The sequence below is a fragment of the Mus musculus genome, chromosome 12, assembly GCF_000001635.26.
Source record: "Mus musculus strain C57BL/6J chromosome 12, GRCm38.p6 C57BL/6J".
Classification (NCBI taxonomy): Eukaryota; Metazoa; Chordata; class Mammalia; order Rodentia; family Muridae; genus Mus; species Mus musculus.
The window spans coordinates 19789014-19933192 of record NC_000078.6 but is presented as its reverse complement, the minus strand read 5'-3'; the positions used below and the strand labels follow the sequence as shown (position 1 = coordinate 19933192).

The 144179-nt window shown below is 45.2% G+C and overlaps 1 protein-coding gene across 1 annotated transcript; it reads left to right on the top strand.

Annotated features, from left to right (window-relative positions):
* The first annotated feature begins 50719 nt into the window (after positions 1 to 50719).
* Positions 50720 to 109064, top strand: Gm38702 (predicted gene, 38702). The gene is made up of 6 exons (XM_011243934.2): positions 50720 to 50999; positions 63925 to 64051; positions 64249 to 64309; positions 102798 to 103665; positions 104601 to 104706; positions 108204 to 109064. The coding sequence occupies exons 1-4, from the start codon at positions 50874 to 50876 to the stop codon at positions 102949 to 102951; spliced, it is 468 nt and encodes a 155-aa protein (XP_011242236.1). The 5' UTR covers positions 50720 to 50873; the 3' UTR covers positions 102952 to 103665; positions 104601 to 104706; positions 108204 to 109064.
* The last annotated feature ends 35115 nt before the right edge of the window (positions 109065 to 144179 follow it).

Here is a 144179-nt window from a genome sequence, read left to right as displayed (position 1 = left end):
ATCATGGAATTCACTGGTCTTACCACATTCCCCACCATCCTGAAGCAGCTGGTCTGATAGAAAGATGGAATGGCCTTTTGAAGACGCAGTTACAGCGCCAATTAGGTGGTAACAGCTTGGAAGGCTGGGGCAGAGTTCTTCAGAAGGCAGTATATGCTTTGAATCAGCGCTCGATATATGGTACAGTTTCACCCATAGCCAGGATTCATGGGTCCAGGAATCAAGGGGTGGAAAAAGGAATAGTTCCACTTACTATCACTCCTTGTGACCCTCTAGGAAAATTTTTGCTTCCTGTCCCCATAACTCTAGGTTCTGCTGGCCTAGAAGTTTTGGCTCCAGAGAGGGGAGTGCTCCTACCAGGAGCTACAACAAACATTCCACTGAACTGGAAGCTCAGACTTCCCCCTGGTCATTTTGGGCTTCTAATGCCCTTAAACCAACAGGCTAAAAAAGGAATAACAGTGTTAGGAGGGGTGATAGATCCAGATTACCATGGGGAAATTGGATTATCTCTTCACAATGGTGGTAAGCAAGATTATGTCTGGAGTGTAGGAGATCCCTTAGGGCGTCTCTTAGTACTACCATGTCCTGTGATTAAAGTCAATGGGAAACTACAACAGCCTAATCCAAGCAGGATGACAAAGGACGCAGACCCATCAGGAATGAAGGTATGGGTCAATCCTCCAGGAAAAGAGCCAAGACCTGCTGAGGTGCTGGCTGAAGGAGAAGGAAATACAGAATGGGTAGTAGAGGAAGGTAGTTATAAATACCAATTAAGGCCACGTAACCAGTTGCAGAAACGAGGATTATAAAGTAATATGAATGCCCATTGTAAATTTACAAATGCGTTTGCGAGTGTACGAGGGATAGTTATATCATGTTAGGCATATTCACAACCTTGTTATTGTTTCATGTGAACATGAGATATTATTTGTGTCAAGTTGACAAGGGGTGGATTGTAGTGGCTATTCCTGGTTGTCAACTTGACTATATTTGGAATGAACTACAATCCGGAATTGGAAGGCTCACCAGTGACCCTTATCTGGAGGCTTGGAGATCCTTATCTGGATCTTGGTTTGAAGATCTTGAGCCATAGTGGCTATGGATTCCAGAAGATTGAATCTCCGAGTTTAAGGAACACACCTTTAATCTGGGCTACGCCTTTCATCTGGGATTAAAGGTGTGGTGGAACACACCTTTAATCTGGGCTCCACCTTCTGCTGGAGACAATATAAGGACATTGGAAGAAGGGAGTCTAGCTCTTGCTCTTGCTCTTGCTCCTTCGTCTGCTTGCTGCGTGAGACTGAGTAACTGCTAGATCCTTGGACTTCCATTCACAGCTGCGACTGAACAATTGTTGGGAATTGAGCTGCCGACTGTAAGTCATCAATAAATTCCTTTATTATCTAGAGACTATCCATACGTTTGTTCTGTGACTCTAGAGAACCCTGACTAATACACCACCTCAAAAAAATTCTCCAGTGGTTCCAGCCTTCCCATTGCCTTTTAATAATCATATACCTTTCTCTCTCTCTCTCTCTCTCTCTCTCTTTCTCTCTCTCTCTCTCTCTCTCTTTCTCCCTCTCTTCCTTTTTGGGATATTTTTTCACTCCATATAATTCCCTAGAGACTCTTTATGGCTAAGCTGCATTCCACAGCACCAGTGCATGGCAGCTGAATTACCAAGTCACTATTGAAGGACATCTGAACAGCACTTATGGCCATTACACACAATCATCGTGAACACTTACAAAAAGTTGTATCTGTGAACATGAGTTTCCATATCTCTGGGATAACTTCCTGGGAGCACGATGGTTGGACCTCACAGCAATTGTATGCTCAGCTCAATTGTTTGTTTTAAAATTTTATTCATTTACTTCTTTCATATGTGGAGTGTATGAATGTGGAGGTCAGAAGACAAATTGAAGGAGTCAGTTTTGCTACATTGATCCTGGGTTTTAGCCTCGGGTTATCAAGCACCATTACCCACTTAGCCATCTTACCAGCCTGTGTGCTGTTGGACATTGGGCTATACACAGACAGTCTGGTCTCCAGTCAAGCTGAGGTGTAACCCCGGGACCCAGTGGTGATAATTCACCTACATGGAACGGAAGTTCTCTCATGTCTCCTGGAACTCTGGCTCCTGTCAAAGTTACCACCCCCACAGCCCCCACAAGAGAAGCATGGCTTTAGTCACATAGGTATTGCCCCAAGCTTCTGATCTTCAAGTTAAACTCCTCCCCAGTTACCTAGCAACAGTAAAGATAATAGCATACCATAAGAGGGGCTGTTTGGCCTCTCCTCATTCTCTTGCTCTCTTGCTCTTACTCCCCTTACACTTACTCTCCCCTCTCCTCTCTCTCTCTCTCTCTCTCTCTCACCTCTTACTCACTCCTTTTCTTCTCTCTTTTTTTCCCCATTCTCTCCTCTTGGCCATGGCTGGTCTCTCTCTCTCTTCTACTTTTTCTCATTCTCCCTGCCTTTCGATAATAAAGTTCTAAAACCATAGACTGTCTCTGTTCATCTTGGCCTGCTGTGCTTACTCTTGCCTGCGTGGGAACCTCTCTCCCTCAGCCCTTACTCCCATAACCCCAGTGCTACAGGGTGTTGTCCTGTGGCCACAGGTCAGGGGCTTTCCCTTTTCCACCACCACCACCACCACCACCACTACCACCCCTTCGAGTGGGGCCAGTGGCTTAGATGCCCACCCGGTTCCGAGTGGAATGCATCTGGCAGCCCTCCTGAGTCTGCCTGCCCAGAGCATAGGAGGAACTCTGGACAGACGTGGGTTATCCTCCCTTCCCCCTCCTTCCCTTGCCCCCCTTTAGTACCCACAGTGTGCTATGTTTTGTTTCTTAGAAAACAGCTGAACTGTTTTCTAGGAAGGTGAATTAGGAGACCTGAACAGATAGCAAACCTATACAGAGACATAAAAGGGGGATTTATTAGAGTGTCTTCCAGGCTGTGGTCTAGTTAGTCCAACAATGGCTGTCTACAAGTCCAGGAATCTAGTAGTTTTTCAGTTCATGATGATGGGCATCTCGGCTGGTCTTCAGTAGACACTGGAATCCCGAAGACAGAGAAAGCCAGTGTAGGACTGAGCTTGCCAGTGAGAGCAAGGGCAAGCAGGCAAAGAGCAAAAGCTTCCCTTTTCCGTGTTCTTTCTATAGGCTGCCACGGGAAAGTGTAGCCAGATTAAAGGTGGACCTTCCCACCTCAGAGGATCTAGAGTATGGGTTGGTCTTCCCAACTCGGAAAACCTGGATTAAAAGTGGGACTTCCCACTTCAAAAGAAAAAAGTTCTCACAGGTGTTCCCAACAGCTTGGGTTTTACTTCATTCCAGATCAAGTCAAGTTGACAACCAAAAGTTACCAGTACAGGTGGCTGGGACATTTTACATCCCCACTCAAAATTTATGCGAAATTCAGTAACTGTGAACCTTTGCCAGTGTTTGGTGTGTCACTGTTTTTATTTTAACCATTTTGACAGATAAGTAATGATAATTCACTATGGGGTTTATTTGATTTAAAACAAAGAGAAGAGGCTAGAGAGATGGCTCAGTGGTTAACAGCATTTGATGCTCTTCCAGAGGATGGGAGCTAAGTTCCCAACACCCCCATCAGACAGCTCCCAACCAAGTGTAAGGCCAGCTCCAGGAAACCAACTGCCTCTTTACCTTCCATGGGCACTGCACTCAATTGAGTACATCTACACACACACACACACACACAAACACACACAAACACAAATCTCTACATAATTAAATATCAAAGAAAATTTAAATAAAACATTCACTGATGTCAAATGTCCAGGGAAACAGTTTTTATGCATTCATGCTAGAGGTGTACAGTGCATGTGTGTCTGCTGCCTGTGGAGGCCAAAAGAGAGCATAAACCCCACCCCCCTCATCTGGAACTGGAGTTACCATGGTTGTGAGCAGGTGCTGGGAATCAAACCTGGGTCCTCTGCAAGAAAAACAAGGACTTTCATTGATCCATCTCTCTTCTCCTGGAGAACTTGTTGGTTTTTGTATGTTTGTCTGGATTTTTGTTGTAGTTTTTGTGTTTGTTTTTTGGTTGTGTGTTTTGTTAGTTGGTTGGATTTTAATTTTTCAGGACAGGGTTTTTCTGTGTAGCCCTGGCTGTCTTGAAACTCGATCTGTAGAACAGACTGGACATGAACTCAGAGATCTGTCTGCCTCTTCCCCACACTCCAAGTACTGGGAATAAAGGTGAGAGGGCAGCCACCACCATCACCACAGCCTGGCTGAAAAAGCTTGTCTTTTATCTGCATGCTCAGGTGCTTTCTTTAGTTTTCTTAGTGTATTTAGTTTTCTTTAGGTTCTTTGGTTTTCAGGTTAGACTTAACTTTCTGTCTTTAGGGTCCAGTCCCCTGAGGTGCCGGGAGTAAAGCCCTGCCAATGCAAGACATTTTTCAGTTGATTAATGATAAAACTAAACCATCTCTGTTCATCTGCTCCCCATCTTCTCAGAGTTATTGCTGATCTCCCTGACACCCACACAGTCATGTGTGGATCCACAGAGGATAACCTCCCTCCAGTATTAACTGAACACAGCTTTTCATGGTCCCCAAATGCCAATAAAAGCAACATCTAACTCACTGAACTACTTTGCTTCCTATTGCTGCGTTAAACGCTATGATCAGAAGCAACTTGGGGAGGAATGATTTCATTTCATTTGGCAGCTCACAGTCCATTATGAAGGAAAAGAAGGGAGAAACTCAATCAGGGCAGGGACCAAGAGGCAGGAACTGAAGCAGAGACCATGGAGGAGGGCTGCTTATGGTCTTGTTCCTCACAATGTGCTCATCTTGCTTTTTTTTTGAGACTTATTTATTTTTAGCGCATATATGTATTTATTTATTTACTTATTGCTTTTCTGCATAAGATGTACATGCTATGTTCAAAGCGGCCGCCAGAGGGTGACAGATCCCCTGAAACTGGAACAACAAATGGTCGTGAGCCACCTTGGGGATTCTGGAAGTTGAAACCAGGTCCTCTAGAAGAGAAGCCAGTGTTAACCACTGAGCCATCTCTCCATCTCCTCAGATAGCATTTTTTATACACACCAGTCCCACTAATCACAATGGCTTGGCCTTCCCACACATCAATCATTAATCAATACAATGTCTCATAGACTTGCCTACAGGACATTTGATAGAGGCATTTTCTCAATTCAAGTTCTCTATTCTTAGATGACTATAACTCATGTTAAGCTGACAAAATCACTAACCAGCACACCCCCTATCAAAGAGCTAAGAGAATCCATCTTGTTTTACAGGTGAGCATGCTGGAACCCCTACAGGGTGTTGCAACTTACCCAGCAACTCACCACAGACTAAATATTGATGGATGTCAGAATCCCAGAATGTGTGTCTGTGGTGCAGCTGACATATTCTATCTGTCCAGGTGTCTATCCAGTCTATCTGGACACCCTTTCTAAGGTCCAAATCACAAGTTTCTTCCAGGCTACAAGCACTCTCTCTGATCACTGATTTGAGTATCCAGACTGAATCTGTCTCTGTCAAACAAGGAAAAGCCTTTGACTGTTCCCTGTGCCTGAGGATGTAATAAACTCTGTAAGCTGAGTCAGATCCACCTAGTGGGAAACTAAATAGCTCTCCCTGGCTCCTGTTTGGACCTGGGGCTCAGGCACAGGAATGCAAAGACAGGCCAACCCCAATGCCCCTTCTCAGGTGCCCTACCTGGCTGTTTCCTTCCCTCTAAATCAGGAGCACTACTCTCCACTCCCTTACTTCTCTAATCCTCCTTCCCGAGTGAACACAGTCAACATAGATTTTCACAATAAGACACATGACTCCCAGCCCTGATGCAAGCTAAGATCAGTTGAGTAGAAAGTTGAAGAATATTCATGAGGCCTGGCAAGATGGCTTTAGTGGGCAAAGGAGTTTATTAACAAGATTAATTGATCCTGTGGAAAAATGTGGTGGAAGGAGAGAACGGATTCTAGCAAGTTGTCCTCTGACCATGCACACCACCCATGTATACAAATACAGAAACAAAATATTAAAAAAAAAAGACAACTGTGGGCAGGTTCCAGGTCCCAAGGTTCTGGTCTGTCAGGCACATGAGTGCTGCTATCTAACTTCCACTCATCCCTGGGTGGGCATCTAAGCCTCTGACCCACTCTTTGGGAGGTGGCAAGGGGCAGCTCGACCTGGGAGTCCTGGAGCTACTTTGCTAAAGCCACTGGGTTTATGGGAGAGGGATGAGGGAAGAGGTTCCCAACACTGACGAGAGTGAATGCAGCCTTGATGAGCAGAGACTGTCTATGGTTTTAGAGCTTTATTATAGAAAGGCAGGGGGAAAGAGAGAAGGGAGAGAGAGAGAGAGAGAGAGAGAGAGAGAGAGAGAGAGAGAGAGAGAGAGAGAGAGAGAGAGAGAGAGAGAATCACTGACCAAGAGAGGTGGCCAGGGCCAAGAGAACAGCATAACCCAAATGATTGAGATATACAGCTTGGGGAAGGGAATCTAAAGTCTAGCTCCCAGGAAAGAGAAGTTTAGGGTAGAGGATGAGGTGAGAAGTGCAAGGAAGAGCCATAGGTACTGAGGGATGCTGGGAGAGCTGGAAGGAGCCATAGGTACAGAGGGATGCTGGTAGAGCTGGGAGGAGCCATAGGTACAGAGGGATGCTGGTAGAGCTGGGAGGAGCCATAGTACTGAGGGATGCTGGAAGATCTGGGAGGAGCCACAGGCACTGAACAACACTCCTCCCTGGTTTCCTAGAGACTCTAGGTCTGTTCTTGGATGGTGTCCTCATATCTTCCCCCTGAGCATGGGGGCCTGGACTCTGGAAGGTAAATTCTGCTGTCAAGGGAGGCATCAGGGCTAGTGACAAGCTTTCTACTGCCCTATAAAGCAGAAGTTTCTGTACCTGTATCTGTCTGTCACAGACTCTTCCTTTAAGCAAAAACCCTTCTGGTTTTAGAAACTGAAATCCCAGAACTACGGTCCCAGCCACCTTGTATAGTGCCTAGGTCCTGGCCCTGGTCCTGAACTGGGATTTTATCGTGAAAAGGAAGCAAGAATCCTCCCTGGGGTGGCAGACATCAGCAGAAAGATCTAACTACCCCCCTCTACCATCAGAGAATGTTCAGAAGCCACAGCTGGGCAGCAGGGTCCTGAGAGGACAAACACCACTGTACACAGTTGACACGTGGTTCTGGCTGTGTATGCCTGACCTAGTCTGGGCCCCTCTGGAGATCTGGGCGTCACCCAGATCTCACAAATAAACTCCCTTACTACTTCCATTAGCCAAATTAGGTTGCTGCTTCCTTGGAACAAAGAGCCCATTGGCTGTGAAGTCAGTGGAAGGAGCAAAAACAAAAAACGAAACAAAACAAAGCAAAACAAAAAAACAAAGCAAAACAAAACACTTGTCCTTCATGGGACCAGCCAGTCTGAAGAGCATGCTCAGATCTAGGGAGGGTTCTGGGTGTTCTTCAAGCCATCTCCTGGCCTGTAGGCTTGTCAGTCTTCAGTAGCCAGAGAGGCAGCAATGTGCCTGAGGTTGGGTCTCCTGGAATGCAGCTCCTTGTGCCTGGCTCCAGGCCAGAGCATCACAGTATTGGAGTGTGGCACCTTGATTCCTATACCTCTCCTAAGGCAATTCCTTTGGGAGCTGAAGCTTGAGAGCCTTAGTCTTAGCCTTCAATGCAAGCCTGGAGCAGCCCTTGAGAAGGCAGGGCTCTCCTAATGGAAAAAGACTGAAGTCTACCAACATAAAAATCTTCATTTTTCAATGAGAAAACTGAAGCTGGATAGCCAAGTGGTTTATTCAAGAGCCATTGATTTGTGAGGATGGGAGTGTAGACCATAGGATACTAGAAGACAAGAGCATTGTTCTGAGAAGAGGGAGCCCACAGCAATCACTCTAGATTGCACCCCACTAGAAAAGCACAGAGTTCATTGTGTAGATAGGGCAGGTTGGAGATGCAAACTCTGTTGGAGTTATCAGATTGGAAAGCAGGAAGAAATTGTGACTGTCCTGGCAAGACCAAGGTTGTTCTAAAGACACGCTTGTGCCCTCCCTTCAGCTTTCTGAGGACTGTGATAATGGACCCAAAGGAACTGGAATTTTCACCAGGAATTTCAAGCTGACATAGGGAAAGTGCTGGGACCCTGACACTAGCTAGAAAAGGACTCTGTCTCTACTGCTGACAGCCTGCAGGACAGATATGGGGAAGGGTTGTGTGCTGAGAAGAGACAAAGATGGGTCGACCACGGGCTGAATCCTGACCACAATTGCCAAACCTAAACACATCTTTACTCAGGAGCAGAGAGAGATGAATCCTGGTGCTCAGTTGCTTTCTCCATTTTATTCAACCCAGAATCCCAACCTACAGAAGGGTGCTACCAACACTTAGGGTGAGTCTTTCCTTTTATATGGTGCTACCTAGAAATTCCCCTGCAGATGTGTCCACAGGTTGATCGTCTAGGTAATTCTAGATTCCATCAAGTTCACAATCATTATCCACCATCTCAGAGCCATCAGTGAGTAGGTGGTGACCCTCGATAGTGGAAACACTGGATGTGGAGCCAAGGGACCTTGTTCTTGCAATGGCCTTGCTGATAGTCACACTTGTGGGAAACAGCCAGACTCTGCTGTCCTTCTTGCTTAGCCCTGGGTTCCAGCACCATATAAAATGGGTTTGGAGGTACATGCCTGTGATGCTATCACTTGAAAGCAGTTTGTTATTGTTTGTTTTTCGAGACAAGATTTCTCTGTGTAGCACTGGCTGTCCTGGAACTCACTCTGTAGACCAGGCTGGCCTCCAAATCAGAGATTCAGCTGACTCTGCCTCCTGAGTGTTGGGATTAAAGTCCTGCACCATCACTGCCCAGCTCAAGAATATCTTTATATCAGGCCAGCCTGGGATGCATAAGACTCTGTATCAAAAGACAACAATCAAACACAAAAGCCCCAACGTCTCCCATAACAGTAGTTAGTTTAAGTTGACTGTACCATTCATCAGTGTCTTCTTCACTTCCTGGGGCTATTGTTAAAAAAAAAAAGTTAACAGTTAGGGTGACTCACATGGTAATGTATCATCTTAGCATTCTAGACGCTAAGGGCTGAGATCAATGTGCTGAAGGGGTTGATTCATGTGAGGCCATGTACTGGCTGGTTTTGTGTTGTCAGCTTGGCTAGGGTTATCACAGAGAAAGGAGCTTCAGTTGGGAAAGTGCCTCCATGAATTCTGCTGTGGGGCATTTTCTCAGTTGGTGATCAGTGGGGAGGGCCTATTGTAGGTGGTGCCATCCCTGGTCTGGTGTTCTTGGGTTCTATAAGAAAGGAAGCTGAGCAAGCCATGGAAGCAAGCCAGTAAGTGCCACCCCTCCATGGCCTCTGCATCAGCTCCTGCTTCCTGACCTGCTTGAGTTCCAGTCCTGACTTCCTTGGTGATGAACAGCAATGTGGAAGTGTAAGCTGAATAAACCCTTTCCTCCCCAGCTTTCTTCTTGGTCATGATGTTTTGTGCAGGAATAGAAACCCTAAGACAAGCCTGGAGGCCAAATTTTGCCCACGCCTCTCTTTGACTTGTGTTTAGCCATCTTCCTGTGTCTTCCTTCTTCTATCCGTATTTGCTTCTGGGTCCAAATTGCCTTTCCTACGAAACAAATGGAGCAAAAGTCCTTGTAGGCTGAAGTGATGACAAGGTGTACAGAGTGCTTGCTGTGTGAGCTTGAGGTCTGGGATCCTTTTCCCAGGACCAGCATAAGAAGCCAGGAGTGGCCCTGTAAGCCCTGCACTGTGGTGGGTGGAGACAGGAGGATCACCAGGAGCACTGGCCACCTGCCTAGCACGAACTTCAGTGAGATAACCCCTGCCTCATACATTAAAAAAGTAATTTTTAGAAGTCCTTGATTGTAATTGCTTTTAAACCAAACTGAAAATGAAAAAGAAGAAAGGCAAATTTTTCTTCTCAGAAAGACACGGATGCTATTAGGACACACACACACTGTGCTCAATTCAGCCAAGATCTTATTTCTAAATAAGGCCACACACTGAGGCACTGGGGCCAACTTCTTCATAGCTCTTCTCTGGGGAATACAGGATGTTAAATGATTTCCGGGTGTAAGCACAGAGTGCATGCAGGGAGCCCAGGATTACAGTGACAAGCCTAGATTCTGTTACAGCTCTGTACTGTGTGAACAAGCTGCTGACAAGGGGAATCAGGACCTGCACTCACTGGTTGTTGGTCACTGTCTTCTGAGTTGAAGGTTTCCTAGAGTTTGGGCAGGAGACGCAGGTGGCAGGCATAAGATGGCAAGGGTTTGCCATCCCTGATTTGTGTGATTTCTCTTCACTGGGCCACGGGTGTATAAGAAGTACTTGGTAACTTTCTTTCTCTCTCTCTCTCTCTCTCTCTCTCTCTCTCTCTCTCTCTCTCTCTTTCTTTCTTCCTTCCTTTCTCTCTTTCTGACTGTTCATCTATCTATGTATCTATCTATGTATCTATGTATCTATGTATCTATCTATCTATCTATCTATGTCTGTCTATCTATCCAACGATCTGTCTATCTATCTATCTATCTATCTATCTATCTATCTATCTATCTATCCATTGCGAGACAGGGTCTATGTAACCCGCTCTGGCCACTATGCCCTGTAGATGCAGTGCTGAGGGTAGAGGTCAGGGCCTCAGGTATGCTTAGCATTCACTCCATTGAGCTACATCCCGACTCTTTCAATAATTGATTTTATTTCTTTCTGAGACAGGTTCTCTCTATATAACCTTGACTAGCCTGGAACTCATTATGTAGGCCAGGCTGGCCTGAAACTCACAGAGATCTGCCTGTCTCTGCTTCTCAAGTGCTGGGATTAAAAACATGTGCCACGATACATGGCCCAAGAATTGAATTTAAAACATGTGAATGTTTATATTATTATCAAATGAGCCGGGCACTGGTGGCACATGCCTTTAATAACAGCTCTTGGGAGGCAGAGGCAGATAGATTTGTGAGTTTGAAGCCAGTCTGGACTTCACAGTGAGCTCCAGGACAGCTAGGGCTAAACAGAGAAGCCTGTCTTGGAAAGAGAAACCTGTCTTGGAAAGAGAAACCTGTCTCATAAAAAAAAATATATCAAATGAGCATCCTTTCCCTACTACTGAGTTTTCAAGGCCATTTAAAAATTTGTTTTATTACTATTTGTGTGTTTGTTTGTTTTCTTTGTGCATGCATGTGCACATGTGTGTATACATGTACTACGGTACATTGAAGTAAGAGGTCAACTTTCAGGAGTAGGTTCCCTCCTTCTACCATGTGAGTCCTGAGATGGAACTCAGGGTGTCAGGTCTGTGCAGCAAGTATCTTTATCTCTGGGCATTCTCACAGGCTCTACAGGGCCATTTATTTCCTAAGGCAAAACATAGAAACATTAAGCAGGGAGAGGAGACCCAGCCTCAGAGTTCTGGTGTGACAGCCATGAGAAGCAGCAATACATGTTATCCAAGCTCAATCAGTGAATGGTCCCAGCTCAGGACCATTCTCTACCTCACATAACAGGTCCCACATAACAGCGCAGTTAGCCCCATTACATACCCAGTAGCTTTTCTATCCCAGTGTTTCAAACTCCTTCCACAATCCTTCCCAAAACACGGGACCAGCTCTTAACAATTCCCTACTTCTGGTGCCAATTTTAGTATCTACCTTAGTTACTTTTCTGTTAGTGTGATAAAATACTGGAAAAAAAACAAAACAAAACAATGTGAGGACAGAGTGTTTATTTCAGCTTAGAGTCTATGGGCCATCTGGAAGGGAAGTCAGGCCACCAACCCAAGGTAGGAACCTGGGAGTTTGTGGACTGCTTCCTGGCTTGCTCCCCCTGGGTTGCTCAGTTTGCTTTTTTATATCCCCCAGCATCACATCAATTGAAATCAAGAATATGCTGGAGAGTCTTGCTTATAGGCAGTCTGATAGAGGCATTATTTCAGCTGAAGTTCCCTCTTCTCAAGATGGCTCTAGCTTGTGTCAAGTAGACAAAAATCAAACACAGCAGACAGGGATTCTGTCACACATCTTGCAATAATAATAAATGTATAAAATGTATTTTTATAGAGCCATTGAGTAGTAGGGACTTAGTGAACTGTCCTGTGGGAGCTTGGAAGGGAATATTGAGAGCAATGCAGACAATGGAGGCCTGGCTTGTAGGGTTTCAGAGGGATATTTGAGAATCCCTTGAAGATTCTATCAGGGCAGTGTGTATGGTATATTTGAATTATGAATCTGTGGGTCTTGTCAATTTGAGTTGAAAAATCTGGTGTGATTAATAAGAAACCAGTACCATTAAACTGAAAGCTTTACTTTACTGGGAAAATAGAGAACTGATCAAAAGTAGCTGGAACTGAGAAATTAGTGGTGATTAAGAAGAGACCATCATCATTGAGGTGAGGTTTGGGAGTGTTTCCATAGAGTAAGCACACTAAAGCTGTTGTTCAGAGGGAGCCAAGCCCATAAGCCATGCTGGTAGCCAAACTCAGTAATGTGTCAGAGTCTCTCACATCTAACTGGTTTTGAAGATACAGTGGGATCATGGAGAACAGCTGAAGCGTGGCACTCTGAGAGGCCAGCAGAGGTCATCAGTGAAAGTGCAGCCTCAGCTGTGGTGGGAACCCAAAGACTGAAGGAGCCATAGAGGGAGTCTGAGGCTTGGCACCATATGTCAGTGTCAGGGTCTCTGAAGAGAGACCAGGAGGTTATGTGAAGGTGCAGCTTTTGGAGCCCCCAGCAGATGCAGATGTCAGGATGGTGAGGCTACTGCCCATGAGAGCAGAGGGTGTAGAGTGGAGCTGGCCTGAGCCTATGAGTTGAGTTGAACTGTGTGTGTTAGAAATGTCAGAACTCAAGAAGTGGAGTTGCATAGAATCTCTGGAGCCCAGAAGTTCATGAGTGCCAGGCACTGGGGACTGAGTTATTTGCATGGTTGGAGTTTAGCTTTGTTTTGTTCAGACTGTGGCTACACCCTGGGTCTTCCCTCATGAAATGAGAAAATATTATTATTTTTTTATTTCACAGGAGTCCACAGTTTAAAGACATTGAACTTTTAAAAATTCTGTATTTTTAAAAAGACTTTGGACTTAAAGTCTCTTAAAATGTAAAGATGGTTGGACTTTTAAAGTTATTCATGCTGTAATATTGACATTAATATATGAAATATTGAGGATAAACAAAGAAGGAAGAGTTCTGGCTTAATAGTAGTGTTGGTGTAACAAGTTGACAGGGGCCAAATGTTCTAATTGACATAAGCTAGAGTTATCTGGGAAGCAGCACCTCAGTTGAGATGATGCCCCCATTAGATTAACTGTGGCAAGTCTGTGGGGCATTTTCTTGATTGGTGATTGATTGGAAGGTCCCACAGTCCCATCCCTAGACAGATGGTCCTGAGGTGTATAAGAAGGCAAAATACCACCAAAGGGAGAATGCCAGTAAGCAGCATTCCTCCATGGTCTCCACTTCAGTTCTTCCCCCAAGTTCCTGCCTTGAGTTCTTACCTTGACTGCCCTTCAAGATGGAGAATAAACTGTAGACTGAATGAACCCTTTCCTCCCTAAGATGTTTTTGTTCCATGTTTTATCACAGCAATGGAAATGTAACTAAGACATTGTCTTCTTAGGTCATGACACCTTTCTGTCATTTGACACTCCAGTTGAAGATCACTTCCTTTTCCTCCCCACAAAGGACTCTCCTATGCTGACAACATCCAGAACCGTCTTCACAGAAACTTTCCTTTGACAAGTCTTCCTTTTAGAAAGGAAGTGTTCTGAAGATTCATGTCACAATAATGACACAAGCTGCTATGACAAAACCTGCCTTGGATAAATTGAAACTATATCCATCTTGGAGCTCTTAATTCAGCATTGGGGAAGATGGGTTTCAAAGCTGCAGCCATGCAGATGCCCCAAGAGACATAGACTCATCAGTAGCCAAGTGCATCCACTGCATTAGGCCAGCCATGACAGCTAGTTAGCATCTAGTTAGCATCTGGATACTGGTGGAGCCACGCTTTGTTCCCTAGTCTGTTTCCTCATTGGAAGACAGAGACAAAAATATGAGACTGAAGCTGCTAATTTTCTTTTCTTCTCTCTCTCTCTTTTAAAGAAAAAAAATCCTTTATGTGTCTGTGTGCTTTGCCTGCATGTTCATATGTGCACCGTGTGTGTGCTTGGTGCCTGTAGAGGCCAGAAGAGCACATCTGCTCATCGAAGCTGGAATGGCAAACAGTTGTGAGCTGCTATATGGATGTGGGAACTGAACCTGGTTCCTCTACAAGAGCAAAAAAAAAATGTTTCCTCACTGCTAAGCCATAGCTCCAGTCCTCTCTACCTGTTCTTCAACATTATCTTTCACTTCAAAAGTACTCTCATCTGAGTCATCTGAATGTTGTCAGCATAGGAGAATTTCTTGCAGGGACAAAAAGGAAGTGTTCCTCGCTGTGAGCACTCTGGAGTGTCAAATGGGGAACCAGGGCCATGACCGCTTGTGGAAAGAAGACAAGGCATAGTTACTTTGCTATTGCCATGATAATACACTGACCAGATAAGTAAATGTACATTTAGAGTTAAAATAAATGCCTAAGAATAGGCGGAGATGGCTGAAGAGATGAATGGAGAGATGATTGGAGAGATGAATAAAGAGATGAATGGAGAGATGGATGGAGAGATGAATGGAGAGGTGGCTTGGATGATCAGTGCTCAAAGACAGCTTTCAACATTCTTTCATCTAAGGTGGTGGTTCTCAAACTGTGGGTCATGTCCCCCAATCAGATATCCTGCATATCAGATACTTGCATCAAGATTCATAACATAAGGCAGGCATTGTGGTGCATGCCTTTAATCCCAGCACTCAGCAGGCAGAGGCAGGCAGATTTCTTCAAGGCCACCCTGGTCTACAAAGTTAGTTCCAGGACAGCCAGAGCTATACAAAGAAACCCTGTCTCCAAAAACCAAAAAAAAAGGATTCATAACATAGCAAAATCATAGTTAAGAAGCAGCAACAAAGTAATTTGATTGTGGGCGGGAGGTCACCACAATGTGAGGAGCTGCATCAAAGGGTCGCAGCATTGAGAACCACAGCTCTAAGATGAAGTTGCTGCTTCTGTATAACTCTATTTACACCACAGGTTTACTGCCTGCAGAAGCATAATAAAATCGTGGACTTAGAGTCACAAGCATGAGGATGTAAAGAGGCTCAGAGTAAGCCGAGGCCCTTGGTGAACACCATGCTCGGCTCTCAAGAGCTGAGTGACAGTAGCCTGGGGAACAGGCCATTTGCTAGAGGAATGAGGCCCTGTCTGCCACAGCAGCCCAGGGGAACAGCAAGCTGTTGTCATTACATGCACTTTGCATGGATGTTTTCTCTTACTTCACAGGTCTCTCAATCCATGCTACAGAAAAGGAAATTGAAATCCAAGCACTTTTTGTCTTTTTGTGGTATCAGGAAATGAAAGCATGGCCTCATGTGCACTATGCAAGTACACTACCACTGAGCTATACCCTCGTGCTCATTTTTATATATCTTGAGACAAATAAGACAAATAAGGCTCACTATGTTGCCTAGACAGGCCTTGAACTTGGAATCCTCCTCCATCAGCATCCCGTGTAGTTGGCATAACAAGCATACCATAGACTGGAGAAATGCCAGAATGTGAAGTGTTTTGTTCCAGAGCACAGGGATATGTGGTGGGAAGGGATTCCTAGGATCTTTGGTTAATTTTAGATTTTATCCTTTCCCTGGGCTCTCCTACTCTGCAGAGATGAAAGCAGACAGGCCCCAGAATTTGTGCAGTGTCTCATCAATACCAATAGATTCTCCAAGCTTCATCTTTTTCTTTTTGCTTGAGACAGTCACACTCTGCAGCCAGGCTAGGCTGGTGTGGACTTCCTCATGTAGCCTAGGCTGGCCTTGAACTCGTGACAATGTTTCTGCTTCAGGTTCCCAAGTGTTGAGTCTGCAGGTGCAAGTCACTGGGCCTGGCAGCCATGTCACTGCTGGCTGTTAGAGGGCCTTAGTTACCTTTCTATTACTGTGCTAAATACCATTGCCAAGACAATTTATAGAGGGTTGGAAGCTATGCTGGTAGAGCGAAGGGATGGCAAAAGGACAATGAGCAGCTGCTGGAAGATCACATCTTGATTTTGCAAGTAAGAGGCAAAGAAGAAACACTGGGAATGCCAGGAGATTTCTGAAGCCTAAAGCCCACCCCCATAACACACCTCCTAATCCTTCCCAAGCAGTTCCATCAACTGGAGCCCCAGTATTTAAATATATGAGACTATAGGTGCCACTCTCATTCAATCCACCATACTAGGATGGACTGCAGATATATCTTCAAATAGAGGTGATTCCAGGAGTCCCTTTCTCATCAGGACTTGTTCATTGAGATATTTGTGCCTAGGCTTCCTGGCTACTGAATAGTTTGAAAATGACACTGGTTTGCCTAACAACAAATCCCCAACAAACTGCATTTCTCAAGAGGGATCCAGGGACATTAACACAAACTGAGTCCAAGGCTGGATTGTATGCTCTTTAAGATTAGATTTAGCCAGAACAAACTGGGTAACCTGCAGTGAATAATCTTGTTACCCCCAGACCACTTAGCCATTGGGCCAGTAGTTCCTGAGAACAGAACTCTCCTTACAATGGCTGTATAGCTCCCAGGGTCCAGATACCAGTGAAACAGTCCCTTCCCCCAGGGATTTCAGTCTGGTGGAGACAGACAAGGGACCAAGGAAACATAAGGAAGCATGCAATGAAAGATTCTATGCTAGGCTGGGTGAGCTTCAGAGTTCATGGACCATGGTGCGGATGAGGGGGCAAAGGCCAGGGAGGCTGGAAGAGCCAGCAAGATTCAATAGGGAAGATGCTTGTGCCAAATAGAGAGCACAGATTATAGTTCTTTAGTCCTTGGATGAGATATGGAAGACTGAGGGAGTCAATGGGCATCCCCAGAACTTCAGGGCACTCTCTAGGAGATTCCTGGGATCCTGGCTCAGCCTCCATCCAAGTCAGTTTTGCTGGTTACTGCCCTGCTCCCTCCATCTTCCATCCTACTGATAACAGTTTGTCCTTTAGAATGTGTCACCTCAGCTCTAAGAGGCAGAGATTGGGACATTCCATAGCTCTGTTGCCTTGGATGAACACAGTGTCTGGAAGGCAATGGCCTCACCGTGCTCTGCAGTGTTGTGAACAAATGTGTAAGTAAGTGAAAGAATGAGCAAGTGGGTCAGAGAATGGAAGGTGCAGTAAGCCATGCACAGAAGCTTGTGTTATTGTCCTGATGGTTTTAGGGAGATGAGATCACACATTGTCCTGGTTAGGACACCATGACTAAAAGCAACTTGGGGAGGAAAGGGTTTGTTTGGCTTACACTTGCACATGTAGTTCATCATCAGAGGAAGTCAGGACAGGAACTCAAACCGAGCTGGACCTTGGAGGCAGAGCCTGATGCAGAGGCCATGAAAGAATGCTGCTTTCTTGCTTGCTTCCCATGGATTGCTCAGCCTGCTTTCTTATAGATCCCAAGACCACCAGCTCCAGGAAAGTTACCACTCACAATGGGCTGGACCCTTCTCTATCAATCATTAATTAAGAAACTGCCTTACAGATGGAGGCATTTTCTCAATGGAGGTATTACCCCATGCCCGAGATGACTCTACCTTGTGTCAAGTTGACATAAGGTAACCAGCATACACATGACCTTAGGGAGCAGAGAATGAGTTCCAATTGCTGAGAACAGAGGAAGAAATTGGGTGTTGTTGGTGGTGTTAGTGGTGTTGGCGGTGGTGTTGTTGTTGGTGGTGGTGGTAGAGGCAGTCAGGACAACATGCTCTTGAGAACAGCATGTAACCTCTGTTCTGGGCTTCTTCTGTATCAGATAAGGGACCGTGCTTTCCATGAAACCCTGAAACAGGGTCTGATCACAAGGTCAGTGAGGAAAGCCGGCATGACCTCTGGGCTCTCCCAGCCAATACATGATCGAGTGGAGTATGGAACGGGTGTCCAGGGAACTCTCAACTGGAAGCCTGCTTGAGATACATAGGGTGAAGGTATCAGAGGCCCAGGGAACAGTCTGGATTTTATTCTATCTCCTCTCATTCCATCTGCCTTAAGTGTCTTTATTAATCCTGGGGACTGAGTGGAGAGTTGTCCCCCAAAAGAGTGGAGACCATCCTGAGAGCATGATGCTCCAACAGTGAGCTAGCCTGGGGAAACACACTGTGTCTTTGTTTTGTTTTGTTTTGTTTTTGTTTGTTTTTTTGTTTGTTTGGAGACAGGGTTTCTCTGTATAGCCCTGGCTGTCCTGGAACTCACTTTGTAGACCAGGCTGGCCTCAAACTCAGAAATCAACCTACCTCTGCCTCTGCCTCCCAAGTGCTGGGATTAAAGGCATGTGCCATCACTGCCTGGCTTAACACATTGTGTCTTACCCAGCGAGCTAGCCTGGGGAAACACATTGTGTCTCTCTTTCTTCCCTGACAGAACAAGCAGGCTGCCTATGACTGCTTCCCTGCCAGATGACATCTGTGAGTAAAGGATGCTGAGAATTCTGATGTCACCTGTGTAATGCTCTGTCAGAACAGCCCCTGCTTTCAGGTGCCTGTGGGAATCTCTGGGGCATGTTTTCAGATCTAAAAGATTCTATGCACACACACACTGTTGAAGCTGAATCGTCTGGGAAATCACAGACTGAGACGTCTTTGTTCCTGCTAAGTGACTCATGGGTGCCCTTTAAAAGAGAACGAAACAGACATGTTCTGATGGGAAAACACATGAAGAATGCAGCTGCTTTTTCCCAAACAGCCATCAGCCCATCTACTTTAGGCAAATAAGGGGAAACGCATCCAAAGCTCCCAGTTGACCTTCCCCATGAGGATCTTGTGTCTTGGTCCTGGGCCCAGAGTTGGGGTGAGGGGTAAAGAGCCTGGACCTGGTGGCAAAGGGAAACAGCTTTCCCAGGGCTGTTTAGAAAAGATGCTGTGTCTACAGTCTGCTGTGCTTGTAGGTGAATCACTTTCTGTAGCAGGATAATAGATAATCCTGAGTCCCCTTATGGAACATTTACTATATGTACAACACAGTTCTTTGCGTTGTACAACCAAGTTTCCTAGCCTCCCAAAGGAAGAACCAGGGCTCAGAAAGAGTTAGAGACTTGCCAGGGTCACACAGAGGATGTCTCTGTGGGGACAACCAGGCAGGAAGATGCAGTGTCTTCACTCAGGCTTCGAGCCCTCTGTGTGCAGTGGTTGGGTAGAGAAGCAGAGGAAGCAGCCAAGGTTTCTATGGGCCTACAGCACATCCTGATCCGTTGTTATGAGAACTGCCTGAATGTATAGTGATGGTAAATGTGTCACTCCTATACACACAGCCAATAGGAACACATCAGCTGTGAACCACAGTACTCCATGCCAAGCACAGACTAATGCCGGCAGTGGTTCCTGTGGCTGTCAACCTTGGTTTCATCAACTTGTCCTGGGTTTCCAGGGGGGTTTCCAGGAAATGAGGCTGGTTTGTATCAACCTCTTTGAATGGGGGAAATCCCATGTTGACAAAGAGGAAGCCACAACAAATCACAGTGAAGGAGCAGGAAGCAGCTCTCTGATATCTGGCCCCAAGTGTAAGTTATCCAGGGCAGCCCTGGTCCTGAAGCTCTCTCCTTGATTCCTTAACAGGAAGGAAATGATATCCACATGGAGGAGGGGTTTCTTGTAAATGACTTGCTCTGGGTGGGCATTCTTGACCACTTTACCTCCTCTCCTTGTTGGGAGTGTTTCCCTCTCTCCTTACCCTAACTATGGAAGTCCTATAGAAAGTCCTTAACACCCACTGGGGGGCCACCCAAGAGACAGCAGTAGGCTGCCCTGCATGCCCATGTGTGGTGATGGCATCAAAGCCAGAATTCAGAACAATCAGTGCCACACTTCCTATTATTCTGCCTCTTCATTCCCCCATGACTGTGTGCAACTCCTAGGTCTTGCCTCAGGAAGCCAGGCATGTGGTACCCTCTCAGTGACTCCCCTGTCAGCACTACTTAGTGGGCAGGTAGGCATGAAAGCCAATCAACATATGTTTCTGTAATTAAGTCCCTTAGAATAGGACTTTGGTCTCTCAGAACAGAAAGAGCCCTGATTAATACAGAGGGATTTTAGACAGTATGTGGAATGCTGAGAAGTGTGAACTGGTAGGAAGAGGAGACCCCTGGGAGGTGTTGGAGCCTAAAGGGACATCCTCATATGTATTTTGTCACCCAGAGCATCTCCTAGGTGCTCCTATGAGTGTGTTCCTGTGTTGTGTCCCTGTTCCAAGTGTGGTCCTTTCTAGGAACACCCTCGAATCCTCAGTTGTTAACTGCTGATTATGTATAAGACACTGTGTGAAGTCCTTATCTAAATAAGGTGCTTACAGCAACACAGAGGCAAAACATCTATTGTTAGAAAAATCAGACTGGTTGAACCAGCTTCAGGAGTTCCAGAAGTCTGAACAGAGATATATATGTCCCTTTGGGTGACTCTGAGAGCCCAGCTGTGAGGCTGGAAGTTGACAGAAAGGACAGGCAGGGTGGTCGGGTGCCTAACCAAGCTCGGGAATAGACAGGAGAGACCCACTAAGGAAGACAGATGTTTTTTGTGTGTCTGCTTGGGGACAACTTGATTGGTGACTCTGTGAGTAGCAGTGTCATTACAGGAGAGGCTCATGACAAACATTGAGGATAATGGGCAGGTAGCTTTTTCACATGACCCTTGAGCATCAGGTATGGAGGCATTTCTTACCTTGGGCTAAATTGGGGTACAGTGTCTAGGCAGAGCTTGAGAACTGAAGGATGAGGTCAAGCCCAGCTTTGCTCTGTGACAATGAGTGTGACACTTTGCCTTTCTGAACTTCAGAGGGCATATTAGTGCCTGCCCCCATTTTGTCTACCTACTGGTAAACCAGATAAAATCTTGTCACTCCTTGCATACCATTTGCATATCGGTTACTAAAGTAGCAATAAAAAGGTACAAAATGTGTAAGCACATTTTTACAAAAACCTGAAAATATAAGTAATAGCAATTTGTGGACTGGAATGTGGGGACCATTCCGTTTTCTGGGATGACTACAAGGACAGATGGAGTTTGGGGTCTAAGTGATGGAAATAACCTTGCAGGTCTAAGTTAGGCCCCGGCCTGAGGATAGGGTGAGAGTTTGGACATGCTTTCCCTCCTGCATGCAGCTGCTGTCCCAAGGCAAAGCTGTCACTCAGGAAGCCTGGCATGTAAAACTTCATCTGTTCCATGAAAAGTCAATTATCTCTTCCCAGACATTGCCTTCCCTGGGTGATAGATGGGAGCTATTAGCGTGCCCTTGGCAAAGACCTTGCCATGTTTTAATTCTGTCTTTCTGGCTGGACTGTCCCTGGCCCAGAGCCCTCTTGGGACCCAAGTCTGGGATCTGCCAACTCTGTGGAAACTTCCCAAATTCACTTAGACCCCCCAAGTCTCTCCTGTGGGCTGTGGAGGGACCTCAGTGCCCTTGGCTCTTGTTACTCTCCTATGTGGCTTTTGTTAAGTCGTCTGTGATCAGAGCAGTTTATCCAAAAACTTTAACAGCAGGAGATGAAACAAATACCTCCCTGATGTGGGCAGAGCCCTGTCTTGGTTCCTTTTTTGCAGAGCAACCTTGGACATCTTCACCTTGTGTCCGTGATAATGGAGCAAGCTGGTTGCTGAGACCTATTTGAGATCACATTCTATTTGAGTCAGCTCAGGCAGGCAGCTGTGAATAGTCTCAGTGGGACTGACTGACCATCCAGCTTCCACAGAGAAACCTTTAATGCTCAAGCTAGGAAGAGGGGGGGCTGGTGGGGGTGGCCAGGCTGCAAGGCCAGGCCTACTACTGGCTTTTTCTCTGGGAAAAGTAACATTTTGGTATCACTATCCTTCTTCTTGGTAAGTTATCAAGATGGTAAGGAGGACTCTGAAGTGCTATCTCCAAGAGCTGGTAGGCTTCTGGCATGTTCCTCCCATGGACAAACCAAATACGGCTGTCTCTTCTCCCATCTGATTTAGGCAGCTTGTTTTTATTCCCTTGCCAAGGAAGGTGCACTGTGCACTGTGCAGCCAGCTTAGTTTGAAACCTAAAAAGACATATTCCTTTAGCTTTTGTTATACCACCTCCATATGGACCCTGATCCTTAGAGTCTGGCTTATATAGAATATTCACAGAAGGACAACCAGACAGCAGGGAAGCTCCTGTGCTTACAGATGGGCAAGCACCACTTTGAAGTGATGTTAGCTCAGAAAGCCAGCTGAGTCTTGTTTGTAAGGTGTGTATGGAGAGCCTATTTCTCAGATAGTTAAAATGGTGAAGTATGACAGAACACAGGCCACACCTCCTTTCTGTAGTGGTTTGAAATAGAAATATCCCCTAGAGCAGCAGTGCTTCTCAACCATCCTGATACTGTGACCCTTTAATACAGTTCCTCATGCTGTGTGGACCCCCAACCATAAAAGTATTTCACTGCTAATTCATAACTGTAATTTTGCTACTGTGGTGAATCATAATGTAAATATATGTGATCAGTATGAAATGGTCATGTGACTCCCCACCAGGGGTTGCCACCCACAGGTTGAGAACCACTGCCCTAAAGGCTCAGGGATTTAAACAGCAAATCACCAGTTGGTGGTGCTGTCAGAGGAAGTTCAGGAGGTATAGCTTTGCTGGAGCAAGCATAGCATAGGGGTGGGCTTTCAGACTTTGTAAATGCTCCCCACTTCCACTTTTGCTCTTCTCCTATTTCTGAATGGAGTTGAAGATGTGATCTTTCAACCTCCTCTTCCTCCGTCTGTGCCTGTCACTTCCTGCTGTGCCTTCCTGTGATGAGAGACTCGTATCCCACTGTAGCTATGAGCTAAAACAAACCCTGTCTTCCATGAGTTGTTTTTGGTGAGGGGTTTTGTTATAGCAACAGAAAAGCAATGAACCCACTTTCCCTTTCTATCATTCCATGGGATCTGCTTTCTAAGGAATTGATGGGGAAAAACACAGAACATAGATTTTTGCTTCTATGAGGCTTAGTGTGCCAGCTTAGTCTTATTATCTTGGAAATTCCTCCTTCTTACTCTATGGCTAGATATTCAATGATAGGCCTTGGTTTCTCTCTGGAGAAACATAAGCAGCATCTACTCCCTCCTCCTAAGGCCCCAATGACAAACCAACATATGTTTCTACTGAGGATCATCCAGCAGAACCAATGAGTTTATTGAGGTTACGTCCTGGTTAGTTTTTTCTCAACTTGACACAAGCTGGAGTCAAACAGAAAGAACCACAATTGAGAAAATGCCTCCATCAGATTTACTATATGCAAATCTGCAGGGTTTTCTTGACTGATAATTGAGAGAGGATGACCCAGCCCACCAGGGATGGTGTTCCCCTAAGCACATGCTCTTGAACAGCATAAGAAAAGAGGTTGAGCAATCCATGGGAGCAAGCCAGTGAGCAGCATACTTCCATGGCTTCTTTTTCAGTTCCTGCTTCCAGGTCCCTGCTTTTAGCTCAGCCCCGACCTCCTGTCATGATTGACTACAAGCTGTAAGATGAAATAAACCCTTTCCACCCCAAGTCACTTCTGTTAACGGCAGTGTATCCTACCAATCGAAAACAAACTAAGGAAACTATTTCCTTACAATGTGGGGGTGAAGAGTTACAAGCAGGTCCATGGGTGACCCCTAAGAAGGCACACTGGAAACTCTTCACACAGCACATCTGATACATCCCATCTAACTACATCCCCTCCACAGCCATTGTGCTTTAGTAATCCCTAAGCCCCAGACTAAGTACAATTAGGGCAGAATTGAAAATGCCTGCAATTAGAAGCTGGAATCTCACCTAAGGATCCAGGGACTCCTTTTCTGAGGGAAGGTCAGCATTCCACAGGTTGCTTCTGATGGTCTCTTGAGAGAATGCATGGTTGATGAGGGAGAATGGATGATAAAGATGATGTCCCTTTTGTTCAGAGGGCTGTGTTCAACAACAATGTTCACCTGCTAAAGGCCCTCTGGCCAGCATTCCAAACCCATGATTCCTGCTATTCAGCTTAGTCCTTGGGATCCAGCCCTCTGGGTTAGGGTCAGAGATCAGCACCATTCCCAGTAGCAGCAACAGGTGTGGGACTGAATGACCCAGGTCTATCTTCTGAAGGCTCCTTTCTACTTCTCATGCCAACTGTTCTTCATCTTTGAGTCCAGCACTTTGGGAAGCCTGAAGACAGAGGTTTGAACACCAGTGTTTTTGCACGAAAAAATTTTGTCAACCAGTAATCCCGTCTTTTTCTTTTCTTTCTGAGAACTTGAGTTCCAGACATGGAAAACTTAGCATTACTCTATAGAAGAACTGATCCTTGTAAGCAGATGTTTATCATGAAGGAATAATGATCAGACTGCATAGTATAGTTATTTTATATATGCTAAACTCTATTCAAAAGATAGCTATGAAATTATAAGATTGAAAGCAATCCCATCTACCAAGTACTTTTGAAAGCATAATAAATTTGAATGGTAGCAAACCCCTTAGACATGAACACCATAGACCACACAAAAGCATCCATAACAGTAGAAAGCCTAGGGTAACAGGTTTCATGTAAAATAGATCCCTAATGACTAGGGAGTGTTTCCCAGGGGAGTCCAGGTATGTAATGTAGATACAAACTGTATTCTATATTTGTTTGTTTACAATAATAGGATATCAACATAACTATGGCTGACCTCCAACTTGCTGCAAGGAGGGAAATGGCCTTGAACTTTGACCTTGCCTCCACCCTCCAAGGGCTGGCATGACAGGCCTGTACCATCCCCACATCCACATTATGCAGTGCTGGGACTTGAAGAGGACTGAGTGAGCACTCTACCAACTGAGCCCTAACCCCAGTCACTCAGACATGCATTTGTTCACTGAACAGATCTTGAAAGAGTTAAGAGCCTGGATACCAAGTGCTCCCTCCACCATGAGCTTTACTGTTCTGACCACACTTCCTTTTACATCCACAGCCTGCTCCAGCTCCAGAGACACAGGCTCTGTGGTAAGCAGAGCTATAATAACTGACATGCTATAAAACTCCAAAGAATTAGGAAAAGCCCACAGTCTGCCTTTCTCCTCGCTGCCAAAGAATGTGCTTCATACTTTATTGCCTAGGAAGATAAAATCGAACACTGAGTCTGATCTGGAGGTTGTTCTGCTAATTTGAAACCCTCCTACCTTATGTGTGCTTGGATGGCATAGGGCCCCTTCTTAGCCTCTTAAATTTTAGATCACTGGAGCAGAGGCTATGAATTTTCAAAGGTTAGTGCCGGGGGGGGGGGGGCTTGCATAACTCAGTCCTTCCACCCTTCTGTTTTCAACACCTCCTGATGTTTGCATCCTTCCAGGATGATAGAGCTTGAGAACCAGAGCTGCATGCAATCACTTGCTCTGTGATCTCATCCTCTTTTGTGCATCTCCAAATTCTGTCAGTGCCAAGAAGCTGCCTCACATGTTGCCAGTCTAGAAGGTTCTTCCTGGAGCCAGGGAGATAAATCAATGATCAATGAGAGATGACTCAGCAATTAAGATCTACTGCCCCTTCAGAACATTTGGGTTCAGTTCCCAGCATTTCCAACTGGGGATCGCAACCAGGGGATCACACTCTGGCTTCTGGCTTCTATGGGAAAACACACTCATGAACGTACCTGCAGGCGAGCCCACACACACACATAGACACACGGACACACACACGCACACACATAATCAAAATATTTTTTAAAAATCAAAGTGCATAGTGGCATAAAATTTAATTCCAGCACTTTGGGAGGCAGAAGGAGGCAGAGTTCTGTGAGTTCGAGGCCAGCCTAGTCTATATAGTGAGTTCCAGGATAGGACCTTCTATTGCAGGTCATTGATATTTCCTAGCATGCTTCAGTTCTTAAAGGGAGAGGACCGACACTGAAACCCTATATTATGTCCTAAACTAAGCACACTTATTTAGCTTTGTAAGTAGCACAGTGGTGATTATAATAGATACACTAAAAGGCTTTGTGAGAGTAAACTGTGCAGAGTCATTGCAGGCACAAAAGTGATGCTTGGACCAGTAACATGGCTCAGTAGGTAACAGTGCCCGCAGGCAAGTCTGACATCTTGAGTTCAGGAGAAAACTTACTCTTGAAAATGGTCCTCAGATGGGACTGGAGAGATGGCTCAGTCATTAAGAGCAGAGACTACTCTTCCAGAGGTCCTGAGATCACTTCCTAGCAACCACATGGTGGCCCACAAACCATCTGTAATTGGATCTGATACACCCTTCTGGTGTGTCTGAAGACAGCAACAGTGTACACATAAATAATAAATAGATAAAACTTTAAAAATAAAAAAAATTTTGAAAAAAGAAAAGAAAATGGTCCCCTGACTTTTGCATGCATACTGTGGTATGTGTGTGATACAAACAGATTAATAATGATAAAAGTGATAAAATAATAATTTTTAAAGTGTTAAATGAAATAAAAATATTAGAAAAGCGGTCCTTCATGAACATGTTGAGTGGATGAATGGAGAAATGAATGAAAGAATGAGTGAATCTAAGTTTTCAAGGATTCATATATAGAAATGAGCTTACCATTTCAGCAAAGATGTTACGTGCATTCCGAGTTCGAGTCCCAACCTGCTTCTTCCTAAACTGATTAATCTCAACTAAAGACTCACAGGATTTAATCACAAATTCAGTCAAGCTTCTCACCGAAACACCCCTTCTGGTTTTCAAACCTCACAAGCTTTACTATGTCTGGTCAGTGGGGAGCTGTTTTCATCATGGGGAAGTTACCTGTTTCTCTTATTTCCAATGTCACCCATAGGCCATGGAGCCCAGGAAATCTGCAGGTCGAGCTTGCCAACTGTGAAGGACAAGGAAACCCTTCCTCCCCATAGTTCCATGACACAGAGTCTGCATGGCCTTCTGCCCTGCTTCACTAAAGCCTACTGTGAGTTTACAATTCCCATGTAGATCTATGTTCAAGAGACTTCTAGTCCAAATCATGCAATGTTGGGAGAATGCTCAAAACCCCCCTCCTTGGGCTAAGGAACAGCTCAATGGCAGAGTGCTTGTCTGGCAAGCTTAAGACCCTGGGTTTGACTCCCCAGGACAACAACAGCAACAGCCAAACCTAACCAAATCATTAAAAATAAGCCCTCTTTCCCGTTCCTCTAGAAGCCTGTTTGTGGAATATTGAGCAACACACATGGTCCACCTATCCCTTACAAGATTTTTTTGGGTCTTAGATGGACAGGGTCCTCCAGTAGTGAAAGATAGTGAATAAAGGCATTTTCTATGATTCAAAGGAGGACCTTTCTGTACTCTCACCACACACACACACACACACAAACACCAGTATAAATGTATCCACTCAAAGGATACAATTAAATCAAGTGCTGGGTTTTAGGGACATAAAGCTGAAAGGATTATATACCTGATCTGCTGCAAACTCATCTAGTGACAAAAACATACCTGTGAGTGGAGAGTGCTGTGTGTCACTCACTTTTACATCACTGTGACAAAATGAAAGAATCAATTTAGGAGGAAAGAGTTAGTTTTTGGCTCATGGTTTCAGTCCATGGTTGCTTGGCCCTGTAGCTTTGGGCATCTAGCAACTTCATGGTAGCAGCTTGTAGCAGGTTTACCATGGCAGAGAAGCAGGGAGGGGAAGGGGAGCAAGGTCCCAACAGTGCCTCAAAGGCATGCTCCCAATGGTCTAACTTTCTTCCTCAGGCCACAACTAGAGGAGCAATTCTTCAAAACTTGGGTCTTCGGCAGACATTTCACATCTAAACTACCACATGCTATAGCAGAACAAGGTAACATGGGAAATGTTGAAGATATGCTCAACATGGCAAGGGAAGAAGGGAAGGAGTGCTCTTGAATTTTAAAGCTTGCAAGCTGAGTTTTGAACTGTGGGAATGAATTCATCAGGTAGACTGAAGTGGAAGTCAGCCCTAGTGGATAAAAGGTTGGTTGGTTTCTGTTAAGCACAGAAGACCATGTGGTAATCTGGGTTCAAGGCATTCGTTTTGGATTTTGTTTTCTCGAGATAGAGTCTCACTATGTAGCCCTGGCTGACCTGGAACTCTCTATGGAGATCAGGCTGGCCTCAAACTCACAGAGATCTACCTGCCTCTGCCTCTCATGTGCTGGGATTCAAGACATGTACCAATATGCCTGGATTTCAAAATGTTCTTTCATTCCCAATCAGGGAGATACTTTGAAAATGCAAACCTTCTTAAAGTGGTTTGGTGACTTTCCATGAGCAGACAACAGGAGTTTGATCCTGTGACTAAATCATGGGAAGATAGAGCAATCAATTCCTGCAAGTTGCCCTCTGACCTCATGTTAGGGCAAATGCACACTCCCTTATATGTATGCTCCATCCCCCACTTCCAAACACTAATTGTGTAATGATAAATAAAGCAGGAACTGGGGATGGTTGGCTCAGTTGTTAAAAGCAATGACTGCTCTTCCAGGGGTCCTGAGTTCAATTTCCTGCAACCACATGGTGGCTTGCAACCATCTGTAATGAGGTCTGATGCTCTCTTCTAGTGTGTCTGAAGACAGCTACAGTGTACTCATATGCATACAATAGACACACCTTTAAAAAGAAAATAAAGCAGGAACTTAATGAGGAAATGCCTGAGTCAATAGACTATGGTTCAATCTCTGGGTACAAGCAAGGTTGGAGGAGAAGTGAGGCAGCACAGTCAGGCATTCTGGGCCATGAAGGATCTCTTAGAGCATATTGAAGAATTTAGGGTTTATTCGTAGACTGTAGGGAGACCCTGGAAGATACTGAGCCACTTAAAACTACATTTGCTTTTTAGAAGGATCACTATGGGAAAGAGTCTGGCACCCAGTAAACAGGGTGATTGGAAAGTTCATTAACCCAGAGATGGGAAGATTTATTATAAAATAACACTTGCAGATGAGGAGAGACCTAAATGGATAAGGGCACAGTGGGAAATGAGGGCTCAGGACCACAGTGCCCGCGGATAATAAACTGAAATATCCAATCCAATGACACGTGGATTCGTTGCCACCTGATTGTCAATAGTTGAAGAGGAAGAGCCTGGAAAGTGGTGCTGAAGCTTCTGCTTAGATAACTAGAGGGAGAAGAACAAAGACAGTGAACAGTGGGCAAGAGAAGAGTCCACTCCCTGTGAGTTGGCAGCCACTGGGACCTCCGTGAAAGTGAACATGTTTTACTGCCCCAAGTAGTTAATCTGAAAAGGGACCTGTTGAAGTCAGGGGTACCATTACTGTGCTGAAACAGCATGACCAAAGCATCTTCGGGGAGAAAAGGGCTTATTTGGCTTAGGCTTCCACCTCACAGTTCATCATCAAAGGAAGACAGAACAGGAACTTGAGCAGGGCAGAAACCTGGAGTGAGGAACTGATGCAGAGGTCATGAAGGAGTGAGTGCTAGTTATTGGTTTGCTCCTCCTGGCTTGCTCAGCCTGCTTTCTTATAGAACCCAGGACCACCAGCCAGAGATGACAGCACCCTCAATTGGCTGGGCCCTCCCACATCTAATTATGAAATTGCCTTAATTTCTTCATTAAGAAAATGCCTTACAGCTGGATCTTATGGAAGCATTTTTCTAAATCTAGATTTCTCCTCTCAGATGACTCTACCTTGTGTTAAGTTGACATAAAACTAGCCAGGACAGGATCTGTAGGATCAGACTTCAGACAAGGGAGAAGCCTGCTTATATGGGCTATGAGTCCCCTGAGACATGAAGGATGGAGGTTACTCCTGGCTTGCCATCAGTGCTCTTCCTGCTTCACAGTAGTGAGCAGCATCTTCCAGGGATGTTGCTTATTCCTAAAAGCTTCAGGCTGGATCACTGTGTCATCTTTTTTGGAACAAGGGACAAGGACCACATTGATCAGCTGGCAACCCTGCTGTCAAATCCCTTGGTCTTGGCCTTGCTGGGCTCCCATCTCCAGCTAATTACTCAGAAGGACCCAGAGAGCCTGCCTAACCAGACATTTCTACAGGTCTGGCCCATGTAGTGACCTTCTTTGCCACACTCAGGGGTTCTACCTAGGGGAGGGTTCAGGCCCTGGGGAGGCTGGGAGCCCCTAGGAAACTTTGATCAGGACAGGAGCTAGCTGCTTTTGCGTTTATTTCTTGGTTTAGTAAGTGGGACTCACCAAAATGCAATGCAGAGTCAGCCAGTGAGATCAGCATTGGCTGTGAAGCCCAAGCTGAGTGGGAGAGGTCAGGAGAGAGAGGAGAGGAGTACTGGAACAAACAGAACCAGAATGTAACCCTGTTTTTTAAGCACTAACAGAAAAGGGAAAGTTTGGGGGCAAAGTGCCTGGCTCCCGACTGCTGTCTGGGGGATTATGCCCAACCCTCAGGCTGCTAGAGTTAGTTTTCCAAGCAAATCAAAAGGACTCAGAAAAACAATCTATAAGCTTTTTGCAAAGAAAGCCCCCCACAGGGCATCAGACACTATGAATTCCACTGCACTGAGAAAACAGTCTGTAGGGACTAGGTCCCCTCTGTGATTTGGGCATTGCTTCCACTTACAGGTAGCTCAGAATCCTACAAGCAAATCCCTCTGCCTCAAACACATACCAGGAGAGCAAAGGAGCGATCCAAGCATGGATATTAGACACTTTCAGCTCCACTGGGAACGCTTTTGTTCTTAAAAGTATTTCTCATTATATTTGTGTGAGCATGCACTAATGTGGAAATCAGAGGGCACTCTGCAGGACTTGGTTCTCTCTTCTACCATGTTGGTTCTGAGAACTGAACTTAGGTCACCAGGCTTTGTGGCAAGTGTTTTCCCCTACTTTTTGGCCATGTTTATTCTCCAGTCATTATTTTGTAGACGGATCCTCAGAGGTTTGCTGGATTGTGGGCTCTGGAATGGGCTCACTGCTCACTTACCTCCAAGAATGACCCCATGCCTGCTTACACTCATAAAGAAATTCCCAACACTCTGGCTTTGAGCTTCTCCACCTAACTGCCACATAAAGCTTCCGAATTTTGTTTGATGGAAAATCCTATTAAGCATACAAGCTACCTGAGCTCCTCTCCTGAAGACTAATTTTAAAGGTCTAAATAAGGCCTCCCAGAATCTAGATTTGGAAAATGAGGTCAGGGCAAGTGTACTTATTGGGCAAGCATGACTTGAGTTCAAAGCCTAGCACCCATGTGGAGAGGAATTTTAATTCAGCAGCATGGCAGCTCTGGCATGGGATCACATCCAAAGACATGATCATGGCTTGGACCATGGTCATTGCAACCATAGCCCCAGTAGGTGAGAAAAGATGCTGAGGACTGTACCTATGGCAACCCAGGAGTGGAGAGACCTAGGCTGGCCATGAGAAAAGACACAGTATTCTGAACAGGTGAAGATGGGAGGTTTTGCTGGACTATTCTGTGTGTTGGAGTTTATAGCCCATCCTTGGATAATACTTCTGAAATAACGTGAGGCTGCTGTTGATGGAATGAATCCCGAGGTGAGCACCCACATGGCAGTTCACAACTGATTGTAACTCTAGATCGAGGAGACCAGACAGCCTAACACAGACATTCATGCAGGTGAAATACCATTGCAATAGAATGAAAACGAATATTTTCTTTTAAAAAAAGAAAACTATTGTGGAAAAATGAAGAAAAAGGATAGACATGAGCTTTCAACTCCTGGTTGTGGGTGGGGGGGCTTGGCAACAGGAAGTGACTAATATGACTGCTGTCCTTATGAAAGGAGAACTGTGGAATGCTTGCCCAGTTCCAACTAGGCTGTCCTCTCATTCTGTGGTCTAACAATTCCCATGCTCCCTTACCAGACCTTCCCTTATATTTGTTCTATCTTCATCTACTTATCCATCTAATCTTATCTTCTAGTATCTGTCTCTATTAACTACAGATCTCCTGTATGACAATCAATCTCTGTGATATCTTCTTCTATGATTGTATTAGTCAGGGTTCTCTAGAGTCACAGAACTTATGGACAGTCTCTAGATAGTAAAGGAATTTATTGATGACTTACAGTCGGCAGCCCAATTCCCAACAATTGTTCAGTCGCAGCTGTGAATGGAAGTCCAAGGATCTAGCAGTTACTCAGTCTCACGCAGCAAGCAGACGAAGGAGCAAGAGCAAGAGCTAGACTCCCTTCTTCCAATGTCCTTATATTGTCTCCAGCAGAAGGTGGAGCCCAGATTAAAGGTGTGTTCCACCACACCTTTAATCCCAGATGAAAGGCGTAGCCCAGATTAAAGGTGTGTTCCTTAAACTCGGAGATTCAATCTTCTGGAATCCATAGCCACTATGGCTCAAGATCTTCAAACCAAGATCCAGATAAGGATCTCCAAGCCTCCAGATAAGGGTCACTGGTGAGCCTTCCAATTCCGGATTGTAGTTCATTCCAAATATAGTCAAGTTGACAACCAGGAATAGCCACTACAATCCACCCCTTGTCAACTTGACACAAATAATATCTCATGTTCACATGAAACAATAACAAGGTTGTGAATACGCCTAACATGATATAACTATCCCTCGTACAATCGCAAACGCATTAGTAAATTTACAATGGGCATTCATATTACTTTATAATCCTCGTTTCTGCAACTGGTTACGTGGCCTTAATTGGTATTTATAACTACCTTCCTCTACTACCCATTCTGTATTTCCTTCTCCTTCAGCCAGCACCTCAGCAGGTCTTGGCTCTTTTCCTGGAGGATTGACCCATACCTTCATTCCTGATGGGTCTTCGTCCTTTGTCATCCTGCTTGGATTAGGCTGTTGTAGTTTCCCATTGACTTTAATCACAGGACATGGTAGTACTAAGAGACGCCCTAAGGGATCTCCTACACTCCAGACATAATCTTGCTTACCACCATTGTGAAGAGGTAATCCAATTTCCCCATGGTAATCTGGATCTATCACCCCTCCTAACACTGTTATTCCTTTTTTAGCCTGTTGGTTTAAGGGCATAAGAAGCCCAAAATGACCAGGGGGAAGTCTGAGCTTCCAGTTCAATGGAATGTTTGTTGTAGCTCCTGGTAGGAGCACTCCCCTCTCTGGAGCCAAAACTTCTAAACCAGCAGAACCTAGAGTTATGGGGACAGGAAGCAAAAATTTTCCTAGAGGGTCACTAGGAGTGATAGTAAGTGGAACTATTCCATTTTCCACCCCTTGATTCCTGGACCCATGAATCCTGGCTATGGGTGAAACTGTACCATATATCGAGCGCTGATTCAAAGCATATACTGCCTTCTGAAGAACTCTGCCCCAGCCTTCCAAGCTGTTACCACCTAATTGGCGCTGTAACTGCGTCTTCAAAAGGCCATTCCATCTTTCTATCAGACCAGCTGCTTCAGGATGATGGGGAATGTGGTAAGACCAGTGAATTCCATGATCGTGGGCCCACTTTCGTACTTCTCTGGCTGTGAAATGAGTTCCTTGGTCAGAAGCAATACTGTGTGGAATACCATGACGATAGATGAGGCATTCTGTCAATCCATGAATGGTGGTTTTAGCAGAGGCATTACGTGCAGGAAAGGCAAATCCATAACCAGAATACGTATCTACTCCAGTAAGAACAAAACGCTGTCCTTTCCACGAAGGAAGTGGTCCAATGTAGTCAACCTGCCACCAGGTTGCTGGTTGGTCACCTCGAGGAATGGTGCCATATCTGGGACTTAGTGTTGGTTTCTGCTGTTGGCAGATCTGGCAATCAGCAGCAGCTGTAGCCAGGTCAGCTTTGGTGAGTGGAAGCCCGTGTTGCTGAGCCCAAGCATAACCTCCATCTCGACCACCATGGCCACTTTGTTCATGTGCCCATTGAGCAATGACAGGGATGGCTGGGGAGAGAGGCTGACTGTCCACAGAACGGGTCATCTTATCCACTTGATTATTGAACTCCTCCTCGGCTGAAGTCACCTTTTGGTGAGCATTTACATGGGACACAAATATCTTCACATCCTTTGCCCATTTGGAGAGATCTATCCACATACTTCTTCCCCAGATGTCTTTCTCACCAATTTTCCAATTGTGATCTTTCCAAGTCCCTGACCATCCAGCCAATCCATTGGCTACAGCCCATGAGTCAGTGAATAATCGTACATCTGGCAATTTCTTCTTGCAAACAAACTGTAATACCATGTGTACTGCCCGAAGTTCTGCCCACTGTGAAGATTTCCCTTCACCTGTGTCTTTCAAGGTTGTCCCAGAAAAGGGTTGTAATGCTGCAGCTGTCCACTTCTGGGTGGTGCCTGCATAACGTGCAGAGCCATCAGTAAACCAGGCTCTAGTCTTCTCCTCTTCGGTCAGTTGATCATAGGGAACACCCCATGAGGCTATAGGTGCATGCTTGGCAGCAGATGGCATTGTAACAGGAGTAGAAACCATAGGCATTTGAGCAACTTCTTCATGTAACTTACTTGTGCCTTCAGGACCTGCTCTGGCCCGATCACGTATATACCACTTCCATTTGATAATAGACTGCTGCTGTGCGCGTCCCACTTTATGACTTGCAGGGTCTGATAGTACCCAGCTCATGATGGGTAGTTCAGGTCGCATAGTAACTTGGTGTCCTATTGTCAAACGTTCAGTTTCCACTAAGGCCCAATAGCAGGCCAAGAGCTGTTTTTCAAAGGGAGAATAGTTGTCTGCAGATGATGGTAGAGCTTTGCTCCAAAATCCCAAAGGTCTTTTCTGTGATTCACCTACAGGGGCCTGCCAGAGGCTCCAAACAGCATCTCTATCAGCCACAGACACCTCAAGTACCATCGGGTCTGCTGGGTCATATGGTCCAAGTGGTAGAGCAGCCTGCACAGCAGCCTGGACCTGTTGAAGGGCCTTCTCCTGTTCCAGGCCCCACACAAAGCTAGCAGCTTTCCGAGTCACTTGGTAAATAGGCCTAAGTAACACACCCAAGTGAGGGATGTGTTGTCTCCAGAATCCAAATAGGCCCACTAAACGTTGTGCTTCTTTCTTGGTTGTAGGAGGGGCCAGGTGCAATAACTTATCTTTCACCTTAGAAGGAATATCTCTGCATGCCCCACACCACTGGACTCCTAAGAATTTCACTGAGGTAGATGGTCCTTGAATTTTGGTTGGATTTATTTCCCATCCTCTGATACGCATATGTGTTACCAATGAGTCCAAAGTGGTTGCTACTTCCTGCTCACTTGGTCCAATCAGCATAATGTCATCAATATAGTGCACCAATGTGATATTTTGTGGAAGATCCAAACGATCAAGATCCCTTCTAACTAAATTATGACACAGGGCAGGAGAGTTAATATATCCTTGAGGCAAAACTGTGAAGGTATACTGTTGGCCTTGCCAACTGAAAGCAAATTGCTTCTGGTGGTCCTTATGGACAGGTACTGAGAAGAAGGCATTTGCCAGATCAATAGCCGCATACCAGGTGCCAGGAGATGTGTTAATTTGCTCAAGTAACGAAACTACATCTGGTACAGCAGCTGCAATTGGAGTTACCACCTGATTTAGTTTTCGATAATCAACTGTCATTCTCCATGATCCATCTGTTTTCTGCACTGGCCAGATAGGAGAGTTAAACGGAGATGTGGTGGGAACCACCACCCCTGCATCTTTCAAGTCCTTGATAGTGGCAGTAATTTCTGCAATGCCTCCAGGAATACGATACTGTTTTTGATTCACTATTTTTTTTGGCAGAGGCAACTCTAAAGGCTTCCATTTGGCCTTTCCAACCATAATAGCCCTCACTCTACAGTTCAGGGAACCAATATGAGAATTCTGCCAATTTCTGAGTATATCTATCCCAATTATACATTCTGGAACTGGGGAAATCACCACAGGATGTGTCCGGGGACCTACTGGACCTACTGTGAGTCGGACATCAGTCAAAACTCCATTAATCACCTGCCCTCCATAAGCCCCTACTTTAACTGGAGGGCCACAATGTTTCTTGGGATCCCCTGGAATCAGTGTCAACTCAGAACCAGTATCTAGCAGACCCCGAAAAGTCTGATTATTTCCTTTTCCCCAGTGTACAGTTACCCTTGTAAAAGGCCGTAGGTCCCTCTGGGGAAGAACTGGAGAAAGGGTAACAGCAAAACCTTTGAGTGTCTTATCAAGATCCTTCCTCAGCGGAACCTGGCCACCCCTTCATTCAAGGGGTTCTGGATCTGCAAACTGTCTCAAGTTTGGAAATTGATTCACTGGCCGAGATTGCTGTTTACCACGATCTAATGTAGCCTTTCTTTCATTTGTTTGAGAATTTTTCTGCTTATACAGATCAAACAAATATGCAGTAGGCTTCCTATGTATTTCATTCCTGGAAACACCATGATTGATTAGCCAGTACCAAAGGTCCAACCGAGTCATGCCATTATAAATTTCACCTCCCCTGTGCTGACCATTACTGGGTATGTTATTATAAACATTCTTTTGTCTACGCTGTCCATTATAATAACTAGAATCACCTTGTCTCCGGCGATTCAATGCTGCCACCTGGCCCTTGTTACCTCGGAATCCAACTAAACCCAGTGAATTTAATTCATCTAATTGAGCAGAAGCATCTCCAATGCTAAGATCTGGCACAAGGAAAAGGGAAAGAACAAAACCCTTCAAATGTGCTGGTGCCCCTCTCACCAATTTGCGTCTTATAGAGCTGGTGAAAGGCATATCTTCTGGACCTTCCCATTGTGGACAATTATGCTTTACACAATATATCCACTCTAGCATTGCAATTTCCCTAAGTCTTAAAATCCCTTCATCAACACTAAGCCACGGAATATCAGGCATCTCCAAGTCATTTCCAGTAGGCCATCTTTTGATAAACACCTCAGCCAACCATTCAAACAAACTTTTGACACCTTTTTTAACTATGCGAGCTTCCGTATTAAACCTAGAATCTCTACTCAGAGGACCCATGTCAATAAACTCAGCCTGCTCTAGTCTTATGTTCCTTCCACCCTTATCCCACACCCTTAAAATCCATTCCCACACATATTCACCAGGTTTCTGCTTGAATGAATTAGCAAATTCATTAAGCTCCTTAGTAGTGTAGCGAATTTCCTCATGGACTACACTTTCTACCTCCCCTTTAGGAGCCTGTTTTGCTTTGAGTCTGGTTACAGGTCTAGAAGAAACTATTGGTGGGCCTTGAGAAACATCAGTAGTGAAAGTCATTGCTGGTTTATCAGACTCTGCAAAATTAATTTCCTCATGTGGCGAAGGCATTATTTCAAGGGGTGGGGCTGAGGGTACTACTTCCTCAGGTGGGGCAAACCCTTGAGAATCTGAAGATTCAAAATTCTCAACTTCAACATGGTCTTCCCACACATCCCCATCCCATGTCATAGGATCCCATTCTTTGCCAATTAGAGCCCTTACTTTAACTGTCGACACACTCTGAGGCTGAGACTTGAATTTTCGCTGTAGTTCAGCCAACCTTACAATGAGAGTTTCTGTTTGATTTTCTGCAACTTGAGCTCTATTGCTACAAGAGAGAAGATTCTCCTCAAGGACACACTTAGCAACTTTTAGATCATTTACTTGTGTCTGGAGCCTTTCGATTTTATCACACAACTCCTTCCTTTCATTCATCATTTTTTCCACAGATACTAAGAGCAGCCAGCCAGTAAAATCATTTTCCGATTTTTTCCCCATCTTGTAGAAAGCTTTGTGCACTGAATCACCTAATTCATTAAGAAAATCAAGGGCATTAGCTTCTTTAAGTTCGGAATATAGTTTCAACCATGGGTCTTCAAAATTCTCTGAGCTCCCAGGAGGGAGAGAATCTGGAGAGGTTTCAATAGTTGAAAGTGCTGGTGGATCAACAAGCCAATTCCAGTATTTTAAAAGATTCATCCTTGTACTTCTGTTACTCTAGAACCACTCCTGGTACCAACTTCTGTATTAGTCAGGGTTCTCTAGAGTCACAGAACTTATGGACAGTCTCTAGATAGTAAAGGAATTTATTGATGACTTACAGTCGGCAGCCCAATTCCCAACAATTGTTCAGTCGCAGCTGTGAATGGAAGTCCAAGGATCTAGCAGTTACTCAGTCTCACGCAGCAAGCAGACGAAGGAGCAAGAGCAAGAGCTAGACTCCCTTCTTCCAATGTCCTTATATTGTCTCCAGCAGAAGGTGGAGCCCAGATTAAAGGTGTGTTCCACCACACCTTTAATCCCAGATGAAAGGCGTAGCCCAGATTAAAGGTGTGTTCCTTAAACTCGGAGATTCAATCTTCTGGAATCCATAGCCACTATGGCTCAAGATCTTCAAACCAAGATCCAGATAAGGATCTCCAAGCCTCCAGATAAGGGTCACTGGTGAGCCTTCCAATTCCGGATTGTAGTTCATTCCAAATATAGTCAAGTTGACAACCAGGAATAGCCACTACAATGATCTAGACCTGTCATCTATTTCATCTGCATTTTGGTTTTGTTTTAGTTTTAGTTTTTCAAGACAAGCTTTCTCTGAATAGCCCTACCTATCCTAGCACTAAGTATTTAGATCAGGCTGGCTTTGAACTCACAAACATCCTATTGACTCTGGCCCCTGAGTACTGTGGTTAAAGAATCAGGCTATCATGCTCGGCTACTTTATTTATCTATTGTCTTTGTTATCTACCTAGCTCTGTCTTCTCTTTTCTTACCTCTTCATCTGCCGGTCATGTACCTTATTATTCCCTATCATCTATAGATAGTATCGTATCTGTCATCCATCTCTTTTCTATTATCTTTTAATTATCACCTGAATCATTATTTTCTATCATCTTCTCTATCTATCTATCTATCTATCTATCTATCTATCTATCTATCTATAATTTATCAATCTATCTATCTGGTAAACTGTCTTCTATTATTCACCACTATCATCTATAATCTATATTTGTCAACCATTATCTACTTTCCTATTTTGGGGTATTGGGGATGAAACCAGGGTTTCCTGGGTAAATGTATTTATTTATTCATCTACCCCTTTTCATATATGAACTTGACGCAAGCTGGAAGAGTGAACCAAAATTTTTAAGAAATGCCTCCACAAAACTGACCTGTAGCCAAGTTTGTAGGGCATTTTCTTAATTAGTGACTATTAGGGTGAGGCCCTACCCATTTGGGCACCTCTGGGCAGGTGGTCCTGGAATGTATAAGCAGGCCGAGCAACTCATGAGGAACAAGTCAGTAAGTAGCCCTTCTCACTGGACTCTGCTTCAGTACCTGCCCTGAGTTCCCGCCCCTACTTCCTTTAATAAGGAACAGTGATGTGGAAGCAAAAGATGAAATTAACCCTTTCCTTTCCTTCCCAATTTGCTTTTGTTCTTTGGTTTTTTCCGGGTTGTTTTGTTTGTTTTTGGAGAGAGAGACCAGTTTCTCCATGTAGGCCCAGCAGGCCCAGACTCCCTCTGTAAACAAAGCTGACCTCAAACTCAGAAATCTGCCTGCCTCTGCCTCCCATGTGCTGGATGAAAGGTGTGTACCATCACCGGCTTTTGTCATGATGTTTTGTCTCAGCAACAGGAACCATAACTAAGACACAGGGTTTGTTGCATGCTAAATAGCCTACTGTTTCCACTGTGCTTTAATTTGAATTTTCAGTCATTCCTAAATTTTTTTAGGCTATACCCCAACCCATTTGATTTACGATTTTGATTGCGATAATATTTGTAGATGGATATACACACATATTCATATCTGTGTATATGTATATCTCCAGATTTGTATTCTCTAGCTATCCAAATCATATATTTTATATAACCTGTAGGCAAGTTTGTAGGGCATTTTCTTAATTAGTGAGTAATTAATTAGTGATTAATTAATTAGTCAGTGATTAACATGCAGTTGACTGTGCCAGCTAATTTTCAGCAAAGCTTTTAGGAAGTCCCAGATTGGTCTTGGAGGAAACACGTGATGAGAATTAAGAATCCAATGAAAAGTTAGTGCTTGGTCAGGAGGGACTCTTCCAGAGCTCTGATAGGCTCTTAAAACCCAGCATTCAACAAAAGCGTCTAATTCTTGCATTCTGCGGCCTGTAGCTCATCACAATACCACCTCCATCACTTGCTTGCTTAGCAGCAGGCAGCAGGACCAGCACTGCCTGGAGCCCCCTTTATCTGGAGCCCACTGTGGCTCCTACCTTTACTTCCTTGATGTGTGCTGCCAAAGAACACCCATGTATAATTTGATAATGAACCCTGTCATTTTCTACAAATAACATAAGGTAATTAATTTAACAGGTGGATGTAATCTGACTTTCTATCACTAATAAGTGCTTTACCATCTGTTTTGGCTCCACACTTAACCCATGAAATCATTTCTCTACAAGCAGCCAAAGGAATATTAGTGTGTGTATGTGTGTGTGTGTGTGTGTGTGTGTGTGTGAGAGAGAGAGAGAGAGAGAGAGAGAGAGAGAGAGAGAGAGAGAGAGAGAGTGAAGTGTGTTGTGTATGCACGTGTGTGAGTTTCTGGAGTACTGTTAACATTGGATTGTTGGATATCCCCTTTCATTGCTCCCCTGCCCTCTTGTCTTGTTAAGCTTAGACAGGGTCTCTTGCTCAACCTGACGCTCACCAATTGGCTACAGTGCTGAGCAGTGTGTCCCTGAGATTCTCCTGCCTCTGTCTATCAACAACGGGATGAAAAGCTGCCACACTCAGTTTGTACCTGAGTGTTAGGGGTCCCCATGCTGGAGCAGTGACCACTTTACCTGCTGAGCCATCTTCCCAGAGTCACGTCTTCTTTGTTTTTAAAGTGAAAAAACAGTTATGTTAGTTGCAGACATGAAAAACCACACTCTAGAAGGTTCTAGGTCCCTGTGCAGTCAGTGCCTGCCAATGTCTGCAGCACTGGCTTTTGTCAGATACCATCCCTTGAGAAAGCAAGTCCTTCACAATCTCCCTAGGTGAAATGGCCTTTGCTAGGAGCTGGTTATCACCCCCTCCTCCCTATTCCGTTCCTGGCACTTGAGGCTGTAAAGCTGAATTATAGTCCCCTCTTCCCTATCTCTTCCTGAACTCCCATGCCATCAAAGGACAGGAGTTACGCCTGAGCCCAGCCTGACACCCAAGGCTGTCAAGGAGGATCTATGATGCAGAGTGCCCGCTGCCTGGTGCCTGCCTTTGCCCCCCATGTCAGCAGATGCCCACTTCTTTGTTCTTTGTAAAATTCCCCCTCGACCCCTCCCCTACTCCCTGAGATGTATGCTTTAAAAAGAAGGCACCTCAGCATAATAAATGAGACCTGGACAAATTTGCTTGGTCTCCTGCTTTCTTTCCCTTCCTCTAATCCCCTTCCAGGTTTGTGGTCCCCCTCGCACCCACAAATAACTGAATCCCGTGGGACGGGATAGGCTTTCTTTTCCTTTGTGGGCAGGACTCTAACCCATGTAAGGCATTCTTTCTCACAGCTAACAAGTTCCCACCTCAGGGCCTTGGCTCTCTACATTCCTTTGGAGGACTCTCCCCAGTCCCTTAGGCTCAGCTGTTTCTTCTCTTCATCTCAGATTTAGCTAGAAAGTTGCTTCCTCTAGGAAGCCTTTTCTGACTGCCACTGTTGATGTCCTGCCCCTGCCCCAGTTATTATTACGTCACCTCATTTTGTTTCTCTCAAAAGGACTCACAGGAGGACTGTAGATGTAGCTCAGTGATAGGGTCCTTCTCCAGCATGCACAAAACTCTGAGTTGTAACTCCACCCGCCCCCGCCCCCGTCCTGACCCCAGAACAAAATAAACTGTGCATAGAGTGTATTCCCACATATGAGAGGTAGAGGCAGGAGGCTCAGGAGTTCAAGGTTATCCTTAGCTATGTATCAATTTAGAGGAAAACCTGGGAGACACATGAGGCTAAACACACACATACACACAACTTCAAAATGACACATTCATATGATAGAGACCCAAACCTCTGATTTTTCTTAGATTAAATCCCAATAGTACAATAGAGTTCGCATGCTTTGAAATTGTACCCTTCTGACAAAATGAGAAAACAAAGTACTTGTTTTGGTGTATCCCTGTGTAAGCTAGAAAAACATCTCTCAAAAGTTAAGTGCAAACGAGTTACTCGAGGTCTCCCTAAGTCTTGGTAGGAGTGAGTTCTGCATTTCTATCAGGCTCCCAGGCCGCTGCTGCTCTCCAGACCACAGTTGGCACACCACAGTTTGAGGCAGGAGTTCCATTATTCATATGGAACTGTGTTCATGGCTGTCATCTTGAGCCTTAGGCTTCCAACATGGAGGAGGAGGAAGCTTGAAAGTTACTGTGTCTGATTGGGGGCAGTGTGGGGAAGTGCAAGGTGGTCCAATCACCACCCTCCCAACCAGCATGTTCATTCCTCTGTAAATAAGTTTCCCAGACTACTTGAGCAGCTTGCCTAACCTATATTGGGTGAAGACCCCATTCTGTCTTGGCAGATGGCAGACCAATGGCTTTCTCAGTAAGGATTTCATGTCGCCTCTCATTCTGCCTTCCAAAAGCTAAGTGGTGCCATGCAATTAGTTTTCTAGTAATGGTTAGGGACTCCATAGAAAGACCCAGTCTCAAAAAGACGAATGAAATTTATGGAGGTCCTACTCTGTGTCTGCCCCATTTTAGAGCTTCCCAGAAGCTGAGTGCAAGAGGTGAGCATCAAGCAGCAGATTCTGGAGCTGGTGAGCTAGTCAGTGGTTAAGAGTGCCGACTGCTCTTCCAAAGGTCCTGAGTTCAAATCCCAGCAACCACATGGTGGCTCACAACCATTGGTAAAAAAATCTGATGCTCTCTTCTGGAGTGTCTGAAGACAACTACAGTGTACTTACATATAATAAATAATTAAATAAATAAATATTAAGAAGCAGATGCTTTAGTGATAAGTGCAAATTGTTCTATAATGGAAGCTTCTAGAACAGATTAGGGTTGAGATGTATTGTAAGTTCAGTGATGTGAGTGCTCTCACCTTGTCTGACTCAATATGTGGCCAAAAACCAATCACTTCACATATCAGTGAGTATGGAGGCAGGCAGAGAAAGGGTGGTAGGTCTCTCACTGTGTACCAAGATCTATTAAGATTATTCTTATTAATAATAGTTTCCAGGCAGCTGCTGCTCTCCAGACCACAGTTGGCACACCACAGATTGAGGCAGGAGTTCCGTTATTCATATGGAACTTATTAATAATAGTTCTTTTTTCTACAGTCCAGTCATTATCCCCCTCCTGATCTAACCTCCCACAGTTTCTCATCCCTTTCCTCTTCCCAGTCTCCAAGACCATGTCCCTCCCTGCTACCCCCATGCATCAAGAACTTAGTATTGTGCTCTGTTCTGTTTCTTTTCTGCTGTCTCACAGATTCTCTGTCTAATGCTTCAAGGAAGGAGAGTAGCCAAGACCACCAATTTTGCACAGACAGGCTGAGAAAGAATTGAAAAGAGCTGGACCCTCAGGCTCAGGTTTGGGGTTGATTCTGAAAGATGACCAAGACACTTCCCAAGCAGTCAAGAAAAAGAAAGTGTTCCAGGCCAAGTATTTGGTGCGAGGGTATGAAGGTGTGTGACAATGAGGAAGCTCACAAAAATGTTCCAGGGTCAGAAGCTAGCTAGCATGTCCTACAGGAAGCCAATGAGGAGCAGAGCTGCTCTCAGTGGGGAAACACAGAGGGGCACTGTGAGCTGTGCGGAGGGCAGCTTGAAGTCTCAAGGATGTGGCTGACACTCTCTGCTGAGCAGGTCTAGTGTACTGCAGATGCTTTAGTGTGGGGCTCTTGGGTGAGTGTTGCAACTTCTCAACTCTCTACAGGTGGATGAATGGTGTGGTCAAGAAAGTTTCTCATACTGGGCATGGTGGCACATGCCTTTAATTTCAACACTCAGGAGTCAGAGGCAGGTGGATTTCTGTGTTCGAGGCCAGCCTGGTCTACAAAGTGAGTTCCAGGACAGCCAGGGCTATACACAAAAACCCTGTCTCAAAAAACAAAAACGAAAGAAAGAAAGAAAGAAAGAAAGAAAGAAAGAAAGAAAGGAAGGAAGGAAGGAAGGAAGGAAGGAAGGAAGAAAGAAAGAAAGAAAGAAAGAAAGAAAGAAAGAAAGAAAGAAAGAAAGAAAGAAAGAAAGAAAGAAAGTAAGTTTCTCAGGGGAAGAGAGGTAAAGCCGGGTCACCTCTGAGGAGCCAGTGACGGGTTAGAGTGTGAGTAATGGTGTGGAGTTGTGGTTCTAGATTCTCCCTGGCCTTGCCATTATGGGGTGTGCTTGATCATTCCTGGGGTGTCCACTGCATACATCCACAATTTCACCAACAGGGGCAAGGAAACAGAGCTGCTCAAGTTCAGTCCCAAGGGCCTGGAGAACATTGACTAAGGAAGTGTTTTCCTGGCTGATGAGAAAAATCACTCAGCTATGGTCATCTGTTCCTGTTAGAAGGCTATGCAGCATATTATATACTATGCGCATGTTATGAAATGCATAATAAAAAAAGTTTCCCAGTCATTCATGGCTGAGTCCCACAGAAACTGTCAAAGTTATTCTTAGTGGAAGGCCCCTACAAAGGCAGGCAGGGTTTGGAGGTCCTTAGAGGTCAGAGGGTAGCTGGGAGAGGGTTGGGGGAAGGGCTAGAGTAGAATCAAGAGCTTCACTTTTATTTCATAGACAATAGGAAAACACTGGAGAAATGCCTGCCCCATCTAAAGGAGAGGGAGAGAAACCTATGAATGCATCCACACGCTGAAGGAAGAGGGATTTTTTTGTTTGTTTGTTTTGTTTTCTAGAAATAGGATCTCACTATGTCTGGCTTCTAATTGGCTCTGCTGCCCAGAATTTGTAGCTTCAAATTTCTAAGCTTCCCACTCAGCCTCACAGGTGCTGGGATCACAGGCATGCACCACCACACCCAGCTATGAAGAGAGTGCTGTGATCTAAGAAAAAAAATAAAGTATGCAAGCACTCTTTAAAAGCTTTAGCAAAGGCTAATTGCATATGGAGTGCTAATTAAACTCTTTTTTTTTCGGTTTGTTTTGCTTTCCCATGAAAACAAACCAGGCCCTTCTCTGGCACTTGTTTGTATTATTCTAAGTGCTTGAAAACAACAAATGGCATTCCCTTAATTGCTGAAAGACAAATAATATTTATAACACTAGTTGCCTTTGCTTGCATTTCAGCATATCAGGGCTTTAATCCTATATGTATTTAATTCCAGGAGCATGAATCAGAGTCGGGAGGGCCACTGCTCTGCCTGTTGGCAGGAAAGGTAGAATTGTATTCAAAGTGGGCTGGTAAATACTGAAAGGCTAGTCTCTGAAAATAGATGTGTGTGTATATTCATAAATATACTTATTTTATGTTTGCTGACTTACAGACTGGACAGCACACAGCCTGCAAAGGATTCAGAGTTATCTGCTACTTTCTAGTGAATCCCATGTGGTTAATTGATTCTCATACATGCTTCCATTGATTTTTGCAAAGTGCTTACATCAATACCCAGTCTGCAGTTTAACTATGCCTGGACAAAATAAGACGTAGAAGAAATGCTTATTATCCAGCTCAGTCAGCAAAGAAGTAGCTGTTGTCATTGACAGATGAGTCTCTTTCCCACATCAGTGTCAGTTGGTATTTGTTTATGTTAATGAGCAAGCAAGGCTGGTAAAGATGTCTGGTGTAACTTCATCTGCCCATGACACCTGTGGCCTCCTTGCTATAACAGAGAGGATTGGCAGCGTTTTTCCACAAACATCTTTGCTACTCACAATGCGGTGGCTCAGATGTGGCTGCCTGTGTATATAATCCTCAACAAAGTCACAACACTCTGCTGTCTTGTTTGGCTTAGACAATCAGTTAAGCAAGAAGTCCATCATGATCAGCAGCTGCCCATTTCTCTGTTGTAAATACTCTTATGAAGCAATTTCAAGCTGCCAGACTATGGAACTGGGAAGAGATGCATAGTGACATACCACCATGTAGTATTTCTACCACATACACAAGTTCCCAAACCCAGCTTTCCTGACTGTGTGGCAGAGCTCACCTGAGTAGCCCCCACAGACTCCAGTTTAAGGCTCCTTTATCTAGGACTGTCTACTTTATTTCAGCACAGAGAGTCTACAGACTTTATTAAAATGTCAAAATTAACAGTCTTTGTGTACTGTTCTGTAAAATAAGCTGAGTATAGATCTGCTTGTCATTCATTTTCTAAAGTCAGTCATACAGTTGACCCAGAAAACACACATTTTCAAATGTTGAGGCCTAAACTGGGCATGGTAGCACTTACTTTTAATCCCAGAACTCAGGAATGTAGAGGCAGGGAAGTCTCTGTGAGTTTGAAGCCGGCCTGGTCTACAAGAAAATTCCAGGCTATCCAGGCTACAAAGTAGACCCTGTCTCAAAAAATAAGAACAAACACAAGTGTCTGGGCCCAAAGATGAGCTTCCTAAGGTATTTTTTTCTTTTCAGAAACAAACACAAAACATGGATAATGGGATCGTGAACACTAGAGCAGAGACTCATGGTGTAAACATGAGGACATCTAGGGCATACCTCAGTGGAAGAACACCTTTTAAAGGGGCGGGGGGGTGATTCAGAGGTTGAGAGCAGGTTCAACTCCCAGCTCAGAAGTTTATAATCATCTGTCATTCCAGTTCCAGGGGATGTGATGCCCTCTCTGGTCTCTGAGAGCACTGCATGCATGTGGTGCACAGACATACATGAAAGCAAAACAGCCACATACAATAATGACAAGAACTTTAAAATGTGTGTGTATGTGTGCATGTATATGTGTGCACTTGTACGTGTGTGAGTGTGTGCATGTGTATGTGTGCACTTGTACACGTGTGTGCATGCCTGTGAGTGTGTTTTAAAGATGGAAAATGATGACTTGGCAGTTAAAAGTACTTGTTGCTCCTCCTAGCACTCACATGGTGGCTTACAACTATCTGGCCAGGCAGGGGTGGCACATGCCACCACTGGGACACTTGGGAGGCAGGGCAGGTGCATTTCTGAGATCGAGGCCATCCTGGTCTACAGAGTGAGTTTCAGGACAGCCAGGGCTACACAGAGAAACCCTGTCTCCAAAAAAAACAAAAACAAAACAAAAAACAAAACAAAAAAAACTGATCTGAAATGAACTTGTATGAATTTATGCATAGTTCTTGTTCATCCCAACTTCTGCAATAACAAACCCTTTCTCTCTCTGCTACTGCTCTGATGTGGTTTGTCCCCTAATGGTCCTTGTATTGGAGCCTTGGCCTTGGTGTCATGGTGGGGCTCAGGTGGGGACTAGGAGGAGTTAGGGCACTGAGGGTACTATCCTTGGAAGCAATCAAGGGAGTTTTCTTGGGAACCTCCATTAGTTCTCATTAAAGCAAGTTCTAAAGTAGGGAGTTGATGTCTGTTTTTCTGGCTTCCAGCCTGTGATCAATCTTACAAGTAAATAATGTCAACACTATGCTTCCACCTACGTGAAGCTACATGGAAGGGGCTGCTTGATCTTAGACTGTACACCTCTATCCTAGTTTGTTTTCTGTGTTGTGATAAAACACTGATTAAAACAAACTCGAGGAAGGAAAGGGTTTAACTGGGCTACAGGTTATAGACCATCATTCAGGAAAGCCAAGGCAGGAACTGGAGGCAGAAGCAGAGACCGTGGAGGAATGGTGCTTACTGGCTTGCCTTCCTTGATCTACTTAGCCTCTTTCTTACACAGGCCAGGCTCACATGCCTATGAATTGTGCCACCCACAGTGGACTGGGCCATCTACATCAATTAATAATCATGAAAATGTCATACAGACATGTCTGAATCCCAATCTGATGGAAACAATTCCATGACTGAGATTCCCCTTCTAGTTATATCTAGGTTTGTGTCCAGTTGACAAAACTAACCAGGGCAGCTTACAAAACCACTAGCTAACTTCCTCCCCTGTCCCCTCCCCTTGCTGTTCTTATTATCTCCCGGTGTAGAGATGAACCCACAGGCTCTATATACTCCAGACAAGCACTAACAATGTACCATTTGGGCAACATCCTAGCCAACCTCCTCTTCTTCAAAAATTTCAACCCCAGGTATATTATAGCAACAAAAACAGACCAGTACACCCAAGGGAAAAATAATAGGACTATAGTCTTTTATATGAAAAATATAGGCTCAAATATATATGGATTCATAATTTCTCAGACTTTAAAAGTAACATAGTTTTACATGGTATGTATTTTGAACCAGCCCCTAGTGAGGTCTAAAACAATTGTGTATGATCAAAGGCATTTATATTTTACAGCAAAACATAAATGTTTGTATGGTATGGGATAAGTGAATTTGTATATTGTCTCAAATCAGTTTTAGAACAATTTTATCCTTGAGAATTATTATATCTTTTTTGAGTCAGGGTTTCTGTGTATAGAACCCTGGCTATCGTAGAGCTCACTTTGTAGACTTGGCTGTCCTTAAACTCATAGAGATCCACATGTCTCTGACTCCTGAGTGCTGGGGTTAAAGGGATGTGACACCATTCCCAACAAGAATTATTTTTAAAAATAGATATTTCAGGTATTTTTAAAAATAAACTTAGTGGTGTCCGTGTCTCTAATGGTAATACCAGCATCTTATTTTCTCGATGCATTAAAATATGTAAATGAGGGCTTGGGTAGTAACTCTGTGTTCGAGCACTTGCCTATAGGTTCAAGGCCTTGGATTCAATCCTCAGTACCACATACAAAGGAGTGGGTAGTGTTCTCTTGATTCCTGTTCAACATTTAAACCTTAAATTATGTTCATGTCTCTGTGTGTGTGTGTGTCTCTGTTTGTGTTTGTATCCCTTTGTGTTTGTCTCTGTGTCTGTGTGTGTCTCTGTGTATGTGTGTGTTTGTGTCTATGTGTGTGTCTCTCTGTGTCTGTGTGTGTATGTGTGTGTCCCTGTGTTTGTATGTGTGTGTATATGTCTATGTGTATGTCCGTGTGTGTGTCTGTGTGTGTGTGTGTGTATGTGTCTGTGTGTGTGTGTCTCTGTGTGTGTGTCTGTGTGTCTATGTGTGTGTGTGTGTGTTAGACACATTGATTAGTTTGACTGGTACTATATTATGCCAAGGAAAAACACTACTTTCTTTTAACTTCCCAAGGCATCACAGAGACCATGTCTCCAAAAATAAAACCTTGAAAAGTCACAGGGAATATCCCTCAATTTCAGAGAAGAACAAAAGGACTTATAGGTGGGAAGAGAGGCAGAGGGATCAGAAAATTCCCTTGTGAAGGAGAGCCTGTACTATAACACAAAACCCTCAAGTTATACATGCTGAGATAGGTGTGTCCCTGAAACACTAAATGGAAGGATGTTCACAATGGTGGAAAGTGGCAGAGAGTTGCAGAGTTTTGGGATTGCAGTTTATTGCCTAGTGTAGGAATAAAAGCTACTCACTGGCACAGCTATTTTTGAAGGCTGAATTTATTCACAGGCAGTGCTGGTAATATACCAGAAGCTATACATAATGTCTGACCTCAGCTGCTACCTCATACAGCATATTTGTACATGGGAGCCTTAAAAAGATGGACTGGTCTACTGTCCTATGGCAGCAGGAGACCACTTTTATTTCCCATGTTGGGCTTATAATGTCCTTCACATTCCCTTCTTTTCAGACCCACAAAAGGTTTTTGTAAAGTTTCTCTAGGCTGTATTGTTGGCAGCAGCAGTAACCATGCCTCTTGCCTCGGGGAGTTAGAGGGTGTGATTTTTGACTAGTGTCTTCATAACCTCTGGGTTTTTAAAATACAGCTGAGAATTTCTGAATGAGATATAGATGAAAATGTCCTAATTCAGATGATTTATTGGCCCAATTGTGTCTGTGATCAGTCAGCTGTGTGTTGGAGTACTCTCTGAGAACCATCTGTACCTCTGGTTCTCTTGGGTATCCCCCACTTCCCACAGCACACCTGCATTCTATGATTTTCTCAGGGTGAAGCCTGGCCTAGCACCCTAAAACTGTCTTCAGGTAACTGGGAGTGTCCCTAATTGTACAAGCTTAGGGAACAGGATGCTTAATAGGGGTTGGAGTATGCTTCCAAGTCGAAGGTCATGGGTTTGAATTCCCATTTGGCTTGTACCATGGTCAACTCCCTATGCAAAACACCTGCCTTTACCCTTTATTCCTGGCTTCTTAAGGCTGTGAGAAGGACCACAGACAGAACATGGTCCCTATCATTGCATCCCCAACTAACTGTCCCTACATCTTGTCCTGCTAAAGTGCCCTGGAGGATTTCACTGTCTTGTAGGGGGCAAGCTACCCACACTGTCTTCACTGGCCCTTCCCTGAGGTTCTGGTGGGAAATTCAGGGGGTTCTGAGGCTAACGGTGGGATTGGGAAGCAAAAGGGTGGGCTCCCTTCCAGCCGGGAAGCTAGTATCCCCGGTTCCCTTCCACGCCCTCTGGGCAATGTTGCTAGAGGTCATGGCGGGTGCGGGGTGGGAGCCCCGCACCGCAGCCCAGGAGAGGGCGCGCCCTTGAATCCCAGCACGTCAGGACCGCAGATGCAACTAGGCAGCTCACAGCCACTGACGGGCCCCAAGCGCCCATAGCCCTCCTTGCTGAGGACTCCGCTTCCTGGCAGCGCGGTAGCGGCGGGCGCCCCGATTGGCGGCCAGGCCTGCGCCCCGCCCCACCGGGCGGGCCTCCGCGCCCTCCCCAGCCGGGCCCTCCCCTTTCCGCGGGAGGCGTCCGCAGCGGCTTGGTGACGCGCAGTTCCCGCTGACTGTGCGCGCCCGGGTCTGGTCTCATTTGCAGAGGACTTCCGCGCCCGCGCTTCCCTTGTTCAAGTCCCCCAGCGGCGGCGGGGTCGGAGCTGGCGCCCTGGGAGACAGAGGCGGCCGCAGTCCGCGCCCTGGCGCCCTGGCGATGCCGGACCAGATCTCCGTGTCGGAATTCCTGGCCGAGACCCTTGAGGACTACAAGGGGCCCACGGCCTCTAGCTTTACCACGCGCACGGCCCAGTGCCGGGACACCGTGGCGGCCATCGAGGAGGTGAGCGGTAGCGTAGCCCGCAACGGGCGGGAGGCTTAGGGTCGCGGGGATCGCGCTGCGTCCTGGGCACCCGGTAGGCTTCCGCGCCTGGTGCCCGATACCCAGTGCCCTCCGCCTGCGCCCACACCCGGGAAAAGTTTCTGTTACCCCAAAGCCGGACGCAGCCGGACCAGCAGTGCCCGACACAGAAGCCCTTTGTTCCCTGCTCTAGGGAGATGCTGCTTGGCCACCTTGGGCCTTTTTCGGGAACGCTCCTCTATTCCCATTTCCCTCGCAGGGTTTCAGGTTCTTTGCTCCCATCCTCGGAGAGGTCAACTTGGGCTGCAGAGTCTCTGGCGGCTTCGAGCCGGGGACCCCTGCGATCTCTGCGGCCCCGGAGTGATGGCTCTCCCTGGGTGGACCTCTCCAACTTGTTCCGGAAGTAGCCCGGTGGGGGCAGCTGTGGCTTCTGAGCCAACATGTAGAGCAGATCCAGGGACCCCAAGCTGCTTAGGCACGGGTGCCCATCCCATCTTCGGAGGCCTGGCAGTGCCCACTACTTGCCACAGAGCAGCACTGTAGAGGGATGTGGAGAATGGTCTCTTTGAGGTCCAAAAGGTCTTTGTTGGCCAATTCTGGTGCCTGTTGACAGTATGATCAGCTGCTGTGCCCTTAACCTGGAAAGGGCCTGCATACTCATTGTATTGAGTGGCTAAGCAGCGAGCTCTCCAGAACCTGGGGAACAGGGACTGCTGTCTTCCCAGCCCCCATATATTCCTTCTAAGGAGCTTATTGTCTTGGTAACCGGTGAGAGTGTAGGTTGTTTGAAACTTTTCACTTCCTGATGACTTTCTCTGGGTGACTTACTTTGCCCAGTTTGCAAAGTGCAGAGTGCAACTGGTGTCAGCTTTGTGCTTTGGAAATAAGGGAGAAAATAAGTAGTTGTGGCATAAATCTGAAAACTGAGCTGTGCCACCGCCCACCCACTTCCCAGCTTTGATTTTTGTATCTTAGTCTTTTTAAGCCCTTGGTTACTCGAAAATACTCTGGAAATAGAGAAACATTGTGTGCATTCTTGGGACAGTCCTTTTGTTTCTTAGGGCTTCTTCATAGCTCCATTCATTCCTACTCTTCTTATTTGGCATTGATGTAGTTTTAAAAATAAATTTGATATTGACTCTTAAGTATTAAAATTTAACTTTTTCCTTCCATGGCCATGAGTCTCTTATTCTGTTGTCCTTGGTTACCTTGGAAATCGCTTTGCTGTTCTAACTGTCAAAAGAGAATGAACATCTAGACTGTACAGACTCCCAGGGGATGCTGTTCATTGGGCCAGGCTCTGCCCAGCAGTTCCAGTGGGAACTGGCCTTGCATTTGATTCTGAGTTGTAGTCCTTTCTGACGTCTTGTTTGTAAACCAGCTCCTTCAGAATCCCAGGCTAACAGATTTTGAATCTATGGTCAGAAGGATGCCCCCTTTTTCTCAGTGTATCCTTGGAAGGGAGTAGGTTAACAGGTGATCATTTTATGCTGCTCTGAAATCTGAATTGGTGTCTCTGGAACGTCTTGAATCAGTTAGGGTGGAATTGGTTTCCCTCCAGCTGAATTCAATTTCTCTTTTATGATTAGTAGTGCAGTTACTATGATACCACTCCTTGTGCATCCCAGCTCTTGCTGTGGTTCATTTGGGACCTGCTGCTGTGTGTAAGGTGAAGGGATTAGACATCTCTTCTCTTTGAAAGAATCTGTGGTTCCGTGGGGAGAAACCGATTCTCCAGGCAGATCAGTGACGTGAGGCCATGTCTGCGAGAGCATCTATGGTGATGATGTAGAGAACAGGAAGACTGGGACCCCTTACATGTGATCAGAGCATCTATGGTGATGATGTAGAGAACAGGAAGACTGGACCACTTACATGTGATCAGAGCATCTATGGTGATGATGTAGAGAACAGGAAGACTGGACCACTTACATGTGATCAGAGCATCTATGATGATGATGTAGAGAACAGGAAGACTGGACCACTTACATGTGATCAGAGCATCTATGGTGATGATGTAGAGAACAGGAAGATTGGGACCACTTACATGTGATCAGAGCATCTATGGTGATGATGTAGAGAACAGGAAGACTGGACCACTTACATGTGATCAGAGCATCTATGGTGATGATGTAGAGAACAGGAAGACTGGACTGCTTACATGTGATCAGAGCATCTATGGTGATGATGTAGAGAACAGGAAGCCTGGGACCGCTTACATGTGATCAGAGCATCTATGATGATGATGTAGAGAACAGGAAGACTGGACCACTTACATGTGATCAGAGCATCTATGGTGATGATGTAGAGAACAGGAAGCCTGGGACCGCTTACATGTGATCAGAGCATCTATGGTGATGATGTAGAGAACAGGAAGACTGGACCACTTACATGTGATCAGAGCATCTATGATGATGATATAGAGAACAGGAAGACTGGACCACTTACATGTGATCAGAGCATCTATGGTGATGATGTAGAGAACAGGAAGACTGGACCACTTACATGTGATCAGAGCATCTATGATGATGATGTAGAGAACAGGAAGCCTGGGACCGCTTACATGTGATCAGAGCATCTATGATGATGATATAGAGAACAGGAAGACTGGACCACTTACATGTGATCAGAGCATCTATGGTGATGATGTAGAGAACAGGAAGACTGGACTGCTTACATGTGATCAGAGCATCTATGGTGATGATGTAGAGAACAGGAAGACTGGACCACTTACATGTGATCAGAGCATCTATGATGATGATGTAGAGAACAGGAAGACTGGACCACTTACATGTGATCAGAGCATCTATGGTGATGATGTAGAGAACAGGAAGACTGGCACTGCTTACATGTGATCAGGGATGTGGATGAAAGAGCCTTGAATGGAAGCCTGGTGTAAGAGGCTCCAGGGTGGTTTAATCAAGTCTTCCATATCTGTGTCCTTACCTTAGGGAAATATTTATCCGCTCTTGGGCTGGTGATCAACTAGGCCTTTGGTGGAATTTTCCTATCCATCCAGACTGCAGAAGGCTCCTTAGGCCAAGAATTTACACAGGCCTTTCATGGTGGGGGACTGCGCTTTTGGCTTTTGGTCAGCATTGTAGCCCAAGAATAAAGTTAGCTCTTTGCTAACATTACTTGGTCTCAGATGCTTGGTGGCCACATGGGTTGGTAGCCACTCTGTTGCATGATGTAGATTCAGGACTTTGTTCTCCATACTTGCAGGAAGTCCTGTTGATGAGCACAGTTTTAGGCCCTTGCAACTCCAAAATGCTTCACCTGACACCACCAGTCAGTAAGGTGTGCAACTTGCAGAGCCTCAGGTTCCATGGCAGAGCTGTGGAAATAGAGGGTGCATTTTAATAGCACTCTCAGGAGCAGTGTGTGCACTGAAAGTTTGAAAGTACTGTTGTAGGCTGCCCTGAGTCCTGGCTGTGTTCAGAGTTGCCTGGTGGGGGAGGGGGTGTCTGTGGACTGGAAGAACCTGGTTCTGCTCTCCTGAATTCTGATTTCATATGATTTGGGTGAGGCCTGGAGCTTTTATATTTGTAAAAGGCTCCTCCCTAGTTGATAATCACTGATAGACAGGTAATTATGTCATGTTTCGTTCCAGGTAGTGATAAGTCAAGGTTATGCATAACTTGGGGAAGGGATGTGGTTTTGGAAGGGAGGAAACTGAAGTCAAGACAGGCATATCTGCAGAGGTGAACTTTGAGCACTCTGGAATGTAGAGGCTGCCTGCTTGCAAAGACCTAGGCATAGATGAGTCCTGGAAAAGGGCTGAGATGTGAGTATCAGGGCAGAGAGAAGGCCTGTGATCAGAGGTGAGGGAGAGCAGAGGGGCCTGTGTGTAGGAGTGGCTTAGGTCCAGATAGCACTGGGCTTTACCTTGGGGAGAGAATTTGCACTTTGGCTGTGGAGTGGTGCGAAGCTGTTAGAGGGTTTGGGGCTCAGACTCCCATGGTCTGATGTCCTCTTTAGGATTTACTTTTTATTGATTTGTATCTGTGTGTGACACTCAGAATGCAGATGCCCTCAGAGCTTCTGCAGCCAGAATTGTAGGAAGCTGTGAATTGCTTGGTTGTGGGTGCTGGGAATGAAACTTGGAACCTCCAGAAGAGCAGGAAGTTCTCTTACAATAAGCCATTTCTCCAGTCACTGCTTCACAGTTTAAAGACATTTCAGTGCTTGTTCCTAGGCCTTGGAGAAAAGTGGGGAGACCAGTAAAGGAGTAGGGGTTCATTTTGTCTGCAGTGGTGGCAGTGTAGAAATGTCATTTGAACTGGGAGTCATTCCCTGATACTTGAAGCATGGGTCTCCTATCATCTCTAAGGTAAAAATGGCACTGTCCAGCATGCCTTAGTGGTAGAGACCAGCTCTAATGTGAAGATTGGCTGGCTGGAGGACTTGTATTGAAAGCAGTCCTATTTTGCTTGTTTGTTTGTTTTTTTTTTTAGATTTTTTATTTTTATTTTATTTTATTTTATTTTTCGAGACAGGGTTTCTCTGTATAGCCCTGTGTGTCCTGGAACTCACTCAGACCAGACTGGCCTTGTACCCAGAAAATCTGCCTGCCTCTGCCTCCCGAGTGCTGAGATTAAAGACGTGTACTACCACGCCTGGCTATAACCAGTATGTTTATGTGCATTAATTCTATGTTAAGAAAATGTGCTTTTGCCAGTTTTTTGCCAGCCAGACATATAAATAATAGTATACAGATTGTGCAGGCTGTGTTTATATTTTTAAGTAATATACATATATGTATAAAATAACAAGTGAAAAGAGAGTTAATGAATTTGAAAGAGAGCAAGCAGGGATATATGGGTTGGTTTAGAGAATAGAAACGATGAGATTATATTACACTTTCAAAAAATAAAAGTAATTGTAAAGTAAGAAAGCATTAAATGGGCTTATTTAAGATTATTCCTTTTTGAGAGAGGTCATATAGGCACAATGGAGTCATGTGACTCTGGGTTTCAGCAGTTGACAAAACAGGAGTTCTGACCACTCTGGTTGGTTCTTCTATGTCCTTTCACTAAACAGATGTGGGTTTCCTTAGTGCAAGTACTAAGTACTTATTTCTTCAGAATTCTGGTACATAGTGAATATGAGCTGCAATATCCTGCAACATGAGATAACAGGTCCTTGATTTTTCTAAGTTCCCTTGGCTGAGAGCCTTTCTATATTAGACATTAGAGAGACAATCTATTAAATTTCCTTTCTATATCCATAGAGAAATTCATTCTGATTTGAGATATGTTTACCTAGAGAACCTGTCCTAATAGAACTGTGGCTTTTCTCTACTTTGCCACTGATGGCGATGTGCTGGGTACCAAGAAGGCTCAACAGTGTTTCCCTTACGTTCCTGGCTTTCCTCCCAGGGTTGTTTGGTATCATCTGGGAAAGGGAGCTGCAGTCTCCCTGAGCCCAGCACTGAGCCACAAACAAAACTCTTGTTTCCTAAAATCCCTCTTTAATGTTTATTGCCTGGGCTCCATCCCACTCAGATTGATAACCCCACTGCACCTTGGGTAATGGGCTATGCATGCTCTTCCCCTGGATTTCAGGAAGAAGAATGCAAGTACTGTGAGGCAAGCTCAGGCAAGGTCTGAAGTCATGTCCTGGTAATGCAGGATCATTGCTCACAGAGGGTAGGAGCAGGCAGCTGACTAGCCTGAGTTGGAATGTGTTGGGAACTAAAAGGGGGCCCTGGGGAAGAAAGGAAAGGGGGAAGACCCACACCCTGCCAGAGTTCCACCTATGCTCTGGACAGAGATGTAGGAGAGCTGCCACACACTCTCTGCTCAGCCCTGGGTGTGCATCTAAGCCTTTGACCCACTCTTTGGGTGTGAACAAGGGGCAGCTCAACATGGGAGCCCTGGGGCTACTTTTCTAAAGCCCTGGAGTTATGGGAGAGAGGGATGAGGGATGAGTGGTTCCCACCCTGGTGAGAGTGAGCACAGTGGATCTGGACTGGAGGCCTTCCATGGGGAGATTAGAAAGGGCTCATTAGGAGAAAGCCTATCCCTTCCTCCAAGCTCAGTGGGCCTTGATGAGCAGAGATGTTCTATGGTTTTAGAGCTTTATTATAGAAAGGCAGGGAGAAAGAGAGAAGGTAGAAGAGAGAGAGAGAGTCCCCCCTAGAAGGCTAGAAGGGGGAAGGCTAGATAGAAAGAGAGTAAGAGGGAGAGAGGAGAGGAGAGGAGAGGAGAGGAGAGGAGAGGAGAGGAGAGGACAAAGAGAAAGGAAAGAGGAGAGAGGAGTGAGAGAAGTGAGAGGTAAGAGAACAAAGGAGAGAGATCAAGAGAGATAGGTGGGGCTGAACAGTCCTTTTTATGGGCTTTACTGTTGCTAGGTAACTGGGGAGGAGTTTAGCCTGAAGGTCAGAAGCTTGGGACATTGCCTACCTGACTTTTAGCCAGGCTTCTCTTGTGGTGGCTGGGGTGGGGGTTGGGGAAGGTAATTTAGGCAGGAGCCTGAGTTCCAGAAGCATGAGGGAATTAAAGCCTTCCTTATCAAGTAAGGTAATTATCACCCTCCCAGGGTTCAGACCTCAGCTCAAAGGGAGGCCAACCTGCCTATGCTTAGCCCAATGCCCCACATGAATGTTGAGTTCTCCCCCAGGGCTGGGAGGGGTGAGAGTCCTGGGGGGGGGGCGGGGACAGCCTCAAATGCTAATGTAGTGCAAACCACACCTGAGATCTGGAAAAGCTCTGGCCCTGGACAAGAAGCAAGCTTTAACCTTGAGGAGGGGTGAGACCCACTGGCCACTCAAGGTCTCCACTCAGACCTGCCAGTCAGACAAGGAGGCGGGATCTTCAGGGTGCCTTTCCCCAAGTTCACTGTGGCTGTGCAGGCTTGAATGATTCTCTGTGTCCTGCTCTGAGCTCTGCTGTTGGGTGCTGTGAGAGGACCTCAGGGAAGCTCTGATTTCGAGGCATGGTGAGCACAGGGTTACTGCCCACAGAGGGTAGGGGCAGGGTCCTGAGCAGTGGAAGCTGGGTTGGTGAGTCCTCTCTGGGCCTGGATGGGAAGTATAAGCCATATGCCCAAATCCTTTGGATCTTAGTTAGGCTGGCTTGTGAAAACAAGGGTGGTTTCTTTGAGTCTGTAGCACACATGTCCAAACCCCTTTGTCTTTTAGTATACATTAAGAAGACAGGTAAAAATCTAATAGGTCTGATTTCATACATTATACTTGTTTTGGTTTTGTTCAGGTCTTGTTAATTTTTGTTCTGTTGCAGTTTTTTCATATCTTTTATTTCATATGTTTAGTGATTTGATTATTATTTGGCAAAGGGACTTTAATAATTTCAGAATTTTTTATGGTTTTATTGAAAATTTATAGACCTCTGAGAGGATATTCTTCTATTTCAATCGTTTGTAATTTCGCTTTCACATATTTTGCAGAAGTCCCAATTGTTTGTTGCCATGAAAATTTTAGAATCCACATTTTTTGACTGAGATATCAATTTTTTCTCTTCATCTTGAATCTCTGAGATTCTGTCTTCCTTTCCTGTTCTGCGGGTGAACCTTGCCTCTGTAGTTGTCAGTGTACAGGTAATCTCATGTCCTGCTCTTAGGGACTTAGCAGCAGCTTATGTCATTTCCTGCCTCCATTCCCTATGTCTGTTGTCAGGCGTGCTTTATATACATGGACCACCAGCTATAGCAGCTCTCTATTTTTGTTCCCTGTCTATGTTCTCTGCACATACGCACTCTCTGTCATCTCTCCCCTCATGGCTCTCTTTCTCCTCCCTGTCTGTGTGCCTGTCTGCAGGTCCTCTTGTGTACTTCTATCCCTTCCCCAGGTTCTCACTCCTCTCCCTTCCCCCAAACAACCTCTTTTGCACTTTATCTGTTGCATGCTTTAATTTCTCAGATCTGTGATGGGAGAGCTTGGATTTCTTGGTTGCAATTGTTCCTGGCTGTTACTCTCTATGTTGCTATGCTGGTGTGTAGCCATCTCTGTTTGGGTGATTATTGACTTAGGTACTGGCCTCTGGGTTTGTCTTTTTGGGTGGGAGTTTTGTTCCTGGGTTACTCTTTGATGCATGGATTTGAAGAGAGCGTTCACTGACAGTTTCCTATTTTACTGACCTGTTTGGTGGGTATGGTCAACAGGGGATGCTTTGTGATATTAAAAGCTAGGAGAAGAGACAGGCAGGAACAGAAGATCTTAGTAATCCACAAGGAGACATAGACAGGAGAGAGGTCAAGCAGCCCATGGTGTTTAATACAATGTTGGAACAACTGGGAAAATTGAATCTGGGTTAAGAAATCAATCATGAAGTTGATGTATGGAAGCTTACCTTGTGTCCTTTCAGGCATGGAATGTGGTTGAACAGGGAGTATCTACCAAAGTGGGGGCTGATACACAGGGATGAGGCAGGAATGAATGGGCAGGTGGGAATCGTCTATGGTATCTATAGGAGGCTTGCATAGAAGGAGAGGAAATTTCCACTGCTACTCTTTTCCAGTGTTAAGGGCAGCTGATATTAGGGTCTGCAGTAACAGATAGTGAGGTAGGTCTTTGGACAAAGTCTAGTCTACAGACAGGCATGGTTGTGGTTAACCAGGAGTTTCTGTCTATAATCAGGGGGTTAGGAACAGAGATGAGTTTGTAAATCCCAAAGAGTTTGCTTTTTGAGAATGTACATTTGTACATTCCAGCAAAAATCCCATGACAAAATCCCCTTATCAACAGCCAGTTAAGGTGCATCAGCAGGGTCAAGCTACATAGAGATAACTAAGACCTCCTAAAGGATGGACCATCTAGAGACTGCCATATCCAGGGACCCATCCCATAATTAGCCTCCAAACGATGACACCATTGCATACACTAGCAAGCCTTTGTTGCAAGGACCGTGATAGAGATGTCTCTTGTGAGACTAGGCCGGGTGTAGTAAACACAGAAGTGGATGCTCACAGTCAACTATTGGATGGATCACAGGGCTCCCAATGGAGGAGCTAGAGAAAGTATCCAAGGAGCTAAAGAGATCTGCAACCCTATAGGTGGAACAACATTATGAACTAACCAGTACCCTGGAGCTCTTGACTCTAGCTGCATATGTATCAAAAGATGGCCTAGTCGGCCAACACTGGAAAGAGAGGCCCATTGGTCAGGCAAACTTTATATGCCCCAGTACAGGGGAAAGCCAGGGCCAAAAAATGGGAATGGGTGGGTAGGGGAGTGGGGGGGGGTGTGGGGGACTTTTGGGACAGCATTGGAAATGTAATTGAGGAAAATACGTAATAAAAAAAAACAAAAACAAAAACAGCTTACCCATCATGGCTGACAGATTTTTCCCCCCTTGCTTGGTTCCTGCACATTATGCCAGACATACACTTTTTAAAATATTAACAATGCTGATTTGTATGCAAACTCCCCACTCTTGTTGTAACTACAATAAATACTCAAAACCTCCAGGCTTGATCTCTCAGTTTGTTTATAATGGTAGTTTGACTGCTGAGAGTCCTTGTTACTGAGCTCATAAAAAAGACCTCTGTGTGTTTGCATTGCAATAGGCTCTGTGCTGGTCATTGCAGTTTCTGTGAGTTTGGCATAAAACCTTGATGCTTTGACTGGAACCCCAAGACCCTCAGGACTCCCATCGGAAGGGTTGAAAGTCATTGCTGTTCTTTGTATCAGTGACCTGTCTGTCAGAAATGTGTCTGTGTACCTCGGGTTTTTGATTTTACTTGAGTACTCATGGAGGGAGATGAACATAGTGAATGTGGAACTCCAGTGAAGTGGAAATGCTGGAGAGTCATGGCAAGAAAGGGCTAGGAAGATGTTCCAGGGCCTGGAACAGGCGTCCTGTGCCCCTGGTCTTAATTTCTGGGAAGTTACAGCAGTCTTGGAACCCTGCTCCATGGCTCACAGCTGCCATTTTCTCCTCTGTACAAGTGGTGGAATCTGCTGCATAGCCTTCACTGCCCCCTCGTGGCCCTCTATTATGTGTGTGCCACTTTAGTATTCCCTTACTGAGAGAGGAAGTGAGACTGTTTCCATCCCAATTGATATAGTTACTCACCCTCCAACTTGGGTTAAGTCCTTCTTATCAAGAGGACCTGTACCCATTAAATTGCTCCTGACAGAGAGCTCTTTATTACCGCATTCAGGGCAAAATCAGACTCTGCAAAACGGTGGAAACGACAAAGACCTCATTTTGCCCCCTTCTAAACAACCCTGTTCTCAGTCTATATGTGACTCTGTAGTTTTGAACTTGGAGCTGTCAGTATATGGGAAGTTGTTTTTCATCCCTTCCAGCAAAGTTAACATATCTTCCTTAGACCAGCAGTCTTATTTCCAGGTCTGTGGGGCAATCTGCACCTCTATTCACCTTCCAGCTGTTTGGCCACCTCTTTGGTCTCACTGACCTGAGAATCCAGGGTTAAGAACACCTCACCACAGGGCAGTGCAGCCTCTCTTCACCCCATTTCCCTGTATCTTCCCATGCTCTGATCAAGGAGCCCTTCCCATTTTATCCTGGCTCAGACACTACTCCAACTCCCTGATGTGGTGGCAGGGGTCCTGTAATTGATATGGTTAGATCGTTGGTTTTGGAATTTTACAACTTTCTCATTTATTATTGTCTCTGTGACATAGTTGTTTCAACTCAACATTTCAGACTACAGTCATCTGAAGGAGCCTCAGTTGCTGGTGTGCCCTCATCAGAATGGCTGGTTTCTATGTCTCTGAGATATAGTGTTGATAATTGATATAGGAAGACTCTTCCATGAAGGGTGGCAATATTGGGAAGCAAGTGGTCTTGGGTTGGATGAGAGAGCTAGGTGAGCATTGTAGCTGCCTGTGGCCATGTGAACTGGGTTCCCCTGAAAGGTAGCCCGGGGCTGAAAGAGATCAGAGGGCAACAAAAGAATGAGGCCAAGACAAACCTTTCTGTTCAAAGCCTCTGAAGTTTACTGAGAGTCCCTGCTTATAAAGAGGGTAGGCCCATCCTCTGCCAGCCCATTCTGTGCCTGGAGCCAGCCCATAAGCGATCTACAGGCTTGTCTCCAGATAGTCTCCAGGATCTTTCAGCAGGAAGCATAGTATTGGAGAAGAGCAAATAGGGCCATCAAGGACAGAAGGCTCTACCCTAGGTGTACTGGCTGGTTTTATGTGTCTACTTGACACAGCTGGAGTTATCATAGAGCAAGGAGCTTCAGTTGAGGAAATGCCTCCATGAGATCCAACTGTAAGGCATTTTCTCTATTAGTGATCAAGGGGGAAAGGCCCCTTGTGGGTGGGACCATCTCTGGGCTGGTAGTCTTGGTTCTATTAGAGAGCAGGCTGAGCAAGCCAGGGGAGGCAAGCCTGTAAGTAACATCCCTCCATGGCCTCTGCATCTGCTCCAAACTGAAAGATGTATGAGAAGTTACAGGAAGAGCACCATCTATGCCTTTAGGAATTTAAGTCCATTGTGTTTGAGACAAAGCTATAGGATTTGGTTTTTGCCCTGCTGTTTTTCTTGCCTTTGTCCAATCTTCTCTCCCTGTGTGCACATTCCTATTGATTGGAATGGAAAGGGGTATTCAGTGCCATTTTATGTTGGAAAGATATAACTTGCTGTTTAATTTTGCAACTTTGCTTTCTGATGTGACTGTCAAGGTATTGTTTTGAGTGTCAGCAGAGACTTTAGACATTTGAACAGTTCAGGAGCCTTTCTAGATTCATTTTGGGGAAGATGAAAGTGTATATACACTCAAAATTTTCCTTTTTCTTTCTTTCCTTTTTTTTTTGTTTATCCTATAATTTAGATATTCATTATCACCCTGATATCTGTCCCTACTCTAGGTCCCTGCCCTCACAGATTCCCTCCTCCTAATCTCCTCTGTTTCTCCTTTGAGTGGGGTTGGGGCCCCCTATGTACCCTGTGGGCACATAGATTATAGTCTATTTTTTAGGATGGCATATGCTCATGACATCAATACTGCCTGAGGGTTCAGAGTCATTGTATTCTGGCTGTTGATGTTTCCCCAAACTCTTGTATTTGTTTTGAAATTTTTAAATAAATAGGAGTGTTTTGGCTGTGTGCGTGAATATGAATATCATGTGTGCTACATCGTTAGTTTTGTTGGAAGGTGGATTCAGAACTCCTGTTCATAAAGCCATGTGTCCCGTGAATGCTAGTAATTGACAACTGTTATCTGGAAGACCAGCAAGAGTTTTCCATGGCTGAGTTATCGCTCTCTCCTGCCTTATGCTGCTTTTTATGTTCTACACTTATATTAATAATATTTTCATCTGTCCATTGGTCCATTAAATGTGCCTTGATTGCTAGTAAAGTTTTACTAATGTTGCATTTTAAAGCGGTACACTTCCTGTTTCTGCTAGATTAGTACAGAAGTGCAGGGAATGTATACTTCTTTGTAGGAACTGTAGTAAACAACTGAGTTCTTTCTATCATTTTTGTCTCCCTGGTTGATTTTTGCAGTGGAGTAAGGGTTTTAGTATGTAACCTCTGCTGTCCTGGAATGTGTTACATAGAACAGACAGGGATCCAGCTCAATGATGTATACCTGCCCGTGACTCTGGGATTAAAGACATGAACAAATACACCCTGCTTGTCCATGATTTTTCTCGTTAGTGATTCTTCTTACAATTTCTGGGATGTGTCCTCAGTACTGTTGATCTGTTTCACCCTATATCTCCCTCTCAATTGGAATTCCTCTCGAAAGACTTCACCCTATTCATTTAAAATGTTCATAAGCAACACAGGTGAACCTTCAACTCAATTTCCTTTAAAATTTTATGGTACTTAGATTATGACTTCTGTGTCAGGAAGTCAGTGGAGGAAGCACCAGAATTACATGAATATATGGTCAAGGAAGCGTACATTGACTTTACAGTGATGTCAGTACCATGCTTTGTGATGTACACATGTATGGGATATTTTAGGATGCAGTGACTTATGATGATGTTCACGTGAACTTCACTGGGGAAGAGTGGAATTTGCTGGATCCTTCCCAGAAGAGTCTCTACAAAGATGTGATGCTGGAGACCTACTGGAACCTCACTGTTATAGGTATGACTGTGAATTTTCTTTCCTTTCCAAAATAGTGGGAAGACATGTCTCTTGGTTAGTGATGGTGCTCTGTTATTACAATTGAGAACAAGGAAGACTGAGTTGAATAGTGTCCAGTGATGTGAAAATTCACAGTACCTTGAATTTTGCCTTATTTCCAATAATGTATCATTCATTATTCTGGTATTGTCTTTTAGGCTACACTTGGGAAAACCATCATATTGAAAGACATTGTCAAAGTTCAAGAAGAAATGAAAGGTAATTTTCACGTGAAAACTTATGCAATTATGCCTCTAAGGAAATTTTACTATGATATGGAAGCTCTAAATCAAAGCACGAGTGTAAAATGTCAATACTTAAAGTATAACTATAATTACAATATTTTTTTTAATATTTATTTATTTATTGTATATAAGTACACTGTAGCTGTCCGCAGATACTCCAGAAGAGGGCATCAAATTTTGTTACAGATGGTTATGAGCCACCATGTGGTTGCAGGGATTTGAACTCAGGACCTTCGGAAGAGCAGTCTGTGCTCTTTACCACTGAGCCATCACGGCAGCCCTAATTATACTATTCTTATTAAAATGTACTGCCTAGATATAGTTATCTGATTTATCTATCAAAGCATTCTTTTTTAAAAAAAAAGACGAGGAAACATTGCCTTAAGGGATACTTTTATTCAATTTGTACCTCTACTAGAGCTATACTGATCTGACAATGTGTATAGACTTACAAGACATAGATAATGCACATCGAATAGTGATAAATATATATGCAAAACCTTCCGATAAGCAAATAATCCATGGGAAAGTTGGTGATACTCATATTGTTGTAGTGAAATTGATCATTTGTTTAGGGTACAGCTTATGAGAGTCAAGATTGTTGTCATAGGAGAAACCTTAATTCATATATTACAGGTCTATGAGGAACAAAAAGTCAAACAGTGTGAATGCAGTGTGGAAACCTTTCATCTGTTACTCTTCTTTTATTTTTGTTTTTGTTTTTGTTTTGGTTTTGTTTTTGTTTTGTTTTTCGAGACAGGGTTTCTCTGTATAGCCCTGGCTGTCCTGGAACTCACTTTGTAGACCAGGCTGGCCTTGAACTCAGAAATCCGCCTGCCTCTGCCTCCCAAGTGCTGGGATTAAAGGCGTGCGCCACCACGCCCGGCTTACTCTTCTATTAATATATATATCATGTGTCACAATTGATAAAAGCCATGTGAGCATAGGGATATTGAAAGAAGCAATGTACCGCTTTCTATCCCAGAACTGTGAGAAAATTGTCAGATTCTATCTTTGGTAGACATTCTGAATATGATAAAAGTTTGCAATAAATTGGTTTTCTAATTTTCCTGGGAACTTCCCCAAGCTCACACTGTAGAAAATCTTTATGGGTACTAGGAATTTGAAAATTCTTTTGTTTGTCCTGGTTTACATTCAAATGTGGTACAATTCACGCTACAGGAAAAATTATGAAAGCAATTACTGTTATAAAGCTATGAGTTGTTCTATTTTCCTCATATAGATGAAATACATCATATAAATATCCCATATAAAAAGGATGATATAAATGTTAGCCATGTAATATCTATCACAGAGATCTCGAAAGATGCAAAACAAACCATAATGAGGGAGAACACCATGAACATATAAAGTGATAAAACCAGATGATCTGGTACATCTTTATCAGTAGACCAATTTCTAAACTTTATTCATCTTGATGAAATGATTGAACAGGGAAATTAATGTAGTAAACATATCACATGTGCCAATTTTCATTGCAGGTATGTAAGTAATCATAGTGGAGAGAAACTCTATGAATGTAATGAACGTTCTAAAGCCTTTTCATGTCCCAGTCATCTCCAAAGTAATATAAGAAGACAAATTGGAGAGAAAACACATGAACATAACCAATGTGGTAAAGCCTTTCCAACACCCAGTCATCTTCAATATCATAAAAGAACCCATACTGGAGAGAAACCTTATGAATGTCATCAATGTGGTAAAGCTTTTACAAGTCACAGTGGTCTCCAATATCATAAAAGAACACATACTGGAGAGAAACCCTATGAATGTAATCAATGTGGTAAAGCCTTTGCACAACTCAGTATTCTCCAACGTCATAAAAGAACACATACTGGAGAGAAACCCTATGAATGTAATCAATGTGGTAAAACCTTTGCACGTCACACTGATCTCCAGTTTCATAAAAGAACACATACTGGAGAGAAACCCTATGAATGTAATCAATGTGGTAAAGCCTTTGCACGTCACGGTCATCTCCAATGTCATAAAAGAACACATACTGGAGAGAAACCCTATGAATGTAATCACTGTGGTAAAGCCTTTTCACAATACAGTTATCTCCAATATCATAAAAGAACACATACTGGAGAGAAACTCTATGAATGTAATCAATGTGGTAAAGCCTTCCCAACACCCAGTTATCTCCAATATCATAAAAGAACACATACTGGAGAGAAACCCTATGAATGTAATCAATGTGGTAAAGCCTTTGCACAACTCAGTAGTCTCCAATATCATAAAAGAACACATACTGGAGAGAAACCCTATGAATGTAATCAATGTGGTAAAACCTTTGCACGTCACAGTGATCTCCAATGTCATAAAAGAACACATACTGGAGAGAAACCCTATGAATGTAATCAATGTGGTAAAGCCTTTTCACAATACAGTCATCTCCACTGTCATAAAAGAACACATACTGGAGAGAAACCCTATGAATGTATTCAATGTGGTAAAGCCTTTACAAGTCACAATGGTCTCCAATATCATAAAAGAAAACATACTGGAGAGAAACCCTATGAATGTAATCAATGTGGTAAAGCCTTTACAAGTCACAATGGTCTCCAATATCATAAAAGAAAACATACTGGAGAGAAACCCTATTAATGTAATCAATGTGGTAAAGCCTTTTCACAACACAGTCATCTCCACTGTCATAAAAGAACTCATACTGGAGAGAAACTCTATGAATGTAATCAATGTGGTAAAGCCTTTGCATAACCCAGTTATCTCCAATGTCATAAGAGAACACATACTGGAGAGAAACCCTAAGAATGTAATTGGCAAAGCCTTTGCACGTCACAGTCATCTCCAATGTCAGAAAACTAAACGTACTGGAGAGAAGCCCTATGAATGTTATCAATGTGGTAAAGCCTTTACAGGTCACAGTCATTTCCAATATCATAAAAGAACACATACTTTCCTGATATAGCTGTCTCTTGTGAGGCTATTCCAATACCTGGCAAACACAGAAGTGGATGCTCAAAGTCATCTATTGGATGGAACACAGGGCCATCATTGGAGGAGCTAGAGAAAGTCCCCAAGGAGCTGAAGGGGTCTACATCCCTGTAGGCAGAACAACAATATAAACTAACCAATACCCCCAGAGCTCATGTCTCTAGCTGTATATGTAGCAGAAGATGGCCTAGTCTGCCATCATTGGGAAGAGAGGCCCCTTGGTCTTGCAAACTTTTTAAGCCCCAGTACAGGGGAATGCCAGGGCCCAGAAGTGGGAGTGGGTGGGTAGGGGAGCAGTGTTGGGGGAGTGTATAGGGGGACTTTCAGGATAGCTTTTTAAATGTAAATGAAGAAAATATCTAATAAAAGATTGAAATGTAAAAAAAAAACATACTGGAGAGAAGCTCTATGAATGTAATCAATGTGGTAAAGCCTTTGCAGGTCACAGTTGTCTCCAGTATCATAAAAGAACCCATAATGGAGAGAAACCTTAGAAATGTAATCAATGTGATAAAGCCCTTTCTCAAAGTTATTGTCTCTATAATCAATGTGGTAAAGACTTTTTACAACTTTATAGTCTCCATTATTTTGAAAGAACACATAGAAGACAGAAACCTTAGGAAGGTAATCGGTGTTGTAAAGCATTTGATGTCACGGTCATCTACGATGACATAAAAGATCACATACAAGTGAGAACCCATGTCAATGTTATGAATGTAGTAAAGCCTTTGCATGTCATAGTTCTTTAGGCATACACAAGACAAACCGCCAGGTGGAGAAACACCAATTTAAACGTTTGCTTTTCTGAGAGTTGGTTTGGTCATGAGATCTGTTCCTAGCCATTGAAAGGCTGAGGGAGAAACCCTCTGAGTGTATTTAATATGGTATAGCCTTTGCACAATTTTGTAGTCATCTTTATCATGGAAGAATTTTAACTGGGTAGAAACATTGTGAATCTATTTAGTATGGTGAAGCTTTTTCACTGAACGTCTTTTTATGTATATTCTTTTTATGTGACTATTCGTACTGGTGACAGATGCTATGAATGTCAGCAGTGTGGTAAAGCCTTTGCATTGTTGAGTCCAGTCAGGTTCAATACAACTCACACTCCACGACAATGCAAAGGATAAGAATTTATTGGGCTGGGTGGTGGTGGTACACTCATTTTATCCTAGCACTCGGGAGGCAGGTGCAGGCAGATTGCTGAGTTCGAAGCCTGACTAGTCTCGGGTGCATTCCAGGACAGCCAGGGCTACACAGTGAAACCCTTTTTGGGAAAACAAGGGAAAAAAAAAAGAATTTATTGAGGATTTTTGCATCTATATTCATAAGGGATGCAAAAATCCTCAATAAATTCTCGCTAACCGAATCCAAGAACACATTAAAGCAATCATCCATCCTGACCAAGTAGGTTTTATTCCAGGGATGCAGGGATGGTTTAATATATGGAAATCCATCAATGTAATCCATTATATAAACAAACTCAAAGACAAAAACCACATGATCATCTCGTTAGATGCGGAAAAAGCATTCAACAAGATCCAATACCCATTTATGATAAAAGTCTTAGAAAGATCAGGAATTCAAGGCCCATACCTAAACATGATAAAAGCAATCTACAGCAAATCAGTAGCCAACATCAAAGTAAATGGTGAGAAGCTTGAAGCAATCCCACTAAAATCAGGGACTAGACAAGGCTGTCCACCCTCTCCATACCTATTCAAATTGTACTTGAAGTCCTAGCCAGACCAATTCGACAACAAAAGGAGATCAAGGGGATACATATTGGAAAAGATGAAGTCAAAATATCACTTTTTGCAGATAATATGATAATATATATAAGTGACCCTAAAAATTCCACCAGAGAACTCCTAAACCTGATAAACAGCTACAGGGAAGTAGCTGGATATAAAATTAACTCAAACAAGTCAATGGCCTTTCTCTACACAAAGAATAAACAGGCTGAGAAAGAAATTAGGGAAACAACACCCTTCTTAATAGTCACAAATAATATAAAATATCTTGGCGTGACTCTAACTAAGGAAGTAAAAGATCTGTATGATAAGAACTTCAAGTCTCTGAAGAAAGAAATTAAAGAAGATCTCAGAAGATGGAAAGATCTCCTATGCTCATGGATTGGCAGGATCAACATTGTAAAAATGGCTATCTTGCCAAAAGAGAAATCTACAGATTCAATGCAATCCCCATCAAAATTCCAACTCAATTCTTCAAGGAATTAGAAAGATCAATCTGCAAATTCATCTGGAATAACAAAAACCTAGGATATCAAAAACTCTTCTCAAAGATAAAAGAACCTCTGGTGGAATCACCATGTCTGACCTAAAGCTTTACTACAGAGCAATTGTGATAAAAACTGCAAGGTACTGGTACAGTGACAGAGAAGTAGACCAATGGAATAGAATTGAAGACCCAGAAATGAACCCACACACCTATGGTCACTTGATCTTCGACAAGGGAGCTAAAACCATCCAGGGGGAAAAAGCATTTTCAACAAATGGTGCTGGCACAACTGGTTGTTATCATGTAGAAGAATGCGAATCGATCCATTCCTATCTCCTTGTACTAAGGTCAAATCTAAGTGGATCAAGGAACTTCACATAAAACCAGAGACACTGAAACTTATAGAGGAAAAAGTGGGGAAAAGCCTTGAAGATATGGGCACAGGGGAAAAATTCCTGAATAGAACAGCAATGGCTTGTGCTGTAAGATGGAGAATTGACAAATGGGACTTCATGAAACTGCAAACCTTCTGCAAGGTAAAAGACACCATCAATAAGACAAAAAGACCACCAACAGATTGGGAAAGGATCTTTACCTATCCTAAATCAGATAGGGGACTAATATCCAATATATATAAAAAACTCAAGAAGGTGGACACCAGAAAATTAAATAACCCTATTAAAAAATGGGGCTCAGAACTGAACAAAGAATTCTCACCCGAGGAATACAGAATGGCAGAGAAGCACCTGAAAAAATGTTCAACATCCTTAATCCTCAGGGAAATGCAACTCAAAACAACCCTGAGATTCCACCTCACACCAGTCAGAATGGCTAAGATCAAAATTTCAGGTGACAGCAGATGCTGGCAAGGATGTGGAGAAAGACGAACACTCCTCCATTGTTGGTGGGATTGCAAGCTTGTACAACCACTCTGGAAATCAGTCTGGCGGTTCCTTAGAAAATTGGACATAGTACTACTGGAGGATCCAGTAATACCTCTCCTGTGCATATATCCAGATGATGTCTCAACCGGTAAGAAGGACACATGCTCCACTATGTTTAAAGCAGCCTTATTTATAATAGTCAGAAGCTGGAAAGAACCCAGATGCCCCTCAACAGAGGAATGGATACAGAAAATGTGGTACATTTACATAATGGAGTACTACTCAGCTATTAAAAAGAATCAATTTATGAAATTCCTACCCAAATGGTTGGACCTGGAGGGCATCATCCTGAGTGAGGTAACACAGTCACAAAGGAACTCACACGATATGTACTCACTGATAAGTGGATATTAGCCCAAAACTTAGAATACCCAAGATATAAGATACAATTTGCTAAATGCATGAAACTCAAGAAGAATGAAGACCAAAGTGTGGACACTGTGCCCCTTCTTAGAATTGGGAACAAAACACCCATGGAAGGAGTTACAGAGACAAAGTTAGGAGCTGTGACGAAAGGATGGACCATCTAGAAACTGCCATATCCAGGGATCCACCCCATAATCAGCTTCCAAACGCTGACACCATTGCATACACTAGCAAGATTTTGCTGAAAGGACCCAGATATAGCTGTCTCTTTTGAGACTATGCCACGGCCTAGCAAACACAGAAGTGGATGCTCACAGTCAGCTAGTGGATGGATCACAGGGCTCCCAATGGAGGAGCTAGAGAAAGTACCCAAGGAGCTAAAGGGATCTGCAACCCTATAGGTGGAACAACATTGTGAACTAACCAGTACTCCGGAGCTCTTGACTCTAGCTGCATATGTATCAAAAGATGGCCTAGTCGGCCTTCACTGGAAAGAGAGGCCCATTTGTCAGGCAAACTTTATATGCCCCAGTACAGGGGAACGCCAGGGCCAAAAAATGGGAATGGGTTGGTAGGGAAGTGGGGGGGAGGGTATGCGGGACTTTTGGGATAGCATTGGAAATGTAATTGAGGAATATACGTAATAAAAATATCAAAAATTAAAGAAAATGAATTTATTGGAATTAAGTCACTACTGATCAGTGAGAGACACAAAAGTATACTCAGAAGTTTATCTTCAAAACCCCACCCCCAACACCAAACCTGAGACAGAAAGTTGTATAGCTTTCAAACACAAAAACCTCAAAGTCCTGGGCCAAGTTACAGCTACATTTTTTCCAAAATCAAAACTTATTTTTATTGAATGAGTCAATAAATGGTGATTGCTAACTCCTTGTATTTTGTTGTTGCAGCTGCGGGTGGTGTTGGTGTTGGGCTGTGTGTGCTTTCCCTTCTTTTGTAGACAGTAAGAGATTATTTACTACCTGTGTTTTCATGTGTATCCTTAACTTCCTCGGGTTAGATTCTAACTCTATCTCTTTGTGTTGGTTAGTATGTTTAGAGAGAGGTTGTTTAAATTTGAGTTTATCGTGGACTATCTCAATTTTTTCCATTTACGGTGTCGTAAATTTTACATATTAAAATCCAGGCATCTGTTGTTTCTGCGGCACATGTGTACAAACCCTTCTGGCGTCTACAGACTCCAAGGAGAAGACATCTGTGATCTTAATAAATCTTCCTTTATGTTTTTCCTGGCTTTTTACCTTTGCAGCTTTTAGCATTCTTTCCTTGAACTGTGTGTTTTGATTATTACACAAGGAAGAGATTTTATTTTTTGGTCCCTTCTGTTTGGTGTTTTGATGATTCTTGTGTTTTCTTTTTGTTAGGAAGTTTTTCTTCTAGCATTTGGTTGTCAATACTTTCTGAGACTTTGAGGGAGGATTCTCCTTCCTCTCTTCCTAAGTATTCTTATGTTTAGTCCTTTTACAGTGTCCTGGATTTCCATGATATTTTATATCAGGAAGATTTAGACTTAACATTTTCATTGTCTGATTTACCCATTCCTTCTATTGCTTATTCAATGATTGAGATTTTTCTTCTGTATCTGTGTTCTGTGGGTGAACCTTGCCTCTGTAGTTCCTTTTGCAGTCCTAAATTTTTATTTCCACTATTTCCTAAGATTTAGTTTTCTTTTTTGTTTCTATTTCCACTTTTATGTATTGAATAGTTTTGTTTACTTCACCCGTTGGTGTGTTCTTTCTTGGCTTTATTTATAGGAATTTTGGCTTCCTCTCCTTTTTGGTTTGTGTTTTCCTGGCCTTCTTTGTGGAATTCATTGATTTTCTACAATTTTTTTCTGTTTTCCTGGATTTCTCTAAGTGATTTGGTCATTTCCTCTTTAAGGAACTCTGTCATCTCCATACATTTGGGGTTAGAGTGTTTTTCTTGTAATTTAGCTTTGTTGGAATATTTAAGACCTTCTTTGACAATATAAATGAGCTCAGAGTCATTAACCAGAGAGTGATAAATGCTGGTCCTTATTACATTATCGAGTACCAATGTCATGGAATGGAATGGCGCTATCTAAGCTAAGTATTCAGCTTAGATTTAATCAAATGTGTGATTAATTCCGAGGTTTTTCTTTCTCCTTATACTGGACAGGTAGCCAAGTAAGGCACTTTTTGAAAGAGTTACTTTTTGTGAGACACCTGTTTTTATCACTATCCTTGGAGTCACCATTAAAAAAAAAGACCTGATGTTGACAGGGTGACTGACTTTGTAATTTTCCAGCATGTATTTATTCATGTCTTGTGAATGAAGACAGACCAGATTGATAGATATGCAAATTGGGGACTTTAGCTTGACCCAAGCAATATTGAATTTCTGATTTTGGAGATATGTCCAATGCAGCTTCAGGGTTTAGTCAGCTCAGATGATTATGACACAGGCCATTGGCTGTAGTTATGTGTCATGTTACAGATCACAGCAACTGATATTGCCCACAGGAGCCAGGTCAAAGAGTAATGTATTAATGCCATTTTTTTCTGCTAGATAACTCCTCTCTCTCTCTCTCTCTCTCTCTCTCTCTCCCTATATATATGTGTGTATATATATATATATATATTCAATTATATTTCATTTTTCCTTTTTAAATTATTTTTTTTTCATTTATTTATGTACATCCTGTTTGTGTCCCATTGTGGACAGAGAGACAAGGCAGTCCTCTGCTACATATGTGCCTGGGGCAATGAGCCAGCCCCTGGATGCTGCTTGGTTTTTGGCTGGGAGGTCTGAAGTGTCCAGGTTAGCTCACAGTTTTGTTCTTCTTATCGGGTTGCCATCTTCTTCACCCCCTTAAGTCAGTACAGTGACCTGCCCTTATGTAACATTTCAACCTACAACAATATATCGATATATCGATCTACATGTTTCTATATCTATCTATCTATCTATTCATCTATATATCTTCAATCTATACATCCTTACATCTATATATCACCTATTAATCTATATATCTACATATCTATATGTATATATCTATACACCTATACATCTGTATAGCTATCAATAAATATATATCATCAATATATCTATATAGTATCTATAAATCTATATATCTATAAATCTATATATAAAATTCTATATATATATAAATCTATCTGTCTATCTGTCTATCTATCTATCTATCTATCTATCTATCTATCTATCTATCCATCCATCCATCCATCCATCCATCCATCTATAAGTCTGTCCATATGTTTAGCTTGATTTACCCCTGTCTAAAATGTCTGTTATTTTCTAGGTTTCAGACGTTCAGCCTGAGAGGAAACAGTATGAGTAACATTGAATTAATGCCTTTTTTTTTTCTGCCAGATAACACACACACACACACACACACACACACACACATATATATATATATATATATATATATATATATATATATATATATATTCAATTATGTTTCAATTTTTCCTTTTTTTTATTAATTTTTTTATTTATTTAAGTATATTCTGTTCCTGTCCCATTGTGGACAGAGAGACAAGGCAGTCCTCTGTTACACATGTGCCTGGGGTAATGAGCCACCCCTGGATGCTCCTTGGTTTTTGGCTGGGAGGTCTGAAGTGTCCAGGTTAGCTCACAGTTTTGTTCTTCCTATCTGGTTGCCATCCTCTTCACCCCCTGAAGTCAGTACACTGACCTGTCCTTATGTGACATTTCCCCCTACAACAATATATCAATATATAGATATATATACTGATCTATATATTTCTATATCTATTCATCTCTATACATATCATCTATAGATCTTCAATCTATACATCTATATGTCCATATATCACCTATAAATCTATATATCTACATATCTGTACATCTATATGTATATATCAATATCTATACACCTATCTATACACTATACATCTATATATCTAGACATATATCACTAAATCTATACATATATCACCTATATATTCATATAGATATAAATCTATATATAAAAGTCTATCTATCTATCCATCTATCTATCCATCCATCTATCCATCCATCCATCCATCCATCCATCCATCCATCCATCCATCCATCTATCTATCTATCTATCTATCTATCTATCTATAAGTCTGTGTATATGTTTTGCTTGATGTAGCCTTGTCTAAAAGGACTGTTATGTTCTAGGTTTCAGATGTTCATCCTGAGAGGAAACAGTACAAGTAACATTTGATCTAATACCAGATCTTCGACTCTGGACCCATATTTTACGATATTTTGGGGATTATGATTACGTCATTCCTACCTCCTGTGATCAATCAGTAAACACATCTAATGCCAGCAGCTGGCAAGAAGAAAGGTTGATGGCATTTCAGTTCCTGGCCTTGGTGTCTTTGGAAGAGACCATGAAGGAGAGGGAAGAAGAAGCAGGAAAAAGGTCCCATGGGTGGATGGATTGGGAGAGCATGGCCAGGAGGCCTAGCTTGAGAGTATGAGCAGCCTGGGCAGAATACGACAAATGAGCCGGGCGTGGTGGCACTCGACTTTAATCCCAACACTTGAGAAGCAGAGGCAGGCGGATTTCTGAGTTCTTGACCAGCTTTGTCTACAATGTGAGTTCCAGGAAAGCCAGGGCTATACAGAGAAACCCTGTCTCCAAAAAAAAAACAAAACAAACAAAAACAAAAACAAAAAAAAAAGAATATGGCGAGTGATATCTCACAGTTCTTAGTAAAGAAGTAGAGGAATGGTATGTGCCCCATGATGGTGCTTTACTGCTTATAATCATTATTACTATTAATCATAATTATTATTTCTTATTTTATTATTTGATATTATTTCACATTATTATTGTTTAATATATTATTACATCATATTAATATTATTTCTTATTTTATTATTTCATATTATTTAATATTTATTATTACTATTTCTTATTATTAGTTTATTATTCTCTTCTTCGATTATTATTATTATTTCATAACTCTATAATTTATGTGGTGGTAAGAAATCCACAAGTAATATTTACCACATCAAGTTGGCTGTAAAAACAGCTTGTGCCCAATGACTGAAATGCAATTGAAAGTAACATGTGATTTTGCACTCTTGTAACCTCAGAACCCAACAGACAAAACAGGAACATGGCCAACAGTTATTTTCTTGCAATAAGAAACAGTTATTTTCTTCAGAGGAAGAAAGTTCTCTGGGATCTCTGCTAATAAGGTCACACACACACATACACACACACACACCTCTACACAAACATGCACACATACTACATACATACATTCACACATATACACACACACACCACATATACACCAAACACACACATAAATATGCCCCCACAAAAACACCCACACACATATATGCCACTTACATACATTCACACATACACATGCATACACACCACATACTTATATTCACCCACATATACCACACATACACATGCACACACACAACGTACAGCCACACGCATACACACACCACACATACCCCCACACAAACAGTCACATACATACCACATACATTCATTCACACATATACACATACACCATACATACTTACATTCACACACATGCACACACACATACAACCACAGCACATGCACACACATAACATATACATACATTCACACGCATACATACAAACACACTACACACACCTCCCTTTTTGATTCTGGTTCATTTTGCTTAACAATGATTTCCAGTTCCTTCTGTTTCTGTGCAAGTATCATGATTTCACTTTTCTTCCTGACTGCATGAAATCATGTCATGTGTAGTCTGTAATCAATTTGGTTAACAAGGGTAAACGCATAAAGCAGGGCTGAGGAATTTGCATTGTGGGTGTTCCACATAGCCAAGAGTGACAAGGCATGTCCCAGAGTCTCTTCTCCCTCAGTGAGCCCCTTGGAGCATGGCTCTTGGCCAAGGTTGTGGGGAAGGCAGGATGAGGAAATCAGTAGCTGACATTGTTTGTATACCTACTTGCCTGGTGATTGCTGCTGCAACCACCAGGTTGTGTGTCTGATGACCTTCCACAGGTTCCACCATCTGCCTGCACTTTGACCCCATGAATGTCAAATCAGAACTCCTGGAAGCTATTGAATCTGGGGGCTTTGAAACACTTTGAGAAAATATGGACAAGGTGGAGCACAGGGTATCTGAGGTCAGTGAAGCTGGTCTGCATACATTGTAGAGGAGATGGATCTGTGAACCCAGAACATGCAGCTCAAAGCATGAATGCTGTGTAGGCTGTAGACTGAGTGAGGGCAATGATTGTCCATGCTACAGATGCCCCATTCTGGTGGAGGGTGTTGACCAGATGGCCCAGGGAATGTCTCTGTGCCTCTCTCTCAATGTTTCTATGAATCTAAAACTGCCCTAAAATAAAGTCAGTTAAAAATACATATGGTACCTGTAGTGGCTATTCCTGGTTGTCAACTTGACTATATTTGGAATGAACTACAATCCAGAATTGGAAGGCTCACCAGTGACCCTTATCTGGAGGCTTGGAGATCCTTATCTGGATCTTGGTTTGAAGATCTTGAGCCATAGTGGCTATGGATTCCAGAAGATTGAATCTCTGAGTTTAAGGAACACACCTTTAATCTGGGCTACCCCTTTCATCTGGGATTAAAGGTGTGGCGGAACACACCTTTAATCTGGGCTACACCTTCTGCTGGAGACAATATAAGGACATTGGAAGAAGGGAGTCTAGCTCTTGCTCTTGCTCCTTCGCCTGCTTGCCCTGTGAGACTGAGTAACTGCTAGATCCTTGGACTTCCATTCACAGCTGCGACTGAACAATTGTTGGGAATTGGGCTGCCGACTGTAAGTCATCAATAAATTCCTTTACTATCTAGAGACTATCCATAAGTTCTGTGACTCTAGAGAACCCTGACTAATACAGTACCCAAGGAGCTAAAGGGGTTTGCCGCCCCATAGGAGAAACAATATGAACCAACCAGTACCCCAAGAGCTCCCTGGGACTAAACCACCAATAAAAAAGAATCCCATGGCTCCAGCTGCATATGTAGCAGAGGATGGCCTAGTCAGTCATCCATGGGAGGAGGGGCCCTTGGTCCTGTGATGGTGCTATGCCCTAGTATAGGGGAATACCTGGGCCAGGAAGCAGGAGTGTGTGGGTTGGGGAGCATAGGAAGGGGGGCAAGTTATAGGTGATTTTCAAAGGGGAAACAGGAAAGGGGATATTTGAAATGTAAAATAATGAAAATATCTAATAAAATATACATATGTGGACTGGTGGGGTGGCTCCATGCTTAAGAGTTCTTACTGTTCTTTGAGAAGACCCTAGTTCATTTCCTCCCGTGTTGAGAGGCTCACAATCACTGGTAACTCCAGCTCTGGGTGATTGGGTGCCCTCGTCTGGCCTCCATGGGCACCTGCACTAACATGCATATTCCCACCCTAATGTGCACATATCTGTTAGGGAAGTGCATGGCTTTTCTAGTCCAGATCTTGGATTTTTTGGTCTGAGTCTAAATTCAGGGGTAGTCCTTTGCAAAGCACTGAGTATTGAGTGCCTGCTTTGTTTATAGCTCCTGGCTAGGCACTGATGCAAGGTAATGAATGAAGTGATGCCCTCTTGACTTCATGGTGTCCAGTCAACCTGGCTGGGTGGGAAGAAGGCAGACACACAGTCCCCACCCCTACCCCCAGTCTGCAGAGCAAGGGGAGTCCTACGTCCTCCTGCTCTTTAGAACAGACTCTGGGCCAAACCAGTGCTTGGTTCAGTAAGAACATTGCAAGTATGATCATTGCTGTGAATGGAGAGACTCTGCACCATAAGGGGAAACTGAGACAGTGCTGTAGCCTAGGAAGAGAAGTTGTGCTCGGCTGACAGGACTTTCCTGTCCCATTCTGACTGCCACTTAGCTCTTGAGTCAATTACTAGCCTCCCTGTGAGCCCCATCTTCCCTCTCGAGGAAATGGAGGTAACACTGGGCCTCCCTCCTTGGTCTGTCCTGAGGATCTCAGGGGACAATGACAGCTTTGAGTGAGGTACAAGACTCTTTAGGCACAGTCCCATAATACTGTTCACTGGGAAGAGGCCTCCAGTCCCCGTGTTGGGAACAGACAGGGAGGAAAGAGATGGCCTTCTGAGCTGACTCTACAAGGGTGGCTAAGTTATATTCATGATGCTGACTGTATGTTTTTTTGACCACATTGGTGACGGTAGTGTGCTGTCTGAGTTGGGATGTATTTTTACTCCATGTGTACATTTTCTATGTGCCATTTTCTGAGCCAGCGAAGCATGTCTGGGCAATATGGGCTTTGAGGAAAAGGCCTGTCTCGGGTCACTCCCAATAAGGTCCAGAGCCGGACCTTGGGTGCTCCTTTGAGCCTTCCCAAGCCCAGCCAGGATACTCCATCAAGCATCCTAATGACAAGAAAAGAAAAAGGTCTAGGAGCCCCATACAGCTGCATCTGGATAGCCCAGTTACCTGAATCCATAGAGCAATGGCCATGACCATTACCCACATTGGCTTTGTGACAATGTTATTCCAGCTGAGGGTCACCAGTATCTCACCAGGCTTCTGTTAATGGGGGATTATAGGAATTAAACACACATACACACACACACACAGAGAATATGCATACACAAATGCACACATAGTACACACGTGCATACTCACATAAACACACACAATCAGCTTTACTTGGGTACTTGGGGTAAGTGAAGGGATGTTGTGAGCTCACCCAGGTGCCAGTGCCCTATGTGACCTGTGGTCTTCTTTCCCACGGGCATGGTCTAGCAGCTTGTCCAGCCTGTGCATCATCCCCCAGTGGTTCTGATCCCTGCTCTGCCTTGGCCTCCACTTGGTCCTAGATAAGTCACCCCAAGGCCAATAGGCCCGCAGAGCATTAGAGCTGTGGATGAAAGGAGTGCCATTTGTAGAGACTGTGGGGATAGTCTCTTGAGGGATCTCAGAGGACAGGTCATGAAACAGAGGCTGAGAGGTAAGAAAAACCCTGTAAGTACCAGGATGAGCCAGGCCTACTTAACCATGAGGCCAGCATCACCACCATTGTTTCAGAGTTTGTGCATGTTTCATGGTTCTTTCTAATCCCAATGGCTGCTACCTCAAGAGGTCTGCAAGATGCAGAGGCAAATGTCAAGTGGTACTTCTGTCCCTGGCTCTAGTAAAGGCAGCTAGTTCCCTAGAGACCTAGACATGCAGTTCCCAGCACACCTGGGAGTGGCTGGGTCTCCCTCACCCCTACCCCCAGCCCCAGACACCCAAGCTCCTATAGCATTCATAGAGGGAATTTCATGGCACAGGGTGTCCTCAGGACTTCCTGTGGGTGGAGTTCCTTTCTGGCCTTCATCTGCTGGAGGGAGAGGATATCTCCTGCTGCCTTTTTCTTCACTCCTCCATATTCCATAATCACTCTGTCCAGGTTGTCAGTGAGTCTGAAGGAGATACCCAGAAAGAGGCCCTTGTCTTCGGAAAGAGGGTCTTTGGGTCCCCTCAATCGAAAATAAACACAATGGAATATGGTGTGCACTGCTAGGGCTAAAGAGAGCAGTTTCTGAGTCTATATGACTGAATGTCACCTGCATACAAGCCTCCAGGCCCCAGGGTCCTCGACTCCAGATGCCATAAGTGCACAAGTGTATGGTAGGGTCCAGTCAAGCCTGGAAACTGATGTCTGGAAGCTGGAGCAGACAAAGAGGTCAGAGGAGTACAAGTTCTAGCCTATAGTGACTCTTCTTATCCTGAGGACCTTAGATGCTTTGGTGTACACCCAGTGACTCCTCTGTAGACAAACACACCTCGGCACTGAATGAGGAGAGTCTGGGTCAGATAGTTCTTAATCTTATGTCAGAACTTTGCTATGGGGTCAGAAGTCAGAGGATGATCAGTAGAAAGATCCCTCTGATGATGGGCACCTCCTCCATTCCTACCCACCTGCCTGTGGATGAAAGTGTGTACAAGTCTGGGGCACAGCCTTGCTTCTAGCTGTCTACCTTGGCAGGCAGTATGGCTGTGCTCAGCATGTATTAAGAATATACTCTGTCCCCTGTGATCTTGAGGGCTCTGGCTTCTAATGGCAAAGAAAAGCAAAGTAAAGTCTGGGCCTTGAACTCATTATAATATTGGAAAAAGTAAAGCTGGAGAGAGGTTAGGCTTAGAAGGTTGTGTGTAGAGGCTTCCCTTTTCAACCAAGTATTCCAGGAAGGCTAAGAGATGTGAGCTCTGAGAGAGCCTGAAGAAGGTGTGGGAGCAAAGGCCCAGTGGCAGCCATCAGGATGGATACAGAAGCAGTGGAGATATTCGTGGCCAGAGAGGATGGGAAGATGGTTCAGGCTGATGGGGGTGCAGTGAATCTCTGCAGCTCAGAGCTCAATGTGTACTGAGTGACAACTCTGCGGTAGTAGATAATGACCTGCTCCCACCCTACCTAATTTCCCCACATGTTCCTGCTCTCTCTGTGTCATAGTGACTCACCTCTGAGCACAGTGAGGCTTCCTCTGAGCATCCATCTTTCCCGTCCACCAGTCAGCATCTTCTCCATCTGCCCAAGATTAGGGTCATTCGCTCAGCATATCTTCAGGCCAAGTCCATGCATACTTGGTAAAGGTGGCTGGATGAATGAATGAGCAAAGCACTCGTATTCCTGTGTGTAAGAATAGCGAGCTCCCAGGGGGGATATCTTCCGGAGTCCTGTGTGGTGCTCTGAGGATTCCTGCTTTAACAGCTTTTCCTCCTGGGCTATCACTGGAGCCAGGAGGGATGGGAGCCTCTGAGTAGTCAGTGAGGTAACACATCTCTGTGTTGGTGAAGGGGTGTTGGGGTGTATGTGTGTCTGTAAACTTTGCAACGTGCATGGTATGAAGTGTGAGCCACTGCCTGAGGGTCCCTAACCCTCACACTCCTATTCCCAAGCAGTAGGCATGGACTTCCCAGGTTACCTGCTGCCATGAGAGAAGGGGCCTTCCTCCTGAAACCCCACCCCTGTTTCTGGCAAGCCCTTGGTGCTTGGGCCCCTGTACTAGACCTGCCCCTCAGCAACAGGAGCCTCTGCGGTCCCTGTCCTGATGTCTGCCTGGCTACATCCTTCCTTCCCTCCCCTCATTTCCTCTTTGAAGTACTGGAGTAAAGACATCACTGGACCTACCCAGGGATGCTTCCAGATCACAGTGACCCCAGGCTCTCTGCCAGCACAGAACACGGTTTTTAATGCCACTGCACTAGGTGTGACCTGCAAGAGAAGCTTTTCAGGTCGGTGGCTTCCCTCCTCACAGGGTGCTGTACTCAGATGGAGCTCATTGAGGAAGCCTGTGGTCTTTCACAGTAAAAGTCCTCCAATGTCCCCACCGAGCATTTGCCTGGTGGTTCAGTTTCTCTGTCTCCTCATAGCTTCTGTTTCCCTTCCTTTCATAGAAATAGGCTGTAAACTCCACACACAGGGACCTTCACTCTTGGTTTACAGCTAAGGAGACAGGACTCAGAGAAATCAAGGTAGAAAGAACATATGGGTAGAAGGGAAGGCTGTAGGCAGGGATTGACCCAGGGACCACCAAATCTGCCTGTCCCATTACAGCCTGACACAGTGAACTGCAGTTCCTTTTAGAGAGGGACACACATAGGTTCAGTCAGAAACAATGAGAGATATTCTACCCTGCCCTATGCTAGGCCTGGCTCAGCACCCCTGGGTTACTGCTGGACCCTCCCAGGAGTGTTGGGTGCTGGCCACTGGCCAGGGCAGCCTGAGACATTGACCATGCAGAACCAGTCCTAGAGGCCCCATGCCATTCCCCTGTCTACTGGGGAAAGGCCATTGCTGGCTTCTTGGCCAGCAGCATCAGAACACAGTTGATATGACCTGTCATCCCAGCCAATCAGGAGCCCATGTGTGAGTCATTCCATAGCCGGCTCAGGGACCCCAAAGAACCTGCTGCATCAAGCCTGGGTCCAAAGTGCCAACCTGAGCCTCGGTTTGAGCAGCAAGGCTGAGAAGCTTATTCTGACTCCATCCCACCAGGACTGACTGCACAAGACATCCATCTGTAGAGGGACTGGGGGACGAATTGGAGGCCTCTGCCCTCTCCTGCTTGCAACAATGTCTTTCATATCCTTCAAAAGAGCACTTAAGGCATGCTGTGTTCCAGTAATTTCAGCAGACTGGGGAGTGTCTTGAGTGCAAGGCTGGCCTGGGCTTTATAGACTCTATCATAGCCAGATGGTGGTGAGGCTCTCCTTTAATCCCACTACTCATGAGGCAGAGGTAGATGGATCTGTCTGTGTTCCAAGACAGCTTGGTCTCAGAGGGAGTTTCAGGACAGTCAGGGCTACACAGAGAAAAGACTGTGTCACATGAAAATGGGAGGGGGAGGGAGAGGAGGGAGGATAGGCTGGAGTTGGCTACGACTGTTGGTAGAATGCTTGCCTAAGATTCACTGAAGTCTAAATCTATCCCTAATTGCACCATAAAATGCATGTGGTGGTGCATGGCTCTAACCCCAGCCCTTGGGAAATCGAGGCAGGATGATCAGGAGTTCAAGGTCATCGTCCTTTACATAATGAGTTCAGTGTCCAGCCTGGGATACATGAGACCCTGTCTCAAAACCACAGGTGTGGACTCAGCCCACAGGAAGAAGACTTTGTATAACACAGGTGTCTGTTCTCTGGCTCAGCCTGGAGCTTCTACTGTACAGTCGAGCATTGATTGTATCCTGATATTTTGACTTGCTAATTCCCTAAGGTTTCTATAAAGCTGGACATTAGGTGAGGAACATGAGGGCCTGGATCTGCCCTGCCTTTCATGTCTTTCCAGCTATCCCCATTGCCAGTTCCTAGTCTGCTTGGGTTGGTCATCTTGGTTGTGCTCCATGTTAGCTGGCCCACCTCTGTCCCTGTGGGGATACTATCACTTCCTCATTGGGCAGCTGTTGTGTGCTGCAGGGCAGTGAGTTCTCCTTAGCTCTGGCCCTGGCACACACCCACACATTGCTTTTTGCTTTCCCCTCCTCCACCGCAGGGAACTAGCTGCCCAGATGTCCTGCTGGTCCCATACAGAAGCAGAGGCCTGTAAAAAGTCTGGTCTTGTGATGAGCATCTTTGATTAATGACCTCTTGGGAAACAACAAGAAGCCTTACTTGGGACCCCATAGCTGGATTGCTGTCCAAAAGGAGGGACATCAGAATCCGGCAAGTGAACACCCCCTAGTGTGACACATTCCTGAGTGTGTATTCTACTGTCACTATTGTGCCAGAATGGAGCTTTCTAGAAGACTAATTCACCCACATCCCTCATATTCCTTCCTGAGTCCCTAACCCTGGAGGTCACAAAGTGTTTGAGCCTCCAGGATAGGAAGAGTCTCTTGGGTCTCATGCTGAGCCTTTGAAATGTTATGCAGCCCCGATTCACAGTTATAAACAGTGTGTGTACTCTGCCTTGTTTTGGGCCACTGTGGGGGTGCACGGTGGCAAACTATTAAATACAGAAATGCAGGACCCTGCAGTCTGAGAGGTGGAGTGCTCCCTGTGTGTAAGCATAAGGACCTGGGTTCAGATCCCCAGCACCTGTGTAAAGCGCCACATATGTCCTTGTTTGCTGTGACCCTGGCACTGTGCGATAGAGACAACAGGAAGCAATTCTAGGGTCATTCTGGCTGGCTAGTCTAGACAAAATGATGAATAATACTCTCTGGGTTCAGAGAGAGGCCCTGACTCAAAAACAGGGGCAGGACTCTGAGGCCTATAGACCTGTCTCTGTGCTTACATACAACTACTACTGTTTCAGAGGACCTGAATTCAGTTCACAGCACCCACATCTGGCTCTGTGAGCCACCAATAACTTCTGTTCCAGAGCCCTGACTTCTTCCTGCCTCTCTAAGCATACATACACACAGACATACATGTGAATATAAATTTGAAAGTCCTTTTTAAATCAAAAAAGATAGCTGGGCAGTGGCAGCACACAACTTCAATCACAGCATTCGTGAAGCAGAGGCAGTTGGGTCTCTGTGAGTTTGAGGCCAGCCTGGTCTACAGAGTGAGTTCCAGGATAGCCAGGGCTACACAGAGAAACCCTGTCTTGGGAGAAGTGCAGAGTAAAGAAAAGCAAAAAGAAGGAAAAAACATTCTCATGTCGACCTCTATATCCTGCATGGGAAAGCATGTGTGTGTGTATGAGGGTGCATGTGTGTGTGCATGAGGGTGCGTGTGTGTGCATGTGTGTGTGCATGAGGATGCATGTGTGTCTGCATGAGGGTGTGTGTGATGGTTTGTATATGCTCGGCTCAGGGATTGGCAATATTAGAAGGTGTGGTACTTTTGGAGTAAGTGTGGCCTTGTAGGAGTAGACATGTCACTGTGGGTGTGGGCTTTAAGACCCTCATCCTAGCTGCCTGGAAGTCCGTATTCTGCTAGCAGCTTTCAGATGAAGATGTAGAACTCTCAGTTCCTCTTGCGCCATGCCTGCCTGGATGATGCCATGTTCCCTCCTTGATGATAATGGACTGAACCTCTGAACCTGTAAGCCAGCCCCAATGAAATGCTGTCCTTTGTAAGAGTTGCCATGGTTGGTCATGGTATCTGTTAACAGCAGTAAAACTCTAACTAATATAATGTGTAACACACACACACACACACACACACACACACACACACACACACACACACACAGGAAAAGAGAATTCAGTACCTGGTCTGAGGAAGTGCTCTGAATAAAGCAGGACCAGAGTCTGAAGGTAGATGAGAATTGATGCTAATCCTAGAGGCCTCTTCCAAGAGAAAACACATATACCCAAGGACTGACCCTCTCTTAAACAGACAGCTAGAAGGGCAGAGAGGTGGAGGATCTGCAGATGCAGAGACCCTGGGGCTGAAACATATTTACCAGGGTCCAAAGCGGGGGTGGGGGTGGGGGTGGGGGACACACAGTAATGATGTCCCACAAGTGTAAGTCTTAACAGAAGATCAGAAATGCCATTGGGGATGTTGGGGAGAGTGGCCATGGAGTCTGGTAAATCTGCCCCCAAGGAGTGGTGGGATGTTTGTGTCTGAACAGGCTGCAGGGTGTGAGTAGGAGCTTCCTGGGTGACTGGAGTGGGTGTGACCCAGATGAGCCTAGCTTAGTGAGGAGAGTCACCCACATGGCTCCCTTCCTGTTACAGTAGCAGTTTCTGTTAAGAAAAAAGTTCTTGGGGGATTTCCTGTTCTTTTCTCCACCTTCTCTGGATCTCCAACTCTTGTGGGGCCTCTCAGGCTTGGGAAAGAGCAGAGGGAGAGAGGTCTGGCAGTGCAGCGTGGGACTTTCCGTGCAGCCTTGCCAGCTGCCCCTCTTTCTCCTTTTACATTGCACTTTTACCTTGTTGCTTAAGTTTTATGCATATGGATTAATTTGTGTGTGATGGGCAAGTGTCCCAGTTAATGTAGGTCAGAGGACACAGCCTTTGGGATTCAGTTTTCTCCTCCTACCACGTGAGTTCTCAGGCTTAAACTCAAGTCATCAGGCTTGGTGCCTGGTGCCTTTTCCCAGGGAGTTATTTCAATGGCTCTGATGCCTTTTTTTTATTATTATTTAAAAAAAAAAAACAAAAACAGAAAATAAAAACCAAAAAACCAAAAAACAGTCATTGATGCTCTGGGGAGTTGGGAGTTTGAGCACTTGTCATATGGCTTGGGAGTCAGGAAGGATTTGCAGTGACAGTGCCTTGACATGGGACTGTGGCTCAGATGGCAGGCTGAGGTTGCATGCTGGTACCCAGTAATCCCCTATCCTCCCTCCCATAGATCTCACTGGGTGGCTGTGTGTTGTCCCACTCAGAAGAGGAGGGTACCTCCCTCACTGAAGCCTTTGGCCTCCCTGGCTGGGGTCAGAATGGCTTCTCCAGAGAGGTCCAGAGTAGCCCTGCAGCCTATGTCTGTGGACCTGAGGAGGACTATGGGATGGGAACACATTATCTCTCACTCATGGTTTCCATGAGTAAAGTGATCGATCACTGGATGCCGTAGGATGCTAATTGCTGTGAATAGGATCCCTGTGTGGTGACATCAGCTCCAGAGTCCTTGGTACTGCCCAGCACTGTCCAAAAAAAAATATGACGACATTCATGTATAATATGAGAGTTTTCTACAACCACGTGGAAAGAGGAAAGAAGAACGGGGTGAACTATGTCCACAGTCTGTTGGTTTTAACACTTTGTATACCAAGCAGGCCCAATAACTGTGTATTTTACCCTAAGGACTTACTTAGTTTGGACTAGTGGTTCTCAAACTTCTAATGCTGTGACCCTTTAATACAGTTCCTCATGTCATGGTCACCCCAACCAAAAAATTGTTTTTATTGCTACTTCATAACTGTAATTTTTGTTATGGTTACAAATCGTAATATAGATATGTGCTTTCTGATAGTTTTAGGCAACCCCTATGAAGAGTCCTGCAATCCCCAAGGACTTGGGACCCACCTATTGAGAAGCTCTGGATTAGACCTACTATGCTTTCTTGCCTAGTTTAGAAATTGAAAGGGGTGTATGCAGAAAGCTAGGGAATCCGCCAGCATGGGCCCTCACTTGTCCGTTCAGCCTCAGTGCAGCTTGTGTGGCTCCAGGTGCATCTCCTGCAGCTGATGGCCATTCTGAAGCGGCTGCACTTAAGTGGAGGCTAAGGTTGTTTGAGTTTCAACTACAGCAGAATGGAGGAGGACAAGGGAGAGGACGAGGACGAGGACAAGGACAAGGAAGACGAGGATGGGGAGGACGAGGAACAATATTCTGCCGGTCACCATAAGGAAGAGCACAGTTGAGGCTGATTTCCCCCTGCCACCTTCTGTTCCACCTGACATGGAACAGGCTCTCCATCAGCCAAGCCCAGATGGTCTGTTGAAGTTCAAATTCACAGAGGATGCACCCAGTCTCTCCTGAATCCAAGACTTCATAGGGATTTGGTACCCACGTCTCCTACCACCTTCCCTCCAGGGTCTATGTCTAGCAGTCCTTGAGGTTTGGCAGTCTGACTGATGAGATTGCTGTGTGGTGGGATGAACTGTACCATGCATGTTCCTAGCCAGCACTGAGCTGTGGTTAATGGGACACTGGAGCTCCCAAGTGCCTTTCCCAGCAACAGCACATCTGTGCTGTTAGCAAAGCTTTTTACTCGCAGTACTAAGCTCGGTTAAATATTTTCACAGAGCTTCCCAGCTACTTGTTTGGTCTTTCTTTATTTTACAGTTCAGTGTGTTAAGGACAAGAAGAGCATAACAGACCCTGGGAGAAGGGGTAGGGGCTGTTAGCTCCCTCCCCCAATTCCCATTACTGTGAAATCACATGTCCTTGATCTCCAAGGCTGTTGTCTGTCAGATCTAAGCCCTGCTAGAATTTGAAGTGAGAGGTGGCCATGTGAAACCAAGAGACCCTCATTCCTCCCCACTAAAATGATGAAAGTAGGGTTGTCTGATCAATGAAGCCTGGGTTAGTCTGATGGCTGGAGCTAGGTAGGTATTTTTCTTCAGGGGAGCAGGCACAGTGATTTTTCTGTCCCTGCATAAAAGCGTTCTTTTTTTTTTGTCAAGTGTTTTTCCAGATAGCTAAACATCACTAAGGCTGGCTCTGTTGCTTAATGAATGACAGAGGATAAAGTGGTGTGTACCATTGAGCCTGTCACACATCTTTGCTGCTGTCTCAGTGCCTCCAGGAGAGGTAAAATGAGTTCTCTCATATTAAATATTTTATCCAGGTCTCTGTTAGGCATCTACGGGCGAGCCCCAGGAAGCATCTGTGAAGCCGCCAGCATTTGTGGGCTCCACTTAGCAGGTTCATGAATGTGAGCATTAAGAGATCATGGCTTTGACAGCCACTTTATTGGCCAGGATCTTCTTTGGGTACCAGCTAAATGCACCTTGGAAACTCATTGCCTCTCAGGATGATAGCAGGGAAGGGGCCCAGGATAGATCAAAACCCAAAGGACAGAGCCCAGCTCTAACCTAGGTCTTTTCTTTCTCAATGGAACTCTTTCTGCTAACTCCTAGTGTAGGACCCCCCGATATGGGGACCCCCACTCTAATCCAGGGATATGGTGCACCCACGAACACGCAAGAATTCTTCTTGTTGCAATACACACGAGGCTTTATTGGCAGAGCTCTGGGCCGACACGTACCTCACACAGGAGGCAGGGGAGTCGACTCTGAGTCTCCAGAGCTAGGGGTTTTTATGAAAGAAAAAGGGATAGGGGTGCGAAGAATTTCAACAAAGGTAAGGGATTGGCTCATTCAAACATTAACAGTAAGATTACATGTCAGCCAAAGGGCATCAGGACCTTGTTCCTGTGGGCTGGGGGCTTATCTTTGTTCACATAGCAACCAGTTGATGTATGACTTTACCCTGGCGCCAAGGGTCAGTAGACAGAGGGAATGTTCTGGCCAGATGGTGTCAACTCAGACAAGATAGCCTTGCCTGCATCCTTGCATTCTTTTTCATCCTTACAGTCAAGAGCCCTGCCCTGGCATCTGGGCTCCTAGACAACTCTTTTACATGAATCACAAGTTACAAAATATCATTTTCCTTCATTCCCCTTTTCTTCTACTAAATAATTCTAATCCTAGAATTTTAAAAACCTGTGTCTCCTAATTTTTCTTCTATCTGAAATATGGGTTGATATTGTCATTGTAAAACCAGGAGTTTGACTGCATCTATCCTACTCTGGACAAAAGCCATTCCCCTATTTATTATGCAAGGGTCAAAGATCAAAATTAAACATATGAAAATAACTGGTCCAGCTAGGGCAGAAAATAGGGATGTCATCCACGGTGACCGAGAATACCATGACTCTAACCACCCCTGTTGGGCCTCTCGTTCTCACTTTCTCCGTTCAAGTCTTTCTCTCAGCTTTTGCATAGAATCCCTCATTATCCCGGTGTGATCTGCATAAAAACAGCATTCTTCTCTTAGGGCTACACACAGTCCTCCTTCCTTTAGAAAGAGCAGATCAAGGCCCCTTTGTTTTGTAGTACTACTTCTGTTGTGAGGACAAAGATTTTTCTAACGCATCAATAGATTTTTCTAACACCTCTAAGTCTTCATTAACAGCATCTCTTAAGGATTGGATCCCTTGTCTCCCTTCGATTAAGGCCGATACTCCTGTCCCCACTCCTACTGCCACCCCAATGCCTAAAAATGTGGCTAAGGTTAAAGTAACAGGTTCTCTCTTAAATCTTGTATCAGCGTATGTTTCTTCTAGACTAGATGCAGAATGATAATACACTCGAAGTAACAGTTGGATCATAACACAGAAATCATGGGAAGATTCAAAAATTTGGTTGATACACAGGGCATAAGCCCTGAGTTACAGGCCCACCAGCCAACCAGAAACGGCACAAGGTAATAATTAGTTTCTGTTTTGGCTACAGACTGAATTCGGCCACACAAATGTTTGTGGGTAGGAGGGGGAGTACCTATACAGAGACCTGGGTTTCTTGCAGATACTTCGGTCAGGGTCAGTTTCTGCCCTGTCCCCCATGAGCAGAAGGTATGGCTGCTAGTTTTATTGAAATCTCCATTAAAGGCAATTCCTTCATAATAAGGGGGGCCCGAGGACAAACATAGCCAACAGTCCTCTGTAGCATCTGGATTTGTTCTATTGAGGGCATAGAAGGCTCCTCTCACTAAGTTAAACATTCGCTGTCCTGTCGAAGGGTTTGTTGGGGCCACAGTCAGAGGGTTTTGTAAGGTATCAGTGGGAGTGAGAGTGTCAGTATAAGAGGGGCCCGTGGGCTAGGCAGGCATTTGAGCTGGGGGTTTGGATTTGGCTGGGGGGCCCTGTTCCAGAAGGACCTTGTTGGGCCCTATGGGTGCCACTGCCAGGTCTCCCACTGTCAGTCTGATCTTAAAAATGAACCCAGGGTCTCGTGATGGAGTGTATACTCGCCAACCCCACCTATTTCCCTTAAGCCAACTCTGACGATCTTGTCTCCCTTTCTCGGTGAATTTTATAATTAGGGGGTTGCAGTATTTACCTTTGCATGGTCCTGGGGGGCTGTTTTTAAGAGCACGCCTGTTCTCTGGATACTTAGAGGGGTCACTTTCTCCTTGGTTTGACCCATCATGGTCACTACCCTGTTTTACTGAGATTAGGTCCCAGGCAGAGGAAGGGTTCCAATAGGCATGTCCTGTTGTTTCACATCCCCATTTACTGCAAAACAAACAAACAAACAAAAACCCAAAAAACCAAACAAAAAAAAAACAAACCTTGATGTCCCTCCACACTCCTGTCGAAAACTTCTGCTCTGACCTGACCAGGGCAAACATAGAATTCTGCAGCTCTAATATTAGCTCAGTAGAAATGCCCCGAACCCATACATGCTCCCTATCCCACTCGGGACACACTGCAGGGGGTAAGTCATTAAGATCTGTATGATCGGGGAGGTCCCAGGTAAGAGACCCTGCTACTAACTTATAGATGTCAGGTGTGAGATCAGGCCACCAAGTCAAAGGGGGGGGGTGCACTGCGGTGGTCGTCCAGACAGTGTTTCCCTCTTCACCAAGCACCTCCCAAGTCTGCTGAATTGGAGTGTGAGGGTTAAAGTCTGGAAGGGTTGCCCCTGCCCATCAGGCGCAGCTTAAGAGGATTAGTAGTCCTTTCCAGGGTCCACTCATCTGGATCAGCCTCTGGGGGAGCCTTCAGGACATGGGATGCATGAACCCAGGCAGGGATTCCTTCTACTTTAATGGCAGTGGGTGTTGTCAGCAGCACCAGATAGGGTCCTTTCCACCATGGTTCGAGGTTCCCCCCTCGATGTCTCCTCACAAGGACAGCCTCTCCCACTTCAAACTGGTGAGGCACCTGAGTATCACCAGCAACATAGGTTTCTTTTAATTGTTCCCAGACTTATTTCCTCACCGTTTCAATAGACTTGAGATGGGCTAAAAGGAGAGTAGAGGGGACAAAGGAAATGTCTGGGCAAGTCTTACTTTCTACAGTCATATAGATGGGTGGTGGTGCCCCATATAATAATTCAAAAGGTGTTAGACCTAGGGCTCCGGGGCTGTTCCGGACCCAGAATAAAGCACAAGGGAGAAGGGCTGTCCAATCGTTCCTGCCAGATTCTAATGCTAATTTGGTCAAGGACTCTTTTAGAGTTCTATTTATCCTTTCTACCTGTCCTGAACTTTGGGGTCTGTGAGCACCATGTAATTTCCAATTTGTCCCCAGTTGTCTGGCCAATCCCTGGCTTACCTGTGAGACGAAGGCAGGCCCATTGTCTGACCCGATTACCTTGGGTACTCCGAAGCGAGGAAGAATTTCTTCAAATATCTTCTTGGCTACTATGGTAGCTGTTTCTTTCTTGGTGGGGAATGCTTCAACCCACCCTGAAAAGGAATCTATAAAGAGTAACAGACATTTATTTCCATATCAGGCTGGCTTTACCTCTGTAAAGTCTACTTCCCGGTAGGTCCCCGGTCTATCTCCTCTTAGGCCTACTGGATCCGGCATTGGTGAGTGTGCAGGCTCGACAGTTTCTCACTAAGCCCTCTGTAACCTGTTGTAGTCCAGGGATGTGATAAGGGGACCTACTGACCAGCTTTATCATCTTTTTAGCTCCTAAGTGAGTCAGGCGGTGAATGTCAGCTAAATATTTTAGCCCCTCTTCTTCTGTGAGAACTCTTTTTCTCAGTCCTCCCTTCAACCATCTGGAGCCGTTTTTGATCACCAAAGTCATTGTCCCCTGGGCTGCCTCCTTAGCCACTTGGTCTGCCATCTGGTTTCCTCTCTCTATTGGTCCAGTTCCTTTTTGATGTCCTGTACAGTGGATGATCATCACCTTGAGAGGTAGGTGGACAGCCTCTAGCAGGCTGAGAATCTCTTCTCTATTTTCAATGTCTCTCCCTGCAGAGGTTAACAGGCCTCACTGTCTGTAGATTGCTCCATGGACATGAGCCGTTGAAAAAGCATATCAGCTATTCCTGTAGATGTTGATAGCCTTGCCCTCTGCCAGTCTCAAAACTTGTGTTAGAGCAATAAGTTCAGCTTTTTGGGCTGACGTTCCTTCAGACAAACTGCTGGACCATATAACAGATTTTCCATCCACTACTGCTGCCCCTGCCCTGCGCTTACCTTCTATCACGAAGCTTCTCCCCTCAGTGAACCAGGTTGCTGCTCCCGGCCACGGCTGATCTGTGAGGTCTGGTCGAGTTCCAATTTCTTCCGCCAATATTTCTTTACAGTTGTGCACTGGAGTGCCTGCGTCCTTGCATTCTTTTTCATCTTTACAGAAGAGCCTTGCCCTGGCATCTGGGCTCTTAGACAACTCTTTTACATGAATCACAATTTACAAAATCTCATTTTCCTTCACTAGCTGAGCCATTTGAGATGGCTTACCACTCACTGTAGGCTCTATCATTTTCCAACATCCCCTCTGGGCCTTCAGTTTTAACTGTAAATTCCATATTCTTGGCCAGAGCACCTAGTTCTCCTGCCTAGGAATGTGCATTTGTAGCATAGGGCACTCGAGAGTAGGGACCACAATCTAGCATGACTCAAGCATCTATACTTCAAGACCCCAAGAGACTGGAAAACACTGGAGCAGGTCCTGACTGCCTGCTCAAGTATGGGCTTCTCTGGTGATCCACTCTCCCAGGTGACGGGGTGTATCTGTCAAGAAAGAGGCTAAGGTGGGGATGGGGGGGGGCTTTCTGCTTCTGGGAGCTTGCTTTCTTGTCCTCCCTGGGGGTTCTTTGGCTAGCTTGCTCTATGACTGTTCGTCCTCTGTCCGAAGCGTCTGTACTGAATCCTTGTCCCCTTTGGAGGGGAATAGGGGTCACTGTCACTGACTGCAGTGGCTGAGAGTTCCTATGGCTCAGGGCTAGCTGCTGGATATTCAAGAGTCTCAGCAGCACTTAGCATTGTAAAGGTGTGTTTTCCGGTCTGGGTGTAGTGGAACATGGCAGGGCGGGAGGACTATGCTCCACAGAGTCCCTCCAGGTCTGAGGCTTCTTTACATAGAGCCCTTCTTTACTGGAGTTTCAGAAAAGGGTCAATCCTACTCTCTCTTCCTCCTTATCTCATACTGTTTGTGCCATTGGTCCCAGGTGCTTAAGATGGCCAGACATATTCCCATTGTCACCACCCTTTCTTTGAATGACATTGCATGCAGGAGCAGATCTTCAAGCCATTGCTCCTCAGAACCAGGTCCTGAGGATCAGACCCTTCCTTTTCCCTTTTCTACATCCCATGATCCCTCAACACCTCAGGGATAGCCCTGAAACATGGATTGAAGGTTCCCGGGTGATCTCCATCCTCCTGATGCTTATGCCTTGTTCTTTGCATCCACAGAGGGTCACTTGGGATCTGCTTGGATGTGAGCTATGTCAAAGTTCTTCCAGCCTCCAAATTAGTATTAGTACATCCTGGGAACAAGGCCATCTGTGTATATGTGTGTGTGTGTGTGTGTGTGTGTGTGTGTGTGTGTGTACTATAACCACAACAGCAAGAATGTCCAAAACCAACGTAATGCATGAATTCTAATTAGCAGCCTGATGCCAGGAAGCAGGCAAAGGCTGGGCAGAGGCACAGCCCTGTGTTCTGGAGCTCCCTCCTCTGAAATATTTGGTAAGGAGCAGATCTTCAAGCCATTGGGAAGGGAATGAGAAATAAGGGAAACGAAGCATCTCCTCCAACACCTCCCAGGCTGTCTGCACTGCAGCCTCCTCCCGGCAGATATCTGCGGAGCGGGTACAAGGAGTTTGGCATTCTAGTAGCATCTGTTAGATGATAAATCACAGACACAGCAGTGATGTGTGTTCAGTGAGGTGAGTGGATGCTGCGTGCGTGAGCTGGAAACTAAGGGTCTGTGGCAAGGCTCTGGGTTGCAGAGCTGTTGATCATGAAGAGGAGCCACAAGCACAGGGCTGGATATGGTGGCAATGCAGCTGTTTCCACATTGCCCTCTCTGGGACTGTCATACCAGCACAATCCCATACCCAGGTCCTGGAGTCAGGTCCTGGCTCACATAGGAGAGGTTCTGAAGCTCTGGTTAGCAAGATGTATCTGATGGGTGACATTTCTAAGTGAACTCCAGGCCAGAGACACATTGTAATTTTCCCTGTGTGAATGGTTCAATGGTGAGGGCCTTGGAGCTACATGGCTTCCCCGGGTCTAGGTCTTTTCTCTCCATTACTAGTATTTGAGCACCTCCCATCTTGGTTCAACCTGGCTTCTCTACCTTTTACCTGCTACCACCCCAAACTCTGCCCTCTTTTCTGGGGTCTCCTGCTCACCTTGTTTCACAGTTTTGTCTACTTCCTGAGGGCCTCCCGAGGGCCTGCCTCTTATAGTAACATCCTAGTAGCCACCTCCTGGGCTCAACTCATTGTCCCTTCCTCTAGGTACTCCAGTTCCCTTCTCTCTCCCCTCCCCTCCCCTCCTTTTCCCTCTCCTTCATTTCTTCCTTTCTTCCCTCATTCTTTCCTTCCTTCCTCCTCCCCTCCTTCCTCCCTTCCTTCCCCAACAATATTCCTGGATTGTTCCCACACATCTCTTTTTGCACCTCTTGTCCTGCTTCACTAAGGGATTCTTTGGACCAAACATCACCAGGTGTACCACCCTCCCACTGTTGGCTGGCCTATTCTTACCTACACCTCTGTGTTCCCAGGGTGGCTTCAAATTTACATGTGTTTTGTTAATTGAGTTTCCAAAATGAATTAACTACAACAAAACTAGGGCATTTCTATCCCTTCCTAAAGAGTCATGATATGGTCTTACTCTATGTTGGGGTGTGGATTAGAGCCCTGGGTAGTGGAGAGCAGCTCATCTGTATGCTTATCCTAGACCTGTGGTGACCCCTCAGCCACCAGCAGTTGCATTTGTCCTCTTAGGGCAGACTCTGTGTGGCTGGAGAAGTTGGTATTATGTGCTCCTGTTCAGAGCTGGATGTAGGTAGCTTCTGGGGGTACTTCCAGCCAGCACTGGCCACCCTGTCAAGCTCAATGTCCAGTGAGCAAGGGAGAGGTTGGCTGACTCGTGGTTGAAGCCCAGGCTGTAGGTGATAAGGAAAGAGGACACTAAACCATGGTAGAAGCAAGGCTGTGAGATAGGAAGTGCTTGTAGCAAGAAAAGAGAAGATCTGTTAGTCAGCCATCACTGAGGGACTTAAGAGAGCCTGGGCCCCTCTCTGCAGGCCCTCCAGGACTGCAGTTCTATGTTTCGGTTGTTTTTTGTTTTTGAGACAGGGTCCTCTCTCTGTAAACCAGGCTGGCATGGAGCTCAAAGTTTTCTGACTGCCTCTGCTTTCTGACTGCTGGGATTAGAGCTGTGTGGCAGCGCCAAGTCTCTGTCTCTATTTCTTGTTCCTGAAGCTCCTCCCAGTCAAGAGATAGAGGCCCGGCGACTATGATTTGGTGATGCTTCTTCTTTGAGTAGAAAATAAAATCTAAGGGGCCTGGGATCCTGGAGAGAGGGCTCTTGCTGTTCTTGCAGAGGAGCCCAGTTCAGTCCTGTTCCCTACACCCACATGTTGGCTCACAACTTCTGTAACTCCATTTCCTGGGATCTGACATACTACTCAGGCCTCTTCAGGTACCAGGCAACCTCAGAATGTATTATATAATAAAAAAAAACATTTGTAACATACTATATAAGTAAATATTCTTAAAGCATTGAAAGAGAAAAAAATTTAAAAGAACACATGTACAAGTTTTGACATCTTAAAACTGCAAATGACGTTTAATCACAGCACTAGGGAGGCAGAGTCAGGGGGATTTCTGAATTCGAGACCAGCCTGGTCTACAAAGTGAGTTTCAGGACAGCCAGGGCTATACAGATAAACCCTGTCTCAAAAAACAAAACAACAAAAAAACCAAAAAAAAAAAGCAAAAAAAAAAAAAAACCTGCAAAAGAGCCAGGCTTTGTGGCTCACACCTGTGACTGCTAGACAGGGGAGGCAGGAAGGCAAGGGTGCAGGTTGTCCTCAGCTATGTAGTAAGTTTGAAGTCAGGATGAGCTACTGTTGGGAGCAGATGTGGCAGCAGTCCCAAGATGGCACCCGGGACTGCAGCCAAGTCTTATGACTTGCCCCTGACTTCCTCATACACCTGAAAATAAGCCACCACCATCGTGAGAACTGCGCAGGTGCACCATGATGCAAGACCAGACCATATGACGAGTGATGATTCTGGCCAATGGACTGCTGTTATGTGGACTGGGCTGATGGGGCGTGGTTGAGGGGTTATATAAGGGATTTCGATTGGGGGTGGAGAGATACACAAGAGATTATTCCTGGAGAGAGATTCATGCATGCATGTTGAAAGGTTCCGGAATAAACTGCTTTGAGAAGAAAGTAGTGTCATCACTCCTTTCTGCTGGTCGGAATCGGAAGTTACAAATGGTGGCCCCTATAGGGACGTTCAGAACTCATCACAGTCAGGGCAGCTAGCTGGTAAGTTTCCCGGGTAAGTGGGACAATTTAACTTCTTGGATTGAGACTATAAGGTTCCCGGTTTGGGGACATGTTAAGGTTCCCGGTTTTGGGACAAGTTGCACCAAGCACCATGGGGAATTCAACCTCAGGTCAAACAGTTAGCCAAGCTGTCATACCAGCACAATCCCATAGCTGGGTATCCTTGAGTCAGATCCTGGCTCACATAGGAGAGGTTCTGCAGCTCTCTGATGGTCAGTTTTCTGGTTAGCAAGATGTATTTGATGGGTGACATTTCTAACTGGACCTCAGGCCAGAGACACGTTGTAAGTCTCCCTGTGTGAATGGTTCAGTGGTGAGGGCCTTGGAGCTACATGGCTTCATTGGGTCTTGGTCTTTTCTCTCCAATACTAGTATTTGAGCAGGGGACCCCACACCTCCCATCTTGGTCCAACCTGGCTTCTCTACCTTTTAAATGCTACCACCCCAAACTCTGCCCTCTTTTCTGGGGTCCCCTGCTCACTTGTTTCACAGTTTTGTCTCCTGCTTGAGGGCCTTCCGAGGGCCTGCCTCTGATTGTAACATCCTAGTAGCCACCTCCTGGGCTCAACTCATTGTCCCTTCCTCTAGGTACTCCAGTTCCCTTCTCCCTCCCCTCCCCCTCCTTTTCCCTCTCCCTCATTTCTTCCTTTCTTCCCTCCTTCTTTTCTTCCTTCCTCCTCCCCTCCTTCCTCCCTTCCTTTTCCATCAATATTCCTGGATTGTCCCCAGAGCCAAGGCTCTGTCTCTATTTCTTGTTCCTGAAGCCACCTCAGGCAGGCCTTAACTTATAGTGTTCTATCAACTGAGAGGTTGTTAGACATGCCACCACCAATTCTTAGAGTATGATTTGGAGATCCTTCTTCTTTGAGTAGAAAATAAAATCTAAGGAGAATGGGATCCTGGAGAGAGGGCTCTTGCTGTTCTTGCAGAGGACCCCAGTTCAGTCCTGTTCCCTACACCCACATGGTGGCTCACAACTTCTGTAACTCCAGTTCCAGGGATCCAACATACTACTCAGGCCTCTGCAGGTACCAGGCAACCTCAGAATGTATTATATAACAAGGAAAACATTTGTAACATACTATATAAATAAATATTCTTAAAGCTTTGAAAGAGAAAAAAATTTAAAAGAACACATGTACAAGTTTTGACATCTTAAAACTGCAAATGACGTTTAATCACAGCACTTGGGAGGCAGAGTCAGGGGGATTTCTGGGTTTGAGACCAGCCGGTTCTACAAAGTGAGTTTCAGGACAGCCAGGGCTATACAGAGAAACCCTGTCTCGAAAAACAAAACAACAAAAAACCAAAACAAAACAAAACCTGCAAAAGAGCCAGGCTTTGTGACTCACACCTGTGACTGCTAGACAGGGGAGGCAGGAAGGCAAGGGTGCAGGTTGTCCTCAGCTACGTAGTAAGTTTGAAGCCAGGATGAGCTACTGTTGGGAGCAGATGTGGCAGCAGTCCCAAGATGGCACCCGGGACTGCAGCCAAGTCTTATGACTTGTACCTGACTTCCTCATACGCTTGAAAATAAGCCACGACCATCGTGAGAACTGCGCAGGTACACCATGATGCAAGATCGGACCATATGACGAGTGATGATTCTGGCCAATGGACTGCTGTTACATGGACTGGGCTGATGGGGCGTGGTTGAGGGGTTATATAAGGGATTTCGATTGGGGGCAGAGAGATACACAAGAGACTATTCCTGGAGAGAGATTCATGCATGCATGTTGAAAGGTTCCTGAATAAACTGCTTTGAGAAGAAAGTAGTGTAGTCGCTACTTTTTGCTGGTCGGAATCGGAGGCGACAAACGGTAGCTCGTACTGGGACGTTCAGAACTCATCACAGTCAGGGCAGCTAGCTGGTAAGGTTCCTGGGTAAGTGGGACAATTTAACTTCTTGGATTGAGACTATAAGGTTCCCGGTTTTGGGACAAGTTAAGGTTCCCGGTTTTGGGACAAGTTAAGGTTCCCTGTTTTGGGACAAGTTGCACCAAGCTACCTCAGGTCAAACAGTTCACCAAGCCCTTAAGGACTTGCTGAAAGTGAAAGGAATAGGGCTGAAAAAGGAGGCCCTGGAGAACTTTTTTTTTCATTTTTTATTAGGTATTTAGCTCATTTACATTTCCAATGCTATACCAAAAGTCCCCCATACCCACCCACCCCCACTCCCCTACCCACCCACTCCCCCTTTTTGGCCCTGGCATTCCCCTGTACTGGGGCATATAAAGTTTGCATGTCCAATGGGCCTCTCTTGCCAGTGATGGCCGACTAGGCCATCTTTTGATACATATGCAGCTAGACTCAAGAGCTCCGGGGTACTGGTTAGTTCATAATGTTGTTCCACCTATAGGGTTGCAGATCCCTTTAGCTCCTTGGGTACTTTCTCTAGCTCCTCCATTGGGAGCCCAGTGATCCATCCATGTGTGAGCATCCACTTCTGTGTTTGCTAGGCCCCAGCATAGTCTCCCATGAGACAGCTATATCTGGGTCCTTTCAGCAAAATCTTGCTAGTGTATGCAATGGTGTCAGCGTTTGGAAACTGATTATGGGGTGGATCCCTGGATATGGCAGTCTCTACATGGTCCATTCTTTCATCTCAGCTCCAAACTTTGTCTCTGTAACTCCTTCCAAGGATGTTTTGTTCCCACTTCTAAGGAGGGGCATAGTACCTTGGCCTGTTCAGGCTCCTTCTGCTATGACTTTGTTTGGACCTAAGAGGGATTTTTGGCGTTGCTGCAGACATTGTCATTGCTGTAGCAATCTCTGCCACCACAGCCACCGGTGCGGCCATATCCCTTACAAACTGCCACAGCTGTGAATAATTTAACCGTTGGTGCTGCAGAAGCTTTGGATTGCTGACCGCTGTCTCCTGCTTGAAAGAGTGAGCTGGAATTGATGGACTTGCCCTGTGTCTGATATTAATCAGCATCCTGGCCTTCTGGTGCACTTGCATGCAGAGTCGTCAGTGCGGAGCCCTAGCCTTGATGATACAGGCTTTTGCGGCAGCGAAAACAGGACAATCTCCTCATGTGTGGCTTGGCATGCTAGAGAAGTAGTCAATGACGGTTAGACTCCCTGGGCGTATCACCAACCTAAGACAGGGATCAAACCAATGCTGTTTGTCTCCCCATGATGGGTAAGGGGCATTGCCAGAGGGCGCAACCTAAGTTGGACATTCTCTCTGCCAATACGTAAAGAAGGGGGAGATGTGGGGAGTGGGTGTGGCAGCAGTCCCAAGATGGAGCCTGTGACTGCAGCCAAGTCTTATGACTTGCACCTGACTTCCTCATACACCTGAAAATAAGCCACCACCATCGTGAGTACTGCGCAGGTGCACCATGATGCAAGACCAGACCATATGACGAGTGATGATTCTGGCCAATGGACTGCTGTTACATGGACTGGGCTGATGGGGCGTGGTTGAGGGGTTATATAAGGGATTTCGATTGGGGGCAGAGAGATACACAAGAGACTATTCCTGGAGAGAGATTCATGCATGCATGTTGAAAGGTTCCTGAATAAACTGCTTTGAGAAGAACATAGTGTTGTTGCTCCTTTTCTAGCTACATGAGACCCTATCTCAGAAAACAAATGAACAAATAAAATTATAAAGGAAAACACGAAAAGATCCTACAAGTTACCTGTCCATTCAGACAATTCCCCACTTCAACTTTACCTTTCCAGTAAGTTCTTCCACAGGAGGCCTCCACTCACAAACCCATCGGACTTGTTCTCACTGATGGCATCAACCACCACATGCCCTTGTGCATAATCTTCCATTTGTAGATCTCTCTGTCTCTCTCTGTCTCTGTTTCTCGGTTTCTCTCTCTCTGTCTCTCTGTCTCTCTGTCTCTCTCTCTCTCTCTCTCTCTCTCTCTCTCTCTCTCTCCCCGTGTGTATGTGTGTGTGTGTGTGTGTGTGTGTGTGTGTGTTTCTGTGTATGTCTTTGAGAGAGAGACAGTGTTTCTCTGTGTAGTCCTGGCTATCAAGAACTTGTTCTGTAGCCCAGGGTAGCCTTCCTTGAACTCCTATCTGTCTGCACTGTCACTGAGTGCTGGGGTTAAAGGCATGCACCACTACTGGCCTTCCTGTTTTCTTTCTTTTAATATAACTTTTTTAGACAGGGTCTCATGTCCGGTGGCCAATCACTGCAGGATCTCACACTTGGGCCTTGTGGGAGACTGCAGTGGGGTGTGCTGGACAATGGAGCCCAGTTCTGAATTTCCATTGGGCCTGTTTCAGCTGTTAACATTCACATCGACATTCACCGACCAATTGATGCCAATTGTAGATCTCCCTGGCAGAACAATATCTCATAGGCATAATAAAGAGTGGGGACTCACATAAGGTCCCCAGGTGTCTCTTCTAGGGTTAAAAACAGCATGGCATGTGCTGGTAACTTCTCCCAGTTTTATATGGAAGGGGACAGGGAGGTCTTGGGGGGTCTAGAAACCCCCTGTCAACATGCTTCAAAGCTTTAATACCAGGGTCCCCATGAAACCCTACTTACCCAGATTAACCCAGAAATCTGGGTAAGAATGGGGTTTTAAAATATCATTCATAAAATTAGGGTTGCTGATAAATGAAGTTGAACTTTGAAGGGCCAAAGCCATGTTCCTGTTCTCTGGTATCATCCCTGAGTCCACTCAGGATGGGTGTCAACGTAGTTCTAAATTTACCCTTTAGGTAGGAATGTGAACCACTAGCATCTGCCTATGCAGGCATGATTTATTTACTATGCAGCATCAGCAAATGTATCTGTGACAAGGAAACAAACAAACACACCGGGTCCCCCACGACAAAAAGAACTAGCTGTTCAAAGCGAAGAGTCAGGATTGGGTCCATGAGACCCCTTTGCCCCAAGCTGATGAGCTGAGGGGTTTGTCTCAATCCTGACTCTTGTGTAACCCTTACAGGACATTTGACAAAGCTTCATTCCACTGATTTTAGGTTGCCTCTTCCTGTCCCCTTATACCACGATTTTGCATGCATGCTCCAAGTAGACTGTATTTAGCCATAAAAAGATATTCTTTCTGTCTTTCCTAGAGTGTTCTGGGTCTTGCCATGTTATATAGAACCATTTTGTACCTCCTGAGGAGAGCCATCCTGGAAATGCTAAAAGTCAGAGCTTGCACTATCATGGTCTTGAGTTCTTCTGGCCCAGAAGATCTCAACCTGTGTTATCATAACCCCTTTGAGGATCGAATGACCCTTTCACAGGGATTCACCTAAGACGTTCCTGCATGTCAGATATTCACATTATGATTCCTAACCATAGCAAAATTACAGTTATGAAGTAACAACGAAAATGACTTTATAGCTGGGGGTTCACCACAACATGAGGAACTGTATTAAGGGGTTGCAGCTTTAGGAAGGCTGAGAACCACTGCTGAAACTGATGGCATTGGACATACAGAGGATGTTGCTTAACCAGCATGGTGGTAGGGTGTGATAGGAAGGCAGACTTGGGGCTTCAGCTATCCACAGCTCACCTTGTGTCTTGGCCTTGCAGGTTTAGTCTCCACTGCCAGCTGCCATGGGCAAGCAGAACAGCAAGCTGGGTCCTGAGCTATTGCAGGCCCTGCGGAAACACAGGGAGTTCACCAATCATGAGCTTCAGGAGTGGTACAAGGGCTTCCTCAATGACTGTCACACTGGCTACCTGACCATGGACAATTTCAAGATCTAGGCCAATTTCTTCCCCTACAGAGATGCCTCCAAGTTCGCTGAACATGTCTTCCACACCTTTGACACCAACAGCGACAGCACCATCGACTTCCAAGTGTTCATCATTGCTCTTAGCATGACCTCTCAGGACAAGCTGGAACAGAAGGTCAAGTGGGCCTTCAGCATGTCTGACCTAGACAGCAATAGCTACATCAGCTGCAGTGAAATGCTGGAGATAGTGCAGATACCTGCACTTGACAGGGCCTGGCGCATGGGGAGTGCAGGGATCCAGGACCCCCATCCCCAACCCGATACACCAGGTCATTCCTCTGCCCACTTGGTACCTGGTGTACTAAAGGACTGCATGTCTTTGCAGAGAGTAACGATAAAAGCCAAGCATCTATTGTTTGCTTGCTGGACATCAGGCCCCAGCTGAGCTCATCCATCAGGTTTATTCACACAATTCTATAAAATGCGTCTTTTTTTTTAAGCTCTAATGAGATCTGAGGCTCAGATAGGTGATTAAGAATTGTTAAAGCAAGAACTGGGAAAATGGCTCAGTGGGGAAGAACACTTGATACCCAGCGTGAGGACCTGAGTTCTGATCCCAACACCCACGAAAAAGTCAGGAGTGGCTGAGCATGCCGGAAACCCTAGAACTAGAGGACAAGTGAGTCCCAGAAGCTTGCTGAGCAGGCACCCTAGCTAAAATGGTAAGCCCCGGCCGGGTTCAGTGAGAGAGAAAAGGGAATATTGTGAACACCGGTATTCCTGTTTGGCCTCTGCACAGATGGGTGTTCATCTGCACACACATGTATAACATACACACAAATTAGCTGTCTATAGGGCTTCCTATAGAAATCAGAACGCACAGTAAAGGATGAGTCAGCAGTCAGTTCTTCACAGGAGCGATGCTTATGTGCACCCTGCATCCTTCCTGCTCCATGCTCTAAACCATCCCTGTATTTGGTCCAGTGAGCTGACTCTGTGCGTAAAGGTGCTTGCTTCCAAGCCTGGCAGCCTGGGTTCAATCCCTAAGACCCACATGGTAGGAAAAGAGAACCATCTTCCACAAGTTGTCCTCTGAATTCCACATGAGATCATCTCTCCCAAATAAATAATTATATACATCCATAAAATAAGTAAAGTAGTTATATACAGTGCCTAATACAATGGCTATAGACATTAATAATAATTTGTATTATTTGGGAAATAAGAAGAAACTGTCTGTGTACCACCAGTTTCATTTTCTAGACTATTTCCCACCTGTAGTTTGTTGGATGTACAGGTGGGAAATAGTCTAGACCCATGGGTGGGCAGGGCTCAATGTATTTCCACTTTGACCTTCCCTCCAGGATTTCCCAGCTCCCCACCAAAGATTGTCCTTTCAGACAGATGCTTTGCCCCACAACCTCCCCTCTACTCCCAACCAAGGAGCCCTCCATTCTTCCATGCCCCAGCTATATCCTGTGCTCTTGAACGTCACTTAAACTTTCCTGGCTCCCTTTGCCCAGCACCTTGTCTGTGAGACTTGTTCTGATGAGAGAAGGGTCCTGACTCTGCCCTGTCCATGCTCCTTGGTTAGCTGAGGGAGGACCATAACCCACCCTCCGTCCTCCAGAGCACACTCACAGATGCCCCTTTGCAGGCCATCTACAAGATGGTGCCCTCCATGATGAAGATGCCTGAGGACGAGTCCACGCCCTAGAAGCGAACAGACAAGATCTTCAGGCAGATGGACACAAACAATGAAGGTAGGAAACATGGCAGAAGTGAGAGTGTGGGGAGGGAGGAGGGGATTGGGAGAGGGGGTGGGGGTGGAGAGAGGGGAGTAGATGAGCCTGTGAAACTGTTGATGGCCCAGAGCTGTTTGGGATACACCCTCTGCCCTATGCAGCCCTGCTCCTTTCCAGCCCACTTGATTCAGCTCTGATTGAGGGAGGGAGACTAGAATTCAGGGTCAGGTACACCTAGCCTGCATCCTGCACCCTTCCTACGGCTCTTTAACCATGGGCATTTCAGGAGACTCTCTGAGCTGTAGGCTTCATCAGAGTTGTCTGAGTTAGGGTTTCCATTGCTCTGATGAATCACCATGGCCACAAGCAACTTGGGGAGGAAAGGGTTCATTCACTCACAGTTTCCATATAACTCTTCATCATCCAAAGCAGTGAGGGAAGGACTCACACTGGGTCGGAACCTGAAGGCAGGAGCTGATACAGAGACCATGAAAGGGTTGCTACTTACTGGCTTGCTCCCCATGGCTTGCTCAGCCTGCTTCCTTATAGAACTCAGGATCACTACCCCAGGGCTGTACCACCTACAATGGGCTGGGCCCTCCTCCATCAATCACTAGTTAAGAAAATACCCTCTGGTCAGGCATGGTGGTACATGTCTTTAATCCCAACTCATAGGAGTCAGGAGGTTCTCTGTGAGTTCAAGGCTAACCTGGTCTAAAAAGGGAGTTCTAGGACAGCCAGGGCTGTTACACAGAGAAGCCCTGTTTCAATAAACAAAACAAAACAAAATGGAGGAAAGGAGCAAGAGAGGGAGGGAGGTAGAGAGACAGTGACAGAGAGAGAAAGAGAGACAGACAGACAGACAGACAGACAGAGAACGCCCTGCATGTTTTCGGGCAGACATTTTATAGAGATATTGAAGTGAGGCTCCCTCCTCCCTGATAACTGTAGCTTCTGTCAAGCTGACATAACATTAGCCAGCACACATGTTGACAGAAGGAGTGGTCTTACTATTTCAACAAGTATATATGCAGAGGGGAGGCAGGTGTACTGGTGGCTGAGAGATGAGACACTGTGAATCAAGGGGCTTTGAGTCTTGGGATTCTGAGAGGCCGTCCAGGCCATCATCCTGGGATGTGAGGCACCCCGGATACTCATGGGGCTCATCAAACATAGAAGCCACTGAGCCTCATCGTACCTAGGACTCTGAGGTCCTACCACAGCTGCAAAAAGGCAGGTCTCAGAAGGAGGTGAGGTGGTGAGAGGTCCTGCTGTGCCTTGGCTGAGTTTCTCACAGGACCTCAGCAAGGGTGAGGTAGCTGCATGTTGAGTTGATTCTGCCAGTCTATGGCTTTGTAGAGCCAAGACTGGTTGGATTTTGTTCCAACAGGAAATGCAGCATTAAAGCATGAAAGGCTCCCCAGGTAGCACTGAGATTGTATGTAAGCTAATGCATAGGAGAGAGCAGTGAACAGCCTCCAGTGCTCTGTGCAGGTGAGCTAAGGACCGGGCTCAGCGGGACTCAAGGCTCCCATGGAATTGTAGACAGCAAAAAAGCTTTCCAGACAGCAAGAAAATGCTTTTCACAACATGTCCGCACACAAAGCAATGCAGCCTCTTGCCTGGTGCTGCCTTTCAGCCATTTTCTAAAGTGTTCTTTACTCTCTTGTGTACTCTGACACGAAGACTTGTGTTCCAACAGACCATACTGAGGCTTGCCCACTTCCCAGGCTTGACTCTCTTCTCCGTGAAATGGGGATAAGCCCACTGGTGTGGGTGTGAGGCTAAAGTAGCACTATGTTGGTGGCACACTTAACATGGATGGCCATTGTTTCTGATTGTCAAAGCCGTCCCCACTGTGCACTTGTCCAATTGTTTGTGTCTCATGAAGGAGGCCACTGAGTGCATACTCTGCCCTGTAAGCCAGGGCCCACTTGCTAGCACTTAAGAGATGAGAAATCTGTGCTGTCAGAGAAACTGGTACAGAATAGGACAAGAATAGGACAGCAAAGGTGGATAGCTCGCAACACCTGAAACTGGCAAGAGTCTACACTAGGGGGCGCTGTGATAGTTTTATTGTCAACTTGACTCAGTTTAGAATCACCTCAGAAGTCTTTTTTTTTTTTTTATTTTAGATTTAGTATTTATTTTCTACATGAGGGTTTACCTGAATGTATGGTTGTGTGATATGTTAGAGGCCAGGAAAGGGCACTGGGTTGCCCTAGAACTGGAGTTACCAATGATTGGGAACCGCCCTATGGATGCTGTGGACTTTATCCAGGACCCTCTGCAAAAGCAGCAACTGCTCTTAACTGCTGAGCCATCTCACCAGCCATAAAGGAGAGTCTTTTTTGCGTGTTGGTTTGTTTTTTAGAGACAAGGTTTCTCTGTGTAGCCCTGGCTGTCCTGGAACTTGCTGTTTAGACCATGTTGGCTTCAAACTCAGAGATCCACAAGTCTGCCTCCTGAGTACTGGGATTAAAGATGTGTGCCACCACTGCTCAGCTCAGAAGAATCTTAATGAAGAATTATCTAAATCAGTGGTTCTCAACCTATGGGTTCCAACCCCTTTGGGGGATCAAATGAACTTTTCCCAGAGGTGGCATAAGACCAACAGAAAACACAGATATTCGTATTCAGATTCATAACAATAGTGTAATTACGGTTATGAAGTAGCAGTGAAAATAATCTTATGGTTGAGGGTCACTACAACACAAGGAACTGTATTAAAGGGTCACAGCATTAGGAAGGCTGAGAACCATCCATCTAGATCATGGCAGTCTATGAGCATGCCTGTTGGGGGTTGTGTTGATGGTTAATTGATGTGGGAAACCCCATTACTATTCTCTAGACAGGGGTCCTGAACAGTGTAATAAAGGGAAAAGAAGAGTATCAGAAAAAAAAGTGCAGAGTATCATTATGAGCCAGGTGCTCACACCTCTATTCTCTCTGCCCTGTGAGGTTTTAAAGCCTTGACTTTCTGAAGTGATGAATTGTAACCTAGAAGTAAACCAAAGAAAGCTTCCTCCCTTAAGTTGCTTTTAATCAGGGGATTTTTATCACAGTAACAGAAATGTAATTTGACCTGCAGCCATAATTTGTCCTGTCTCCCCAGTTGCCCCAGATTGTGGTGGCTCTCCAGGCCTCTAGGTGGGGCTATCAGCTTACATCAGGCCACAGAGTTCATTACCAAACCTAACCTCATCACTAATGCTTAATCCCCACGACCTACACCTTGAAAGGAGAACCAGCTCTTACAAGTTGTCCTCTGACCACTTGTGTGCCTCAAAATGGCATATGTCCCCATATGTGTGTGTGTGTGTGTGTGTGAGAGAGAGAGAGAGAGAGAGAGAGAGAGAGAGAGAGAGACAGAGAGAGACAGAGACAGAGACAGAGACAGGGGCACAGAGAGAGAGAGGGGGGGTGTAGAGACTGGACATTGTCCATTTTCCAGAGGGTTCCAGACTTTAACCAGAGCACTGGCTAATCCTAAGTCTCCCTCTTCCATTCCTCAGGCAAAATGTCCCTGGAAGAATTCAACAAAGGTGCGTAGAGCGACCCATCCATTGTCTGGTTACTGCAGTGTGATCCCAGCAGTGCTAGCCAGTTCTGAGGGGAATAGGCTTTACACAGTTGTGAGAAACACAGGCTTGACCTGCCATCTTCAGCTTTGCTTGCAAAAGTGGATTCCTCCGTGATTTCTCCTGCTCTCTAGGGACCTGGGTCCAGGCAGCACATCACACTCACCTGGTCTGGCTGGATGCAGCTCCCTCCTTTATCTGATCCAATAGATGTCCCTCCCCATCCAGTACAGGCTGGTTCCTTCCAAGGTTTCAAGTGTTCTCAGCCGTAGGGCTCCTTCTCTGCTCACAGAGGGCCTGGAGGCCCTTAAGGACACCAGACAGGACTTTTTAGTATCTTACCGAGACCAGCTGATTTATTCTATGATCCCAGCTGACTTTGTGAGGATGAAGAAGATGGAGAACAGACATGCAAGCCCTTCCTCTGCATGGCTCCACCTAGCCTTGTTCATTTTCTCTGACCAAAGCTGCTTGCATGTATATACTGCGGTATCCTTACTTTTAATATATAAGTTTTGTATAAAGTGAGAAGGTTCAGCCCCTGTATTTAAAGCCTCTGACTGCCTTTAAAGCATGGTCCCCTGTGGCTTGTGATTCTCCCCACCCCCCAAGTCTGACTGTGCTGTGGTATTTATGTATTCATTTGCCTAATTACACAGGAGATACATGCATGCCCAAGGCTGTGGACATCTGCCCTCCGTCCTGCAAACACAGGTGTTCCTGTGTGCTCCATCCTTCCTTTCCGTTGACCTGGCATATTAAAATGATCAAATAAACCAAGGTCTGTGAGTTTCCTGTGTTGCCCCAAGCACCCTGTTCATGGTTCACTCTCCAGTGAGTGTGGGGATGAAGCAGATAAGTGGTAGACATGGGGAAAGTCCTTGGATGTCTGGAACAGCCGAGAATTTAGTCAGATAAGAGTCCATGGCAGCCTTTCCCCACTCAGTGGGCTCCACACACAGCAAGGCCATTGTCCCTCCTGCTTAAACCCACAGAACCTGTAGTCTGAGCCCCAGACCGTCTGATGATGTTCAGGAAGCACCCACTGAGCACCTGTCCTGGGTGAGCACTGGAGACTCTGAGATTGGCCAGACATTGTCTTTGCTCCCACCTCACCTCAAGGAGAAAGATGCTGTAGGCTAGAAGGTGTTTTAGATATTGGACAGAAACAGTCCCTCGGGGCCAAACAGGGCATGTGCCTTGGCTAATGTCACCCACCAATCTTGCAAGCCGTCCAGCAAGCACTAGAGTGTGTACCTGTTGCTTTGGTGTCCGATATGATCCTTTTCTTTTTCTTCCCGTGGAGCTCCACATGAAACAGCATTCTTTCAACTTCTTCCTGAACTTCTTCAGGTCCCAGTCCAGGCGCCAGATTTTTGTGAGCCGTCCAGCGTCTCACCTGGATGGGGTACAACTGAGTGGCAGGCCGGCACTTAAAGAAAGGGAAACTAGGCTGATGAGAGAGAAATGGAGCCAAGACAATGTTCTGATCAAGGCTCAAATATTTAATGGCAAATGCACTTATAAGGAAGGGCGGGGGGAGGCCTATTCCAGCCAATTCATCCTTGGAGCCTGGAAACAACTGCAGGTGATGACGTGCAGGATAGGGCATAGTCTCCAGAATACCTCTGGGGCCTCTCAGCTGTAGCAGTATCTTGAAGAGGAACAGTGAAAATGGCTTAACAATAGAGTGATCTAGGGAGGAAGGCTCCACCCTAGGTAATCTCCTTAGTGGCAGCAAGGTGAAGGTCTGGCTCAGCCAGCTTCAGGCTGAGGGAAGGTTACAATTTCATCCCTGTTATTAATTTAAAAAAAAAAACAAAAACTGGACCGAGGCATATAATTTATTTATGCTCCATATTCCTGCCTGGGAATTATGGTGGCTGGCAGCCGCGCCTGTCTTAGAAAATCGTAGATCATCCCAAATCATCCAGTTCTGTCTTGGAGGCTACGTGCAGCTAGTTTGTGTTATATTTCACACAAACATGGCTGTGTGGTGTGTTATCAACAGCCACGGCCTGTACCCCTGTCTTAGATTGGGATGGTTCTGAGATCTGGGTGCTCATCATTGACTGTCCAGCCCTCATTAGCACACCTTATTCCCAATTCAGACCAAAGCCACAATATGTACTTAGAATGCTTCTTGATAAAGATTAATAACTGCCACCTGTGCTGTTGGAGGCGAGGCTGTACACCTGCTGCAGTCACAATGACCTGCTTGAGAAACAAGGGTGGGACATTGAAAAGCAACAGTATAAAAGCTTCTTGGGAGAAGTCCAGGTGCTCCACTCAGTTGCAAATTAGCAACAATCAAGCTTAGACTTAAAGCTCCCAGTGTGGGGGAGGTGCCTTTGAGAATTGCAGAAAGGCTTCTGCTTCTCTGGGGGTGGAAGCTGTGCTCCAAATTAACTTTTCAGCTAAAGAGGATTTTTAGCCGTAATCAAGGTTAGAGTCATACTTAGTAGACGATTCAGGATCTGAGGAAAAAGCACAGACCGAGCCCCTTCCTTAGATTAGGACCGGGTCATAGTTAATGGGTCCCACCACTTTACCATGGCATAAGAACTAGAAGTAACTGGATGCCAGTGGCATCCCGCTGCAGACTGACCTTTAACATCAGTTTGCAAAAAATTTAGAACAAATAAAGCAAAAGCAAGATGTGCCTTTGGTGACCTTGGGGGATATAACTGCCCCTGTTTTGTCTTTAAAAGCCAATTTTTTTTAAGTGCGATGAGCACGTTCAACTATTCCTTGTCCCATGAGGTTATAACGAATTCCAGTTTTATGTTTGATGCCAAATTCTTTACAAAATGAAGTAAAATTTTTGCTAGAATAGGATGGCCTGTTATCTGGCTTAATAAGTTTAGGCAATCCCATGGCATTAAAAGCTTGTAGGCAATGATCAATTACATTTTTGAAGGCTTCTCCAGTATGCAGAGAAGCAAAAAGAAATCCTGAACAAGTGTCAATACAAACATGTATATATTTTAATTTTCCAAATTCTGCATAATGAGTTACATCCATTTGCCAAATATGATTAGGCATAAGACCTCGAGGACTAACTTCTAAATGTGGCACTGGAGATAATGTAATACATTTAGGACATTATTTTACAATCATTCTTGCCTTGCCGGCTCCTTAATGATCTTATGTCGGAGTCTTAAGGTATGGCTAGAGAGATGAAATTTTTCATGATCACATTTGGCCAAAGCAGCAGAATCTGAAATTGAGGCTTCTCCTATTAGAGCTCTGTTGATACAGTTATTGCCTTCAGCTAAAGGTCCAGGAAGACCAGAAGGAGATCGTATATGGCCAATATAGAACGGGTGTTTTCGGGCAACAATGATGTTTTGCAATTGTGAAAATAGGGATCCTGCTGGCGTATTAAAGTTAAATATGCCACAGGTCTCCAATAAGGGTACCGCCAATTGTGCAACATATAAACTATCAGTAAAAATATTAAAAGCCTCATTCACAGACTGAAAGACATTCAGTACTGCTGTTAATTTTGCTAATTGAGCTGAGAGGCCAGGAGTCTTTATGATTACCTGTTGTTTATTTATAAGAAATCCAGCTCGCCCTTTAGAGGAGCCATCAGTAAACACCAGAATAGCATTGTGTAAGGGTTTTAAAGAGGTCATATTAGGAAATATCAACTCATGTACACTCAAAATTTTTATCAACCTATCTTGAGTGTAGTGGCTCTCTATAGTTCCTTTAAACCCTATTTGAGCAAGCAACCAATCTGTACTGTGCTGTTTCAGCCAAGTGTCTTGACTTACATTGTAAGTCTGAAGAATAATATCTGGTTCTTTGCCAAAAGTAAGTTAGTGCCTGCTTCCTTCCAAGGATAATCATCTGAGCTACTGCTTCATAATATGGCAAGATATTACGTTTTGGAGAAATCCTCGAATGTATCCACACTAGAGGAGACTTTTACCATAACAATCCTGTAGGCACATGAATTGTATTAAAAATTAACAGATATAAAGGCAAAGAGTAATCTATATAAGTGACAAGTTGCTCTTCAATACCTTTTTCCATTTGTTGTAAGGCCAGCAATCCTTCTGAGGTTATAGATCTAGGGGAGGTAGGATCAGAACTCCCTTTAAGAATATCAAATAAATGTGTCAACTCCCCTATAGTAAGCTTTAAATAGGGGCAAAGCCAATTAATATCACCTAACAATTTTTGAAAATCATTCAAAGTCCTTAAGTTGTCTCTGCAAATAACTATCTTCTGGGGAAAAACACCTTGATTAGTAAGTCTAAGACCAATTAATTATAAGGATCCTGAGTTTGTATCTTTTCAGGAGCTATCTGTAATCCTTTCTCAGCTAAAGCTTTTTGTAAATCTCTATAACACAAAAGCAAATCCTGGGGGTCTTTTCCCACCATCAAAACATCATCTGTGAAATGAATGATGTAAATCATAGGCCATTGTTGTCTCACAGGCTGAATGGCTTGTGCCACAAACTTTTGACATAAGGGAGGACTATTAGCCATGCCCTCTGGGAGAACTGTCCATTGATATCTCTTTATAGGTACCTTAAAATTTATAGAAGGACCACTAAAAGCAAATCTTTAACAATCCTTTGGATGCAAAGGAATAGTAAAGAAACAATCCTTCAGATCTACCACAATTTTATAATATCCTTTAGGAAAGGATACTAGGGATGGAAGCCCAGGTTGTAAAGGTCCCATAGATACCATGGTCTCATTAACCTTTCTTAAATCTTGTAACAATCTCCATGTACCAGATATTTTTCTTGATAATTAAAATTGGTGTATTCCAAGGGGACAGAGATTCTACTAAATGTCCTGCCTCTAGTTGCTCCTGCACTTGCGAAGAAGTGGCTTCTATTTTTTCTTTAGGTAAAGACCACTGATCCACCCACACTGGAATATCATTAAGCCATTGAAATTTATCTGCCTGGGATACAGGCAAGATAGTGGCCATTGCCGAAAATACTCCAAACCTTTTGTGTCAGAGTGAGGTTTAGGATCTTCAAAATTCTTAATTCCTTGTCCCTTCTTTTTTACTCCATGACCAGGCAAAAGTCCCTTTCTGAGCGTCTACTTAATCACTATCTCATTAGGACGGTACATTATAACGCTTATCTGTGACAAGAGATCTCTTCCCCATAGAGTTACAGGCAAATTTGACATAACATACGGCTGAATTTGTCCTGATTTACCTTCCCCATCTCTCCAGGTTAGCAATTTGGAGCTTCGTTTTGGGTTACTAGCATAACCAATTCCTTGAAGGTGAGTAAGTGTATAAGTCAAAGGCCAAGTTGAGGGCCAATCCTGTCCTCTAATAATTGTTTCATCAGCTCCAGTATCTCTATCAATCCTTCAAAGCTTTTTCCATTAAATGTCAATTTAAGGTTAGGTCTCTGATTAGTAATAGATTGACCCCAATTCACACCAGAGGAGTCAAAACCACCTTGTCCTCTCTCATTCTTAACAAATATGGACAGTGGTGGATGTAGAGGAATTAAAACAAGTTGAGCAATTCTTTGATTAGCGGGTACAGTTATAATACAACGAGGGGAGGCAGCTATGATTTTAATTTCTCCCTCATAATCATTATTTATAAAACCTGGATAAATCTGTCGGCCTTTTACCATAGAACTGCTTTGTCCTAAAAGAAATCCACAAGTTTCTACAGGTAGAGGTCCAAAGACACTGGTAGGCAGAGTTTGGACTCCCATTTCTGGGGCTAATACTGCATGGGTGGTGGAAGAGAGGTCCAATCCTGCACCTCCTGGTTTTGCCCTGACAAGTTCAAAAACTGATCTCTTTGGCTGGGCAGCAGGTTCATGGTCCCATAAGCTGTTTTCTGTGAGTAAGTCCGGGCCTGGGGCTGGCCCCTCCTCTCGTTTCCCAGCAATGTACGGCCCAGAGTGCCTGGCTTGGATTTTCACACCTTAGCCCAATGGTTGCCCTTCCTGCACCGGAGACAAATTCCTAGGACAAGGCCTGCTTGCCCTCTCTTGCCAACTTTGTTCTTAGAACAACCACTTTTAAAATGACCCAAACTGCCACACTTAAAACATGCATTATTGCTTCGTTTCCATGAGAACATTGCTTGTACGGCAGTCCCTTGCAAAGCAGCACCGAAAGCCAAACCCTGATTTTATGCTGGGCCGATCTCTGCACAAAGTTGGACATATCCCGCTAAATCTGTTTGTCCTTTGTGGGGATGGATAGCTGTGCAACACATTGCATTAGCGGTCTCATATGTGAATTGCATAACGAAAGGACTTCCCCTGTCAGATTTCCCAAGGATTCTACTAGCTGCTATTAATAGCCTATCCACAAAGTTCTGGTAAGGCTCATCAGGACTCTGCCGAATGCTGGCTAAACTCCCACCAACATCCCCTCTAACCGGTAACTGTCCCCAGGCTCAGTGGGCAGCTGCCACGATCTGTGCGTACACTCCAACGGAAAAACCAATCTTATTAGCCTGGCCCTCATACGGACCATCACCAAGAAGCATGTTACTATCCCAGTCTGGATTACCAGTCTGAGCATTTAAAGCCTTAGCTTTCTTACTGGCGTCTCGACATTCAGAATCCTAAAGTAAGAAATCTCCTCCTGACAGGGTAGCCTTACATAGAGTCTAAAAATTCTAGGGGGGTTAAGTGTGACTCCACGACCGTATCCAGTAATGCTTGTGTGAAAGGGGCTGAAGAACCGTATTGCACAACAGCTGTTTTTAACTCCTTTATCAACTTGAAATCCAAAGTGTGGGAAGCCGCCCTCACATTCGCCGTTGCAAGATGGCGCTGACATCCTGTGTTCTAAGTGGTAAACAAATAATCTGCACATGTGCCAAGGGTAGTTCTCCACTCCATGTGCTCTGCCTTCCCCGTGACGACAACTCAGCCGATGGGCTGCAGCCAATCAGGGAGTGACACGTCCTAGGCGGAGGATAATTCTCCTTAAAAGGGATGGGGTTTCGCCATTCTCTCTCTTGCTCTCTTGTTCTTGCTCTCTTGCTCTCTTGCTCTCTGGCTCCTGAAGATGTAAGCAATAAAGCTTTGCCGCAGAAGATTCCGGTTTGTTGCGTTCTTCCTGGCCGGTCGCAAGAACGCGTGTAAGAGTTGGTGCTGAGACCCGGGACGAGAAGACCTGGGACGAGAAATCCCAGGACAAGAAAACCCGGGACGGTTACCATCACCGGTGCAAGAAAGATCCCTCATTCCGGAACCAGAACTGCGGGTCACGGTCATAAAGGTTCCCGTAAAACAGACTGTTGAGAAGGATCCGGTGTGGATTCAGAACTCTTCAGCTGGGGAACGGTGGTAATGAAGTGTTCCTGTAAAACAGACTGTTGAGAAGGATCCGGTGTGGATTCAGAACTCTTCAGCTGAGGAACAGTGGTAATGAAGTGTTCCCGCAACACAGACTGTTGAGAAGGATTCAACTGCGTGAATTCAGAACTCTTCAGCTGGGGAACAGGGTACCTGTAAGTATAGCTTTACAAGGTAAGTCTGGTCTTGAACTTTCTAACGAAATTCAAGACAGTCTATCAGAAGTAAAGTGGGAAATAGCTTTACAAGGTATGTTTGGCCTTGAACTTTCTCCAGTGTTAGGAGCCTTTTTGTTCCTTTTCACATGTTATCAAGTGGTTAAGGCAGGGCTGAAAATTTTGGATGAAATTCAGGGCAATCTATCAGAAATAAAGCGGGGAGAGAGAGTAGGAGCAAAGAGGAAATATGGTGCACAAAATAAGTATACAGGCCTATCCACGGGTCTTGAACCCGAGGAAAAGTTTAGGTCAGGTAAGAATACCTGGGGAGAGATTAGAAGGAAGGAAAAGAAAAAAGAAAAGAAAAAAGATCAATTAGCGGAGGTCTCTAGGAGAAGGAGCCTATACTCATCACTAGATGAGCTCAAGGAGCCAGCTCTTAGTAGCTCTGAATCAGATGAAGAATTCTCCTCTGAAGAAACAGACTTGGAGGAGGAAGCAGCTCATTATGAGAGAAAAAAGTACCAGCCAGATAAAATGCTAGCTAATCAGTTAAGGAAAAAGCCAAAAGCGGCTGGCGAAGGCCAGCATGCTGTTCAGCCTCCAGGCAGTTGGCTTCAAGGTCATAGTGCACTTCTGCCCTATGCGAGCCCCCGCCCTGCGTAAGGCGTCAGCCCTGCGCAGAGAGGCAATGGACAGAGAGGCAATGCGCAGACTCGTTCATTCCTAGAGAGGAACAAAGGAAAATGCAACAGGCATTTCCTGTCTTTAAAGGAGCCGAGCAGTGGTGGCGCACGCCATTAATCCCAGCACTTGGGAGACAGAGGCAGGCTCTTGCAGCCTACAAGGTCTTATTGTCCACCCTGGAGTTGTAGATCAGGATTATAAAGGGGAACTTCAGGTTCTCTGTTCTTGTCCTCAAGTTGTCTTTTCTATATCACAAGGAAACAGAATAGCTCAACTAATAATTTTGCCAAGCCTACATGGCTGTTTTCCTTCCTCTGGTATTCCTTGAGCTGCCAGAGGGATTGGTTCTACTGGAAATGATTCTGATTACTTAATAATGCCTTTAGATTGTTGTCAAATTTTATCTACTCCTCATGTAGGGGTAAACCCTCGTGGCGTCAGGCCATTACAGGTCTGGCAAATGGATGTCACGCATATTTCCTCCTTTGGGAGAAATCAATATTTACATGTCTCTATTGACACATGTTCTGGCATCATGTTTGCCTCTCCTTTAACCGGAGAAAAGGCCTCACATGTGATTCAACATTGCCTTGAGGCATGGAGTGCTTGGGGGAAACCCAAACTCCTTAAGACTGATAATGGACCAGTTTATACATCTCAAAAATTCCAGCAGTTCTGCCGTCAGATGGATGTGACCCACCTGACTGGACTTCCATACAACCCTCAAGGACAGGGTATTGTTGAGCGTGCACATCGCACCCTCAAATCCTATCTATTAAAACAGAAAGGGGGAGTCCAGGTTCTACCCCGAGTACCAAGAGTGTCTGTGTCTATGGCACTCTTTACACTCAATTTTTTAAATCTTGATGCTCATGGCCATACTGCGGCTGAACGTCATTGTTCAGAGCCAGGTAGGCCCAATGAGATGGTTAAATGGAAAAATGTCCTTGATAATAAATGGTATGGCCCGGATCCTATTTTGATAAGATCTCGGGGAGCTGTTTATGTTTTTCCACAGAATGAAGACAACCCATTTTGGATACCAGAAAGACTCACCCGAAAAATCCAGACTGACCAAGGGAATACTGATGTCCCTCGTCTTGGTGATGTTCAGGGCAACAATAACAAAGAGAGAGCAGCGTTGGGGGATAATGTCGACATTTCCACTCCCAATGCCGGTGATGTATAATGCTCAAGTATTCCCCTGCCTTTTTTACCACTAACAAGGAACTGGGTTTGGCCTTGGTTCAGACAGCCTTGGCTCTGTCTGGACAGGTCCAGACGACTGACACCATTAACACATTGTCAGCCTCGGTGACCACAGTCATAGGTAAACAGGCCTCAGCTAATGTCAAGATACAGGGAGGTCTCATGCTGGTTAATCAACTCATAGATCTTGTCCAGGAACAACTAGATGTATTATGGCAAATAGCTCAGCTGGGATGTGAACAAAAGTTTCCGGGATTGTGCGTTCCTTCCATTCAGTATGAGAAATTTACTAGGGCAGCTAATTTGTCAAAAAGTCTTTCTCAGTATATGTTACAGAATTGGACGGCTGAATTTGAACAGACCCTTCGGGAATTGAGACTTGCCATCATTCAGGTCAACTCCACGCGCTTGGACCTGTCCCTGAACAAAGGATTACCCAATTGGATCTCCTCAGCATTTTCCTTCTTTAAAGAATGGGTGGGGGTGGAATTATTTGGAGATACACTTTGCTGTGGATTAGTGTTGCTTCTCTGTTTGGTCTGTAAGCTTAAGGCCCAAACTAGGAGAGACAAGGTGGTTATTGCCCAGGCACTTGCAGCACTAGAACATAGTGCTTCCCCTGATATATCTATGCTTAAGCAATAGGTCGCTGGCCATTCAGCTCTTGCACCCCATGAGGCTAGTCTCATTGCACGGGATAGAGTGAGTGTGCTTCAGCAGCCCGAGAGAGTTGCACGGCTAAGCACTGCAGTAGAAGGGCTCTGCGGCATATATGAGCCTATTCTAGGGAGACATGTCATCTTTCAAGAAGGTTGAGTGTCCAAGTGTCCTTCTCCCCAGGAAAAACGACACGGGACCAGACCAGGACCCCTCTGGGTGATGAGCCTGGGAGGAGGTTATGTGTACGGCTCCTTTACCTGCACACTGGGGATTTGACCTCTATCTCCACTCTCATTAATATGGGTGGCCTATTGCTCTTATTAAAAGGAAAGGGGGATATGTGGGAAGCCGCCCTCACATTCTCCGTTGCAAGATGGCGCTGACTTCCTGTGTTCTAAGTGGTAAACAAATAATCTGCGCATGTGCCAAGGGTAGTTCTCCACTCCATGTGCTCTGCCTTCCCCGTGACGACAACTCGGCCGATGGGCTGCAGCCAATCAGGGAGTGACACGTCCTAGGCGGAGGATAATTCTCCTTAAAAGGGACGGGGTTTCGCCATTCTCTCTCTTGCTCTCTTGCGCTTTGGCTCCTAAAGATGTAAGCAATAGAGCTCTTGCTCTCTTGCTCTCTTGCTCTCTTGTGCTCTGGCTCCTAAAGATGTAAGCAATAAAGCTTTTGCCGCTGAAGATTCCGGTTTGTTGCGTTCTTCCTGGCCGGTCGCGAGAACGCGGGTAAGACCAAAGTCTGGTAATGTCTGACTATAGTATCTTGCTGGTCAATTACTTCGACGACAGGAAGGGCTAGCACATCAGATGTATTCTGTCCTTTCTCATGAGCCTGACTCACAGCTCTTCCTAGCAGCACTTGGTACATTTCAGAAGAGTTACTCCTTCCTGTATCTGACATCCTTTTTAGCTCCCGAAGTTCATTAGTCAATTTCTTCAGCCTAACTTCAAACTCTAATTTGCTTAGTTGTGTGTTCCTATGAGTAGCATCTCCCACAGTGGAGGGTATAGGTGGAGTGGGAGACTTGCAAGGAGGCCAATCCTCTTCAAAATATTTGGCAGCTCCTCTTTCTTGGGATCTTCTTTGTCTAAAATTAGGTTATCATCAGAGTCTCTATATCTATCAAATTTAGAATTGAGAGGACCTTTTTCTGAGAAGTCCCTCTTTGAAAGGCGCTCTTCCTGCGATTTATCAAGCTCTGCCTGGGTACTATCTAACCCCTGTGAGATCACCTTTTCAATAGCATCTTTTATGAGCGCCCAGAGGCAGAGGGTGAAATTATCTGCCTGAGTGATTTTCAAGGCTTTTCCAATTTTCTCCCAGGTTCTGTTATCTAAACTTTCTTCTTCCTTGAACCATGGGCAACAAGAATCTATCCTATCTAAAAGATTTCCTAACAATTGTACTTCGATCCCTACTCCTCTTGCTTGAAGCAACTCTTGAAAACTGAGGATAATCGCCTGATGCATTTCTTTTTTTAAAATCCGTTTCCTCTCACCTGAGGCAGCTTTTGGAAAGAGAGTTCCATTGGACATGCAAACTTTGTATGCCCCAGTACAGGGGAATGCCAGGGCCAAAAAGTGGGAGTGGGTGGGTAGTAGAGTGTGGGGGGAGGGTATGGGGCACTTTTGGGATAGCATTGGAAATGTAAATGAGGAAAATACATAATAAAAAATAAAAAATATATAAATAAATAAAAGCTGCGGACAACCGCCTGATCAGTTCCTAGTTCCAATAATTCCACTGAAGACCTAAGTGGATCCAGTGCTGGGTTAGCCATATCTTTCAACACCTGTAGCAGCCCCTTAAAAAATGAAGTTTTAAACTAGCACTAGAGTGTGTACCTGTTGCTTTGGTGTCCGATATGATCCTTTTCTTTTTCTTCCCGTGGAGCTCCACATGAAACAGCATTCCTTCAGCTTCTTCCTGAACTTCTTCAGGTCCCAGTCCGGGTGCCAGATTTTGCAAGCCATCCAGCGGCTCACATGGACGGGGTACACCTGAGTGGCATGCTGGCACTTAAAGAAAGAGAAACTAGGCTGACAAGAGAGAAATGGAGCCAAGACAATGTTCTGATCAAGGTTCAAATGTTTAATGGCAAAGGCACTTATAAAGGGAGGGGGTGTTAGGACCACTCCCTCCAATTCATCCTTGGAGCCTGGAACCAGCTGCAGGTGATGACGTGCAGGATAGGCATAGTCTCCGGAATAGCTCTGGGGCCTCTCAGCAGGTAGTGAAAGAAAATAAAAAAATTGAGATCTGTGATTCATGTAATGTATGTCAAATAGCCCAAAGAGTTGTTTGTGAGATTTGCAACCTGGGGCTGAGAAAATAGCAGAACAGGCCGGGACATACCCGAGCAGGCCCATCGTTACCTGTCCTGACTGGCCTGGTACCTCCCTATCTCCCACCCTTCTGACAGTCTGTTGATGTTTAGATGAACCAATCATGTGAAACCGCGCCAATTCCTCCCTGCTGATGTTTAAATGAACTAATCATGTGAAACCACGCCAATTCCTCCCTCAGCCCCACCCCTTTTCTATAAAAACCCCTAGCTTCCAAGCCTCGTGGTCGAAACCACTGTCTCCTGCGTGAGATACACATCGACCCAGAGCTCCGCCATTAAACTACCTCGTGTTCTTACATCAAGTTGGTTGTCTGTTCGTGATTCTTGAGTGCACATTGAATTGGGAATTGAGTGGGGGTTTCCCCACTAGGTTCTTTCATTAGCAGTATCTTGAAGAGGAACAGTGACAGTGGCTGAACTATTGAGTGATCTAGGGAGGAAGGCTCCACCCTAGGTAATCTCCTTAGTGGCAGCAAGGTCAAGGTCTGGCTCAGTCAGCTTCAGGCTGAGGGAAGATTAGACAGCAAGTTCAGGATCACTTATTCAAATAAGGGGGGATAAGAGGATGGATGGATGTGTCTGCCCAGTTATGAAGACTTTTCTCTCTCTCTCTCTCTCTCTCTCTCTCTCTTTCTCTCTCTCTCTCTGCCACCATGTGATTGTTGGGATTGGAACTCAGGACCTTTGGTAGAGCAGTCAGTGCTCTTAATAACTGAGCCATCTCTTCAGCCTTGGTAGTCTTCTCAAATGGAGAACTCAAAGACACACAAGAGGTGAGAGTACAGTGAGGGGCAGAAATGACAGCATAGAAAGGGGCGGCTGAGGCAGGAAAGTCATGAGTTCTAGGACAACCTGGACTCCATAGCAAGACCTAAGCTCAAAAATACAAGATCAGAGACCAAGTCTGATCTCCCAGACCCACATGGTGAAAGGGAAGAACCGACTCCCATAAGTTGTCCTCTGGCCTCCACCTGTGCTTACAACCCCAGCAGTCTGGGGACCTGACAATCACATCAGGAGTCCAAGGCCATTTCTAGCTACATACTGAGTTTGAGGCCAGTCAGGTTTTCATAGTGAGACCACATCTCAAAAATAAAATGTGACAATTGTCATAGAAAATACTAATTAGGACTTGGTGGTTAAGAGCACTGGTGGCACTTCCAGAGGCCCTGAGTTCAATTCCCTACACCTATATATCAGCTCACGACTGTCTTTAACTCCTGTTCCAGGCGATGCGGCACCCTCACACAGACATACATACAAGCAAAACACCAATGCCTAAATTTATTGATTTAAATAAATTTAGATAAACCTTTAAAAAGAAAAAGAACTTATTCAAGGAAGAAGCTTTTCTTGTGGCCAAACCCTGAGCTAGCCTTGTCCATGGGAACCCAGAACACCCACAGGATGTCTTGTTGGAAGTAGAGGTGCTAATCAGCTTTCATAGCCTTAGGGACATACCAACACAACCCTAAGATTACAGTCCCACAATCCATTTTCAAATCTAAAGATGAACTTCCTGTCAGGAAGCCAGGGCCATTCAAGCACGTGAAGGAAGCACCACCCAAAAGGGACAAAGTCTTGGTGAGCCTTGAAGAATGTGCCTTTTGCACTTCTGTGGCTGTGGGTGAAGCTAACCCCAATCCACACCTTGCCCTATACCAAACTTTGTAGCTAGCCACTGTTGGAGACAGTGGTAGCAGGAAGCCTAGAGAGGGAATGTCAAGGGGGGGAGGTGAAAGGTTGGAGGAAGTTTGGAAGCAAGGTGGACTCCTGAGCCCTCCTGGAGGTTCTAGCCAAACTACCTGTTCTATTTCGCTCAGTGGATTTTTAAGATTTATTTTATTATTTCAATTGTGGGCCTGTGTGTGAGAGAGAAAGACTATATGCATTTGCATATATGCATGCAGGTGCCTGTGGAGGCCCAGAGCAAGATATTGGAACTCCTGAATCTGGAGTTACTGGCAGTTGTAAGCCCTGGTATATAGATGCTGGGAACCAAACTCTGATCCCAGCAGAAGCAGTAAGTGCTCTAACCATTGAGCTTCTCTCCAGCCACACCTCATTCACTTTAAGCTTAGACCAGGACAAACTCAATGAAATGCACTCAGCACAGTGGGACAATTCTTACTAAAATGCCTTTGTACACACGGTTCCTGATCTGGATTGCCCTTTCCCCTTTGAATGGAGAACTCCTACTGACCCTGTGAAACCTTGTCTCTCTGTCTCATTTGTGTAGCCTTCCCTGTTCTCCATAACTCCTTCTTAGTCTTACTAGCTACCAGTCAGTAAGAAGTATATATACCTTCCATTTGGTGGCTCTATTATGTTCCTCGTGGTTCACATATTTTTAATGGCCATGCTGGCCTAATTAGGGTCAGGTCACTAGTACTGTTTCCCACTAGGTATTAAAAACACCAGTCTCCAAAAGTTTAAGTGGTCCACTCATGATGGTTCAACCTTCCAATCCCAGCACTATAGGAACTAAGGCAGAAGAATCTCAAAGTTGAGGCCACCTTTGGCTCCCCAGAAACGCCCTGTCTCATAGAATGAATGAAGAGTCCTAAGTAGTTTGTTCTAGGTCCAGTAACTGACAAGGGACAGACTCACGACTCAAACCCTGACTCAGAGCCCCTAGATACTGTCACCACTGCTTGGCTCTGTCCCCTTCCAAAGGGTGTGGGAAGCCTTGTCAGCTTCATTTCAGGGTCCTCTTGACCCCCAGCTTCTCTACACTAGACTTCCTTTTTCTGGGAGCCATTGAAATTGACTAAATTGTTCTCAATGAAAGGCCAAGGAACAGTCTAACAAGGCTTGATTCCAATATATTCAAGAGCCACCCTATGGTGCAACACTAAACGTGACACCTAGGTGGGAGTGGTGCACTACTCAATTACTGCTTCTGCAGCCTACAGGACTATTTTTCCACTGGGTGAGTGTGGGGCTTCTGTTTAGAGACCTCCAACATAAGAATTCATGGATGGAAGAATTAATATGCTAGTGAGTGACCGAAAATTGTGGAGCGGAAAATTGATATAGAAAAGATAGGCTGTTTCCCTCCCCCTTGTTTCCGTGGGAGTTTACTTGCTAGGTTTCTCAGAGACTGTCTCAGTAAGGAAAGACCCCTCAAAGTGTAGAATTAACCAAAAAACAGAAGCACCCCCAATGGTGGCACTTGTGCACGGAGCTATGCTTTAAGCTTATGACACGGACTTCAGGGTCACTCCAGCGTCAGCTGCAGCTGTTAAATGTAATCGACAAATCATGAAAGTGTATTTTCTTTGATTCAAGCTAAAATTAGCACAAGGCCCTGCAAAGCCTTCTAGACATGTAGACTTTTCTGGTAAATGCAGCTTAGAAACTAGTCCATTGTGATTTCTAAGCTGGTTGTTTACCACAGGATGGACGTCAGGGGGAGGGAACTCAGATGTGAGCCTGAACAGAAAGCCTTTTAAACAAAGGGTACAAAGAGGAGGATGGGGCAGGAAGGAAGGGTACAGAGCCGAGGATGGGTCAGGAAAGAAGAGTACAGAGTCCAGGATGGGGCAGGAAGGTTCATTATTAGGAGACCCTAGGATCGCCTCCCCACAGAATCTTCTCTGCAATTTTCTAACCATAGGAAGAGCCATCAGTGACAGTGACAATGCAGATCTACACATTCTCTGAAACTGCATCAGATACCATGCACACAGAATGTACGTGCCTGTGCGCCTGTACACACACACACACACACACACACACACACACACACACACACTATATGACAAAGCTGTGTGTATAGTAGCAGTGTCCCTATCCCTGACTTCAATGTCACTGTAGCTGTGCAGGACAGGACCAGGGGCTGAACCTGAAGGACAGATGCCTGGACCCAGCTGCAGCTTCCCTTGGGTCTGTCATTACTCAAACATCAAAACTTTTATTTTATTTTTTAAACAGGGCTGTGAGGAGACAATGGCTTAGTGCATAAAACATGCCCAGTGTAGGCATGAAGACTGGAATGCAGATCTCTAGACCGTGTAATAGCTGGGCAGGTATGGCAGTTACCTGTAATCCCAGCATCTGAGAGACAGACGGGACATCCTCAGGGCCAGCTGCCTGGCTACCTTACCTGGAATCAGCAAGCTACAGTTCAGGAGACCTGGCCTCAATAAATACAGTGGAGAGTGGGTAGGGAGACACCCAGTATCTAACTTGAGCTGCCCACACATGCACATGTGCCCACAATATGGAAATACACATGCACAGTGCATATGCATACACATGCAAAAACATTAAAATCAGAAATGTAAAGAAATCTGTAGGCCCATGTGTTTGAGACCAGTCCATTCTTCTGACCTCAAGCTGAGGTTTGTAAATCTGGCCCTTTCCTCTCTACATATCCCCCATATTTCTCAAACTAGCTTGGCCTGAAGGAAACCCATCACTGCCTTGATCCTGAATTCCAGGCCCACTCCATGCTAGAAACTGGGGTTCTCCTTAGCATCTCCTTCTACGTCCACTTAAAAGAATGATTCTCAACCTTCTTAATGCTGCGACCCTTTAATACAGTTCCTCATGTTGTGGTGACCTCCAGCCAAAAAAATTATTTTCTTTGCTACTTCATAACTGTAACTTTGCTGCTATTATGAATTCTAATATAAATATTTTTGGAGATAGAAGTGTGCCGAAAAGCTTAACCCTTAGGTTGGGAACTGATAAATCTGCCTTGCTCCAGTTGGGGCTTGTTTCTCCATCTTTAGACCTGTCAAGAATTCAGGCTCTTGACAATTGTCATCTTGAGCAATTGACACTGAGAATAGACCCAAATTCCAGACCCATAACCCTGGCCAGGAGCCTTTCCAGGCAGAAAAATCACCTGGCATTCCCCCTGTGGTTTGGGCACCTCCCTTACAGGGTAGACCTGTGGTGGACACAGGGTTTGTCTTCATAGGTAATGTCCTCCTCTTTTGTGGCAAATTTAGATAAACTCAGTGTCTGAAGACATGAAGATTTAAGGAGAGCTTCAGAATGACAGACAAGCAGTCTCTAGAGAGACCAGATTCTATCTGGTCAGAACCAACTAGCCAAACCTGATCCTCTGATTCCAGAGCCAGGGCTGGCTCCAAAAGTCCACTCATCACCTCTCAGGCATTAGGCACCAGATAAGAGGCCTGGAGCAAGCTTCCATGGGAGCAGGTGGCCATGTGATAGGGGAGTTTGGAGTTTAAGGACATTTTGTACCTCAGCTGCTCTTCTCACCCACAACTAGGACCTGTGTGACCTATGTGTGAGCCCACAAGGCACACAACTTCCCAAAACTCTGCTCCTTCCTTTGTGAAGTGAGACTAACTAAACACATGCAGTACTAAAATCCCTCCTCTGGAAAGGCAAAATGGTACAGTTCCCCCTAAGGTCTCAACGTCAAATGGAAACAAGATTTGCCAAAGTTCATTCTGTAAAGCCAATGAGTTTATTGAGCTTCCTTTGAGAACATAAGGGGGAGGTGTTTGCAGTAGTGTGGGTGCTCCTCACACAAAAGGCTACACCTAGAAAACTTTTATCCTGCAGGGACCAGTTCTTCTCCATAGCCATATTGATGACAGAGCCCCACCCCTAGTCTTTCCAGATGTCCTGGCCATCTTGGAGGGTGTTTGTTTAAGCCAGGATGGGGCAGTCTTCCTCAAATCCACAGATGTGCAGGCTGGGATGCAGGAGATAAAGAGCAAGCAGGGACCAACCACACCCTAACTCTCTCATCTGTGCTTGCAGTTGTATAATCTACTGGTGCACAGATATAGCCAACAAGTTTGGATTTTAGTTGATGCCAGATGAAGTCAAGATAACTGGCCAAGATCAGTGGTTATGGGGGTATGGGGGTAAGGAGAGGCTGGGCAGCACTTTCTTCACTGTCTCCAGTTGGATACCAACTAGGATGGATTTTGTTAAGCCTGGAATGGTGCTGGCATGGAAGAGCTGCACAGTGAGGGTTAACTGTAGCAGGGAGCTTGGATAGGAGGTCAGCAGTGAAGAGAGTGAGTCCATTCAACAGACACTGTGCTCAGGGGCCATAGCCGTGCTACAATGTTGGCTCTTGTCAGGAGTTCAGGCTCCACTGTGGAAATTGACATTGGGAGGTCAGCTGTAATATGAAACTATAGCCTTCGGGAATGTGGTCTCTGAAGGGGTAGAGCAAAGACTTGAGGAATGATGCTTGGGAGTGGGCCCCTCACTCTAATGGAGACTCCAAGGAATTACACACTCAGTGCTTCACTGAGCTACATGTGATGTCCCCTAGGGCAGATCTCTTAGAGACAGTTCCTCAGCTCAGAGTGGCTGAGCAATGCAGCCAGAGCTGGCAGGGTTTGCTGATTTCTTCTCTGGTTTCTGTGACCAAATATCTTCAAAAAGCAACTCATGGGAGGAAGGGTTTCTATGGCAGATGGTTTAAAAGGATGCAGTCTATCATAGCAGCAGCAAGCACAGAGAGATGAATACTGGGACTCAGCTGGCATTCTCCAGTTTATGCTCTCTATAATGCTAGCTGGGGGAATACTGCTGCCCATATTTAAGGTGGGTGGCTCTTCCCATTTCAATTAACCTAACAGACAATCCCATGAAGACCTATCCTTTGTCATATCTCTATGGTGATTCTAGATCAGTAGGTCTCGACCTGTGTGTCTCAACCCCTTTGGTGTGGTTGGTGGGGTCACATATCAGATATTTACAATCTGATTTGTAACAGTAGAAACATAAAGTTTTGAAGTAGCAACAAATAACTTTGTGGTTCAGAGTCACCACAGCACAAGGAACTGTATTAAAGGGTCCCAGTGTTAGGAAGGCTGAGAAGAGAATCGCTACTCTAGATCCTGTCAAAATAACAACTAATATTAAGCAACTACAGAGGGTCAATCACAAATCTCTTCCAATGGAACTATATCCATACCTGGCCCACTGAGTCTCACTGTGCTGATTCTTAAAATTTGGGTAGAAGAAAAGTTGCCACCAATGTGTCTCCCCAGTGGGCACAGACTAATGACAGGGAGATAAATGCCTTTCCTGACCTCCAGTAACCACTGTGAGCATGGCTTGTCAGGGGCCTTGGAGTGAGGAAGGCCAACATTAGGCACTGTAACTCAGCGTGGAGAATGACCGCCCATTCAGGTCTTGGGGCTGAGCTGAAATCCATGTCAGAGGACCAAAGGAGGAAGAAAATTCTATCGTGCTCAGGGCTGCATGGAAAAGGAATGGAGGCCAGAGAGCCACAGTCCAGAGATGCAATTACACTGCACAAGTACTTAGAACTGACTGTTCCCTATGTTTGTCCCCAGCCATGAAAGGCAACTCTGTTAACAACAGTGTTCATGTTCAAGGTGTGGTTAATCCATTATTCCTGCACTAGTTGTCAGAGAGTGGCAGCTAAGGCCAGGACTATACAAGGCTTCCATTTGGAGTTTCAGCTGATACCTGCTATTGGAGATCTCCCAGGCCCAGAAAGACAGACATGGCAGATAGTACTGAGGTAGCCTCCAAGTTCTGAATGGAACCCTGCTCAGGTCTCTGTGGGACCTGGAAGAGAGATGCCCAGTCTGACCTGGAATGTTCATACAGGTTGCCTGAAGCTGGTACGGGGAGTTATGGAGCTTAGGCTGCAAGCAGGGTCATCTGGGGAAGAACAAGAAGCATAAGATAGAGGCAAGATGATCAGTGGGAAGGGAGGGAAGGAGAAGGGAAGAAAGGGAAAGGGGACAGAGAGGGGAGGGGAGAGAGAGGGGAGGGAATGAGGAGGGAGAGGGGAGGCGAGGGAAAGGGGAGGGAGAGGGGAGGGGATGAGAAAGGAGAGGGAATGGGGAAGGAGAGGGGAGAGGAGGGAAAGGGGAGGGAGAGGGGAGGGGAGGAGAGGAGAGGGGAGGAGAAACAACTGTCTGGGCCTTGCTGGTACTTGTTAACAAGCTATGAGATGAGCCAGGGTGCAGGTCAGTTAGATGTCAGAGGGAGGAAGGAAGGAGACTAGACTGACATCAGAGCTTTCTCCCTCAGCCACACAGACAGGACTGGTAAACTCTCACTAGAGCATTCTTTGTCATAAGAACTGAACATCAATCCCGAGAGATGCAGTCAAGCAATTTTGGGATATGGAATGCAGTATGCAGAATGTGTGATACACAGACATAGGTACATACATTCACAAGACTAAGATATATCTAAATAGCGACATGAAAAAGCTTGGCATGCTTCTGTATATAAGAATAAGGCACCAGGCAATGGTGGAGCATAGCTTTAATCCCAACAGGAGGCAGCAATAGCTCAATCTCTGAGTTTGAGGCCAGCCTGGTCGACAGAGTGAGTTCCCAAACAGCCAAGGCTAACCAGAGAAACCGTATCTCAAATAAATAAATAATCATTCAAATAAATAATAAAAATAAAGGAGAGAGATGAGAGACAACCTCCTTATGAGTCCTCAACGGTTCCAACCTCAAGCAACTGGTGACTTCTAAGATCTTGTGATAAAACAGGCCCCTGAGTTGGTCTCTATCAACTTATTGCCCACTCATTATGAGGAGGGAGGCTACCTGCCAGTGTTAGTAGCCCTATAGAGAGGCCAAGGTAGCAACAGGCCACAAGAACCAGGGCCTGCCAGATGCCACCTGAAAACATACAGAGAGACTGTCTCAGTAAGGAAGAGAGAGAGAGAGAGAGAGAGAGAGAGAGAGAGAGAGAGAGAGAGACAGAGAGAGAGACAGAGAGAGAGAGACAGAGAGAGAGAGAGACAGAGAGAGAGAGAGACAGAGACAGAGAGACAGAAATAAAGAGAGAGAGAGAGAGAGGGAGGGAGAGAGGGGAGGGTAGAAAGAGAGAAGAGGAGGGAGGGAGGGAGCATTGGGCTGAAGTAAAGAAATGGCCCACTCATCCCATCCTATTTCCCACCATGCCAATTGCTGGTCTCCAGCACAGACTGGCCAGCAAGTAACAGAGGGAGAATCAGTCCCAAGAGTTTCTCAAGACACACTGAGATAGGTGCTCAGTGCTCTCACCTTCTGTCTGTCTGTCTGTCACTGTCTCTGCCTCTCTGTCTCTGTCTCTCTCTCACACACACACTCACTGTTTTAGTTAGGGTTTCTATTCCTACACAAACATCATGACCAAGAAGCAAGTTGGGGAGGAAAGGGTTTATTTGGCTTACACTTCCATGCTGCTATTCATCACCAAAGAAGTCAAGACTGGAACTCAAGCAGGTCAGGGAGCAGGAGCTGATGCAGAAGCCATGGAGGGATGTTCTTTACTGGCTTGCCTCCCCTGGCTTCCTCAGCCTGCTCTCTTATAGAACCTAAGACTACCAGCCCAGAGATGGCACCACCTACAAGGGGCCTTTCCCCCTTGATCACTAGTTGAAAAAATGCCTTATAGTTGGAGCTCATGGAGGCATTTCCTCAACTGAAGCTCCTTTCTCTGTGATAATGCCAGCTGTGTCAATTTGACACAAAATTAGCCAGTACAATTGACCCCTTGTCAACTTGACACACAAACACATCACTAGTAAGCCTCAACCCTTACAGTCTTATTCATCCCCAAGGTCTAAATAACTTTAAACATTCCACAGTATTTACATATTCTTAAAATTTCAATCTCTTTAAAATATAAATCTCTTTTAAAATCCAAAGTCTTTTTACAATTAAAAGTTTCTTAATTTTGGGCTTCACTAAACTAGTTTCTTCCTTCAATAGGGAAAATATCAGAGAACAGTCACAATCAAAATCAAAAATCAATTTCCAACCATTCAATGTCTGGGAGCCAACTCATGATCTTCTGGGCTCCTCCAAATACTTGGGTCACTTCTCCAGCCATGCCCTTTGTAGCACACACGTCGTCCTCTAGGCTCCAGATGCCTGTACTCCACTGCTGCTGCTGCTCTTGGTGGTCATCTCATGGTACTGGCATCTCCAAACCACTGCATGACACTTCCAGTCCTGGGCCATTAATTGCAACTGAGGCTGCACCTTCACCAATGGCCTTCCATGGCCTCTCACAGTGCCGAGCCTCAGCTGTTCTGCATGACCCCTTCATGCCTTCAAAACCAGTACCACCTGGGTGACCCTTACACATTACCAAATCCCACTGCAGCAGGAGTACAACCTTGGCTATCTCTGGAACACAGCCTCTTTGTGCTTTCAGAAAACACTTCCCAGAAGATGTCTCCTCAATAATGCTGGTCTCTTCTTAATAACCGCTAATTTCTTAGCTCCAGCTAACCAGCATCAATAGTCCCAGTAATGCAAAGTTTTTGCTTTAATAGTTCTGGTATCTTGTTAATCACAGCTTATTCTTCAGCCCCAGCTAACCAGAAGTACAGAATTTTCAAATCAAAACAGCAATGGCCCTGAAAAGAGTCTTTAATTTTCCCTCTGAAATTTCACAAGCCAGACCTCCATCTCCTGCACTATTCTCAACATTATCTTCCAAGCTCCTACACAACATCTGACAGAGCTCTTAACACCGAGTGGATTTTCTGTCCCAAAGTTCCAAAGTCCTTCCACAGTCCTCCCCAAAACATGGTCAGGTTGTCACAGGAATACCCCACTTCTGATACCAATTTGTCTTAGTCAGGGTTTCTATTCCTGCACAAACATCATGACCAAGTGTGGGAAGCCGCCCTCACATTCGCCATTGCAAGATGGCACTGACATCCTGTGTTCTAAGTGGTAAACAAATAATCTGCGCATGTGCCAAGGGTAGTTCTCCACCCCATGTGCTCTGCCTTCCCCGTGACGACAACTCGGCCGATGGGCTGCAGCCAATCAGGGAGTCACACGTCCTAGGCGGAGGATAATTCTCCTTAAAAAGGGACGGGGTTTCGCCATTCTTTCTCTTGCACTCTTGCTCCTGAAGATGTAAGCAATAAAGTTTGGCCGCAGAAGATTCTGGTTTGCTGTGTTCTTCCTGGCCGGTCGTGAATGCATGTAAGAGTTGGTGCTGAAACCCGGGACGAGAAAACCCGGGACGCTTACCATCACCGGCGCAAGGAAGATCCCTCATTCCGGAACCAGAACTGCGGGTCACGGTCATAAAGGTTCCCGTAAAACAGACTGTTGAGAAGGATTCAACTGCGTGAATTCAGAACTCTTCAGCTGGGGAACAGGGTACCCGTAAGTATAGCTTTACAAGGTAAGTCTGGTCTTGAATTTTCTAACGAAATTCAAGACAGTCTATCAGAAGTAAAGTGGGAAATAGCTTTACAAGGTATGTTTGGCCTTGAACTTTCTCTAGTGTTAGAAGCCCTTTTGTTCCTTTTCACATGTTATCAAGTGGTTAAGGCAGGGCGGATTCTGGACGAAATTCGAGACAATCTATCAGAAGTAAAGCGGGGAGAGAGAGTAGGAGCAAAGAGGAAATATGGTACACAAAATAAGTATACAGGCCTTTCCACGGGTCTTGAACCCGAGGAAAAGTTTAGGTCAGGTAAGAATACCTGGGGAGAGATTAGAAGGAAGGAGAAGGAAAAAGAAAAGAAAAAAGATCAATTAGCGGAGGTCTCTAGGAGAAGGAGCCTATACTCATCACTAGGTGAGCTCAAGGAGCCAGTTCTTAGTAGTTCTGAATCAGATGAAAAGGCTATTAGGGCCTGGAAGGCGCTCTCCCGAGCAGGTGAAGCCACTGGACAACTAACAAAGATCGTCCAGGGACCTCAGGAGTCCTTCTCAGATTTTGTGGCCAGAATGACAGAGGCAGCAGAGCGTATTTTTGGAGATTCAGAGCAAGCCGCACCTCTGGTAGAATAGCTCATTTATGAGCAAGCCACACAGGAGTGCCGAGCGGCCATAGCCCCAAGAAAGAACAAAGGTTTACAAGACTGGCTCAGGATTTGTCGGGAGCTTGGGGGACCTCTCACCAATGCAGGCTTAGCGGCCGCCATCCTTCAATCCCAAAAACGCTCTATGGGCAGAAATGATCAGAGGACATGTTTTAACTGCGGAAAGCCTGGGCATCTTAAGAAAGATTGCAGAGATCCAGATAAACAGGGGGGGACTCTCACTCTTTGCTCTAAATGTGGCAAGGGTTATCATAGAGCTGACCAGTGTCGCTCTGTGAGGAATATAAAGGGCAGACTCCTTCCCCCACCTGATAACCAATCAGCTGATGTGTCAAAAAACGGGTCATCGGGCCCTCGGTCCCAGGGCCCTCAAAGATATGGGAACCGGTTTGTCAGGACCCAGGAAGCAGTCAGAGAGGCGACCCAGGAAGACCCACAAGGGTGGACCTGCGTGCCGCCTCCGACTTCCTACTAATGCCTCAAATGAGTATTCAGCCGGTGCCGGTGGAGCCTATACCATCCTTGCCCCCGGGAACCATGGGCCTTATTCTCGGCCGGGGTTCACTCACCTTGCAGGGCTTAGTAGTCCACCCTGGAGTTATGGATTGTCAACATTCCCCTGAAATACAGGTCCTGTGCTCAAGCCCTAAGGGCGTTTTTTCTATTAGTAAAGGAGATAGGATAGCTCAGCTGTTGCTCCTCCCTGATAATACCAGGGAGAAATCTGCAGGACCTGAGATAAAGAAAATGGGCTCCTCAGGAAATGATTCTGCCTATTTGGTTGTATCTTTGAATGATAGACCTAAGCTCCGCCTTAAGATCAACGGAAAAGAGTTTGAAGGCATCCTTGATACCGGAGCAGATAAAAGTATAATCTCTACACATTGGTGGCCCAAAGCATGGCCCACCACAGAGTCATCTCATTCATTACAGGGCCTAGGATATCAATCATGTCCCACTATAAGCTCCGTTGCCTTGACGTGGGAATCCTCTGAAGGGCAGCAAGGGAAATTCATACCTTATGTGCTCCCACTCCCGGTTAACCTCTGGGGAAGGGATATTATGCAGCATTTGGGCCTTATTTTGTCCAATGAAAATGCCCCATCGAGAGGGTATTCAGCTAAAGCAAAAAATATGGCAAAGATGGGTTATAAAGAAGGAAAAGGGTTAAGACATCAAGATACAGGGAGGTCTCATGCTGGTTAATCAACGCATAGATCTTGTCCAGGAACAACTAGATGCATTATGGCAAATAGCTCAGCTGGGATGTGAACAAAAGTTTCCGGGATTATATGTTACTTCCATTCAGTATGAGAAATTTACTAGGGCAGCTAATTTGTCAAAAAGTCTTTCTCAGTATATGTTACAGAATTGGACGGCTGAATTTGAACAGACCCTTCGGGAATTGAGACTTGCCATCATTCAGGTCAACTCCACGCGCTTGGACCTGTCCCTGAACAAAGGATTACCCAATTGGATCTCCTCAGCATTTTCCTTCTTTAAAGAATGGGTGGGGGTGGAATTATTTGGAGATACACTTTGCTGTGGATTAGTGTTGCTTCTCTGTTTGGTCTGTAAGCTTAAGGCCCAAACTAGGAGAGACAAGGTGGTTATTGCCCAGGCACTTGCAGCACTAGAACATGGTGCTTCCCCTGATATATCTATGCTTAAGCAATAGGTCGCTGGCCATTCAGCTCTTGCACCCCATGAGGCTAGTCTCATTGCACGGGATAGAGTGAGTGTGCTTCAGCAGCCCGAGAGAGTTGCACGGCTAAGCACTGCAGTAGAAGGGCTCTGCGGCATATATGAGCCTATTCTAGGGAGACATGTCATTTTTCAAGAAGGTTGAGTGTTCAAGTGTCCTTCCCCCAGGAAAAACAACACGGGACCAGACCAGGACCCCTCTGGGTGATGAGCCTGGGAGGAGGTTATGTGTACGGCTCCTTTACCTGCATACTGGGGATTTGACCTCTATCTCCACTCTCATTAATATGGGTGGCCTATTGCTCTTATTAAAAGAAAAGGGGGATCTCTGGGAAGCCGCCCTCACATTCGCCATTGCAAGATGGCACTGACATCCTGTGTTCTAAGTGGTAAACAAATAATCTGCGCATGTGCCAAGGGTAGTTCTCCACCCCATGTGCTCTGCCTTCCCCGTGACGACAACTCGGCCGATGGGCTGCAGCCAATCAGGGAGTCACACGTCCTAGGCAGAGGATAATTCTCCTTAAAAAGGGACGGGGTTTCGCCATTCTTTCTCTTGCACTCTTGCTCCTGAAGATGTAAGCAATAAAGTTTGGCCGCAGAAGATTCTGGTTTGCTGTGTTCTTCCTGGCCGGTCGTGAATGCGTGTAAGAACCAAGAAGCAAGTTGGGGAGGAAAGGGTTTATTTGGCTTACACTTCCATGCTGCTGTTCATCACCAAAGAAGTCAAGACTGGAACTCAAGCAGGTCAGGAAGCAGGAGCTGATGCAGAGGCCATGGAGGGGTGTTCTTTACTGGCTTGCATCCCCTGGCTTGCTCAGCCTGCTCTCTTATAGAACCTAAGACTACCAGCCCAGAGATGGCACCACCTACAAGGGGCCTTTCCCCCTTGATCACTAATTGAGAAAATGCCTTACAGTTGGAGCTCATGGAGGCATTTCCTCAACTGAAGCTCCTTTCTCTGTGATAATGCCAGCTGTGTCAAGTTGACACAAAATTAGCCAGTACACTCACACTCACACACACACACACACACACACACACACACACACGCCCACCTCACTGCCTGCACTGCCCACTCGCCTACTCCAGAGTTGTTAGTGAGGTGAGCATGCCCATCTGAGAGCTGGGATCAGTAGAGGAAGCACAACAATGGACTGTCTATGAGTAAAAAGAAACCTTTGGTCTCAGAGAGGATGTCATTGCTAGGAGTACCAGGGTGGAATGGGCTCCCATCCTGGCAGTTACTATGAGGAAGTCACCTCCCTCAGCGTGGGGAGAGGACCCTTAGGGAGCTCACCAGGGACTGCAGTTGTCCTCTGCTATGTGCTCTGAGGCCAGTTTGGAACCTAGAAGAGTCTAACCCACAGTTCACCTGCTTTAAAACATCTCTGATTTGTATGGGATATCTTTTCTCACAGGAAAATATACACTTAATACATCGATGTAATTTAAACCTTCCCTTTACCAAGGGAGGGACTTAGAAGGGCCACGCTGTTCCTGTACTTCTACTCCATCCCAGACACCCTTGCCCCATTTTGGTCCTCAGAGCCAGACCTTTAATGAGTCCCATGTAGAAGGGTCTGTAGCTGTGACATTACAGAAGATTATCCTATGGGACAATTGTTTCCTCTTTGTGTTTCCTCATGAGCTTTAAAAAGACGGGCAGTCACAGTGAGACTCTCCCTGCCACCAAGACTGTGCTGTCCCCTGTCTCCAGAAGACAGCCTGGTGAGTCACACAGAACCATGAAGACTGTCCCCTTGGCCAGCATCTCCATGCCTCCTACTGGCCCCTGTAGCTTAGGGTTTCATCAGTACCAAGAGTGTGTTTTAATGAATAGATTCCCATAGCAGGTCATCAATTAGTTTAAAATTGCACGTGACCCACCCCACACACACATTGTGAGCTTGGGCTGAGGCCACTTCTCCAGAAAGAGCATTGGCTGCCCTCCCAGGTCTGTCTCCTCTGCTGGCCAGTGACTTGTCAAAGGGTAGAGGGAAATAGCATCTAAATTTAGGAAGAAGAAGTGCCTTTCGTATCACCGACCAGCATTCTTTCAATATATTTGTTTTCATAGCAACAAACCAAATGTTTTAAAACAGAAACCAGAATTGATGTGAAGCAATTTCATCACCTGTCTTCCACAGCACAATTGGCGCCTCCATATTAAGTCCTGAGTGTCCTGTCCTTCCTCCTTTGGGGGCTTCTGTTGGACACGGTTTTCTCTTTTGAGCTACTCACTTGCAGCTGAGAAAGAACCTTTCTTCCATAGTAACGAGACCCAGAAGTGGGTAATCCAAGACAGAAACATGTCCTTATTGCCATCATCAGAAAAGAGCCAGGCACCCTTCCAAAGCACAAAGTGGCACAAACCTAGGAAATTCCCAGCTCCTGCTTTCCCCACAAAGCGAGCTCAGTGACATTTTCCAAGTGAGAAGGCAGGAGAGGAGGTGCTGTCAGTCTAGACTAGACTGATGAATAGGCTTTCTCAACACACTCATAGCAGCATGTGTGGACACTGACATGTGGGGCTGTTTCTTGAATTTGCTCCAGAAGACACAAGCCCCACAGAGCCTCACCCAAGAGCCTGAGTTCAACTGAATATTAACTAACTCTCTTCCTTACTCACAGATACAGCTCAGTCATGGGCAGAAGAGACATGCTCATGGGAATTCAGAAGGGAAAACTGTTAGCAGTGAGATGGGTCCTATCCTTCCTGAGGGAGCTGGTTACAATATTCAGGCAAGGCAACCTCTAAAGAACAAACATGACATGCTTATGCAGCAAGGAGAGACCTGGCCCTGATAGAGCCAAAGAGGATGTTTGGAGTAGGAGAGGGACAAAGAAGATAATAAAGAGACCTGTAGGTGGATATGAACAGGAACACCAGCAGCAGATATATCTGTAAGGAACTGATACATCTTCCAGCAGCCAGGGATTTCAGAAAGAGGTGAGGGCAAAGAACAAGAACCCGTGCCTATGGTTCGTGAGGTACAGGCATCCTTGGGGCTTTTGAGGCTGTAGGTGACTCTCAGAAACCATGTGTCACCAACCCAGGTATCCTGAGCCTGTTCCCGCCAGCAGAAACAGACACAGGACGCCAGATTCTTCCGTGGTTAACTTTACTTCATAACATATTGAGGTAGACAAAGAAGGCTCAGAAAGTGTGTGGCTTAAATACTTTTTGGTGACGTGTCTAAACTAGGACTGGTAGCAACACCCACGATTCTCATGCACCCTAGGGATAGGCTAAACGCCCCAGGGGTTGGGCTAGTGCCCTGGGGGATGGACTGGTGCCCCAGAAATGGGCTGGTGACTTTTGGCGGGTTTTTGCTTTTAGCACATGCGCATATAGCTTGTTCTTTGTTTAGGTGGCATAAGGCACTGTGGAGCCAGCGCCATCTTAAGATGGTAAATGTTATTGCGGCCCTCCACACCCAGGTGGAGATGGAAGTTGTTGGGTAGAAATTTAGAAGTCCTCATTTGCAATAGAAGTGTCTGCCTTCTCACCATCCCTCAGCAGCCCAAGAAAGTACTTCAGGCTCCACCTTAGCAAGAATTAAGCAACTGCTACTAATATGAAGAGGTTTATTTTTAAAGCAAATTCTCCCTTGTAGTTACAAAATAAATCATAATCGGGCTGGTGGTCGAGGGTTTGCATAACTTTCATTACACCCTGGGTGGAGTACTCAGTGCTACATAAAACTAGGCATGGTTTCACACATCTATAATCCCAGAACTCACAGGTGGAGGCAGGAGGACCATAAATTTAAGGTCATCGTCATCTTCTGAACAGCAATCATTATGTTTGGATCTACTTTGGTTTATATACATCCTATCCTAGAAAAAAACAAACAAACAAACAAACAAACAAATAACATTTGTAAAAATTCAAATAAGCCAGGCAGTAGTGGTGCACACCTTTAATCCCAGCACTTGGGAGGCAGAGGCAGGTGGATTTCCGAGTTGGAGGCCAGCCTTGACTTCAGAGTGATTTCCAGGATAGCCAGGGCTATACAGAGAAACCCTGTCTCAACCCCCCCCCCCAAATTCTCCAGATGGTTCCAGCCCTCCCATTGCCTTTTAATAATCATGTACCTCTCTCTCTCTCTCTCTCTCTCTCTCTCTCTCTCTCTCTCTCTCTCTCTCTCTCTCTGTGTGTGTGTGTGTGTGTGTGTGTGTGTGTGTGTCTTCCTGTCTTCCATTTGGGATATTTTTTCAATCCATAATTCCCTAGAGCCTCTTTATGTCTAAGCTGCATTCCACAGCACCAGTGCATGGCAGCTGAATTACCAAGTCACTATTGAAGGACATCTGGACAGTGTATATGGCCATTACACACAATCATTTTGAACACTTACAAAAAGGTGTATCTGTGAACACAAGTTTCCATGACTGTGGGATAACTGCACAGGAGTACAATGGTTGGACCTCACAGCAATTGTATGCTCAGCTCAATTGTTTGCTTTAAAAGTTTATTCATTTACTTCTTTCATAGGTGGAGTGTGTGAATGTGGAGGTCAGAAGACAAATTGAAGGAGTCAGTTTTGCTACATTGATCCTGAGTTCTAGCCTCAGGTTATCAAGCACCATTTCCCACTTAGTCATCTTATCAGCCTGTGTGCTGTTGGTCAAATGAGCTATACACAGACAGTCTGGTCTCCAGTCAAGCAGAGGTGTAAGCCCGGGACACGGTGGTGATAATTCACCTACATGAGACAGAAGTTCTCTCATGTCTCCTGGACATGATTCCCACCCGGGTCTGAGTGGAAAGCATCTGGCAGCCATCCTATGTCTGCCTGCCAAGAGCATAGGAGGAACTCTGCCCAGACGTAGGCTATCCTCCATTCTCCCTCCTTCCCTTGCCCCCCTTTAGTACCTTAAAGAAAATAAAACTTGAGACCTGTGATTCATGTAATTTATGTCAAATAGCCAAAGAGTTGTTTGTGAGCTATGAAACTTGGGGCTGAGAACATAGCAGAACAGGCCAGGACATTCCAGGGCAGGCCCATTTTTCAGACATTCCTGAGGCTGCTTAGTCATAAAGATAAAGAGAATGACATGCTGGACTGGCCCGGCACCTCCCTATCTCCCGCCCTTCTGACCTAAGTTAAATTCTATCTGCATGTATAGTCTGCTGAGGTTTAAATGAACCAATCATGTGAAACCGCTCCAATTCCTCCCCCAGCCCCAGCCCCAGCCCCAGCCCCAGCCCCAGCCCCAGCCCCAGCCCCAGCCCCAGCCCCAGCCCCAACACCTTTTCTATTAAAAAAAATCCTAGCTTCCAAGCCTCATGGTCAAATCTAATGTCTCCTGCGTGAGATATGTTTCTACACGAAGCTCCGCCATTAAACTACCTCTTGTTTTTATATCAAGGCATTCTGTTCTGTTCGTGATTCTTGGGTGCACGACGATTCAGGAATTGAGTGGGGGTTTACCCACTAGGTTCTTTCAGTACCCACAGTGTGCTATGTTTTGTTTCTTACAAAACAGCTGAACTGTTTTCTAGGAAGGTGTATTAGGAGACCTTAACAGATAGCAAACCTATACAGAGACATAAAAGGGGGATTTATTAGAGTGTCTTCCAGGCTGTGGTCTAGTTAGTCCAACAATGGCTGTCTACTGGTCCAGGAATCCAGTAGTTTTTCAGTTCATGAAGATGAGCATCTTGGCTGGTCTTCAGTAGACACAAGAATCCCGAAGATATAGAAAGCCAGTGTAGGACTGAGCTTGTCAGTGAGAGCAAGGGCAAGCAGGCAAAGAGCAAAAGCTTCCCTTTTCCATGTTCTTTCTATAGACTGCCACGGGAAGGTGTAGCCAGATTAAAGGTGGACCATCCCACCTCAAAGGATCTAGATTACAGGTTGGTCTTCCCACCTCGGAAAACCTGGATTAAAAGTGGGACTTCCCACTTCAAAAGAAAAAAAGTTCTCACAGGTGTTCCCAGCAGCTTGGGTTTTACTTCATTCCAGATGCAGTCAAGTTGACAACCAAAAGTTGCCAGTACAGGTGGCTGGGACATTTTACATCCCCACCCACAATTTATGAGAAATTCAGTTACTGTGAAATTTGCCAGTGTTTGGTGTGTCACTCTTTTTATTTTAACTATTTTGACAGATAAGCAATGATAGTTCACTATGGGGTTTATTTGATTAAAAACAAAGAGAAGGGATAGAAAGATGACTCAGTGGTTAACAGCATTTTATGCTCTTCCAGAGGACGGGAGTTCAGTTCCTAACACCCCCATCAGGCAGCTCCCAACCAAGTGTATGTAAGGCCAGCTCCAGGAAACCAACCAACTCTTTACCTTCCATGGGCACTGCACTCAATTGCATGCATGTGTATATGTACACACACACACACACACACACACACACAGACACACAGACACACAAATCTCTACATAATTAAATATCAAGGAAATTTTAAATAAAACATTCACTGATGTAAAATGTCCAGGGAAACAGTTTTTATGCATTCATGCTAGAGGTGTACAGTGCATGTGTGTCTGCTGCCTGTGGAGGTCAGAAGAGAGCATAAACCCCACCCCCCCCTCATCTGGAATTGGAGTCATGGTTGTGAGCAGGTGCTGAGAATCAAACCTGGGTCCTCTGAAAGAAAAACAAGGACTTTCATTGATCCATCTCTCTTGTCCTGGAGAACTTGTTGGTTTTTGTATGTTTGTCTGGATTTTTTATTGTAGTTTTTGTGTTTGTTTTTTGGTTGTGTGTTTGGTTAGTTGGTTGGATTTTGGTTTTTCAGGACAGGGTTTTTCTGTGTAGCCCTGGGTGTCTTGAAACTCGCTCTGTAGACCAGGCTGGCCTTGAACTCAGAGATCTGTCTGCCTCTTCCCCACACTCCAAGTACTGGGATGAAAGGTGAGAGGGCAGCCACGACCATCACCACAGTCTGGCTGAAAAAGCTTGTCTTTTATCTGCATGCTCAGGTGCTTTCTTTAGTTTTCTTAGTGTATTTAGTTTTCTTTAGGTTCTTTTGTTTTCAGGTTAGACTTAACTTTCTGTCTTTAGGGCCCAGTCCCCTGAGGTGCTGGGAGTAAATCCCTGCCAATGCAAGACATTTTTCAGTTGATTTGTGATAAAACTAAACCATCTCTGTTCATCTGCTCCCCACTTCCTCAAGTTATTGCTAATCTCCCTGACACCCATACAGTCATGTGTGGATCTATGGAGGATAACCTCCCTCCAGTATTAACTGAACACGGTTCTTCATGGTCCCCAAATGCCAATAAAAGCAACATCTCACTCACTGAACTACTTTGCTTCCTATTGCTGCGTTAAACACTATGATCAGAAGCAACTTGGGGAGGAATGATTTCATTTCATTTGGCAGCACAGAGTCCATTATGAAGGAAAAGAAGGAAGAAACTCAAACAGGGCAAGAACTGAAGCAGAGACCATGGAGGTGGGCTGCTTATTGTCTTGCTCCTCACAATGTGCTCGGCTTGCTTTTTTTTTTGAGACTTATTTATTTTTAGCGTATGTATTTATGTATATATTTATTTACTTATTGCTTGTCTGCATAAGATGTACATGCTATGTTCAAAGCGGCCACCAGAGGGCAACAGATCCCCGGAAACTGGAACAACCAATGGTCTTGAGCCACCATGTGGATTCTGGAAGTTGAAACCAGGTCCTCTAGAGGAGCAGCCAGTGTTAACCATTGAACCATCTCTCCATCTCCTCAGATAGCATTTTTTATACAAGCCAGGCTCACTAATCACAGTGGCTGGGCCTTCCCACACATCAACCATTAATCAATACAATGTCTCAAAGACTTGCCTACAGGACATCTGATAGAGGCATTTTCTCAATTCAAGTTCTCGCTTCTCAGATGACGCTAACTCATGTTAAGCTGACAAAACCACTAACCAGCACACCCCCTACCAAACACCTAAGAGAATCCATCTTGTTTTACAGGTGAGCAAGCTGGAATCCCTACAGGGTGTTGCAACTCACCACAGACTAAATATCGATGGATGTCAGTGCCACAGACCCTCTTGGTCCCTTATCTGCATAGAATGAGTCTCTGATACAGGTGGGCAATGAGTCGACAGGAATTGACAGACAGACAACACAAGGGAGTGTGGATCTGAATGTAATTTGTCAAATCGAGCATCGAACTTTTTATACAGAAGAAAATAGGGGAGTTGGGTGACACACCAGCAAGGTACAAAGAGGTTACTGGATTCTTACACAAATCAGAGGAATACAAACACGGAAGAACTGGCCGGAACCAACTGGGGTAAAACTCAATGTTAACAACTGGGATCAAAAACAGCTCCCCCTAAGGTCCACTTAATCTTAGAAGTCAGGGGCAAGGACTTCTTGCCCTTGCCATAGCTTCTACTCTAGTCTATTGTGTAGTCCACCTTCCCCCTAGGCCATTGTAAATACTTGTTTGTGTATGGGTGTAACTCAGCTACCTATAGTTCTAAGTATCTACTCTGGTTCCTCTTTAGGTCACAAACTTCGTTCTTCCTAGATAATGGTAAATTTCTGAGTAGGGCAGTGATTTAGCAAGGTCGGATCAAGGACTGCCTAGAATCTACCTTAGCTATATGTCAAAATATCAATCCTTAGGAGCACTTGTAATAAAGCAATATTAAGGGAAAGCACACAGATTCGTTTAGCAACTAAAGCAAGGACATTGGAGCATTCTTTTTTTTTTAAAGATATTTATTTATTCATTATATGTAAACACACTGTAGCTGTCTTCAGACACCCCAGAAGAGGGTATCAGATTTCATTATGGATGGTTGTGAGCCACCATGTGGTTGCTGGGATTTGAACTCAGGACCTTCAGAAGAGCAGCCGGCGCTCTTAACCGCTGAGCCATCTCTCCAGCCCCCATTGGAGCATTCTTTATACAGGAAGCCACGGTTCCAGCAGACCTAGTTTCCATGAATATTTTGCCTTGGAACAGTGCCCAGGTTTTCGGGGCCACCTGTCACTACTTGAGTGGATGTGGCATGTCAGAATCCCAGAATGTGTGTCTGTGGTACAGGTAACATCTTCTATCTGTCCAGTTGTCTGTCTGGTCTATCTGGCCACCCTTTATAAGGTGCATTATCACAAGTTTCTTCCAGGCTACAAGGACTCTCTCTGATCACTGATTTGAGTATCCAGACTGAATCTGTCTCTGTCAAACAAGGAAAAGCCTTTGACTGTTCCCTGTGCCTGAGGATGTAATAAACTCTGTAAGCCGAGTCAGATCCACCTAGTGGGAAACTAAATAGCTCTCCTCAGCTCCTGTTTGGACCTGGTGCTCTGGCACAGGAATGCAAAGACATGCCCACCCCCATGTCCCTTCTCAGGTGCCCTACCTGGCTGTTTCCTTCCCTCTAACTCAGGAGCACTGCTCCCCAGTCCCTTACTTCTCTAATCCTCCTTCCCGAGTGAACATAGTCAACACAGGTTTTCACACTAAGACACATGACTCCCAGCTCTGATGCAAGTTAAGATCAGTTGAGTAGAAAGTTGAAGAATATTCATGAGGCCTGGTAAGATGGCTTTAGTGGGCAAAGGAGCTTATTACCAAGCTTAATTGATCCTGTGGAAAAATTTGGTGGAAGGAGAGAACAGACTCTAGCAAGTTGTCCTCTGACCATGCACACTACGCATGTATACAAATACATAAACAAAATGTTTAAGAGAGCGAGAGGGAGAGAGAGAGAGTTAGAGAGAGAGAGAGAGAGAGAGAGAGAGAGAGAGAGAGAGAGAGAGAGAGAGAGAGAGAACCGTGGGCAGGTTCCAGCTCGCAAGGTTCTCGTCCAATCCATGTCTGCTGGGAATGTTTAAATCATCTGGGTGATGCTAGTATGGCTTCAAGGATGAAAATCAACTTCACAATGTGAATGAAAAATTAAATAGTAGAGGGGACAGGCATAACTACTAAAGCACGGGGAAGGTTTTTATTGTAGCTATAAGGAAGAAAGCAGACAGAGGAAAGAGGCCAGACTGAACTTGCTGACAGATTAAATCATGAGAGAAGAGAGGGAGGGAGGGAGGGA

What these genes read in the sequence shown, in the direction of transcription:
- Gm38702 (XM_011243934.2), top strand. Translation starts at nt 50,874, where the DNA reads ATGCCGGACCAGATCTCCGTGTCGGAATTCCTGGCCGAGACCCTTGAG. An exon ending in CCGTGGCGGCCATCGAGGAG is followed by an intron (nt 51,000 to 63,924) that starts GTGAGCGGTAGC and finishes GGGATATTTTAG; the next exon opens with GATGCAGTGACTTATGATGA. An exon ending in AGTTCAAGAAGAAATGAAAG is followed by an intron (nt 64,310 to 102,797) that starts GTAATTTTCACG and finishes TTGGCCTTGCAG; the next exon opens with GTTTAGTCTCCACTGCCAGC.